This window comes from Cibotium barometz, chromosome 2, assembly GCF_041138505.1.
Source record: "Cibotium barometz isolate CiBa-2024 chromosome 2, ASM4113850v1, whole genome shotgun sequence".
Classification (NCBI taxonomy): Eukaryota; Viridiplantae; Streptophyta; class Polypodiopsida; order Cyatheales; family Cibotiaceae; genus Cibotium; species Cibotium barometz.
Genome location: NC_141047.1, coordinates 47,069,502 through 47,184,305, shown reverse-complemented (window position 1 = coordinate 47,184,305; position 114,804 = coordinate 47,069,502). Strand labels below are relative to the sequence as shown.

The 114,804-nt window shown below is 43.2% G+C and overlaps 1 protein-coding gene across 3 annotated transcripts; it reads right to left on the bottom strand.

The window, feature by feature from the left end:
- Positions 1 to 45,220: 45,220 nt before the first annotated feature.
- On the bottom strand, positions 45,221 to 108,438 carry LOC147641159 (basal transcription factor complex subunit-like protein). Of its 3 annotated transcripts, none has more exons than XM_086818777.1 (11): positions 108,196 to 108,438; positions 108,002 to 108,120; positions 107,175 to 107,262; positions 106,996 to 107,042; positions 66,705 to 66,742; positions 66,575 to 66,620; positions 65,718 to 65,771; positions 65,565 to 65,633; positions 45,887 to 45,963; positions 45,683 to 45,778; positions 45,221 to 45,493 (listed from the first exon to the last, which is right to left on the bottom strand). In XM_086818777.1, the coding sequence occupies exons 1-11, from the start codon at positions 108,221 to 108,223 to the stop codon at positions 45,418 to 45,420; spliced, it is 738 nt and encodes a 245-aa protein (XP_086674903.1). In that variant the 5' UTR covers positions 108,224 to 108,438; the 3' UTR covers positions 45,221 to 45,417. The 3 variants fall into 3 exon arrangements, with proteins under 3 accessions (XP_086674903.1, XP_086674894.1, XP_086674910.1); XM_086818768.1 differs by having other exon boundaries at positions 107,175 to 107,457; positions 108,196 to 108,434; XM_086818784.1 differs by lacking the exons at positions 106,996 to 107,042; positions 107,175 to 107,262 and having other exon boundaries at positions 108,196 to 108,434.
- Between the last annotated feature and the right edge of the window lie 6,366 nt (positions 108,439 to 114,804).

The window sequence follows — 114,804 nt, the reverse complement described above, 5'->3', positions numbered from 1 at the left end:
TGACTATGCGTTGAAGATAAAGGGTATTGTGGAATCCCTTGCATCTATTGGTGTGTCAGTAGATGATGATGATAAGGTGGAGGTATGTCTACGTGGTCTCGGGCCACAATACAAGCGTTCAAGATGTCTATTCAGACTCGGGAAAACATTCCCAACTTTACAGATTTGGTATCTATGCTGATTAAGAGAAGAGCTTGGGTGAAGACCAACAGTCTTCACAAAGCAAAAACAGTTCAGAGCAACAGGCCTTCTACACGAGTTCAGGAAGAGGACGAGGTAGAGGAGGCCATGGACGCGGTTAAGGAGGTGGCCGAACAGGTAATCAGAATTATGGACAGCAGCAGCAACAACAACAGTCCCAGAATCAACAACAACAACAACAACACGCAGGTGGAAGAGGCAAATTCAGAGGCAGGGGGAGTCAAAGAGGCCGTGGAAATTGGCAAAGGCAATATAATGATGCACGTGAATGCTATTATTGTGGTAAGCCTGGACATGTGCAGGCAGAATGTTATAAGAAGCAGGCTGACATGCAAAATGGGAAAGTGCAGCAAAATAACTATGCATCCTCCTCAAGCAGAAATAATGAGGATAATGAAAGGTTGTTTGTTATGCAGCATGTTGTGAATGCCATGTCTGAAAATGTTGATGCAGCACAAAAAGATGATGTATGGTATGTGGATTCAGGTGCTTCGAACCACATGACAAGTCATGGAGAGTGGTTCAAGGAGATGAAAAACCCAGAAAGACCAGGTTTTGTGGAAACAGGGGATGACACTGCTCATCCAATTGCCCATGTTGGAGATGTGCCATTGTCTATGCAGGATGGCAAAGTGAAGTACCTTGCAGATGTACTTCACGTTTCGAACATAAAGAATCTGGTTTCAGTTGGCCAGATGATTGAGCAGGGTTTGCAGGTTCGGTTTAACCCTGATGGTTGTTATGTTGAAGATTTTAAAGACAAGTGTGCAGGTTGGTTGCAAAAGGCAACAGAGTGGGCAGAATGTTTACCTTGAATGTAGACATGCCTGAAATGAGTGCTGCGATGTTTGCAAACGGTTCAAGAATTGTTGTAGACACAGACATTTGGCATAAAAGGATTGGACATGTGAATGTGCAGAGATTGAAGTCTATGCAGACTAAAGGAATTGTGACAGGGCTGCCAAAATTTAAAGTGAAAGGTATGCAGAAAATATGTGAAGCATGCCAATTTGGGAAGCAAACAAAGCATGTGTTTCCACGTAACAAATATGTGAGTAGAAATGCACTAGATGTTGTGCATTCAGATGTATGGGGTCCTACGAAGACCATATCTATGGGAGGCTGTAGGTATTATGTGACTTTCATTGATGACCACACAAGGAAAGTGTGGGTATATTTCATGAAGGAGAAGAGTGAGGTGTTCACTCACTTTCAGAATTTCAGAGTTTTGGTTGAAAAGCAAACAGGGAAATATGTAAACTGCCTAAGGTCAGATGGAGGGGGAGAGTACTTCTCCAATGAGTTCTCTGAATTTTTGAAGAAGAATGGTATTCAGAGACAGTTTACATGTAGATACACTCCGCAGGAAAATGGAGTTGCTGAGCGGAAAAACAGGCACATTGCTGAGATTGCGCGAGCATTGATGGAAGAGAAGAATATGCCGCATAGCTATTGGGCTGAGGCTGTTTCTACAGCAGTATACATCATGAACAGGACTCCAACTGCAGCCATACATGATGTAACTCCAGAGGAGAGGTTTACTGGCAGAAAACCAGATTTGTCTCATCTGAAAGTCTTTGGCATTGTATATGTGCATGTGCCAGATGAGCTGAGAACTAAGCTGGATCCAAAAGATGAAAAATGTGTGTTTATTGGATACTCCCTTGAGCAAAAGGGATACAGGTGTTATAACCCTGCTACACGTGAGTTGAGGGTAAGCAGGGATGTTGTCTTTGATGAGATGAGCAGCTGGTATGCTGCTGAAAAAGAAGCTGTTGGGGCTGATGTGAGTGGAAGTGTGGTTGCACAGAATGCAGGTCAGCAATCACAGTCTTTGAGTGGACCAAGAGAGTCCTCATCTAGTGGGTCTATTGATAGACCATGGAGTGGCAGGCTGCGTCATAATACCAGTCCTGCAAATGTGATTAGTACATCACGTAAAGGAAAAGAGAAAGTGGTTGAGCCCCTTGGTATGCCTGACATTTCTGTAGGGCATTCTCATGTTGATGGAGAGTCTAGTGGCTCAGATATGAGCCTTGATGAGGAGCTTGGGATCCCAGCTATGAGAACACCTGGTGTAAAGAAGGCTATGGAAGCCATGAATGAAAAGCTGTGAAGATCAGGGAGAGTGAAGAACTGTGTGCAGAGATTTACATATGATGGTTATGTGGCACATCACTATGCATATATGGCAAAGGTTGTGCAGGTTGTAGAGCCCACATGCATTGATAAGGCTGTTGGAAATGTGTGTTGGGAGAAAGCTATGGATGAGGAGATGGATGCACTATATGGAAATGAAACTTGGGATTTAGTGCAATTGCCTGAATGCAAGAAAGCCATTGGATGCAAGTGGGTGTACAAAGTTAAACATAACAGTGATGGAAGCATAAACAGGTACAAGGCTAGATTGGTAGCCAAAGGATATGCGCAGACATATGGAATTGATTATGAGGAAACTTTCAGCCCAGTTGCCAAGATGGCAACGGTGAGAGTTGTGATAGCAGTGGCTGCGTCAAAGCAATGGTCTTTACATCAGATGGATGTAAAGAATGCATTCTTGCATGGGGATTTGCAAGAAGAGGTGTATATGTTGCAGCCACCTGGATATGAGGATGTGAGTCACCCCGAGCATGTTTGCAGGTTGAAGAAAGCCTTGTATGGCTTAAAACAAGCACCAAGAGCATGGTCTGACAAGATTTCTGAATATCTTGTCACTATTGGCTTTCATGTAGCCAATGCAGATTTCTCATTGTATGTGAGACATGGTGATAGAGGAGTTGTGCTTGTTGTCATCTATGTAGATGACTTGATCATTACGGGGGACCATGATGCAGAGATCCTTGATGTAAAGATCCTGCTTAGACAGAAGTTCGAGATGAAGGATATGGGGGAGCTCAGATATTTCTTGGGCATTGAGGTGATTAGGTTGCCACATGGTATTGGATTACTGCAGAGACAGTATGGCTTGGACATGTTGTCAAGTATGGTATGACAGGTTGTAAGCCTATTTCTGTGCCATTGGATCAGAATGGCAAGTTGAGTGTAGATTCAGGAGAGATCTTGGAGGATCCTACTATGTATAGGCACATAGTAGGAAGCTTGATCTACATGACGATCACCAGACCAGATTTGAGCTATGCTGTTGGGTTGGTGAGTCAGTTTATGCAGGCTCCACGGAAACCGCATTTGGATGCAGTGAGACGCATACTGAGGTATGTGAGGTCTACTTTGCATTGTGGACTATTCTATGAGACTAGGACAGAGATATGTGTACATGGGTACACAGATGCTGATTGGGCTGGTAGTATCTCAGATAGAAGATCTACCAGTGGCTTCATGTTTTCTTTGGGGAGTGCTGCTGTGACTTGGAGCAGCAAGAAGCAGCCTACGGTTGCTCTATCGAGTACAGAGGCCGAGTATACAGAGGAGCTGCTATGGCAGCATGTGAGGTAGCTTGGTTGAGAAAGCTACTTGCAGATTTGGGTCTGTCAGTGGATAGACAAGTTGTCATTTTTTGTGACAACATTAGCAGTATACAGTTGGCCAGGAACCCAGTATTTTATGCTCGTACGAAGCATATAGAGGTCCACTACCACTTCGTCAGAGAGAAGGTCTTGGCAGGAGACCTTGACCTTGTTTATGTCAGCACAGAGGATCAGGTAGCTGACATCTTCACCAAAGCATTGGGTACAAAGAAGCTCCGCAGATTCAGGGCTTCGCTTGGTGTACATGAGATGGAGTTGAGCTCGAGGGGGAGTGTTGAGATATCGAGCTCGTCTAGTGAGGCGGTGGACACTGATGACCCGCCTGGGGGATAGGCCCCACACTTACACCACTGGCATGGTTGGTGAGATCTTGGGTGATATGCGGCCAGTGGGATGACAGGCTGTGTGACAGCCATTCTAGAGATTGGCATAGTTATAGCGCCAGCTCGTTTAGTTGGGTTCACACTATAGAGAACCCGTGTATGTATTGGTTGAGTACCTTTCATATTATTGAGTACTCTTATCTTGTATATGGTGTGTTGAGTGTTGAGTAGAGAAGAAGAAGTTTTCAGCTTCTCACCTTGTGTGTTCTCTATTAGGGTTTTGTGAGTGTGTGTGTGCTTGCAAGAGCTCAAGCTCTCTTCCCCCCTGCATCTTTTCACTCTCGGGCAATGGTTGCATCTTCAAAAACTGTCTGCTCTGGCTCTTTTAACCTTCTCCTTCCCCCTTGACTCCATCTCCATCCATAAGGTGGTTTGCTTGCAGGTTTCGGAATGGTTGTTGTCCTTTCTCTTTCTACCAGGAAACTCCGTTGGCAAGGGGCACTGGCAATTCTACTCTATGCGTTGAGCTGTTGCCTCCTCACTTGGGTCTGTGAGTCATAAGATTCCCCCACTTCCCCATACAGCCCAGGATCCGGATGAGGGACTCCTCTTGTGTGTTGGCTCCCCTACCTGTGAGCTGCTCTGCCCCTTGATTCTCTACCTTTTAGTCCACGTGGTTCATAAACTGTGCAATCTCGTTTCAGTTAGACAGTTGCACTACTCTCGCTTGTTTAGCAGCCTGGATCAAACTCCTCATATGTTTGGGAGCCGTCTCTTTGGAGAACTCGGTGCTTCTTTGCTCCTTCTTGCCTCGGAGCCCTTGTTTCATTTCTTATTTTTCTGCTTTTTCTCGTTTTTCCCATTCCTAGAAGTCTTGAATCATCTTTTCTTTATTCCGTACTTCCGTGGCATTAGCTTTTCTCATATCATCCATCTATTCCTGTCTCTTTTTCAGATCGGCATGAGTTGTCGTCAACATGACATTCAGCTCATTGACTGTCACTTTGCCCCTTTTGCTCTTGTGACCCTGGTTCTCGCTATTCCTACCTCCTTCTTTAGGACTTTGATCGTCTCCCCGTCTTTTCTTTACTGCTCCTTGTATTCTTCCACTAATCCTTTGTACTCTTCAATCTGGGCCCTGAGGGTAGCTTCATCATTGGCCCTTTTTTCCAGCCTTTTAGTTGCTGCCCAAGCATGCTCTCGAAGCTCTCACCGGGGATTATGTCCATTAATGTCCCTTTGTAGATTACCAGCTCCTTCCTTTTCCCCTCAAAGTGCTCAACCGATTTCTTGCCACTCCCTTTAAAAAGCGTGAATCGCTTCTTCTAGCCCTCTACCTCTATCTCTAGCTGCTTAATCTTTGCCTGTAGCTCTTTTTCTGTAGTGGTCTCTCCCCTGTTGTGTCTTGGGGTGGCTGTCTCCAACAATCCCCATATCTCTCGTCAAGCATGTTCTCGTTGGTTCTGTAGTGTCTGGATTTCCAGATCCCCCATCCGAATTCATGTCTTGAGTCTGGAGGGGAGCTATTTGCTTGTAGGTAGGTGTGGGGGCTTGCATGGCCATTGTCAACTTCCTCAAATATCCCCCCCACACCTCCTTTAAGTCCTCTATCATGTGGTTCTCCCATTGCTCCACTTTATCCACCTCCAGCTCATAAACCTTAGGGAATTCTTCAGCATCTAGCATAGCCAATCGGGCTTCTGCCTTGACCAGCTCTACTTTATCCTTGTCTACTCTGGCCTCAACTTCTCTTATGATCCTTAAATTTTCTTCTCTGATCATGTTCACCTAGCCTTTAACCTTAGCTTGGCTTACAATAGCCCTATCCACCTCCTCTTGTAGCTTGGCTTACAGTAGCCCTATCCACCTCCTCTTGTAGCCGCCTATTTGTTTGTTCTTTCTAGACCCAGGGATTCCCTCTTCTTCGTCTACCCTTTGGAGCCTTGCTAACTGTCTTTGCATTTCCTCCATCCGGCCCGCTTCCATTCTTCTTCTTCTTAGCGTCTCCTAGAGTGGTGCCTATTGACTTTGAACTCTTGGATAGCGGCCTCCTTTTGCCTGACTTCCACTTATAGCGTACTTAACTCCTTGGCCCCATTCATCATACACCTTTGCAAATAATTGAGGCTCCCTTGTACCCAGCATGCATCAATACTTTCCGGAAAAATGGCAGGACAAGGTTTAGAGGGCTCTCCCTATGTTTTCTCGAGGTGGATGGGCTCTGTCACCATGATGCCCTTTTGTTCTTTTCCCAAGTGTAGAGGTCCTTGGGCAATACTCTCCTGTTGTATCTACAAGCATTGTGTTGAGGGGGCTTCCTGCTCTGCTGCTAATCCTCAAGCTTTTGCAAGAGGATGGACTTCCCAATTTTGGCAAAGTCCTCCTTGAGTTCTCTACTGCTCTTTTCCTCTACTCCTGTCTTTCCTTTATTCCCCTTCTTCTTTTCACCAAACTCGAATGCCCTCTTCCTTCTAGACAGTGTTTTTCCTGAGCTCTCCTCTTCCTAGGGCTTTGCAAGCAGATTCCTCATGCTCCAAGCTCTTTTCGTGGCCTGCTTCTTCCTTCTTCATCTTTTCCTCTTTCCCAACTCTTTCGTGTGTTTTGAATAACATAGTTATATAAGGGCCAATCTTTGTCTTTGTGCTCAGGCGCTCCCAGGCCACTTTTGTTCTTGCTTTTGCTACCTTCCCCAATCTATACACCTTTCTTCACATACATTATGGCTTGTGGGTGAGATTGATCATCTCTACCACAAAGCGCATACGCTTCTGCTGGTCCTCATTTGGCATCCCCTGTGATCTTGAATTCTTTTACCCTTCCTTCCAGAGGGCCAAATTCCTTCACGAGGTCATCTTCATCTACTGCCTTGATCTTGCCCTAATTGACCTTCCATTGGAAGCTTGAAAACCTCGGCCACATAGAGGGGATCGAAAGCCCTCTTCTCCCCAATGGAAGTGTAATTGTATCTGTCTTCTAATAGCTACTCTAACTGTTCCGCTACTTTATAGTTCTGTTGGAGCTCCTCCCATGGTAGCTCCACGAAATCTTTAAGCCCCATCCTTTCTGGCCATTGTGCATGTTTGTCCACCTCCTTGTACACTATGGACGACAGTAGCTCAAACTCCAGCACCATGTCTCCTTCTTCAGGAACACTGGGATGGCTTGGAAGGCAAGGACGTGAGAGCAAGGTTTACCAGGAAGAGAGTTGAGTGCGTGAGGTAGATTTTTGAAAGTTTATTTAGAAGCTATGCATTCGATGGAGAGGCATTCAGTCCTTTCTCTATGAGGTGCACCTTTCCCAAGGGCAGCCACCATAATTGCATCATCTTTCCATGATTGCCCTAGATCTTCTCGTTTTTTTACCATCAATCCCTTCTGTGCACTTTTTGAGGTCAATAATGGCCTTTAAACATCCATGCTTCCATTTTTGTGGCAGCAACCTTAACTTTCCCATTTGTGCCACATTGCTAGCTCCTCGATATCTACACACACCATTATCATATTTACACATGGTGGATTTAATTTTGGGCTATTCTCTTTGGCATTTTTAAAATCTATGGAATCCTATCCTTCTTCTCGATCCTGGCCAGACACAGATTCCGGTTCCTTAATCAATTCTTCAACTGTATCCATTTACCAACTTCTTGAGTTTTTCACCATCCAGACTAGGATTATGATTCTCTTCTATACACTTTCTCCCTTCACTTGGCATCTTTCCATAGTAGGGCTTCAGCCTGTATCAACTTCTTGAGTTTTTCACCATCCAGACTTGCCAGCTCAAAAGTTCTTGTTCCTGGCTTCCTGTGACGATCCTATATGTCCCGTCCACCTCATTTTTAATTTTCCTAGGTGGGGTCCCATTCTTGATGTAAATAGCAGTACTACATCTCCTTCATCAAAGATCTTGAACTTATGTTCATGTCCACCTACAGCTTTATCCTCTTTTGTACAATTTTTGTTGTACAAGCGCTCTGTAGTCTTCTTTCATCCAGCTTTAAGATCTGTTCAATCCTATGCATCTCTGATTCTTCTATAGAGAGAGCATTTCGGCCATTGCTATCCTGAAACTCTGTGTCAGGAACTCCATGGGCACTACTGCTTCTAATCCATACACCATACTGAATGGTGTAAGTCACGTTGCATTCTTATAAGCTGTCCAAAATGCCCATAAAGCTGAGTGCAGTTTCGTGTCCCATTCATTCATGTTCTCATTTACTGTCTTGATCAGGATTCCCTTGAGTATCTTGTTGGTGGACTCTACTTTCCCATTGGCCTATGGGTAGTAGACTTTCAACTTCTTGTGTATCATCATGTGCTGCTCCGTCAGTTTCCTGATCACTTCATTGATGAAGTGAGTCCCTTGATCACATTCTAAGAGCCTTGGCCTCTACCCATTTTGTGCAATAATCAGTTGGCCACCAAGATATATTTGTTTCTTGTCCTTTGAGCAGCTAGTTTGAATGGGCCGATGAAGTCTAGACCCCACTTCTGAAATGGCTCGAGTGGCAGGACTTGATTATGGAGCATTCTGTCTGCATCGCTTGGTTGCCCCATCCTCTGGCACATGTCACACTCTTTTGAGAACTTATGCACATCTTTTAATACAGTTGGCCACCACATGCTTGCTTGGAATACCTTTTGTCCTGTGACTTCTCCGGAAAAATGCTTGCCACTTTCACCTTGATGTGCTTCTGCTAACATGGCCTACTGCTTGTGCTTGGGGACACATCTCTTGAGAATCTAGTCAATGCCCATTTTGTATAGCTGCCTAGCCACTACCATGAATGACTTACTTCGGAGAGTCATTTTTTTCATATGATCTCTGGACATGTACTCTGGAAAGGACAAGTCAGACAAGAATTGTAGCATTTCATCGTTACCAGCTAGGTCTTTCTCCTTCTATGAGGAAGAGTTGCGCATCTGGGAAATCATCTTCCACCCCTTCTGGCTCTTCTCATGTTTCCAATCGTGTGACAAGAAGTCTTCCCACTATATGTTTGTTCTCGGGGAGTGCCTTATGTTGAATTCAATTTCCTGCAACAAGAGCATCCATCTGGCCAACTTTCCTGCTAGGTCTATTTGTTTATTAAGTACAGGAGAGCTTTGTGATCTACATGAAACTCAAACATCTTACCTAGCAAGTAGTTCTTGAACTTCTTGATGGATTAGATCATTTTCCTAGTGACTCCTTCTCTATGGTGGAGTAGTTCTTTTCCGGTCTAGATGGTCTCCTTCTTGCATAGTACACTGGTATGTACCATCCCTCCTGTGCTTCCTACATGAGGGCACTGCCAATGGCAACATCCGAGGCGTCGACAAACACATGAAACACCAGGTCATAGCTGGGCTACTGCAAGATGGGCATGACTGACAGTATCCTCTAAAGATCCCTGCCCCCTCTGCACAACAGATTCCGATGTGCTAGCAGCGGAAGTAGCACTTCTTGTACAGGGCAGGATCCCTCACTCGGGGCCTTGCCCAACCACGGATATCCGAACAAGAGACTAATCCCTCGGTTCTTCCAAAACCAAACCCGGAAAAACTTCCCTTGCCAAGAAAAAGCACGAGCGATTTCTCCAGAATATTTTTACTCTAATGTAGTCAAGGTCATCACTAACCAAACTGATCCGACCGAACCTCTAAAGACACTCGATCAGATCAAGGAAGAAACTTGCACTTGGATCATAGAGACCAATGCTTTTTTCCTCATTGAGAGGCACAACCATTGATTCTTTTCCATAGAACATTTTTTATCCGGGATTTTCTTCATCTATCGTACCATAACAGAATTGAGTCTCATTTTAGGGATCCATCAGTCCAGCCTAACCCCATCCAGTCCCAAGGGTTAGGCAACCGCCCAACCACTGTAGTGATGGGATCCAATTAGGAATTTGATTAGGTTTTGTCCCAGGTACCAGGGAAAAGAGTTCCCAAGCCCCCTATCCGGATTTTCGTGCAAACTTAAAACTAGTCACACTACTTACACACCCAATATGAAATTGCCTATTTCAAAGATTCAGTTGTCTTTAAAACAATCATTTAATGAAACCATAGTATCACTGATCATAATCCTCCAAAATATCCGGTTAAATTCTCATTTCCAATCATTCCTTCAACGATGTACCTATGGCATCATTGGTAACCAGAACGCTCACCACCTGTCCACTCAGGGGCCTTTTTGATAGTTTCTAGCTCATAGTACCCGGATATATATTCACTTGTAAAAAAATCGAAATGGAATCTCCGTTGAAGATCAGCAAGATCAACCAATAGATCCATATAAAAAGCCACAAACTCATCTGTTGAGGACCAGCAAGGTCAATCAACCAGATCCATGCCCGAATTCAGAAAACAACTCTTACTCCTTGTTCCAATATCTTCCCCGATGCACGTGTGGGTATCTTCAGCGACCCAGAGCCCGAGCACCGTATGGTCAGCACCCTCTAGGATCCTTCGCAGGTCACCTAGCGCTTCACTCATAAGCTACTTTCTTGGTCCCTCATCCACCATACTGGACACTCACCATTTAAATCGAGGCTGGTCAAGACCTTGGCCGACCTTGCTATGCGAGACGTCCTCCGTTGACTCTCCGTCAGCTGTTGCAACTTTATCAGATAGGTCTCCACGACCTCATTCACAAGACGGTCAAAATGCTTTCCCAATATTTTTGACATAAAACAGTCATTTAAAAACAGGTCATAAATACAGTTTCTATAACGAATTCTCGTCTTTCCACATTGTTCCACATCAATCCACATTATTTAATCTACAACCATTTCATATGTATTCCCATTCTCATCCAATCACATCATTTTCCATCTCATCACTTCTTTCCTCATTTATCCTCATCAGATCTCATCCACTCATATCTACCCATATCCACATCTCATCACATCACATTCATTCACATCTCATCCATTCATATCTACTCCGATCCACATCACATCCATTTCACCTCACATCTCAATCATTCACATCTATCCCGACTCACATCCCATCACATCTCATCCATTCACATCACATCTCATTCATTCACATTTATCCCGTTTCACATCACATCACATCAAATTCATTCACATCACATATCATATCCATTCACATCTATCCCAATTTACATCACATCTCATCACATCCATTTTACATCACATCTCATTCATTCACATCCCATATCATTTATTCACATCCTGTTTTACATTACATCACATCTCATTCATTCACATCCTGATTTACATTACATCACATCTCATTCATTCACATCCCGATTCACATCACATTGCATCACATCTCATTCACTCACATCTATCCATTTCACATCACATCACCTCCATCCATTCATATCCATCGCAACACATTCATTCATATCCATCACATTTGCATCCACATATATTCATGTCACATCACATTCTTTCACATATACATTCACATCCATTCTTCACATACACATCCACATCCATTCTTCACATACACATCCATATCCATTCTTCATATACACATCTATATCCATTCTTCACATATACATTCACATCCATTTTCATCACATATCATCCACTCACAACCATATCATTCATTTACATCCTGATTCACATGTTATCTCATCACATCTATTCACATCACATCGCATCACATCGCATCCATCCATCCATTCATTCACATTTATCTCATTCACATCACATCTCATCACATCTATTCACCTCACATCTCATCACCTCTATTCACATCACATCCATTCTGGCGTAAGACGCTCCTTTAAGAAAACAGGGTTTCTAAGCAAGTTTTTAGTTTGATTTTCTTTTGAATACAAGGAGTATTTCTTGAATCAGTATCCCCAAAACTCCTTGATCGAAATTATGAATTTCATACCAGAATTCCGCGAATTCTATAACCTTGATCCACATATCAATTTGAAGGGTCTCAAACTTAGTTTCAGATTTGGTAGAGTTTTGAGTGTATTTTTCTAAACTGGTCACACCTTCTTTCCTCGAAACTGATGAAAGAGTTTGGTCTTGGTCATAGACTAATTCAAGGTTCGAGTCATCAAACAAGATTTTTCTTGAACTATCTTTCTCGAAAAGGTTTGATAATTCAGTTACTATTTTACTGAATTTCTTTCTTTGATTTAAGAGAATTCTAATTTTGATATAAAAATTCTTTATGCATCTATTTATGCATAAAAATCAAATTCAATGGAAATAACACTTTTTTAAAAAATCCTTTTATGCATCTATTTATGCATAAAATCAAATTTAACAAGAATAACAGTTTTGAAATAAAAAGAATTTCTTTATGCATCTTTCTATGCATAAAAATTAATTTTAATGAGAATAACACTTTTGAAATAAAAATAATTCCTTTATGCATCTCTCTATGCATAAAAATCAATTTTAATGAGAATAACACTTTTGATTTTTATGATTTTTATGCATCTCTCTATGCATAAAAATCAATTTTAATGAGAATAACACTTTTGAAATAAAAATAATTCCTTTATGCATCTCTCTATGCATAAAAATCAATTTTAATGAGAATAACACTTTTGAAATAAAACTAAATCCTTTATGCATCTCTCTATGCATAAAAATCAATTTTAATGAGAATAACACTTTTGAAATAAAAATAATTCCTTTATGCATCTCTCTATGCATAAAAATCAAATTTAATGAGAATAACACTTTTGAAATAAAAATAATTCCTTTATGCATCTCTCTATGCATAAAAATCAAATTTGATGAGAATAACACTTTTGAAATTAAAAAAAATCCTTTAAGCATCTCTCTATGCATAAAAATCAAATTTAATGAGAATAACACTTTTGAAATAAAAATAATTCCTTTATACATCTCTCTATGCATAAAAATCAATTTTAATGAGAATAACACTTTTGAAATAAAAATAATTCCTTTATGCATCTCTCTATGCATAAAAATCAAATTTAATTGAGAATAACCCTTTTGAAATAAAAAAAAATCCTTTATGCATCTCTCTATGCATAAAAATCAAATTTAATGAGAATAACACTTTTGAAATAAAAAAAATCCTTTATGCATCTTTCTATGTAGCATAAAAATCAAATTTAATGAGAATAACACTTTTGAAATAAAAATAATTTCTTTATGCATCTTTCTTTGCATAAAAATCAAATTTAATGATAATAACACTTTTGAAATAAAAAATCAAATTTAATGATAATAACACTTTTGAAATAAAAATAATTCATTTATGCATCTCTCTATGCATAAAAATCAAATTTAATAATTAATATCAGTAATATCCATGCATATTCATAGGTGAATATGTACATGGAGTAATTAGAATATTTCTTTTAGATGCAAAAAATGATGGGAATTACTCTTTTGGAATAACATAAAAACAAACTTTCTTTTCCACAAAATTTTAGAAAATTTTACCATAACCTCCTTTGTATGGCTGACCATTTCTCATTTTTATCATTCTATTTTAACTTGAATTAATCCAAATTAGATTCATAGAACTCTAATCTACACAATTTTTTAAAATTCAAGAGAGTAAACAATAAGAAGAGTTTAATTAATCCCTTAGTTAATCTTTCTAAGATTAAGAAAGGCTAGAATGTAAAGAAGAGAAGGGGGTGGCCTTTTCATCAAGGCATAGCATTTGAATTGAATTCAACTAATTGCAAAACATAAAATTAAGAAAACCATAGATTCTTCATTAAACAAGTAAGAAAAATTAGCTTACATGGATCTTGTAAGCTCTCCTTTGGCTTGAGGGATTGAGGGTTCTACTCTTGTTTGAAGCAAGAGTGGCCACCAATTCACTTTGGAGAGGATTAGGCCAAAAACAATTGAATTATTAAAAAATTCAATGTAGATGGCTCAGGACGATAGGAGCAGAGTAACAGTGCATGAACACCATTAATATTTTACAAAGGGGGAGGCTTCTATTTATAGGAAAAGTGAGCCTCTAACCAAGCAAACTGATTCTAGAATTTTCCAGATCAGTTTGGTCAATTTTTGACCATTTTTGGGTCAGTTCAGCTTACTTTTTGGATCTAGTTTTGAAATAGGAGAGAAGAGAGATGAAATATCTCATTTTATTGATTTAAAATTGGGGGTAATGATGAGAAAAAAGGTGCCTCCTTCATGAGGGGAGATCCCCACTTTGAGGTGTGTCCAAATTCAATTTTTTAATTGTTTTCTTTGGTCCTTAGTCCAAATTCAATTTTTTAATTATTTTCTTTGGTCCTTAGTCCACTCTTCATCTTATGTGAGTATTTACTCATTTTTGGGAGGTTTTTCTTTTATTCTTCAATTTATCTCCTCCCTACATTTGGATTAATCTTATTGGTCCATAGGAACCTTAATTGGACCATAATCCAAAAATTTCTAAAAATCTTGATCCTTAGGCTAAGGTCCTTTTTACCTATTTTCAATTAATTCCAATTGCACATTGGAAAGTTGTTTTTGAATTTTTGTTTCAAGGGAAATCATTTTAGACACTAGGAGGATTTTTATATCCAAAAATATCTCAATTTTGAATTACCTCCCTCTAGACATTTTCTCTCTCCAAGCCAAAACAGGGTAAAATAGGATCTTTCTTTTATTTCAGAGAGGGGAATAATTATAAGATCAGAAGGGGAGGTTCTTACACGTGCACACCTCAAAAGCTGGAGGGAGGAATCTTACATCCTACCCCACTTAAAAAATGCGAGATGTCCTCATCTCGCAAACTAGAGGACAACTCTTTCCCTTAAGATCCAACTCATTCTGGGGTTCTTTATAGTCTGGTGTGAACTCAACAGAATCCAGGGATAAAGATCCCTTATATAGAACTCATCATTAGATAACAATTCGTTCAGATCATATCATTCATATCCTGAACACAATAATGGTCCATTAGACCGAAATTTTCATCTGAACATTCCTTCATGGGAATTTCAATTTAACAGGTTTTTAATTTGTCATCCCTTAGCTTGATCCACTGGGTCAAGTGTTAACAGTAGCAATCTGTCAACATAATCCACTAATCTCATAGTGATTTACTGAAGTCATTATCGTCATTCCAGTTACGAACATCATCACAGGGACTCGTCCCATTCATCCTCATTGTGGTTTTGCTCAGCTTATTGCTTTTCAACCAAAATTCAGGATTCATCATTTTTCAATCAGAATCCAAATCAACTCATCAGTTCTCAACCAGAATTTTAAAATCATATCAACCACATTCGAATTCATCATCTGGATAGCATTTTTGCTTATAATTTCAAGATCTTAGATTTATTCGTATATACTATCAGTAAAGAGCTGCAGTTATACCCTCGGTATATACGGGTAGTCACGGTCCTTGGAACTATAAGGTAAATACCATCATGTTTAGGCCTCAAGCAAGTCAGGGATTCCATACAATTGCGGTACTTCCATCTAAAGACCCAATTATCAATTTATGAATTTCATTCTGAATATCAATTTGTATGAATTTCATCACATAATCCCAACCTTTTACTGCTACTTCATAAATTTATGACATTTTTGGCTTCTCCGGTTGATCCACTTTAGCCAAATTGCTCTGATACCAGCTGAAAGATCCCTGCCCCCTCCGCATAACGGATTTCGGTGTGCTAGCAGCGAAAATAGCACTTCTTGCACGGGACAGGATCCCTCACTCGGGGCCTTGCCCACGGATATCCGGACAAGAGACTAATCCCTCAGTTCTTCCAAAACCGAGGGATTCCCTCACCCAGAAAGCACGAGCGATTCCTCCAGGATATTTTTACTCTAATGTAGTCAAGGTCATCACTAACCAAACTGATCCGACCGAACCTATAAAGACACTCGATCAGATCAAGGAAGAAACTTGCACTTGGATCATAGAGACCAATGCTTTTTTCCTCATTGAGAGGCACAGCCCCGTTGATTCTTTTCCATAAAACAATTTTTATCCGAGATTTTCTTCATCTATCGTACCATAACAGAATTGAGTCTCATTTTAGGGATCCATCAGTCCAGTCTACAGTCCCAAGGGTTATCAATGGGATACAAAGGAAATTAATCCACCGTGGTCTTGGAAATAAGGACTCATCAAGTATGCTACAGCGGAGAAACCCCATTCCTAGGAACAACATGCCCCTTTGTTTTGTAACTCCCTTCCAGGGTCCCCCGTTAAAGAGGATACTTTCCCCCGGAGGGAGGAGGAAAGCGAGATATTTCGGAAAGTGACGCTTTCGACTGTGACTTGCAATGTGCCGATCGATTAGTTACTGATTGGTTATTGATCGATTAGGTTTTGTCACGGGTACCAGGGAAAAGAGTTCCCAGGCCCCCTAGCCGGATTTTTGTGCAAACTTAAAACTAGTCACACCACTTACACACCTAATACAAAATTGCCTTTTTCACATATTCAGCTGTCTTTAAAACAATCATTTAATGAAACTATAGTATCACTGATCATAATCCTCCAAAATATCTGGTTAAATTCTCATTTCCAATCATTCCTTCAACGGTGTACCTATGGCATCATTAGTAACCAGAACCCTCACCACCTGTCCACTCGAGGGCCTTTTCGATAGTTCCTAGCTCATAGTACCCGGCAATATATTCGCTTATAAAAAAATCGAAATAGAATCTCCGTTGAAGATCAACAAGATCAACCAACAGATCCATATAAAAAGCCATGGACTCATCTGTTGAGGACCAGCAAGGTCAATCAACCAGATCCATGCCCGAATTCAGAAAACAACTCTTACTCCTTGTTCCAATATCTTTCCCGATGCACGTGTGGGTATCTTCGGTGACCCATGACCACCCAGAATTGAGCACCGTATGGTCAGCACCCTCTAAGATCCTTCGCAGGTCACCTAGCGCTTCACTCATAGGCCGCTTCCTTGGTCCCTCATCCACCGTACCATTTAAATCAAACAGAGGCTCGTCAAGACCTCGGCCGACCTTGCTACGCGAGACATCCTTCGTTGACTCTCCGTCAGCTGTTGCAACTTTATCAGATAGGTCTCCACGACCTCATTCACAAGACGGTCAAAATGCTTCCCCAGCATTTTTGACATAAAAAAGTCATATAAAAACAGGTCATAAATACAGTTTCTATAACAAATTCTCGTCTTTCCACATTGTTCCACATCAATCCACATTATTTAATCCACAACCATTTCATATGTATTCCCATTCTCATCCAATCACATCATTTTCAATCTCATCACTTCTTTCCTCATTTATCCTAATCATTAGATCTCATCCACTCGCATCTACCCATATCCACATCTCATCACATCACATTCATTCACATCTCATCCATTCATATCTACCCCAATCCACATCACCTCACATCACATCCATTTCACCTCACATCTCAATCATTCACATCTATCCCGATTCACATCCCATCACGTCTCATCCATTCACATCACATCATCTCATTCATTCACATCTATCCCATTTCACATCACATCCATTCACATCACATCTCATTCATTCACATCTCATTCATTCACATCTATCCCGTTTCATATCACATTACATCACATTCATTCACATCACATATCATATCCATTCACATCTATTCGGAAGAGACAACTACACCAATAGGAAACTATTGCAAGGCTGGCATGAAACTAATGGTCCTACCACTTGGCATCGTGAGCATGAAATATGTAGGCATAGATGAAAGATGTAAATCTGCTCATGAACTCGTCCACGTGTGCCGAATGGAGTTCCACTAGCTATAATCTCCTTGACTTCCCATGTGTCACATACTCATACTATCGCCATGTCACCACCTCGGCCACCCAAGGAATCCTTGCACAAGTGAAGTATGACCAAGCTGACACACGAGGTACATGTCCCCATGACATAAGACATCCGATTAGTAGCTGGCATCCTCCGTCTCTGCGGGCATAACAAGTGAATAAAATCCCTCAACAGGCTATAAGGCACCACCCCCGATGCCCAGACAAACCACAAAAAACATCATACAAAATCCAAAATCCAATGTGGTATCTACAAAGACATGTGTCATACTGCCTCGAGTAGCACACAAACTAAGGCTTGCAAGCCTCAATGAACACTGGGGCTGATGGTGATCTTAGGGTATGAAGACTTGAACTTAAAGTATAACTTTGTCTGTGTCATCTCAAGAAAGAAAGCCCCATGCACCATGCACCATCTCAAGAAAGAAAGCCCCATGCCCCATGCACCATCTCAAGAAAGAAAGCCCCATGCACCATATACTCCCCACAATGAACCCTATGTGTCCCAATGCCTTCTTGTACGTTCGTGATGCACAACAGTGCTCCTCCCAAAACCTCTCTATCATCACCCTCATCTCAAGGTCCAATAGACGACTCCATCTAGGTGCACAAACACAACTAGCCCATAGATCACCCTCAATCCCACTATCCAAGCTCTGTCTCCTCACAAACCCTCTATGAAGTGCCATGACAAATCTGAAGTATGCAAGAAGTACCTCATAGGACACTACTAGAAATAAATGCCGTAAGCGCCCGTCCTTGCAAATAGTTAATCCATCTGAATGCTTGAGTGTGCTATAGGATTCAATAGCACCCCAACACCGGCCCTCCTCAAATGTGGGTTACAAATCATGAAAGTGGTGGTACATTGTGCCATGTGTGAGTGCCGTAATTAAGTAGTGCATCTAGCACACTAGACTATGATGCCACATCGAGGTCAACAAAGTACTTGTTGAAGATAGCATTAGCACAATTTTGTGCACCAGACCTAGAAAGGGATTTCCCATGAGAAGATTCCTCATGAGTAATACCAGAGGGTAGAGTGGCAACAAGCACATGGTCAATAATTTCATCAGCATCGCCAAAGTGAGGAGTGCTGATGGGAAGCGCATGTGCACGACTTCGAGGAGGAGTGGCGTGAAGCTCATGGGTCACACTAGATGGAGGAGTGCTGAGCTCATAGTTGTCAACCAAGAGACGCAAGGAAAACTCATGGGGCGCACCTAGGGTGGAGAGGCACCGCGAGTAGAGGAGTGGCAAGCTCATGGGAGGCACCCGAGAAAGGAGTGGCAAGCTCCAATGGTGCACCCAAAGATGGAGAGGCACCCAATGCAGGAGTGGCTAGCTCATGGAGGGCGACACCCGAGAGAGAAGTTCCAAACTCGAAGGGCATGCTAAAAGGTGGAGAGGCACTAAAGATAGGAGTATCCACATGATGACGCCTGCGGCGGCGGCGGTAGGTGGTGACAACTGCATGCGCAAGGTGTAAGGGAGGAGTGGCAAAGGGCTCAAAATAGTGTGGAAAAAGAATTATGGGAGAATGAGGAGGAGAAGGAGGTGGAGTGGGGTCATGGAAAAGTGATGGATAATGGGTGGGGAGAGGAGATGATGCCTCATTAATCGAACCCGCCATGCATTGCAATGCTCAAGCCCTTGCTTTGCGCTCACGATCTCTTCTCCTCCAATCCTCCATGCGAACCCTTGCTTGCTCCTCATGAATAAGGTGGATCGGGGATCCCATTGCCTATTACTTTTTCTACTCTACGACTTTGTGAACTCATACTAAGAGAGGTAGGAAAAAAGAGATTAAGCATAAAATTAAAGATAATTAAGATTAAAGTAATACTAGAACAAGATTGACATATGCTTGGAATGGAGCCAGCTCCAAAGTTGGTGAAGTTCTAAGAATGGGGGTGACTCAAAAAATTGGGCTATATATACCAAGCTAGTTAGAATTTCATTGGTTAAATTAGATTATGGATAAATCTAGATTTCTGCCAATTTATCCAATCTTTTTAAAGATAATGATAAATTTTAATAAAATACTAAAAAATATTAAAAGATAAATATAATTACTAAAAATTTATAAATTAGTTAATTATTTTAAATAACAAATATTTAATTTTTTTATTTATTTAAAGAATAAAATTTATTTATTTAATACATAAACTTTATTTATTTAATAAATAATATTATAAATTTCTCGACCTATTTACAATACATATTTCAAGTTTTCTCCCAAAAAAAATTTAAAATACATATTTTTTGTTTAATATTAAGTATTTATTTAATTATATCATATTATTTACTTGATTAAAATTTAAAATTTAAAAATTATTTATTTATTAATAATATCTTTCATGCAATAAATAATATTTATTTGATAACAAAATTTACATAAATTTATTTAAAAATTTATTTAAAAATTTATTTAAAAATAAATTATAATAATGAATATTAATTTTTTTCGAAACAAAAAAACCAAAAAATGATTGGTAAGGTGGTGGATGCTTGGCCACATGGCAAATTTTTGCTGACATGGAACCTCGAAGTGGACATTCCTCATGCTCAAAGGTGAGGTGGCAATGCCATGCATGTATATGATGTGCCAAGTTAAGTGTGTTGAGGTGGCAAGATGATATGGAAATTCCTGGTTACGTGGGAATAACATATATACATGTGATATGGCATGCCATGTAGGCTTTAGGGAGTCAACCTTGTTGACTAAGTTGAGGTGGCATAATGACAAGGCATGATGAGATGGCAAGATGCTTATGTGGACTCTCCTCCATATGATGTGGCATGTACATGTAGGACTAAGACTATGTTGAGGTGGCATGATGACATGGAGATTCTTGGTTACCTGGGAACGACATGTATGCATGTGATATGGCATGCCATGTAGGCTTTAGCAATTCAACCTTGTTGACTAAGTTAAGGTGGCATGATGAGATGGCAAGATGCTTATGTGGAGTTTCCTCCAAATGATGTGGCATGTACATGTAGGACTAAGACTATGTTACCATAGCTCGATTGCTTGACAAATGGCATACTCTCTAGGTTTAGTGAAACACCAAGCCTAATAGGCATCCTTTGTTTTAGACTTTGGGAAGACAAAGAGGAAAAGTTTGTAAGGATGGATAGAAAATGGGCTTCCCTTACTCAAATTCACTCCAATTTGTTTTCTTAAATTCATCATGATAACTAATTTGATCCACAAGAAATTGGAGTACAATGAGGGTCATATTAAATTTATATAATTAAATTATTAAAATTCTACATGCCCTCTAAGTGAATTTTCTACAAAAAATCGAAAGAAATTCAAAATTGCAAATTGACCATATGGCCACATTCTAGACATATTTTTCTAACTTCTCACCATCGTCTCTTCAATGATGAGCTTCACATTTGCTAAGATCTTGAATAGAAAATCCCATGTTACTTTACAATATAAAGAAAATAAAAAAATAATTACAAAAAATAGTTAAACACCTACAAAATTCCCAATGAATCAAGTTAAGCTCTATGCAATGTGTTCTTTTCATGTACTAATTGGGATGATTCTTGGACTTTGGATGCAAAACTACTAAGCATTTTATGTGTGACATATACTAAAGTAAATAAAGTTGGACAATGCAAATACCAAAACTTTCATGCAATGAAAAAATCCCTAAAATAAATTGGATTTCCGATCGAGGGGTGCCATTTGAATACCCACTGTATATATAATGTGCCCCAAACACCATGCCACTAAATTCATAACATAACCATGAGAGATTGGACCTTTAAGTTGTGGAGATGCCTGTTTTCAAGCTACCTTTAAGGTGCCTGTTTTCAGGCTACCTTTAAGGTGCCCAATTGCCAAAAGTGGTGCCCCTTTTGCAACCACCTGCTGATGGTTATATATGACTTCTCTATAGAAATCATAGCATACATATAGCAGTCATAGCATACATATTGTAGACTCTTAGCCCCTCTTAACTTTAGTAAAAGATGTCAAGAAAATAGAAATCCACAAACAAGACTTCATGAATATCAGGAATGGTTGTCTATAACTTTTTGGTCCTGAGAAGATTGAAGAGGATCCGTACTATCTGCTAGGGAGCTAATCGGATGGCTACATTGATGAGATGTTATTATAGAGGCTTTACAAAAAGTACACGTGTTTTTTATCGAGGTGCTACATCAATGGAAACGTGTAGAAAACTTGTGTGCTTTTTTTTCGGGGATCTACATCGATGGGAACTTGTAGAAAACCTGTGTGCTTTTTTGTAGGGGATCTACATCAATGGAACCATGTAGAAATCATGTGTGCTTTTTTTAGGGGCTCTACAATAAGATAAATTTTTGCTATATGTTTTTTATCATTGTGTGTGGTTTAGGGATCGGCATGTTGGCTAGTAATATATCAAACCTATAGCCTTTAGTTTGTCGTATAAATAATATTTTTTAGTCAACCCTATATAGCAAGTGTGATTCCTATTGTTGTATACTTGTCACGCTACCTTTATAAGTGCCATATAGTATAGAAGTAGTCATGTCTACTATATTACTGATAAATACCTATCAAAACAATAGTCTTATACTTACTTGATTGTTATATAGCATTCATACATGCTAGGTTACTATTATGCAAATAAATAGTAGTCATTTCTAAGTGCTTTTTTGACTACTATATAGTGTATGCTAAATTTTTTTCTTAGAAACAAATAGGAGTCCTATGCTTTCTTTTTTCCTCTAAGTGCTACATATGATAGGCATACTTTATGATTGCTACATACCAACCACCAGATAGGAGTCCTATGCTTTCTTTTTTCCTCTAAGTGCTACATACGATAGGCATACTTTATGATTGCTACATACCAACCACCAGCCACACACATATTATATAGAAAAAAAATAGCAACCGTGTGCTTGCTTTTTTATTGCAAGTTTAGAATGCCTGCTACCTTTTTTTACTATTACTTTGTGACTACTACATAGTTGCCATGCATGCTGAATTTTTGTTATATAGTAAACCAATCTTATGCTAGCATTTTTTACTACTACTTAGTCTTGACTGCTACATGGCTTCCATACTTTATGACTACTACATAGTAAATAAATAATAGTCTTATGACAGGTGCTATATAGTAAATAAATAATAGTCTTATGCCACGTGTTATATAGTAAATAAATAATAGTCTTTTGCCATGTCTTATATAGTAAATAAATAATATTCTTATGCCATGTGTTTATATAATAAATAAATAATAGTCTTATGCTAGATTTCTTACTACTACATAGTAAATAATACTAAATAAATAATAGCCTTATGGTGGCAGGTGTTATATAGTAAATAAATAGTAGTCTTATGCTATCTTTTTTGAATGCTATATAGTCTTGATTGCTAGCTTTTTTGACTGATATATAGTCTTGACTACTACAAGTTTTCCATATTTAATGACTATTGCATAGCAATCATGCCTCTTTAATCACTTGTATCTCAAAGTAATTTATTGATTTAAAAAGCTAAAATCAAAAGGTAGAAGTGGTGATAGCATGGATAGTTGGCTATTAAACTATTGATGTTATTATTGGCCTATGATAGCCATATATACAATATCTCTAAAAAAATACATTATGTCTTGTATATGTTTGAGAGATAAAAGTGTTATATAAAAAATTGACATGAATGCCTTTTGTTTTAATAATTATCCAAAAAAAAAAGATAAAATAAGTTATGGGCATGTAGGCCACATTGAAGTAATTTCAAATGCACATAACATGTGTCTTTTCCTATTAAACATCATCCCTACATCATTCGTGTGTATTCTTGCAAATTTGTTGACAATTTGTGGAGCCACTGACGTTACTCTTTACCCATGCAATAATAAGTACTATATCTTCAAAAATATACATACATATTATGTCTTGTATATATTTGAGATAGAAAAACATTATATATAAGAGTACGAAGAGTTGCGATCAATGGAAATACATATAACATTTATCAATAATTTTTTATAGACAATATATAATAACTTGTATGTATCCAACATTGAAGGTAATTAAACACACATAACATGTAACAACGAGCCATTTCAAACTACAACAAAATCACCAAAACTACATCCCACCTCAAGTTTTACCTTTAAAAATCCAAAAACATGCATTTTTTTAAATGAAAACAAACAAAAATCAATTAAAAATGCATCAAAATATGATGAATTAATAATTATTTAAAACAATCCACATCACAATAAGGAACACTCCATGCCAAAGATAGCATGTTTTTAATAACAAAAAACAAGTCAACCTAGTTGATTATTGTGCTGAGGTGCCAAGATGACATGGTGGGCATTCTTGGTTACGTGGGAATGACATGTATGCATGTGATATGGCATGCCATGTAGGAGGCTTTAGGGAGTCAACCTTGTTGACTAAGCTGAGGTGGCATGATGACAAGGCATGATGAGATGGCACGATGCTTATGTGGACTCTCCTCCATATGATGTGGCATGTACATGTAGGACTAAGACTATGCTGAGGTGGTAAGATGACATGGACATTCTTGGTTACGTGGGAACGACATGTATGCATGTGATATGGCATGCCATGTTGGCTTTAGGGAGTCAACCTTATTGACTAAGTTGAGGTGGCATGATGACAAGGCATGATGAGATAAGAAGATGCTTATGTGGACTCTCCTCCATATGATGTGGCATGTGGCATGTACACGTAGGACTAACACTATGTTGAGGTGGCAAGATGACATGGAGATTCTCGGTTACCTTGGAATGACATGTATGTATGTGATATGGCATGCCATGTAGGGTCTAGGGAGTCAACCTTCTTGACTAAGTTGAGGTGGCATGATTAAAAGGTATGATGAGATGGCAAGATGCTTATGTGTGCTTTCCTCCATATGATGTGGCATGTACATGTAGGACTAAGGATATGTTACCATAGCTCAATTTCTTGATAAATGGCATACTCTCTATGTTTGGTGAAACATCAAGCTTGATAGGCATCCTTTGTTTTAGACTTTGGGTAGACAAAGAGGGAAATTTTGATTAAGATGGCTAGAAAATGGGCTTCCCTTACTCGAATTCACTCCAATTTGTTTTGTTAAATTCATCATGATAACTACTTTGATCAAGAAGAAATTGGAGTACAATGAGGCTACATTAAATTTATATAATTAAATTATTAGTCTTCTACAGGCCCTCTAATAAACTAAGTGAATTTTCTACAAAAGAAAGTCAACCGTTAAAATTGTAAATTGACCATATGGCCACATTCTAGACATATTGTTCTAACTTCTCACCATCGGATCTTCAATGATGAGCTTCACATTTGCCAAGATCTTGAATAGAAAATCACATGTTACTTTACAATATTAAATAGAGAAAACATAATTATAAAAAATAGTTAAACACCTAAAAAATTCCCAATGAATCAAGTTAAGCTCTATGCAATGTGTTCTTTTTATGTACTGATTGGGATGATCCTTGGACTTTGGATGCAAAACTACTAAGCATTTTATGTAAGATATATACTGAAGTAAAGAAAGTTGGACAATGTAAATACCAAAAATTTCATGCAATGAAACAATCCCTAAAATAAATTGGATTTCTGATCGAGGGGTGCCATTTGAATACACACTATATGTATAATGTGCCCCAATCACCATGATACTAAATTCCAAACATAACCATGAGAGATTGGACCTTAAGTTATGGAGATGCATGTTTTCAGGCTTCCTTTAGGGCGCCCAATTGCCAAAAGTGGTGCATCTTATCTTGAAACCACCGGATGGTTAAATATGACTTTTCTATAGAAATAATAGCATACATATTGTAGACTCGTACCCCCTCTTAACTTTAGTAAAAGATGTCAAGAAAATAGCAATCCACAAACAAGACTTTATGAATATCAGCGATGGTTGTCTATAACTTTTTGGTGTTGAGAACACTGAAGAGGGGGATCAGTACTATCTGACTAGGGAGTTATTCCGTACTATTTGACTAGGGAGCTAATCGAATGGCTACATCAATGAAATGTTATAGAAAATCCACATGCTTACTATAGAGGCTTTATAAAAAGTACACCTGTTTTTCATAGAGGTGCTACATCGATGGAAACTTGTAGAAAACCTGCTTGATTTTTTGTAGGGGATCTACATCAATGGAAACTTGTAGAAAACCTGTGCACTTTTTTGTAACATTTTTCAACTTTCTTTATTGCAGTATATGTCACACATAAAATGCTTAGTAGTTTTGCATCCAAAGTGCAATGATCATCCCAATTAGTATATTAAAAGAAAACATTGCATAGAATTCAGCTTGATTCATTGGGAATTTTTTAAGTTTTTAACTATTTTTTGTAATTATTTTTTCTCTGTTTTGTATTGTAAAGCAACATGTGATTTTCCATTCAAGATCTTGGCAAATGTGAAGCTCATCATTGAAGATCCGATGGTGAGAAGTTAGAAAAATATGTCTAGAATGTGGTCATATGGTCAATTTGCAATTTTAACGGTTGAATTTCTTTCGATCTTCTGTAAAAAATTCACTAAGTTTATTAGAGGGCCTATAAAAGATTAATAATTTAATTATATAAATTTAATACGACCCTCGTTGTACTCTAATTTCTTGTGGATCAAAGTAGTTATCATAGTCACACACTATGTAATAAATAGCTATCAAATGATATTCTTAAACCTACTTTGTGATTGCTTTGATAGCAATAATGTATGCTAAATTATAATATATAGCAAAAAAATAGCAACCGTAAGCTTGCTTTTTGACTACTAAATAGCAAGCTTACAATGCGTGCTATTTTTTTTTTACTATTAATTTGTGACTATTATATAGTAGCCATGCATGTTAAATTTTTGTTATATAGTAAACCAGTCTTATGCTAGCTTTTTTGACTACTATTTAGTCTTGACTGCTACTTGGCTTCCATACTTTATGACTACTACTACATAGTAAATAAATAATAGTCTTATGCTAGGTGCTATATAGTAAATAAATAATATTTAGTCTTAATTACTACATGGCCACATAGTTAGTCAAGACTATATAACAATCAAAAAAGCTACTAATTAAGATTATATAGCGGTCAAAAAAGCTAGCATAAGACTAACTACATGGTTTCCACATTTTATGACTACTGCATAGCAATCACACCTCTTTAATCACTTGTATCTCAAAGTTATTTATTGATTTAGAGAGTTAAAATCAAAAGGTAGAAGTGGTGATAGCATGGATAGTTGGCTAAACTATTGATGTTATTATTGGCCAATGATAGCCATATATACAATATCTTTTAAAAAATACATTATGTCTTGTATAGAGAAAAGTATTATGTATAAGAGATGACATGAATGCCTTTTATTAATAATTATCCACAAATAAGATAAAATAAGTTATGAGCATGTAGGCCGCATTGAAGTGATTTCAAACGCACATAACATGTGTGTTTTGCTATTAAACATCATCCATGCATCATCCTGGTGGAGCTACTGATGTTACTCTTGGCTCGTGTAGTAATAAGTACTATATCTTCAAAAATATACATACATATTATGTCTTGTATAAATCTAAGATAGTAAAACATTATATATAAGAGTATGTAAGCGTTGTGATAAATGGAAATGCATATAATATTTATCAATAATTTTTTATAGACAAGATATAATAACTTGTATGTATCCCACATTGAATGTAATTAAACACACATAACATGTAGCAACGAGTCATTTCAAACTACAACAAAATCACTAAAACTACAGCCCCCTCAAGTTTTACCTTAAAAATCCAAAATGAAACAGCTAAAATTGACCAAAAAAATGCATCAAAATACTACCAATTTATAATTTTTTATAACAATCCACATCACAATAAGGTACATTCCATGCCAAAGATAGCATGTTTTTAATAACAAAAAACAAGTCAACCAAGTTGATTGTGCTAAGGTGGCAAGATGACATGGACATTCTTGGTTACGTGGGAATGACATGTATGTATATGATGTGTCATGCCATGTAGGCACTTTAGGGAGTCAACCTTGTTGACTAAGTTGAGGTGGCATGATGAGATGGCAAGATGGTTATGTTTACTCTCCTCCATATGATGTGGCATGTATATGTAGGACTAAGACTATGCAGAGATGTCAAGATGACATGGACATTGTTGGTTACATGGGGACGACATGTCTGCATGTGACTGGCATGCCATGTAGGCTTTAGGGAGTCAACCTTGTGGACTATGTTGAGGTGGCATGATGAGATGCCAAGATGTTTATGTGGGCTCTCCTCCATATGATGTGGCATGTACATGTAGGACGAGGACTATGATTCCATAGCTCAATTGCTTGTCAAAGGGCATACTCTCAAGGTTTGGTGAAACACCAAGCGTAATAGGCATCCTTTGTTTTTGACTTTGGGTAGACAAAGAGGGAAATTTTGATTAAGATGGCTAGAAAATGGGCTTCCCTTACTCAAATTCAGTCCAAACTTTTTTTGTTAAACTCATCATGATAAATACTTTGATCCACAAGAAATTGGAGTACGAGGGTTGTTTTAAATTTATATGATTAAATAATTATACTTCTATAGGCCCTCTAATAAACTGAGTGAATTTTCTACAAAAGATCGAAAGAAAGTCAATCGTTAAAATTACAAATTGACCATATGGCCACATTCTAGACATATTTTCTAACTTCTCACCATCGAATCTTCAATGATGAGCTTCACATTTGCCAAGATCTTGAATAGTGAATCACATGTTGTTTTACAATATAAAACATAGAAGAAACAATCATAAAAAAATAGTTAAACACCTAAAAATTTCCCAATGAATCAAGTTAAGCTCTATGCAATGTGTTCTTTTCATGTACTAATTGGGATGATCATTGGACTTTGGATGCAAAACTCCAGAAGAAGATATATGCATGGACACATTTCAATCAGACCTCTTACGAGTGTATCAAGCAAAACATCAAAGCAAGGGAGCAAATGGCAAACTTGCTTATCACAGTATGCATATCTATCCTTCATGTTGGGAATCTTACATGTAGGCAGAGGCACACACGCAGCTATACATAGCCAACCTGCTCTCAGTAGTATTTAGACAGAGTGGACAGGCGCACAAGAGACAGGTGCATGGAGTGGACAGGCGCACGAGAGACGAGGTTATGCAAGTTGTGTGGACTACAGTGTAGAATCAGAGGAGCACATGATTATGACATGCCCAGCATATGCACACATACGAGCTGACTTTGATATCCCTTTACAAGGGCCACTTCACCAATTTCTGACCACTACTCCTATATCGAAGTTAGGGGCTCTCATCACCCGCATGTTACGCTTTCGGGAGAACCACGCTGCATAGATCGTTCTTTCACCGTAGCTACCCTTTCCTACCATGGGGGAGGAGACTCATTGTATATCTGGAAAGGTCCCATGGGTCATAATTTGGCCTTCCGTGGGACGATAATAAACTACTCTACTCTACTCTACTCTACTCTCTCTCTCTCTCTCTCTCTCTCTCTCTCTCTCTCTCTCTCTCTCTCTAGGTCCAAATAATTTTATGTAAATGGGTATTCTTAAACTTTTATTACAATTTAAACATGCCAATAAAATATAAGCATTGATAGAGTCATACTTTTAAGAAAAACCTTGACTTTGAGTGCCTCTCTCAGATATATCTTTGAACGGGAGGGCATATGTGAGAGGATGAAAGGGAAGCCATTCTCTGCTTGGCCTAGTATATGACCCACCACATGAGAACTCCCTGCTCTATTCTTTCTTAGATCATATAATTAGTACCATAGAATTACAAAGCATCCTACTTTATCTTCAGATGTCAGCTGAGGTGCTTTCCCTCTTATAATGCATGCTTCTTCGTGCTCTACAAGAGTGCATTAACAAGGTTATTGTGTCCTTGAATCCTTCACTAGCCAACTAACTAGCATGCTTCAACTTCGCTATATTAGTTTGTAGAGAAAGATATCCAAGGATTTCTCATCTACTACAGATGAAAGAAAACAAGTGCTTTAATGCATTGATCATTTGATTTACTGAATGGTTTAAAACTAATGTTGCTTGCCCCATCTATATTCAGAGAATATTCAAGGTATAGTAGCAACTCATGAAATTCCTAAAGTGTTTCCTAGCTATTGTTTATGGTCTCTATGGTCTCTCCTTGTTCCAGCTTGCTAAGGTTTAAAATGTAGCTAAAGTCAAAAGTATGAAGTTTTATCCTCTTCCCTTACACATGATGGATTCCCTCTTGCTCAGAAAAAGTGGCACCCATGTCAGTATAAGTTCACTGTGGTCAATGCTAAAGATTTCCCATTTTCCTTCTAGGTCTCATGTCTTATATTGACAGTTTCCCCTCTTGCTTAGGCAAAAGTGTCATAGTTTGATGTGTTATGTTTTAAGGTCTATAGAGCAATACCTTAATTAAGAAATTTTATTAAAGAAATGCTACAAAATAATTTTGTTTCTTATGGTACTTGTGTTACTAATGTTTCATGGAGATGTTAAAAATCTAGACATTTTGATTATATTTTGAAGTTTATTCTAGAGATATTATTAGGAAAATTAAAGTTTTTTGCCAAAGTTACTAAGCTATGACAAATCTCTAGCAACTACTAATATTATAAATCTCATCAAATTATAATATTAGTTTTAAAATCACCATATCTTACTATCTCAAGGATGATCTTAACTGTAGGTTTGTAATCATTGTAAATAATTAAAGGGGAAAAGAAAAAAGTTATCTAGCTCTTGAAATTTTCTGGTGATTGTGGTTTTTGGTTAACTTAAGTTTGATACCATACTCTTGGCACCCATTCAATGAAGTTCGTTAAGACATCTTCATAACCTTGGGGGTTTCACTTAGAAAAAATGTGACAAGCACATACGTTCAACCATAAATATATTTACAGAAGGGTGCCTATCAATCACAAAAGTTACAGTTTGTATCAAAAAAGGGTGCATTCTAATCATGGGAAATTCACAAATAAAGGATTTTAAATATAGGTCTTGATGAACGCATGTGATAAACATGGTTTTCATATAGTGAATGCCTCGAGTTCATAACATAATCTCCCGTTTACCTTTGACTTGAAGTCTCAGACGGTGAATTTCTCTATTTCTGACACAAAGACTTTTGATCCTCATGAAATGGGGGATGTATACATTTTTAGGTATGGTGCACCATGCTCTGCTCCCAATAAAAATTGCAAGTGCTTTCTTTCTCCGGCACCCTTTTATTTACTCCTCCAAAGTAAACAATATGAATTGTAACCCAATTTGCATTAGCCTCGTCTGCCCCCATGAATCCCTGAAATTCTGAGTTCTCATAGCCATTCTCTTGCACCACATGATTCAACATCTTTCAAAATTCTATTTATGCATATTATCCTCAACTTTAAACTCACATGTAGCTATAGTTAAAATCTCGCACACACATAAGTCGCACACATGAGCAGACATAGTTGGCTAACTAGGGACTCTATGGATGTGGTCAAAATGCACCCACATATCCTACGTATTTCCCCCTTGTCTCATCCTATTGACCAAGTCAAGACCACTTTGAGGACCTTTAGTTAAAATTTTAAATACATGTGGTTGGCGTTGCTCACTCAATTTCCTTGGGAAAACCACACTATAGTAAATGGATATCTACATCTATTTTTTAGATTGAGAACTGCTTCAAGATCCTTTGATGTAATGGTTTTGTCTCTTTTAGCATATTCCAAACATCTTTCTATCCTCCTTTTGTTTGACAATGGAGTGACATACTTAAGCAGCTCTGCAAACTCATCTTCACTAATCTCTAAATTGCCAAGTTTCATATAACACACCATCAGTATGTCTAAAATGACATCTTGAGCCACAAATGTCTCCAATTGTTTCCCTATTGTAAAGGGATTCATTTCAGCACAAGACAACAACTTCTCCTCAATTTCTTGTTCAATACTCATGCATAACCCCTCCTGATAAATAAGGGTGATTATGATTACCAAGGTGTATAGCACATCTTGTAGTATTGTCACGGTCTCTTTGAAGACAGTAATAAATTAATGTTGGGCATGTGGAGATGCACTCCGGCATTTGTGCATAGTGCTTACATGAAATGTTTCCAAACTCTAGACCAATCAATCCCACAAGTCAACTCCATTTCAGTCTTCCTTTTCACTATATTTCATCCTAATATTCATACCTAGGAACAGCCCAATCACAACTACATATGACATAATCCACCCAAGAGTGGCCATCATTCTTTTGTTCCATGCCAGACATTGTAGACTTTGTTACACAAGGAGGTAGCTCATATGCTATGTATCCATCATAAGATGTTGGAAGCTCTGCCACCCTCTCAATATTTTTGGCACTATGCAAAGCCACATGCAAACTACAATCTCTATTCAAGGTAGTAATTCAATCATGCTCAAGACACTGTTGATCTTCCCACTAATGGCTTCATTATCATCTTCTAGAGTAACTGGAGTTACATTCTCACCACTCTCAATAAAAACCTTAAAATTTTAAAAATTGGTGAAGTTTAGCATCTAGTACGAAACCTTCTTCTCCATCAGAAAGAATTATTGGCTCAAGCTTCAAAAGCTCATGACTAAGAGAGAGAAATTTCAATATCATTGATGCTCCTTGAAAATTAAAATATTCCTTTAGAAGATCAAGCTTGAGCTCCTTCCATTTGCCTTCAAAAACTAGTGAAAGTTCCTGTCTAGGCTAAGGCGCATAAATATTGATGTTCCTACTCATTGCTCTCAGAGGACAAAGCAAGAACAAGGACACAAGAAACAGCCCACCTCAAGTTTTACCTTTAAAACATGCATTTTTTTATGAAAACATCCAAAATCGACCAAAAAATGCATCAAAACACTACTAATTTATAATTTTTTAAAACAATCCACATCACAATAATGTTTACTCCATGCCAAAGATATCATGTTTTTAATAACAAAAAACCTTATGCATTACGACGATGAAAAGGTGCTACAGTGACAAAAGTGAACATTTTGGTAGCTCATATGCCTTAAGATAAATCATTTATTTTTTCCATTGAGATTTTCTCAGTTTCTTGACATAGACTACCATACGTTTTCAATGTGAACCCATGAACAAGGATTTCAGCATCTTGGAGGTTTAGCTTATCTATTTAATATTGATTCCCACATGATTTCTTCGTCTTCCTCCCTCTAACCATCTCTAGATCATACCTCGTGTTAATACATCAGAACCTATTTTTCTGTACTAATAAATTTATATTGCACGTACATGTCTATTCCATATTATAGTGATTTTTTTCACCAAAGTATTTCATTTTTGGCTCTTCAAATGAGTTTTTCTTGTTCTATAAAAAATCCTTGCCATCACTCCTATGATTTTTATCATTTGAAATAAATCATTTTTTGGCTCTTTAATGAGTTTTTCTTATTTTTATAAAAAATTATTGCCATCACTCCAATGAGCTTGCTACAAACTACACATATGTAACATGTCGTGTCTTATTAATCTCTGCCAAACATCAAAGATAGTCAACTATGCAGTTCTCTTTTTATATAGTTTTATATAGATTTCAAAAATATATTTTGATGCTCTCTTATCAATCCAAAGAATCTTTCTCATTCATTGACACAAACCTTTTGTTTTGTGAAATTTGTGATATTTCTACCTCCTGGGATTCAAAATCATGTTCATTTGAACACTCCGAGATTTTTTCTTCAAAAAAGAACTTGTGACATTGTCTTCACTTTGAGAGGACCATTTGTTAGAGACATTAAAGAAGATGGAGGTTGACATGTGTTAAAAGGGCTAGAAATAAAGAAGCTTAAACTCTTAATTTCTCTACAAAAGGTGACAATGAAAATAACAAACACATGCTTAAAAAAAAGTAAGTTAAGTTAGGTGAACATAAAAACATTTAAAAAAGTGATAAGATTATAGTTAAAAGAAAATATATTAAATAATATTAATTTTCTCCTTTAGAAGGAGAAGGAGAGGCTATTTTCTCCTCACTCTTAAGTGGAGTAGAGAGCAAAAGAGTACTCAAGATCCCTTTTTACAATTTTGAGCTTTTGTGAGTAGTTTTACTAGCCCACATGCACCTTTTTTAGTTTTTTGTTGAAATATAGAGAGATTTATCTTTTTTTGCTCTTAATGTTTGCCCAAAAAAATTTGTATCTTTCATTTTTGAAAAATAAGAAATATCTTAGTAGATCCTTTTATAGTCCACACCAACCTAAAGAAGAACTAGTAGAGCTTTTTATATTCCACACCAACCTAAAGAAGAAAAGAAGTAATTCTACTGTCATTTGATTTTTGTGAATTTTTTTGCAATCAAACTTTTATTTCAAGCTTTTTTTAATTTAAATATGAGTTTTAATCAAAAAACTTTAAGTAGTTGTTTAGTAATCTACATATGAAATTTTGATACTTTAGCGTTTTAAATCTCTCTCTCACACACACACACACACATAAATGTAAGATGTTAAGGTGGATTCTAGAATATCAACTTGTGAGAGTGAACATGGTTCAATTACAAAATTAATGTTCAAGCTTTGAGTCACACAAAAATGTTTATGTAGATCAGGATAATGTTGTTTGATTTCTAAGGCCCACACATAGTTTCTTAAGAGCACTCCATAGAACACAAATAACGCATCAAATTTGAAAGGTTTTTAAGTAAGGTATTATCCTTTGTACACTAATTCCTTAAAAAATAAGAAAATCTTTTTAGACTAGTTGGTATTCTTGAGTCTGGTAAGGCAATTTGTTGGTATTGTAAATTCTAATAAAGGGACTTCTTAGCATGTTGAATAGCATCGTTGTATTTCATAATACACCTCTGTGCTCAAAATAAAAAGCTTTTATAGATTAATATCCTTGTTTTTGTACATTTTTAAAATTTTACCATTTATTCACGTTTCTTCACTTATACTATGTTTTGGAATCAACCTTGTGGCTCCTTTATATTGTGGAATACGCTCATGCTTCACATGCTTTCTTCTTTGTATTAAGGAATACAGTGATGCTTCACATGCTTTCTTCTTTTGTATTCTAAAATACAGAGATGACATCTTTGTTTGTTTGGACACATTTACATGCCTTGTCCTACCCGTCAATGTGTGTCAACTTGCATGCCTCTGCTAGCTCGCTTCCATGCCCATCCACTTAAGCACTTGCCTCGCTAGGGCCACCACCCGCTTGCACGTGTGTGCTCATCGTGGACACGCCTATCCACTTACATACCCATGTGTCCCCTCTCACCTATTCATGAGGGCCCACCCTCTACTGTGGCTCTAGTTGGATTTCATAATACTAACTTCAAGATTCTCAAATCTATTATAGTGAAATATCAATTATGGTGCTCTTAAATTTAGTTGGTATTCTGGAATACGGATTTTGGTATTCTCAAATCCACTTGGTAATTTGGAATAAAAATTTACTTAGTTTTTTCACCCAAAGGAGCAAACTTTATGAGGGTGATTTACGAGGCAGTTATCTTTTAATGTACTTAAAATTTGATTTTCGTTACAAAAGTTCTTTGAAAATGTCTACATGGCTTTGGCTAAACTCTTCATAACTTTGGAGATAAAGGATGAAAAAATAGAGCACTTTGCTATTAGCAAGTGAGATGTTTATGGTAGTAAGATCCAAGATCAAGTACAACATACTCAAGTCCATACTCGAGTATTAGATTAGGTTAGATGTTACATCCAAATCCAAGCCATTATCTTGTCTACCCAAAGACTCCTCCTTTGCATCTACATAGGCCATCTTTGCTAAGTCTCTTCTCTAAGCTCCAACAAGGACTCACAAGGCTAAACCTACCTACATCCTTCACATGACATCTCCTCAAGCATGGACTTGCAAGGCCAAACTTACCTACATCCTTCACATGACATCTCCTCAAGAATGGACCCTACTATGATGTAAACTAAGTCTTTATGCACGCTCAATGACATGAAAATTTTGCAACCATACCATCCCACCACCTCAACTCTCCTCAAGTCTCCTTACACAATAGGCCACCTTAACTCAACTCTCAACATTAGAATTAAGTTGTGTCACCTCAAATCTCCTTAGACAATCGACCACAAGATGATCCTTTGAATTACAAAAAAAAATAAACATCCCTTGAAACATCAGGTGGTCGAAAATCTTGATCCTTAAGACCAGCAAATCCCTTCATGCATTGTTTGGCACTCACAACCCAGTTAAAAACTCTACAACTACCCATGTTTGCTTGACTCTCATCGCCAACCTTATCTTTCTCTCCTTCTCCCTTGCAAACTTCATAGCTTTAGCATAATCCAGCAGATCTTTGGCATGTACCTTCTCCATGAACTTGGGGTAAAGAGACAACAAAATTACCAAACTTCAAAAAATCTTTCTCAATGGATGTCACTAAGAAAATCCCATCCCCTCTAGCCTTAGCTTGTGAGAAATCCCAACTACATCCTCCCATCTTCTCTAGACACTTACAAACCTCTATTCAAACCTTTAAATTGTCTCTTTCTCCCCCTTTCTCAAACCTTAAAGTTCTTTCCACACTATGTCTAGAGACTCTACTAAAGAAAATTCCATTTCTAGAGCCTTCTTCCCAATCTTGAGCTCCTTCAATAGAGTTCTTTCTGCACTATGTCTAGAGACTCTACTGAAGAAAATTTTATTTCTAGAGCCTTTTTGGGACAATCTTGAGCTCCTTTAATAAATAATCTTTGGATGAGTATGAACTCAAGAATATGATTGGCGTACTTTTATCTATGTTTAATTGGCTCATTTCTTCCCAAGGCTCCTCACTTGAGGTAAATTCGAAGGAGTCTTGCCTTCTTGATATGGAAGCCCTTGTTGAGTGCTAGTTGTTTGATGGGACCAAAGGTTGGGTGGGTTTATAGAAGTATGGTTTAATGCACTAGTTGTTTGATGGGACCAAAGGTTGGGTGGGTTTGAGAAAGTATGGTTTAATACACTATTCATTTCCAATTAGTTGACACAGTTTGCATCAAGGGATATCTCTCCTCTCGCTTGAGGTATATTCAAAGGAGTCTTGCCTTCTTAATAGGGAAGCACTTGTTTAATCCACTACAGTCAATTAGATTATTGTTTAATCCTCTCGCTTGAGGTATATTCAAAGGAGTCTTGCCTTCTTAATAGGGAAGCACTTGTTTAATCCACTACAGTCAATTAGATTATTGTTTCCAATTATTCTGGATAGAGTTTACATCAAAGGGTATCTCTCGGTAATTAGTCTTTAGTACTCTCGAGAAACTGGTCTATAGTCCTCATTGAGTGTAGTTGGTAGCTAGCTGGATAGAGTTTACATCAAAGGGTATCTCTCCGTAATTAGTCTTTAGTACTCTTTAGTATTCTCTCAGGAAACTGGTCTATAGTACTCATTGAGTGTAGTTGGTAGCTAGCTAGATATGAACATGTTTGGTAATGACGTTATTTGGAAATAATGTGTTAAGGAGATTTTTGGCTTTGAGATTGGCCACTTAAGCAAGTCTAAACAAAATCAAACACTAGGTCTACACAAATTGCCAAAAAAAAATATAAATGTTCCCTTTTTTTAGTTTGAGTTTTTTGGTTTTTGAATTTGCACACCACATCTAGTGGTCCCATGCCTAATGGCTCACAACTCATGATTATTCTCTAAACAAACCCTCCCTAGTGGGATCACTAAAAGTGTAATAAGAAAATTTAGAGTTTTTTGGAGCACGTCACAATGGTTCAATGTAGGATAAAATCCTTGTGAGATAATCAAGGTGTTGGAAAATGAACACACTAGACACACCCACAAGAGAATACACACACACACACACATCTAGGTATGCCTCTTGAAGCCAATCCTTAATGCACATGTGAGTAAACCTTGATACTTATATATATATATATATATATATATATATATATATATATATATATATATATATATATATATATATATATATATATATATATATATATATATATATATATATATATATATATATATATATATATATCCCGTCAAACCCCTTCAAGCACAAATAAAACCTATGTGAATGTCCTTTCAAGCATGAGCGCCATTGATGGTTATACACATATACCACCCAAAACTCTCAAAGATATTTTGCTAGAAATTTCAAGCATGAGCACTCTTTCATTTGAAATAACTTACAAAACTTTGTATAGTAACGCTCTCATATGAGCCTTGGGACCCTTATCCATGCAAGTACACAAAAAAGGTTTTGAACTAGGCCCATGTGATTGGCCTCTATCCTTGCTAAACTTTTAAACTTAATATAACAAGAAATTAAAAAAAAAGACTTTATATTTGATTGAGGAATTGAGAGAGGGCAGTAAAGGTAGCTGACTTTTCCAAACCTCCACCATCATGCCAACACTTTATGTGATACATGTAGCCGCCTCTTGACTGTATTTCCCCCTAGTTTTATCTGCACTCGTATTCACACCATGAGCTTCCCCTCTTGACTGTATTTCCCCCTAATTTTATCCACACTTATATTCACACCATCAGCTTCCCCCCTAAGAGGTCTTTACACTTCTTTCCCATTACCATTGCTAATACACATATGGGCACAAGCAACCCCCCACACACATGCATTCTCCATCTCACACACACACACACACACACACAGGGCCCTTACAATCATTGCCTTTACAAACACACCCTAAGAAATCATCTCTTTACAATACAAACCTCATTATTACTAGAAATCCCAACACTAGCTATTCAAGCTATCAATTCCAAGACCCAAAATGCATTTACTGACAAGCCAATGTGGGCCAGATTCACCACACGTCACCTACACACAGCTATAAACATCATATATACAAAACACCTTTAAGAAAAACGCTTACAACAATGCCAATATGGGAACATATAATTTGAGGTTCTTTCATATCAATGCTCGTTTTGGTTGTTATAATGCTCCACAACTTGTTCGGAGTAGCAGCGACTTGTTTCTAAAGGTTGATCTAAATTTCTCATCTCTACACACAAATAGGATAAAAACACAAATATCACCATAGCTTGTTGCCCGTTTGTCTCTAGGTCAAAACACAAATATCATACATAGTTACAAGAAAAGTGGGAAGGTTAAGAAATGTAATATGTGCCAAAACTAAGTACAAAAAATAAGTAAGGGGAAATAAGAAACATTTGTATACTTTTTAGATGAATTTGCTCGAGCTATACCACGGCTTGCTTTGTCTCATGCCACTCTTTCTTGATTTCCTTGTCCATCCACTTCTTTTGCTTTGAGCTAAAGCACCTCATCACAAAGTGAACCATTGAATAATTTCTAGGACACGTGAACACATGTAATGCTATAATATATGCCACCACACACACCAAATTCTTACAATATATAATATAGCTCAACTCATATTCTTAAAAAATGAGATAGACTCTTGATCACTTTACATGTTAACATGGTTTCACCTGCTTGTGTGACGACCTATCATAAGTCATTTTGCCATCATATCCACATCCAGTAATGGATGTCTAATTCTTGTAAGATAGTGATGTACTTTAGAAAGCAACTTTAGCATGAGCTTAATGCCAAATAGGGAAGTCACAAACTTTATGTACATACTTAATTAAGGCTAGAACTAGTGGCCCATGACTATTTTTAAGTTTTGTCCGACCTAATGTGAAAGCTAGGAATTTATATATATATATATATATATATATATATATATATATATATATATATATATATATATCAATTTTAACATTAATAAATACACATTAATTCCCTTACAAATAGAATACTTGTGAGCTCTCCTTCTTCTCCCTACCATCTTGCTTTTATTCTATTGAATCTTGCTTACTTAATGGATGTTTGCTAGATAGGTTTGATTATATAATCTCTCTTGCATGAGCTTCTTCTCTCAATCTGCCTCTTGTGTGATTGATTTTCGTAGTGATTGATTTATATTATATTGAATCTTGTTGCTTGATGGATACGTGCTAGATAGGTTTGATTGTAGAATCTCTCTCGCATGAGTTTCTTCTCTCCATCCAGATCTTGTGTGATTGATTTTCGTATTATAGGCAACCTTCTTCTCACCTCCATTAAGGTAATTGAAGCTCTATCTTCACATCTAATAGCCATGTAAGCATTCAGTGTGACAACAGAATGAAGATGTAATGGACATTGGATAGCACACCTATAAGGAAAGTTGCATTTGCAGCTCTATAACAAAGTACCAAACAACACTTGTTTTAACAAAGGCCGAGGTAAGCTCTTAACTTGAACATATTTGGCACTGCTGAAGAGGAAAAGCCTAGGACTTAACTCCATCTTTCCATCCATTCCAAGCTATTACGATCACCCAATATTTCTCGTTATTTATTAGGAGGGCACATTTCAAAAAACATATGGTTTTGGAACTTTAGATGTGCTAGTTTTGTTGTTTTTATTACTTTAGTTTGTTTCAAATCTTGTTTTGCATTAGGTTAATATTCTATGTATAATATTAGCAGGGGAAAACCCTACTTTCATTGGTGATTTACATTAGATTTTGAGCCCAATAGGCTTATATTTGATTGCATTAAGCTAATAAGTGGCTTAGCTAGTGTGATTAAGAGTGATTATCATTCCAAAAGCATAATCCTTGGGCCCTACTAATTTATTGAGTTAGGTTGTGATTGGACTCATCTCGCGATGTCTCCTCCGCAAAAGAATCCGCCTTTGCATTGCCCACACCCACCCACCTAAGAAGGAGAAAGCCGCATAAAAATCATATTAAGTATCTTCTCCCAATGGAGATGGATCTTCATTGACTTCTCTATTGTGAGGTCTTGGATTCACATGTGAGACCTACTCCAGATAATGGGACACTAATCTAAACAAGATCACTCTTCAGGCCAAGATAGCGACGAATAAAGGTGTTGCAAGGAGCCCAGGAGTTCTGCGCAAGCCAAAATTTGTTGAGCTGTCAGACACAAGCTCAACAAATTCAAGGTTGAGGCACTAAAGAAAGCCAAACTCAAAGAGCTCGCCAAGCCTCGAGAGGAAGATTTGAGGTAAGTACCCGAGTACTTCAAGTCATGCACAATATTAGGGACGAAGTGGTACATACACAGTGAGAGGGCTTAAAGAAGACAAGGTGGAGAGCCTCATGCCTCATATGATGTCACCATCAAGGTCAAAGAAGTAAACCTAGCTAGCCCTAGTGAAAAACCTAAGAATATTTATTGCTAAAGAAGTAAAACTACTAGCTAGCCCTAGCTGAAGAACCTAAGTAAACCTAGCTAGCCCTAGTGAAGAAACTAAGAAATATTTATTGCCAAAGACCTTACCCCTGAGCAAAAAGCAGAATTGTTGGCTCTACTCAAAGGATTTCAAGACGTTTTTGCTTGGAAGTAAGTTGACATGAAGGGAATTCCTCGAGAAGTGGTGAAACACATGGTACATCCCTCCACAAATGCACGAAACCATCTAAACACATTGTCCCTCTCCATAAATATGCCAAACCATCCAAACAAAGAGCCTACCATATGAATCCCAAATAGTAATAAAAAGTCAAAGAAGAGCTAGACAAAGCCATTCAACATGGGACTTTTGTATAAGATTAAACACAGCAAATGGTTGATAGTGATTGCTCCCAAACAGAATAAATAGCTTAGGGTGTGTGCTAACCTCAAAAAAAGATTAGGCCGCTGTAGTTTGCAATCACTATCGTTTGCCTTATACGGACCACATGTTGGAAAGAATTGGCTGGCTTCTCAGGCTACAACCATCAATACAAGATGACATTTGTTTGTAGAGAGGAGAACCTATGCTTACCACATCATGCCATTCAGCTTGACTAATGCCCGCACCACCTTCCAACACTTGATGTGTACAGCCTTCAAGGATATCCTTTGGAAGATCATGGAGATATTCATTGATAAACTTTGCATGCACTCAAAGTGGAAGGCACATCTTGCTCATCTTACGCTTGCTTTTGGAGTGCAGACTCTACTGCATCTCATTAAACGCATTCAAATGCCAAATCTAGTTTTAAAGACACTAAAGATTTCTAACAACCTAAAATATCACAAAATGAAATGTAAAGTGAGATTTTCATTTACTCTGTATATTGTATTCCAACAAATAAACGATACATGAGGCAAAGAAAAGGCCTCAAGGGAACACACGAGACTAATCCACCCTCCAAACAAAAGACATCAAGAAGTAAATAGTGCATCCCAAGGCTAATCATTTTATTCCAAAATACTCCATGTGGATAGGTACAAGCTATTTTACACACAATTCGAAGTGTAAATCCAAGAGAATACCAAAAAAAATCCAATAATAATTTCAAAAGAAATCCAACAACTACAAACAAATACATTTCCTCAAAAATAGAAAAGTTTTATAGTTTTCCAAACAAAACTTATGAAGTGTAAGCTTTCTTCTCCAAGGAAATCATAATGTGTAGAAGAGGGAAATGAAGGATCTGGTGCAAGCATTGTGAGGGTAAAGAGAGGAGAGGTTATGCCATATACCAAGAAGCAAGAAAACAAACCCAACAGCATACGCATAAGAAGATGGGGTTGTTCTCACATGATTAAGGAGAGACAAAGGTAAGGCATCATATGGATCAGAGTAGTATAAGAATAGAGCACTGAAATCATGCCACATTATTCTTTAATGAAGTGATAATCATGCGCTTGTAAATTGTGCTCTGAAAATATAACAAATCACATCAAGGCTTTTTTGAAAAAACTTAGAGCTTTGAACATTTTGAAAAACTTTTTGAAGAAAAGAAAATCACCACATAAAATATAAATTTGGTTTCTTCCCAAGCTTCTACATAGTCTTTCATAAAGTCTTTGCCAAATCATTTGAAAAGTGTGTGCCATTTCATTTTTGAAATTTGTATAACTCTTTATATTTGATTTGATGTCTGCAAACGTGTAAGCTTATCAAATTTTAATCCACATAGTGTGATTTCCATGCATTATAGAGGCCCTTCCAATAGTCACACTTTTCATATGACTTTTAGTGTGGTGTCTAGAAAGGAGTCTCCTTCCTTTGACACTACCAAATTCCTTTGCAATATGTCTAAACTCCTACTTCATTCAATGTTCTTTCTATTTCTCTAAATGCCCTTTCTTTGTTTGGCAATGTGTTTACATTCATTTTTGCATCAAGAAGGCAAAAAAAAAAACATTTTTTACATCAATGAGCATCATAGGATGCTGGGGTATTGAATTATTTGGATCTCTTGAGGTTACATGTCTATTGGGAGTATGCTTGTAATCTACATTATACATATTATTCACCCATCTCTAATTTAATGGTTCCTTAAATAAAGCACATCAATGCATGAAGAAGCACACAAAAAAAAAAAAAAAAAACTCTTTTTACATCAATGAGCCATCATAGGATGCTAGGGTATTGACCTCTTGAGGTTATATGTCTATTGTGGGAGTATGCTTGTAATCTATTGTGGGAGTATGCTTGTAATCTAGGTTATGCACATTATTGACGCATCTTGTTTTCTTAAATAAATGGTGTTTTCTTAAAACCTTGTTTGTAAGTTTTGGCACTTTAAATACACCCATTTCGTAGATTTGGAGTTAATAACCCTGTTTAAACACAACTCTTTATATGCAGGACCTTACGTAATTAATACTTGACCCCTCTTACTGAACTCACTTGTTGTTTTACGTATTCCTAAGTGGAGAGCTTTGTTTTTTCTCTTTGATATTGAATAATCAATGGCATCTAAGTCGAATATAAACCCTATTAAAGAACTTCATTACTGTTTGAAAAGCTACTATCATCTTAAACAATATCGGCTTGACCTTTTTTCTTATCAAGGATTAATTTTAGGTGTTAAACAAGTACATCAAAATTAAATAAAAAAACTATATAGACAACATATTTATGCCCAAAAAATCAATACCGTCTCGGGCATTGGCATAAGATATTCCTAATAACATTTTAATGCAAGTCCTCTCACCCTTCTGCTTATTTCTTCTTTTTCACAAGAATAAACCAATACTTGATTTCTAAAAAACTCCAAGTATACCTGAAGAATATCTTTTGCTACTTGCCTTGAAATGAGCTTTTTAGCAAGATCATTAATTGTGCCAAAAAAGAATAGAGCATTTAGTAATTGTTTCGGAAGATTGGCAATGCTTCTTTAGGGATGTTCACGGTGTTGCAAAATTTAGCAAAGACTCAATAAAAATATGAAAAAAAAAATCATTAAACAAAATACTTGATTTTTGCCTACTTCAATAATTCTGAAATCCTTCTTCTCCTTGCACCTACAAAGCCTGCAGGCTAATCTATGTTGTGTAGTTTTTCTTCCCTTCTGCAATCCTAATGTTAACTTTTTTAGCTTTAAGGGAGATTTGGTAAGCTTTTCATTCTACTTTTAAAGTTCATATTCAAGCATTTTTCACATGCTCTAAATTTTGATATGCTCACTCTTAACTTACAAGGTATATAAAAGAGAATTTCCCCACCGTTTTGTATTTCATATCCAAGCAAGCCTCTTTTTCCAACTCTTGAAGTACGTACTTTAAAAAAGCAAGAATTGTGCCTTAGCTTTTTATGCTCAAAGCACCCTATTGTCCTGAAGTAAAAGGAGCAACTAACAATACACTGAAATTTTCAAGATGATGTTAATTAAACCCTGTGCTTTCTGAGTACATTACATAAGAATAAGAAGCATTAGTAAAAAAGCCTGATACTTGGAAATAGGGTTAGCGTGAAAATCCAGTAGATACTCACGGCTGTGAGCATCTGGAGTACTGGCTGCTGGCTGGGACCTTTCACCACCAAAACACCAAATTGTGTACAAGACTGGTGCTACAATCCAGAAGTGCTATTGCCCAAAGCACCATCCCCTGGGATCGGAGGAGCATGCCACAATGGTGTGGACCATGTGGCCAGGAATATTGGTTGGATATTGTGAAAGGTTTGTGCTTAACTTGCTAGAAATACAAGAGATTAAACTTTTCCGAAACCATCAAAGGCCACAAGAAAGGCCTTTAATCTTCTCTATACAGGTGTTAAAGCCTGATTTAAAAACTCAAGTAAAAAAGTTACATAAACATATTTTGAGATAAGGAACCAGCAAGCATCACTTGAATAATAAGATTCCAACATCGATCACTGAGTTCATGTAGAATATATATTTTACCCTTCGGATGCTTTGAAAGATCCAGTATTAAAAAGACCAAGTCTCACACTTTTGCTTTCAATAGATCAGGTGCAGGCAAAGGTATGATGGTCCTTTAAATCTGCATGAAACCAGCCAGCTGACAAAATAGAATAGTGCAAATGAACAATATTCATGGCATGATTTTATAGATATTACTAAGTTGGGCAGCCCTATATACAAATCAATGATGGATTTACCAATCACACTCGTATACTGCCACTATATTAGAGAAAAACCACAACAATCACACTCATATACTGCCACTATATTAGAGAATAGCCATAACATTAACACGCATTGTATGTTAGAAAATAGCCACGATTAACTAAACACAAGGGACCAGACAAATGGAAACCCCTTTACCGTCTCTTCTACTTAGCACTAGAGCCATATCTGCTTTGACTGTTAATAACTCTACAACTAACGTTGTTACAAGGCTCAATAACGTCCATCTTTCTGCCAAAATGCTCATGGCTTCTCGGCTGCAGCATGCTTTCTCTTTAGCCCCGCAGTAGAACCAAATCGGTTTTGACTGAAATTGGCTCTGCACATTGTAACAACTAGGAACATTCAAAACTGGAACTAAATATACAGAAAACGAGGCATTTAAGGTCCAGAAAAATTTAGGTCTTTGAGGCTGGATTGGGTTGATAAACCCAATATGTGGCCAGTTTCCAACTTATCCCAAGCCTTGCACAGTGCAATTTCTTGGCAGAAAAACAATTTAACTTACCCACATGTGGAGCATGAATTGTGTTTCTTGCAGAAGATTGACAGGCAAACAGAGCATACGAAACCCAAATCTATAATCTTTTTGTGGCAGAAGCACCTGCACAGCGAAAGCAAAATGCAGGTTCCAAATGATATGGTCTAAGACAAGACGATGAAATAAAGCATTCAAGAAAGATCAGTGGTGAAAAAGTAATAATGTGCTTACGATGCACGGAAATCAACACCAGCAGGCCGCGGTAGTTGCAAGAACCTTCGAGAATGTAAATCAGTTGCAAAAACTACCTGCATATAAAAAGTAAACTTGCAGGTTAATGTGCCACCAATTTCCACACCTCACATGAAAATTTGTTCTGGTTTGTGTAACGGGTACTATTAATGTACTTCGTCTCCTTTTCATCTCTAGTCTCTGACTCAAACCAACGCACTTTTTGGTTATCACCACTCTTGGCTTCAGTCTCCTCCAATTTGTCCAAATACTCAATCACAGAACCATTTGTCTTTACAGAGCTCAAATCATCAGAATCAATGCCTAAAAGACCTCACATAACACACCATGCTCCACAGCATCCACAACTAGCTCTTCCTATGATGTCTCATCCATTAGCTTTAGCTCAAGAGTCTACACCATAGACCTAAGCTATTGTATGGTTATGCAAACAGGCTTACTCCCTGAGGGTTTGATATGCCTTATCCCAAAGGAGGGTGGTGACTGCCTGGAGATCAACAGTGGAGACCCATCACCCTCTTAAGGATGGCATACGATCTGACCTTCGAGATTCAGGCGATAGCGAAGCTGCACTCTCCTCCACCCCCCCCCCAACCCCCCCCCCTCTCGTCGTTGCTGCCAGCGCCCCCCCTCTCCTTCCCCCTTCGCCGCCCTGCTCACGTATGCATCCCCTCCCCTTTGCCGCACATCGCCCCCCCCCCCCCCCCCCCCCCCCCCCCGTCCTGCCCGCCTGCGCCCCCCTTCTCTCCCCCTGCTCGTGCCTTCGCCCCACCTGTGCTCCTGCCCGCCTGCGCCCCCTTTCTCTCCCCCTGCCCCCGCTTTCGCAATCCCCCCCCCCCTCTGCACCCCTCCCCTTTTCCAGCCGTCTACCCCCCCTCTAGCCTGCCCGCCAGCCTTCTCTCTCTCTCTGCACATCCCTAGAGGCATCCACTCTGGTATGCAAGATTGTCGGTAGCCACCCCGTGAGTGGCCAACTCAGAGATCTTCTTCAGGCTAGCCTCCTAGATGCGCCTACAAAGATCGTAGATATTCATCCTTCGGGGCGTGGCTACTACCAGGTTGAGTTCGACTCACCGACAGTGTCTGATCTCGTCATGCAGCTGCGCCTCGTTGCATTGCATACGGCCCAGGCCTTCTTTGCACGGTGGCAACACGGCTTACACCCGTCATCCGACCCTCTAACTGGAGTTGCACGCTTTCCCGTAACAGTCTGCTTTCCACGCCTCAAGAAGGAATACCTTCCTCCTCCCCCAATGATTGGTGGTGCCATCGGGAGAGTGATGGAAACACCCCCCCCCCCCAACCGCTGCCTCGGCCCTCGCACGAGCAGCCAGGATTCCATCTCTCCGCATCTGTGTTGCCTAGCCGGATTCTATGCCTCACATGATATCTATTCCCAACCTTCAAGGCAATCCCATTATGCAGTGAGTGGAGTATTCTAGGCCAATGATTAATTTGCAGACAGATGGGTCATCTGGCCAGAGCTTGCCCTTGGCGTCAGTCTAGGAGACCGCCCCTGATGATCCCCTGCACGTCCCGCTCAAATCCGCACACCAGGGGGCCAAGGGAGGAGCAGGTTCCCAAGCAACGGAGCACCATGTACCGACCATGGATGACCCACCAACCGGAGAGTCAACCGAGCACTAGAGCTGAGCATCGCCGCCATGCGCACCAGGCTGGCAGCAAGCAGGAGGATTCAATGCAGTGAAAGAACCGTTACGAGCACTTATCTCAACACCCGCCCGCAGACAGTGAGCCCCCTCTAGTCACGGATAGCCATCCCCCCCCCCCCCCCCCCCCCGGGCGATTTGGTGGCCGATTCATCATCACAACTCATCTTCCGGCCCTCAGTGCCCAGTGGGGCCGGTTGACCCCACCCCCTCTCCTTTGAGCTTTCCCCAGCAGCCCGATGGATGCCTCTCAGCAGCGTCCCTCTCCAACCTCTTCGCCTCCCCGCTCCCCCTCGCCACCGACTCTACACGCAGCCGCTCCATCTGCCTGTTCCTCTTCTTCTGAGCCCACCATCCCCCTCCCCCCCCTTTCGCTTCTCCAGAGCACTCCCGTCGGCCCCCTTCGATCTGGAGAGGAGGCAGCCAGCGAGTTCCGTTCATCACATGATTCATCTTTCTCAGAGCCGGTTGAGATGACCATTGCGGCCTCCACAGTGAGGGCTCTCCCACCTGAGTCTCCAGGCAGGCCCCCGAGGATTTTGGGGCAGCCTGTGGATTATAGTTTCTTCCGGTGTCTTCCGACAGAAGGGACAGATATGTTTGAGGAGACTATAGGCCCTATTCGAATCTATGTGGTCTTCCGGGGCACACCCGCCGCTGCGGGAAGATTTTACCAGACAAGAGTCATACTTTTTGGTCTCCATCCTTCGGCCCTTCAGGGACGCAAGGAGGAGTGTCTTTCTGTCAGTGAGTAGCTTTTGCTGTGCCATCGATGACAGGATCACGAGTCATAGTTCCAAGACATGCACAGTGGGTTACCATTTTAATTGGTGAGGATAGCGTTGGCTTCCTCAACATTTATGCCCCGAATTTTCTGCAGGTAGAAGAGCTCTCTTTTGGAGCACTGTCTGACAGGCCTTGCCCCAGGCTGATTTTTGGTGCATGGGCGGTGACTTCAATATGATAGAGACAGTAGAGGACAGAGTTGGAGGTGGCACGGCCACATTCTCACGAGCGGAGTACTCTACCTAGGAGGAGATAATACTGATTCTTAGGGGACAGGACCCTTGGCATCTCCTAGAGTTTGGGCATAGCCCTGGGAGTCTTAGCTTCTCTCGGTCGGATAGGAGGAGCACTAGCCCCAACCTCTCTCAGCTGGATAGGTTTTACGTCAATGAGTGGGCTTGCAACCGTGGGGGAGCATGGTTGGTATCTTGGCAGGCACTACTTTTTCAAATCATGCCCCAGTTATTTTGTCCCTAGAGGACCCATGGAGATATGACAAGCATGCGAGCTCCAGGATACAAGACAACCTCATTCAGGACCGCGAGATCTGCAGCCGGATCAAGCAGATATGGGCGGGACTGGACTTTTCCTGACAACCGTCTCGAGGCCCACAAGGGTAGCTCCGTGGCGGTATGGGACATCACGAGGTAGAGATTGGTTGGCATGTTAGTTAGCTCAGCTCGTGGCTCGGTGGGGACAGCCAAGACTAATGGGCTTGCCCACGGCTGTCAAGGTTGGAAGGTGAGTCATGCCTGTACCCCCTTCATGTTTGCTTGGTTTTGTTTGCAGGTTTCGAGTCTTGTACCAGGAGCATTCTACAAGGTGATCCTATGGAGATTTGACAGTGGTATCACAGCAAGCCTCAAGAACGAGCAAGTCGGTAGGTAGAGAGAAAGAGGTCAAAGAAAAGGTACGAATTCGAAAAGACTGCTGTTTTTCTGAGTATGCTGCTGTTTTTCAGATTCAGTATGTTTCTTTGCATCGTAAGAACCCATGATGGATGCTAAAAGAAAAGTTGCTAGTTCCAAAGTCAAGCTTGCTTTTATTCTAGCCCAAAAGCAAAGACGAAGACAAACTTTGGACAATTCAATGGCAGCAGAGAGACGTAGACAATGGAGGGATTCGAAGATATTTAGAAACCATAAATGGACAAGTAAACATGAATAGTAGTTTGTAACTTATTGGTGTTATGTCCACATGTTTTCAAACTCAATCAATAGATTTTTATTCTGTGGAACAAGTGACTCTTGGTGTTATGCCTATATGTTTTGAGACTCCATCAAAAGTATTTCTTTTGTGAAACATGTGATCTACATTAACAAGCATCAATACATCCATGAGCTACATACAAAAAATTCAATCAATACTACTTAATTATGCTAGACACACTATTGATCCTTACCAATAAGGTACTGAGTGTCAAACGCTTTTAGAAGCTACTAAGTGTGGGAAGAGTACTGAAGTGTCGTACGGTGATAGGACAAATGCAAAAGGGTACTGATCGTCCGTACGGACAAGGAACTGATGAGGATCAAAGACTTTGTACAAATCAGCTCAACTTCAACATAATGTTTTGAAGTAACAGCATGTCGGCTGTATTTTTGTAAGAGAGAGAGAGAGAGAGAAGTAGCGAAGGCGTGGCTGTAGCTATGTGACGCCTGAAGGTTGCGCAACCCACATGTGTGAAGAGGCCAACAGCAAGAACGTTGCACCAGTCAGGCGCGTAGTACACACGCGCGGACAAGTGGTGCACGTTGGCAGGCTGGTACACACAGGCGAGCAGGCAAGTGGCCTAGCGCACGTAGGCAGGCGGGCCTTGCACACGGGCTAGTATGTGCAGGCAGGCGGATTATAGCCAAGCGCAGACAGGCAAGCACGTGCACAGGTGGTACACCAAGCCGACGGGTGACAGACAGGCGGCACTACTTACAGGCGGGCAAGTTGCAGACAGCAGGCGGGTGGTAGAAAAAACACGAAAAGCAAGCACCGGGTAAGTTTTTTTTAGCTTTTGTTTTTGTTTTTTTTAACCCACGCTACGGATTACCTTGCTTTCGTTTTTTTTTTAAATCTTAGAAAAGGGTTTTAAAAAAACCCATGCTTTTCTTTTATGGTGTGTTTTTTTAGAATATATATATATATATTTATTTATTTTTAAATTTAAAACACAAAAGCAAAAGCTAAGTAAGCTTTTGGAGAAGCCTATAAATTCCCCTTAAGGAGGCTTCTTGCCACACGTCTCTCAAGCTCTCAAGCTCTCTAGCACTCTTCTTTGTGCAAGATCAAACTTTTCTCTCATCTTGCCCTCTTCAAGATGTCGACCCAAGAATCCGAGTTGGAGCCCATTCCCGAACGTGAAGACCTGCCGGCTACAGAAGCCACCGATTGCGATCTTTTCGACGATTTTGTTTCAAAATCAGATTTCCAAGAGTTTAAAGTTGCTCTCGAAGCTTCTTCCTCGGAATGTCAAGCACAAGTCGCCGCGCAGATGCAGGCTTTACAGAACTCCATCTCTTTGTTGACCACTATCCTATCTACTCTTTCGGGTATGGATACTTTGGCATCTGCTTTAGGTCCCAATATTACTCTGAGACAGTTTGGGGACGAGCAAAAGCAGCGTACCAAGGAGATAGTGGGCACGTGGCTACGTAAGTGGCAAGTCCATTTTCAATTTCATCCATATGACGATGGCAAAAAGATCTAGTTAGCAACAGGTTTCCTCTCAAGCAAAGCTTTGCTTTGGTGGAAAGAACTCAACCCTAAACCAACGACTTGGGCACAGTTTGAAGAAGTCTTCATGAAAGAATTCCTCAAAAAGGAGGATGACTATGATATTGTTGCCCAGTTTACTACTTTGACCATGATCTCGCAGAACCTCACTTATGAGGTCTATCTCCAGAAATTTAGAGACTTGCAGATGAAAGCTACGAAGATGGATTCTACTACTCTTTTGGATTTCTTCGTAGCCGATTTACCCGACTCCTACCATTTACAGGTTAAAAACAACAAATGCAAAACTTTGGACGAGGCCATTCATTCCGCTCGTATCTATGATGATACAATGGTCTCTTCCAAGTCTAAACCCGTTACCGGGCAGGGTAACAAGCACAAAAGGAAGTTCTCCGCACCGATGGCTAGCACGACAGAAGAAAAGTCTTCGGACCAACCTTCGAAGAATTCAACTTCGATCCCAACGAAGAAAAAACGTCTCCTTAAGGCTTTCAAGCTCAAGAAAGAGGGACGTTGCTTCATCTTCGAAGAAAAAGGACATATGCATAACGAGTGCCTGAGCTAGAAGGGTGCAAAGACCAACACAGGATCCAAGCCACCAAAGGCAGCTAACCAGTTGTCTTTGACATGTACGTCAGTTACTGTACTTTCTCGCCCTAGTTCATGTTCTGATTATCTGTTCAACTCTAAAGTTTTTGGCTTGCATGATCTTCTCCGAGTTGATGGGGAAGTAAATGACCATAGAATCCACATTTTTCTAGACCCTGGCAGCTCACACAATTTTGTTGATTACAAACTTATGCAGAAATTGGGTCTTGACAACACACCTAGCGATCATACCTATGAGGTATGTCTACCTGCCGACAGATATGGGGATCGAAAGGTGGAGAAGCTACCGATCCGGATTCAGGACTACGAAGATACTCTGGAGTGCTATATTATGCATCTAGAGCATGTAGACTTGTTATTAGGGATTGAGTGGTTTAAGACTCTTCAAGTCCAGATAGATTGGTCTAGTCATACTTTTTCTTTTGAGCTTAGGAACACCCAGTATAGTATCTTAGGTGATTGTATGCATTCCTCTCAGGGATCTCTTGTACATACAGTTGATTTGGGAAATATAATGGATTCTTCTTTGTATACTACTTTCCATTGTATCTTGATTCCACTTTCTTCATTTCTCATACCTACTATGGATGTTAATGAATTAAGTGTGTTTGAAAGCAACGAATTAAAGAAGATACTTGATTTGTTTCAAGATGTATTTCCTAAAGGAACTACCATCAGGCTTACCACCTGAAAGGGCAGTGGATCATCCGTATTGACCTGGTCCCTGGTACTCACCCTGTTAGTATTCCACCTTACAGGATGAGCCAAGCTGAGAAAGATGAGTTGGCAAAACAACTCGAAGATTGTTTGAGGATGGGCCAGATCCGTCCTGGTAAATCACCTTGGGGTGCACTTGTGTTGCTTAGGAGAAAGAAGAAAAACACCTGGAGAATGTGTATAGATTACAAGAGATTGAACAAGCTGGCAATTAAGAACCGTTATCCTCTCCCTAGATCGGATGACCTGATTGACCGGTTAGTCGCAGCAAAGGATTTCACAAAGATAGATTTACGTACCGGCTATCACCAAATACGTATTCATGAAAGGCATGTCGAAAGAACCGCCTTTCGGACTAGGTATGGCCATTACGAGTTTCTTGTATTACCTTTTGGGTTAACCAATGCTCCAACCACTTTCCAGTAAATGATGAAAGATCTTTTTTTGTGAACATTTGGGAAAATTTGTGGTTGTGTTCCTAGATGATATTTTGATATATAGTCGTACTCTTGAGAATCACGTTAGACACCTCACAATTGTCTTAACTATTTTAAGACAAAATCGACTATATGCTAAATTAAGTAAATGTGAGTTTTTCATGACAGACATCATTTACTTGGGACACAAGATCACTACAAACGGGTTGAGCATTGACTATGACCGAGTTCAGAAGGTTCTTTCTTGGCCTATACCGCAGACAGTGAAACAACTTCGTTCTTTTCTCGATTTTGTTGTTTTTCTTTAGAAATCTGTGCGGGAGTACTCTCAGCTCACTCTACCGATGACCGACTTGTTGAAAGGTCGTGGACGTAAGTCGAATCAACCTATCAATTGGAATAACGATCTAGATATGGCCTTCAGACTTTTGAAAGATAAAGTCAAGGAAGCACCTATCTTAGCATTACCCGATCCTAGTCGGCCTTATGTTCTTGAAACTGATGCCAGTGACTATGCAATCGGTACTGCTCTATTTCAAGATGGTAGACCTGTTGCTTTCAAGAGTAAAAAGCTGGACGACACTCAATCTCGTTGGCCAACCCTTGAGAAGGAGCTTTATACTGTCATTCACGCTCTCAAGGTTTGGAGACATTATTTATATGGCTCCAAGTTTGTGGTATTGATTGATCATCAATCAATCAAGTATGTGTGTGATGCAGATGATTTGAGAGGAAGGAAAGCTCGATGGGCTAAGTTAATGCAAGATTTTGATTTTGAGATTCGTTATCGAAAAGGGTCCATGAATAGTGTCGCAAATGCGCTTAGTCGAATTAGAGAGATGAATAGATTTCTACTAACTTATTTCAGTCATTGAGAGGGCTTTGCAGGACTGATAGTTATTTTGGTCCATTTTGGCGGAAGATCAGGACGGGAGCTCATTGATTGACCAAGACTCAATGACTGAGCAGCCTACCATTCAGGCTGCAAGAGGTCAGTGGATGATTCGAAATGCTTTACTATTCCGTAAAGACAAAATTTGTGTTCCACAGATCCCAGACATTAGGTCCAAGATTCTTAAGGAGTGTCATGACGCCCCTTTTGCTGGACACCCTGGGGTACACAGGACATTATCGTTAGTGAAACACACTTTTTATTGGCCAAAGATGAAAGAGTATGTAGAAGATTATGTCCTCAAGTGTCAAGTTTGTCAAGCAAATAAAGTTTAACGCTTTAGACAGGCTGGACTGTTGCATCGTTTGCAAATCCCAGGTAATAAATGGGAAAGTATTTCCATGGATTTTATTACTGGATTGCCAAGAACACGTCAAGGCCACGATTCTATTTGGGTTGTGGTGGATCGCTTGACAAAAATGGCTAGATTTTTACCGACACGAAAGACCATTACAGCTACGCAATTAGCAAGGTAGTTTATCGAGAAATTGTTTAGACTGTACGGGTTACTGCTTACAGGACGATCACCTGTTACAGTGGGATTTTCAGGACTTCAGCATGATGCAGCACGTAATTTTTTGCAAGATATGCAAGAAATGTTACAAGTTGCGAAAGAATCTTTTAGAAGTGCTCAAGACAGAGATAGATTTTATTCTAATAGATATCGTTCACCCAGAGAGTTCTCTGAAGGAACGATGGTGTATTTGCGAGTTCCCAAAGATTCCGAGACTTTGCGGACAGATCAATCTCTGAAATTATCCCCCATATACTGTGGACCATTTCGTATTACACGACGGATTGGTTCAGTCGCATATGAATTGGATTTGCCTTCTCATGTGAAAGTTCATCCTGTATTTCATGTCAATAGACTTAAGAAAGTACTGGGTGGAACAGACCAATTAGTTACTCCTCAAGAAATCATAGATGTCAAGAACATGATATTTGTTCCACACGACCTGAAAAGATTCTTGGATTTCGTGAAAGACGATTGCGTAATACACTTATCATGAAATACAAGATCAAGTGGAAGGATCGTGTTGAAGAGGACGCTACATGGGAGACATTGACTACCCTTCAGAGGGATTACCCTGGCTTTTAAGTGAGCTCAGGAGTGAGCTCTAAGAGGAAGGGGAGTATGTCATATGCACAGTGTGTATCTACCGTGTGCTACACGCACACAAGACTAGCTTCGAGGTTTGGGGAAGCTTGGAGCTACCAAGAGAAAATCATTCCAAGGCTCACCACCGGGTAGGAGTCCTCTGATAACCCGCTTGCCCAGCAGGGCACGGCTCTGCATAGCGGGATCGATGAGTCAAAGCCCACCTCTGCTACGTGGTTGAATGACCACTCTCCATGCCACCTTCCCTGGTTGGCCTTCCATCACTTCTGGCCCACAAGAAGTTGCGGATTATACCTGGCCAATACATGTCCGAGAAAAGGTTCAGCACGAAGTGATGTACCACATGGTGGCAAGCAGTACCTGGTTCGCCATTGTCAAATCCCCATAGGATCACCTCGTAGAACGCTCTTGGTACAAGACTCGAAACTTGCAAACAAAACCAAGCAAACGTGAAGGGGGTGCAGGCCTGACTCACCTCCCAACCTTGACAACCGTGGCCAAGTCCACCAGTCTTGGTTGTCCCCACCGAGCCATGAGCTGAGCTAACTAGTTGGATGTGCTGATCTCTACCTTGTGACGTCCCATACCGCCACGGAGCTACCCTTGCGGGCCTCGAGACTGCTGCCGGCCTCGGCTGCATAGAGCAGGTGCACGTCTGCACTAGATCCAGGCTCCTGACCATAGAGCTCTCACAAAGACATGCGAGACTCTATGAACTAATGACTTAACCTTGGCCCCGCTTTTATAGGCTCTTGGCCGGTCACCGGGCGTCCACACTTGGGCGTCCGCTCGTCCATACTTAGGTGCCCGTCTGTTAGTCTATCCCCAACTCAGCTCATCAATCAGCATTTCAGCCCGCACTCCGAGCCTTGGGGGCCCGTGGCTGTAGAGTACTAGATGGATCTTCATAGAGATGCGAGCCCATGGTTTTAGCCTAGCTTTTGAGGACAGATTCGCAGCCAGTTTACTTTGTGCTTGGGATCATCTCAAGCCAACCCTCAGACAAATTGTTCCAAGTGCCTTAGAGGAGCAGCTAAGACAGCCTTTGGTCTGGAACCCCCTGATCCGTTTACCCAGTGGCCACATGCTAGGGGCTCGACCGCATGTATCTTGGGGTGCCTTGAGCACAGGACCAGCCAGGTCTCTCGGAGATTGGATTGCACAGAGACAGTTACCTCAAGAGGAGCAAGAGAGAGGCCTGACAAGGATCCAGGGTAGAGACAGGCTCAGCATCAATATTGACTCAGCTATTCCTCAAGAGTGGCTGACTCCTATTCCAGGCCCGACCCCCCCAGTGTGGCTAGGCGTGTTTACCAGACACGATATCCTCGTGGCAGTCCATGGAGCATATGAGGACAGTGGTCTGCTCACTTTTTCTATTGGATCCCATGGCAAACTAGAGAGATCAGAGCTCCCCTTGGAGGATTTTAGAGACTGCACCTTGTAGAGGGTGAGGGTATTTGGTTTTCGCGCACAAGAACGGCACATAGATCCAACATCGGCCAAGGTGGCCAAGGAGAGACTATGGCAGCTATGGATTTGGGAGTGCCGACCTCTCACACGGCTACAATGGGACCCAGGAGAGTGGACTTGGCATGATCCCACAGATCGGGAGGAGACTCTGGATGCCCCCTTCTTTGCATATACAGCACGGCTCGGCTGCAGGATCTAGATGCCTGAGATAGATGGCACACCAGGGCGGCAGCAGCACACTGGCAGTCTCAGGGCCTATCACAACACTTCCTTTCAGATTTCTGGAAGAGGCTTTGGGACAGCTTTCGGCCCAGAAAGATCACTCCCTTTCTTTGACTCATGGCACATAAGAAATTGGCGATTGATACTTGGCTGGCCGTTGGAGGTCGGTCAGCAACTTGCCCACGGTGCAACTACCCCCAAGAGTCTCAGCGACATTGCCTTTGGGATTACCTGAAGGCTCAGCAAATTTAGCAACGGACTCTCCGCATCTTTGCTGTGGACAGGCAATCGACCCGGATCATCACTTGGGGCACTGTCGCTTGGGCCACCAAGGCTGGAGATTATGAGGAGGATTTTATTCAGCATTTAATGCTGTTTTTCCAGTCGTGGGCAGAAAAAAAGAGAGCCAACTGGATAATAAGCTGGCCGACTGCTTTCTTTGAGGAGTATAAATACGTGAGCCACAAATCCATTGTGTTATCTCATATTTCACCAAGAGCTAAGGCAAACAAGGGGGCCAGGACAGCCAAGGACTCACTAAAGCAAAGGAGTGAAGGACTGCAGGTCAAGGGCAGAGTAATCTCAGCCAGTTTTCCTGTATTTTTTTTTTCCCCCGAGAAAAGATCCTTTCATTAGTTATATAAAAAAACGCCCGTTGGGCTACAAAAACCCTCTCCTGCTCATAAGAAGGCAGAGCAGAGAGCCAATCAAGGCACCTAGGGAGACTCTCCCTAGGTGCAAAAAAGTACAAATATCAGTACAAAGAACTGAGAGGCTATATCATACAATAGGAGGGGGAAAAAGCCAAACAGGTGGCCTGTAGTGCCAGCCGGGGGTACCCACGTGTAGGGTATAGAAGGGGCCGCTGCGCCAAGTGGTGTGAAAGGCCTGGTGCCGCAAGATCGCCTCATCCGAGTCGCCTCGGATGCGGTCATACTGTCCTCGCAGGGTGTGGATCAACTCCTGCCAAATCCCCCGAACAGTCTCTGCTGGTGGCTCCAGTCTCCCCTCAAAGGCCCTGAAACACCGGGCTCTCCAGGTGAACCAGATGGTGAGGCTGCTGAGAAGCTCCCATCGTAGATCCCTCTCCTCTGTCCAGCCGTCGGTCGAGAAATCCGGTGAAACAAGGCGAGGCTGGCCCCTAATGAATCTGATGGCCTGGCTGTCCTGCTCCGTCTCGTATCCCAGAGCCGACCCTGACAAGTCAACCAAGCAGCGGCACCCCACGTATACATGCCCTATGGAGAGAGGGGGGCCAAAATGCGCAGCATCCGCAACCAAATCTGCTGCGCCTGTGGACAGTCCCATAGGCAATGTCTCTGTGTCTCCAAAGGGTGGCCGCATCGAACGCAGGCCGCCGGAAGACCACTGTAGACAAGCCAGGTGCCGACTGCAGAGCCCATGTGGACAACCAGCCACTGGAAAGTTGAGATCCTGCGTGCCTGTCGACTAGCCCAGAGCCTGGTCCAAAAATCCTCCAGGAACTCCCTTGTAGCCGCCAATGCTCCGATGCAGCTGGAGAGACGATCCTCCTCGCAGTCAAAATATGTCTCCCCAACCGAACAGTGTACTGGAAAAAGGTGATCTCTGTGGCCTCGGGGGATGCATAAGGATCATGCCACTCGTACTCGCCAGGGTCCCACTGGAGCCGGGCCAAGGGGCGCGCAGCATATGCCCAAATGCGCCAATCAGAGTCCACATCTGCAGGGTCTGGATCAATATGCCACATCCGGGAAGCGGCGGCCACTACCCGTATCCTCTGAAAGATGCACTCTGCAACCAAAGGTGACTCCGCCTCCACTCTCTGAAGTCTGCCCTCATCCTGGATCTCATAGTAGAGGCATCTACCATCCTCAGTGCAAGCTCTGACAACAATCAGGATCTCCAACTCTGTAAAGGCTCCAATCCACCGTGGGGCCGCTGGCTCGAGAGGCGTGAACCACTCCTCAGTGAGTGCTTCTTGAATGTCATCCCTCATAATTAGCCCCCCTCTGAAGTGACTCAGCCTCTCCACCTGGATCTCCTCTGGGAGACTGCAGAAGGCCTGCAAGTCTCCAAAACTGCGTGCTGGGCCTGCCGCCAATGGTCCCCAGGCTAGACGAGGCCGAGATCCCAGCATATGACCCTGTTCTGTGCGTACTGCTAGGCTCCAGATGAGCGGCTGTCTGGCCCACTCGTCATCACAAGTAGGTCTCTGAGAAAGCCCTGGTCTCAGCAACTCCCAAGCTCGCAGGATGCTCAAGGCAAATCTGTCCTCCCACCCTCTACTGAGGCATGTCCTTCTCATCTCTATGAAGATCCATCGTATCTCTGGTGCCCAAGTGCCCCCTGCTGGGGGAGCCCTAGCCTGCAGTCGCTGACTCCTTCCAAGGCTCAACGCCTGGAAGCAGCCCCCGAACAATAAGCTTCCCCAATAAGGCTCTACTCTGATCAACTGGATCTATAATGCCCAAGCCCTCCTGGGCCAGCGAAAGAGTAATAACAACCCAAGCAACCTTAGCCCGGGCTGGCTGACCGTCCCGCCCAGACCAAAGAAAGTTCCTGATCAGCCTCTATACCTGGCTGATGCAAGAGCTCGAGAAGATCCAGCAATACGTGATGTACCACATGGTCGCTAAAAGCACCTGATTTGTCACCACCACCCTCCTAGCCAAGGATAGCCGAGCTGTACTCCAATACAAAAGCTTCTTCCGAATGCTCAGAAGAAGCAGGGCAATCTGCTGCTCAGGTGACAAATCTAGTCCAATCTGGCATCCCAAATACCGCACTGCTGTGCCAGGAGGAATCCATCTAAAATCCGCGTCTGGGCTCCATGCCGGAGTGGGAGCGCTACTGATCCAAAAGGCCACTGTCTTGCGCCAATTGATCAGTGCTCCCGAAGCTGCACCAAAAACCTGTAACGAGTGCTCTGCCCTCTGAGGATTAGCCTCCTGGCCATGCAAAAACAATCCCGTGTCATCAGCAAACTCAGCATCGAGCAGGTCCTCACCCGGACTGGGAGCTGGAGTCCTCTCAAACCAACCTCCTCTGCCGTCAGATACATGCTCATAGCCTCAGCAAAGAAGAGAAAAAGAAACGGGGCGAGAGGACACCCCTGACGGACTGATCTAGTCAACTCAAAACTCAGCCCCCGTCCTCCTGCCATCAGCACCTGGTTACGAGCTGTGGAATATAGAGCCGCCACTCCTCGGATCCAAACTGGCTCAAAGCCCAGGCGAAGCATAGCGCCCTCTAAGAAGCCCCAGTCGACTCTATCGTATGCCTTCTCAAAATCGAGAAGCATCACGACCAGGTCCTCACCGAGAAATCTAGCTCAGGCCGTCGCCTCCCAGAAGGTGAAAATGTTGTCAAGGATACTGCGCTCCTTGACGAATCCTGTCTGGGTAGCATGAATCAACTCCCCAAGGAAGGGCTGGATCCTCAAACTCAAGGCCTTTGCTAAGACCTTGTAGACAGTATTGAGGATCGTAATAGGTCTCCAATGCCGAATATCATCCGACACTCCCTCCCCCTTGGGGATAAGAAAGATCAAGCCCTCTGAAAAGCTCTGTGGCATCACCCCAGTGTCCAAAACATACTGAAAGCCCCTGCGGAGGCCTGGCCCCAAAAGGTCCCAATAGCGCATAGAAAAGGCAGGCGTCAATCTGTCCTCCCCAGGGCAACTATGGCACGGAAGGACCCTCAAAGCCTCAGCAAGTTCAACCTCTGAAAGAGGCTCACCCACAACTGTGCGCATACGATCTGTGACCCTCCTCTGCACGTGGGCCCACACAGTCTGTCTGCAAGCATCACGTGCCTCCGTGGCTGGCTCCGCTGAAAGCTGCAAGCTCCGTGCCGTGCACTGTAACGTGACTGCCTCCCACCCTATCGACTGGGTCCTCAAGCATGTTGAAGTCTCCCCCGACACACCAGTGTGCGCCTTGGGCAATGCATCCGTAACAAGGGTCCAGAACTCTACTCTGGCACTAGCATGGTTGGGCGCATAGACATTGAGCACGCCAAAGAGCTCATCATGCATCCTCAGAATAACATACTGTGCTCTACCAGGCACAATGACCCCGCGATCCACAATGGCCTGCCGCCATACATCCGCAATGACCGTACATACTCCTCCCTGCCCACCCAAGGGGCCAAACCCTGCAGACCAAAATGTGTCCCTTCTACCAGGCATCACCAAATCGTATCTCCGGATCCTGCTCTCACTCAAATGGTGCTCCTGCATCATCAGAATATCAATATTGCCCCCAACCAGGCATCTCTGAAGCTCCTGCCTCAAGCAACCACGATAACGTACATAGTGTGCGCCGCCAAGGCCCTGTACATTCCATGAGATGATCCTCATGGATGACTTGCTGAGGTGGAGGCTGTCTCAGCCGTACGGCGGGCCTTCGCAAGCGGCTTGGATGGAGAATAGTCCCCATCCGAGCGGCTACGAATCTGCCCACCCGATGTGCTGCAAGAACCTCGGATCAGGCGCCAGTGGCTGTGTCCCATGGCGACTGCCTCCCGCTCAGAGAGAGCAACCTCGTGTATGCATACATAACCAAGGTCACGTGCTAGGTCTGCCACTATGCGAACCACCAAATGTCGAATCCCGGAGGCATCCACACTCCCGGAATCAAAGAAATAAGCCAACTCCCAGAGTCGGCCTATCACGTCTGTCACCTCCAGATCGCTCACATGGTGAGAAAACTCAAAAACTCAACTGCCTGAGTCTTCAAAATGCTAAGAGCGAGATCCAGAGTCCACTCCCGGTCGCTAGGGCCACTTAGAGGGAAGGAGAAGGCCACCGTTGAATCAAGTGCTTCCTCCCCTCGGGCCGGAGGTATCACTACATGAACTCTAATGGGTGCTAGCTCATGGGGACCCTCTGCTCCAAAAAGTCGTGTGACGGAGTAGTCAAAAGCCTCCGAGCGTTGTCTAGTGTCGAGACTACTCGGCCGACTGCGGATAGAGGATATCCGTGAAGCCGGAATCGGCATGGTAAGTCTCCTCTGCGGTGCTCGAGCAAGGTTGGTGCTCAGTGCTCGCCGGACTGCAGGTGAGCGCCAAGGTACTGCCAAGGCCTCCCAGGGAGCTGAGGCGAGCGGAGGGGGAGGAGGGGGTGGAGAGGGGGTTGGAGAAGGAGCCGCTAACAAAACGGGAGCGGGAACGGGAGGAGGCGAAGGTGGAAGCGGGGCAGGAGGGGGGGACCGGGGGGGGGGGGGGGGGGGGTGGAGGCGAAGGAGGGGGTGTTGGCATCTCCTAATCCTCTGTCTGCTCTAGGGTCTCCTCCTGGAGGGAAGCAAAGCTGTTCCTCACTGGAACCCAGTGCTGAGACTGTGGCTGCTGCAGCATCGGTCTCTGGGCGTGCTGCTGTGGCTGTCTCCCTCTACGGCGCCCCTGTCCAGGCTGCCACTCCGAGGTCTCTGGGGGCTGAGCAGGTGTCCCGAAAGCTGCCTGCCGAGCTGCATCTGGGGCGGGCCATCGAGGGCCTGCTGCTGCGGTGAAGGTCGGGGTCTCCTGCGAGGGCAGGCCTTGGCCATGTGGCCGACCTACCTGCATATAAAACACTGGTTCGGGAGCCCCGAAAACTCCACTCTCTGATCAATCCATCCCCCCCCTATCCTAGGTAGCTGAATGACCTTCGGAAGGGAGGAGATGTCAGGAACCAAAACTCTGACCGAAGGTAGACCAGCTGCTCTAGCCACCACTGAAGCTACTGTGGGGCCAGTCTCAAGCACCGAACCCACCAATGCTCCTAGCCTAGAAAGGAGCGGGAGGTACTCGCGGCGGAGTCCACGGAAGCAAACTGTGACATGAAAAAGGCACTCTCCTTGCTCGGCCGCTGCTGGGTCGAAGCCATGCTGCCAAGGTCTGAAGAATGCCCGAGCGCCCCTGATGTCAAGGGGACTCATGGCTAGGACCTGGGTCACGCTCTAGGCTGTCTCGAACTCAATCTGATAGTGTCCACGGCCCAGTAACTGAACATCCAGGATCTTGCCCACATCTGCAAGAAGGCGGGCCTGGAGAAGATCCCGGATCTCCCCTTTGCTGGGGGAAGTGCCGACTATACGGCAGATGGCGGAATGTGCCTGGAGGCGTTCCACCTCTGCGGGCGAGGCTCGCTTCCTCTTCTGGCGAAAGAGAAAACCTGATGGGGGTATCCTCAGGGGCGGGCGAGGACAGCGCACGTAGCATGTCTCAACAAGGCAGGCAAGCCATTGACTCATCTTAAAGGGGGATAGGGATGTCATTCTATCTTTGTTTTTGTTGTAGAGCAATGGAAATGTATGTTGCCTGGGGGAGTGGGGCTGTTGGAGATTCCCACCTTGTGTGACTAGTGGGTGGCCTTGCGGGGTACCCTTGGGGTTCATGAGCTTGGGGGGCTGCGGAAGAGTCCCTCTGAGGTGGGGCGGGAGGAGCCTCCATCAGTGTCTGAAGCTAAGTCGAAGGCGAAGCGAATGCGGAGAGTTTTGCAAGAACTGAGCTGCACAAAAGGCGGAGGCGGAAAGGCAAAAGACAGAGAAAAAGAGGGGAGCAGAAAAAAACCACAAAAAGAGGGGGAGGGGCGTAAGGCGGCGAAAGGGGGGGGGGGGGGGGGGGGGGGAGGAAACGCGAGAAGGGGTGGGGGGGAGAGGGTGGAGGCAGGCGGAGGAGGTGGGACGCTGAGGAAGGGGAAAACAGGGGGGCGCAAAGGAGACGGAGCGGGGGGCTGCATGCGCGAAAGAGCAGGGGCGGGGGGGCGCGAGAAGACCAAGAGGGCGGGGGGGGGGGGGGGGGGGGCAGTCGCGAGGGCGGGGAGGGGGGGGTGTGCGTGCAGGCGGCAGCACAAGGGGGGGGGGGGGGGAGCGAAAGCTTCAGCGAGCGGGTATAGTTTTCCTGTATTTTCTTTCGGATTTACATCATTCTAATAAAGCAAATACACCATTCGTGGTGGGGGCCCTACAAAGGGTATTCGGGACCCAATACTGTGTCCTCTCCTCTCTCCCTCTCTCTCTCTATTTTCTGCACATCTTCATTCAGTTTTGTGCATTAATTCCTTCGCGAAAAGTGTGCAGATTTCTGAGCATTGAAGTTACCAATCTCCCCCAAAGCTTCCGCATGTTATAATAGAGGCGGTGACCCTATATGGCATTACAGACCACCTGTGTGGTTGTCCCCCCCCCCCCCCTCCCCCCTATATGAGATAGCTTTCTCCTCACAGAGCGGCCAACCGGAGGAGAAGCGTCTCTTCCTTTAGACCCACTCTTTCCAAGCATTCAGAGGAAACTTTTATAGTAGAGCTCTGCCCAGTTATCACTTGCAAGGCGAGTGCTGGTAGCCAACCTAGTTCTTCTGGTTTGTAGGGAGCCTCTTTCACATCTGGCAGCTTCTCGGTCCTGGCCTCATTCAGTTTCCCCCCACTTGCCAAGAGAAGAGAGAGAGAGAGAGAGAGAGAGAGAGAGAGCCCATGGCATGGAAGCCTTATTTCTGCCTCCCCTCAAGACACGTGATCAACACACAATCTCACCTCTTGGGGCCGCCTCTACGGGGCGCCAACTCAGACTCTGGACGCGTGGCAGAGTTATTGTGGACTCCCGGAGCCGACACAGCACGACCATTTGGCACCCCAAAGAGGAGCCTCCATTATGATCCGAGTCGGACCAAGCGGTCTCCTGACAATATCCAAGAGCAGATTGACAATGACCTTCCCTGCCCCCCTCAGTGAGTCCATACGGTGGGCCGCAAGGGGTGGAAGTGGGCGACAGTAGCATTGCAGCTTGTGACATCTAGCGAGCCAAATGTAGGGAGGCCATCGACGGCTTAGTTACCCCCGAACGGAGATCATCCATTCCATTTAGGTTGACCTCATACACACCCTCCACGGCCGTTTTGAGCGCTTGACTGGTGATTCAGAGCGCATGCAGCAACAGCGTGAGGCTTTCTTCCGTGCCTGGACCCCCAGACGCTTCCTATCCAGGGAGAATAGCAGAGCTACTTGGCACTACACGCCCCCAAAGCATAGTCACAGGAATCGGGGGAATCGGCGGACTGAATCGTTGAAAGGTCGTTTCTAAGGTAGGATTAGTCAAAAACGTGCTGAAATGGCTTGAAACTCCATGTCATCGTATGGAAACGGACTATTTCGGTGTTTTTGATTTAAAGTTCATGTTGTACGTTTTTGATAAAAGTTAAATAACGTATGGAAACCGCATGTGTTTTTATATAACGTATGGGAATGTTTTTTAAAAACGTAACACGCTTTTTTTAAACTTTTTTTTCTAATGTAACATAAACATTTTTTTAAAAAAAGTTTGTGTTTAAAAAACGTTTTTAAAAACGTAACACAAGCGCCTTTAAAAAACGTGTGTGTTTAAAAAACGTAACACAAACGTTTTTTAGAAAATGTAACACGTTTTTTTAAAAACGTTTTAAAAAACCTTTTTTTTATGTTTAAAAAACGTTTTTTAATTAGAAGTTCAATTAAAAAAGTGACACAAAAGTGCAATTAAAAAAGTACCCTAAAGTTAACAAGCAATCAACTTGCGCATGAGGTCTCCTTTCTTTTTTTACTCTAAATGTGTGCTCGTTTATGCTAATTTAATTAAGTCTTGCTAGGTTTGAAATTATTCGTTTTCGTTGAATAATTTAACCAACCTAGTCTGCATGCCGTCTCCTGGCCGTTTTCGTTTCCTATACATCTACTGGTTCACATTTCTAGGGGGTGCCAGTCTCGTCCCCGTTTCCCATTTCTGGTGACTATACCCCAAAGTGGCTTTTACCTCTGCCTGTAGTTGTACCTCCCTCGGATAGAGCGGCCAGGCGAGGACCCCCTTCCTTATCTCAAATGTATATTTGGATTGCTTTTAGCAGCATTGCGTTCAGCCATACGGCTGGTTTTCTTTATAACTAATAGAAGGAACTTTGGAAGGAAAAAAAAAAAAAAACTTTTGAGTTGATTGTGATATAGTCGGTCACTCACCGTAAGATATTGAAACATGCCTTCAGGCAAAGACGGCTTCATGTATATGCCACCTGTTATATGTGCCGCCTACATGTCGCACCACAAAGCAAGTAAGATGTTTCTTGTATATTCTTTAATCAACGTCGAGTACCTTGCATGGAAGTAAATTACCTGTTGCAAAAATGCAGAATGATCGGTGCCCACCATACACGTATCGATGGGAATCTACACCAAAAAGTAAAGACAGAAAGGGAGGAGTATTCTTATATATATGAATGATTCAATACAAAATTTAGTAGAAGGCAATACATAGAAATATCAAACTCAATCTTGAAGAGGAACCAATGGCTAAACCTTATGTTATGTCCCCAAGAGACATGACACGCTGATGAGGCTAGGCTAAGGTTAATAAGTGGCCCAATTATGAGAAACTTCATGCTGATTGAGTATTAGTAAGCTAATATTTAATGAGCTGATATAAACACAAAGTTAACCCACTCTCTCACCTATGATCTTTTTAAGTGATGATTAGGCCCATTACTGGGTTTTCCCAAGAAATGGAGACCCTAGGAATCAAGACCCAGATCGGGCCTTGGTCTCCCTCAAGCCTTTCACCTGGACGGTGAGTTAAGGACACCAAGGCTTGGGAGAGCAGTAAGACATGGTGTTGGTCTAGCCTCAAGCTCGGGGGAGTTCCCGGGGATAGTTATGGCTGGGTGGTGAGCTAGCCATTCTCCCCAAGAAAGTCCATTCAGCTAATATATATCTGATTTCTGCAGGTTCAGGCTGGTTAGGAGGTCCTTATGCACATTCAGTACATGTCAAGAACCCTGATCCCTTGTGTCTATGTTTCGCCTTATCATCTGTACAATGGCTAAACCCTTAGCCTGGAGCATCTTATGAATTTTGATGAGCAACTAATCCTTGAAGATCGACCATCGCAAAAGCCAAGGTGCAGTGAGCACCTAAAACTTCTTGATGAAGAGCTGGAAGAACAATTTTCTCAAAAGAGTCATCTTAATTCTCACCAGTGAACGTTGAGCTGAAAAGACCGCATTCATGACAGCAACGTATCTGTACACATGAAAAAGCAGTTCAAATGACAAACTGCTGGGAAGAAAACCAATTAACAAAAGAAGTCAACGTAATGATACATACTGCTGAGGTGCATCGGATTTGCCTTGCAAACAGAGTATCTGTCACCAAAGAAACAAATTACTGCACTAATCAATGAGGATAAGGAATATTGGACAACATGAACACAAAGCAAAAGTAGCATCAATAAGACAATCAAATGATGCTAAAGCAAACATGTTTTCTGTTTCTTGTAAATTTTTTCTCCTATATGTGTTCTGTTTATTGAAAAGTTTTTCTTATAAGGTATTTGATATGAAGACCTTATGACTTAAGAGGCATATTTGTCAAAAATTGGCTGTGGCAAGGTCACAACCCCGTTCTCTATCTTTGGCCTAGTAGGAGTCTGTTGGAAATTCTATGTGATCTAGTATCCATGTGTTGGGAACTTGGGGCACATTATCTAAGTGGCATTAATAACTCAGGGTATTTCTTTTGATGGAAGAACTAAGGTTAACTTTAGTGCCTAGTTTGGTGGGTTTAGCTAGCCAATCTTCTTAGGTGGCATCTACCCTAGTGAGACTAGAGGCAGGTGGCTTTGCCAACGTGGCTAGTATTCCGCATCTCTAGTGTGACTAGAGATGGCTAATGTGATTAGTTGTGCTTGCTCTCTACTAGTGTGACTAGATGTGAGGCCAATGAGACTGGCAGCAGTGTGCAACCAGTGTGACTAAGAACACATACACACCATGGTAACCCTAGTGTGACTAGAACCCTGGACAAATATAAGTTATAAGAAAAAGGGATTTCCACAATTTCATATGCATGTGCATTGCTCATGTTTGCATGTGTTGGGCACATGTTGCTCATATTGTGCTGTTGTGCTCCTGGCCAACTGTTCCCCACACCTAGAAGTGCTCGAATTGTAACTTTTGGAGGGCCCAGGGGTTTCGCAAAACACTTGACCATTAATGCAATTAAACATTGAAATTGGCCACAGCCTTAAACATATGACACTTAATCCACAAAACTGTAAAAGAGAGATGCGCACAACTGACACCACTTAGAGGCCAAAATCGGCCGACCTCCCCCCCCTTGGAGTATTTTATTACTTGAAGGAGAAAATATCATGTACAAGTTTTGAGGGCCTTACTCTCCTCACAGGAGTGCCAGATTATCAATATACAAATGCCATAACATAGCCCAACACGAGGCAACCATAAAATTCAGCCGGTAAAGCAAGTACATGGACTGGTATAGCAAGTACAGGCCTCCATTCAGCCGGTACAACCCTCCATTCAGTCGGTACAGCAAGTACATGGGCTGATACAGCAGATACAGCCCTCAAATCAACCGATATAGCCCTCCATTCAGCCAATACAGCAAGTACATGGACTGGTATACTAAATACAGCTCTCCATTCAGCTGGTACAGTCCTCCATTCAGCCAGTTCAACAAGTACATGGGCTAGAACAGCAAATACAGCCCTAAAATCAGCCGGTACATCACTTAATGAAACCGGTGTAGTAAATAAATCAGCCGTTACAGCTCGGTGCAGCCATCAAGAGGCTACCATCATAGTAAAGGATAGTTTGCAACAAGAGAGCCTCTCTAAGAGAGGGCTCCAATTTATAGATTTGGGGCTCCCATGAGTAAAAAAAGGAAAGTAAAGGCTATAATGACAAGTGGAGAGCTGAGGTGACAAGTGTGAGGCCACTTGTCTCACTTTGATCCATTGTCTTGCCACATATCCTAATTTAAGAGATGGTTCCCCCCATAAACTTCACCTCTAAAAATATCCCAATCGGTAGACATTCTGTCGAAGGTGCTTCCGCAAGTCCCCCCATTCACCTAGCTTACGAACATAATGACGAACGGAATTCCCATTCGGGGTTGTCCAAAAATAGTAACCCTCCCAGATTTTAGGAGTGATCCTTTGTATTCCAAGATAATCCCCCATTCCCAAAGCTTGTACTTTCCAAATATTTAGACGTCCTAAAGTCCACCAAACCCCTTTCATACTAGGAAATGTACAAACTCATCCCCAGCTTCTTAAAAGTTATCCGCAACTTTAAGCTTCACACCATATATTCAAGATATAATCATGTGCCATCAAGTGGGTGAGACGAGACGGTCTCAAAAATCCAATATGACTGAAAGAATCCACGTCCCAAATAAATGAGCAAGACTAAATAAGTCTCCATAATACCAATATCAAAATCACGTCGCAAATAAATGGACAAGAGAAAACAATCCCAAAAGTCCAAATATCATAATCATGTCTCAAAATAAATGGGCGAGACAAAACAATCCCGTAAGTCCAGATATCATAATCATGTCCCTAATAAATGGGTGAGACAAAACAATCCCATAAGTCCAAATATCATAATCATGTCTCTCTAACATCTGTCCATACTCCAAGTCGAATCCAACTCTAAGGAGCAGTTACTCGTTCCCCAATCCCCAACGTCACATCAAGCATATGCTACTCCCCACTAGCTTTCATCCTTACAGAGCTTTGAGGGCTTTACTCTCCCCACGAGAGATGCCGGATTATCCATATACAAATGCCATAACACAGCCCAACACGAGGCAGCCATAAAATTCAGCCGGTAAAGCAAGAACATGGGCTGGAACAACTGGTACAGCTCTCCATTCAGCCGGTACAAGTACATGGGCTGGTACAACAAATACAGCCCTCAAATCAACCAGTACAACCCTTCATTCAACCAGTACAGCAAGTTCATGGGCTGGTACAGCAGATACAGCTCTCCATTCAACCAGTACACCAAGTACATGGACTGGTACAATAGATACAGCTCTCCATTCAGCCAGTACAATCCTCCATTCAGCCGGTACAGAAAGTACATGGACACATGGACTGATACAGAAGATACAACCCTCAAATCAATCGGTACATCACTTAATGCAACTGGTATAGCAGCCAGTAGAGCTCGGTATAGCCATCAAGAGGCTATAGAAATAGAGAAACCTTCTATTGAGGGGATTGGAGGAGTGTAAGAACTCTCCATAAAGTGTTGTAGACAAGAATGCAAGCAACCATCATAATAGAGGCTAGTCTGCAACAAAAGAGCCTCTCTAAATGAAGAGAGATTTATAGATTTGGGGATCCCATGAGTAAAAAATGGAAAGTGAAGGCTATAATGACAAGTGGAGAGCTAAGGTGACAAGTGTGAGGCCACTTGTCTCACTTTGATCCAATGTCTTGCCACATGTCCCAATTTAAGAGATAGTTCTTCCCATAACTTCACCTCTTAAAATATCCCAACTGATAGACATTTTGTCAAGAGTGCTTCAACAAGTCCCTCCATTTGCCTAGCTTACAGACGTAATGATGCGAATGGAGTTTCCATTCGGAGTTGTCCAAAAATAGTAACCCTCCCAGATTTTAGGAGTGTGATCTTCTGTATTCCACGATAATCCCCCATTCCCAAAGCTTGTACTTTCCAAACATTTAGACGTCCTAAAGTCCACCAACCCCTTTCATACTAGGAAATGTCCAAGCTGGTGACACAAATCTGTTGGTCTATTTGTTTCTCAACCATATCTACTCCCTGGCAATTTGTTCCAACGTGTAGACTCTTGTCAGAAAGTGCCTGGTGTCACCATTTGATCAAGAACCCCCTTTCTAATGAATGGTGCCCAATGAGATCGAATGTCTAGATACAAGTATTAAGAATGGGAGATTTCCAAAGTATATGTTCATTTGCATTGTGCTTGGTTGCACGTGAATCTAGAAGATTTGCTAGATGTTTCTATGTTTTTTGTGAGTTGCATGAGATGTTGCCTAAAGTCCTCCAGTGCTGACTCCTGAGGATGCCCGCCAACTGGCAAATAAAAGTGCCCTTGTCTCCTAGCTAGTGGTTGGCATTCGTAGAGTTCCAAGGTTGTGCCAGAATTCAAACCAAAAACTTGATTTTGGACTTAGCAATGTGTGTTCACAATCATTAATGAATGAGTGAGCATAGTCATTAATGAATGAGTGAACATGAGTAAGTGGGGCACCAAGCATCGGAGCTTGTTAGGCATCCTCTCTACTCAAATTAGAACCAAGCGCCCCTCTTTTGGGCCTGTGTGGGGTGCCCAGGCATCTAATGAGCTAGTGTGGACTTGAATGGTAGGCTGGCCGCTGCCCACACAATTGGGAAAAAAGCCCAAGCATGGCCACCTACCCCACCTACCTCACTCTCCCTATTAGAATTAGTGCATCTCACTGTATTTGGGCAATACCTATTTTACGGTATTTTATGTATTTTTTCCTTGTAGAGTGAGTCGTGAGCTAGTCGGCCTATTCCAAAGGCAGTCGGGCAAGTCACATCCTCACTATATAAGGCTGGTCCTCATATTCACTTTCTCATCCATTCCTTTGCACAAGTTCAACATATCTTGCTGGCTAATTGCCATTGTAAAGCCTATTGCTAATATAAAAGGTGATCTTGACCAAAATAAGCCTCAAATGGAGTCATCTTTGGTACTGAAGTCGTCGAAGATCGGTTGAGGATATGGACAGCCGTAGCCACGGCCTCTCCCCAAAGTGGACGAGGAAGATCACGATGCTCCAACATTGTCCTCGCCATCTCCACCATAGTCCGGTTCTTTCGCTCAACCACTCCATTCTCTAAAGGCGAACCTGTATTGGCCAACTCCCACTTGATGCCATGTTCCGCACAAAAGCATTGGAAGAAAACTCTCCTCTTTTGTCAGCCCGAAGAGTCTTTATCTGCAATCCAGACTCTTTCTCCACCATCACATGCCACTCCTTGAACCGTGCAAAAGCTTGGTCCTTCTGGGAAAGAAAATAAACCCATGTGAACCTCCCAAGGATGGGGTCTACATAGGTCCACACAAGTCAGTGTATACCAACTCCAAAAAGTTTCGAAGCCCGCCTACCTGCTTCGGAAAAGATTCCCTGTGCTGCTTACCACGAATGCAAGAACTACAATGTCCCTGCCTGCTGCCAACATCTGACATTTGGTCCCGGAAAGCCCGCCGCAACGCATCCACATTCAAGTGGCCAAAACGGAAGTGCCACGAGTCACTAATCTGAGCGATTGTCAGAGAGGAGAGTGCTAAGAGTTTGTAGATACCATTCTCCACTCCACCTTCCCAAACAACCTGGCCTGTTTCTCTGTCCCGTAGAGCAACAGAATGCTCCTCAAACTCCACCCAAAAGCCAGTCTTGCAAACCTCATGCACTCACAATAGATGAAAACCAAGTACTGGGACGTAAAGAACATGAGTGGAATGCTTCCCTCCTTTGCCATCGGGAATAATCTCCATCCTGCCCTCACTATGAATCGGTATAGTGGAATTGTCGCCAATGAAAATGCGACCTGACTGTCGTTTAAGATCCTGTAAGAACTCACGAGAAGGAGTCATGTGCCTGGAAGCACCACTATCAAGAATCCACTCCGGAGTATCCCTAGCAGTGAAGCCAACTACCTCCTCGCTCAAAGATGATGAAGCATATGTTTTCAAAATCTCCAAGTGCACAAAGGTGGGAGTCTTTGCAACTGAAGCTAAAGAATCAACATTCTTCCCGGTATTCTACTTAGGACACTTTCTCCAATAGTGCCCTTACTCACCACAATCGTGACAAGTCCACTCGGCCTTCAGTTTCTCACGGTCTGAATCAGGCTTCTTCTCAAAAGACTTCTCCGGATGGAGACTTCCCTTTGCGCTTATTGTTGTTGTTGTTACGGCCTTTCAACCGCCGCTGGCCACTCAAGGCCTTAGAACCTACGCCCTGTGGAGGGTTCGTAAAACGCTCTTCCTGGTCCAAGACCATAGGCACAAGCTCATCCCATGTGATGGCGTTGAGCCTGCCACTAGTGATCAAAGAGGAGTAAAATGCTGAGTACTAAGAGGGCAAATGAGACAACAACGTGATGGCCATGTCCTCTGAAGATATCTCCTTCCTAGCCTGAAGAACCTACTGCTGAATAGCCTGCACCTTGTTGATGTGCTACTACATCGTCGAAGACTTTACAGGATTGATCACCCGCATCTGCACTTCCAAGGAGATCTGCTTCATGGGTGATACCCTGTTATACAAAGAAGCCAAATGCTACCAAATCCCTCTAGCCAGCATCATATGCTTTATACGATTAAGCACCTGTGGTGTGCAATTAAGGAAGATGAAAGAACGCACACTGGCATTGACACGATTAAGCACCTGTGGTGTGCAATTAAGGAAGATGAAAGAACGCACACTGGCATTGACACGATCCCACAACTGTGTTGTCACGTGCATCCCACACTTGGATGCTACGTAGACATATCTGTATTGCAAGATCTAGGATGGTAAATTGGTCCCATGTGAGCCCAATCCGAGACCAGTTCCATCCTAGACGTCCGAGGTCACGTATGCATTGTCCTGCACATGAGTCCAAGGTCAGGTGTGCACACTACATTGTCCTGCACATGAAACAGTGCCAGTCCACGTTGTGAGTCTCCCTCTAGAATGATGTCAATGACTCTATGTATCTGGTATGATACCGGATGCCAGAACACTATGTAGACAGTTAGGATTTGCATTTAGGAAAAGGGGCCAGCCCAAAGGGCTACCCAAGGAACTCATGTGGGCATGGGGAAAGTATAAGACAATCCCCATAAGGGCCAGGAAGGCCCTTGCCATACCCATAAGCCATGGGTAGGTCATGGGAGGGCTACAGACAGCCCTAGGGGCTTGGCATGGGTAGCCGACTAGTTATCCAGCCATGGGATGGCTGTAGGGCAAGTGTGGGGCAGCCCATACAGGCTGCCCAGCCTGCAGGACAACAGGCACACAGTGCCCAGCCTCCTTTGCCCATGCGCCTAAGTGCCCAAGCCTATTATTAGTCATGCGCAGCATTTAATTCTGATTTTGTGCAGTATTAATCAGTCGTGGAGCATATTGAGACAGCCGACTGCCTTTTAGCCAGCCGACTGCTGTCCAGAAAGGGTATAAATACCCAGCCCACATATCATTCCATTATCTCATCATTTGCCAAGTGCTGAAGCTGAAGCAAGGGCCAGGACAGCCTAGATCAAGCTAACACAGAAGGGGTGAAGGATTGAAGGTCAAGGGCAGAGATTCATCTCAGAGCCAAGAAGGTTCAGTCAGTCTTTTATTTCAGTATTTTACATCATTCTAATAAAAGCAAAGACACCATTCGTGGTGGGGGCCCTACAGAGGGTATTCGGGACCCAATACAATGTCCTCTTCTGCCTCTCTCTCGAGCTTCATTGATGGATTAGGCGGGGCTGGTCCCACACTGGCAGGCATATTGATCCCCATACTACTTTATGCAGATGACATCGTCCTCCTCTCAGACTCAGCCGAAGGCCTTCAGAGACAGTTGGTGCCTTACATGACTTTTGCACTCAGCGCAATACCTCCCACCCCGTCACATCTAGATTGAGCTTCACATCTAGAGGGGATCCTGTGGAGATTGTCTCATCCTATGTCTACCTTGGTGTCACTTTCAGTGGCCCACGCTTTACCATGCGTCCCGCAGCACATGCCAGAGTGACGCGGGGATATGCAGCCTTGAGCTTACTTGAGCGGCAGTGCTTCCAGGCACATTTCCAGGAGCCCAAGACGAAGGGCTGGCTTTTTGACACCCTCTCACACTAGCCTTGGTGTATGGAGCAGCTTTCTAGGGGCCAGATTTATCCAATGAGGATTGGAACCGAGTTGAGAGGCCCCAGGTCATGATGTTCTCCCGTATGATCCGCAGCAAACCATCAGTCCCACACCAGATTATCCAGGCAGAGTTTGCTGCAGCCCTCATGGTAGTGGAGGCACTCTTCCAGACAGTCACGTACCTTCATCGCATCAGTCACATGGATCCCCACAGGTACCCGAGGCTTGCCCTGGAGTCCTCCAGACAGCTAGCACTTGAGGGGCACTCTGGAGTATGGTATGCACTAGTTTCCACTTGGTTCTCAGTATACGGGCTCTGCATGGACCGCCTACCCCCCCCCTTCAGTACAGTTTGGACTCCCCTTTTTTTCCGGCTGTCTCACGAGGATACCAACCGGGTTATCCGGTTAGATCTTCTTAGTCTCTACACACATTGCACATGGATCACACCCCCAGAGCTCCCCAGGAAGACGCACTTTTACAGAAACCACTTCCTCTCACTCACTACGGATGGATTCATCCAACAGCCGCGCTACTTGAGTGTTCACATGTCCCATGCCATGTGGATTGCGATTGGCCAAATATGGGTTTCTTCCCACCGCCTCAAAGTGGAGACAGGTAGAGCTAAGCACATCTTCAGAGACGGGAAGCTCGTACGGACACCCAAAGAGGAGAGGATCTGTCGACTATGCCACACAGAGGTTGAGACGGATGAGCATTACATATGCCACTCCCCAGTATACTATAAGATCCACGGGAGGGATCTGGTATCAGAGCCCTAGGCTCTTGAAAGATCTTGGGAGTTTTCTGAGCAAGAGGGGGATTGTTACGTTGCTGATTGGTGGACTGTTAGGGACTGTTCGGGAAGAGAAGTAGCAAGAGGAAGGTGGGCTAAGTTGCTAGACAGCCACTTGCAGGTTTAAAGTTTTTTTTCCCACCCACCCACCCTTTTCAGTTACATCCCCGCGATGGCAGATTTGTTAGAGATGGCTTAGAAGCATGTGAAGATCCCAACTCTCCCCACATTCCCAGTGGACCGTCCATTGGACGGGAACAATTACAGCATCTGGAAGGTGATGATGGAGTCTGTGCTGGAGTCATATGACCTAGCTCAGTTACATCCCCGCGATGGCAGATTTGTTAGAGATGGCTTAGAAGCATGTGAAGATCCCAACTCTCCCCACATTCCCAGTGGATCGTCCATTGGACGGGAACAATTACAGCATCTGGAAGGTGATGATGGAGTCTGTGCTGGAGTCATATGACCTAGCTGATTTCATTGTTATCGGGGTTCCACGGCCGGAGGCAGAGGAAGGGGAGTTATTGTCAATGAAGAAGGACCGCGAGGCACATGCACAGATGTGGGATCGTGTCAATGCCAGGGTCCGGTCATTTATCTTCCTCAACTGCACACCACAAGTAATCAATCACGTAAAGCATATGACGCTAGCCAGACGCATATGGCAGCACTTGGCTTCTCTTTATAACAGGGTATCGCCCATGAAGACAATTTCCTTGAAAGTGCAAATGCGGGTTATGAACCCTGCAAAGTCGTCAACGATGCGGGAGCACATTAACAAGCTGCAGGCCCTTCAGCAGGAAGTCCTCCAGGCTCGGAAGGAGATATCGACAGAAGATATGGCCATTACTTTGCTGTCCCACTTGCCTGCTCAGTATTCCGCTTTTTACTCCTCTTTGATTACTAGTGGCAGGCTCAGCACCATTACCTAGGAGGAGCTTGTGCCCATGGTCCTAGACCAGGAGGAACGTTTCACAAACCCTCCTCAGAGCGGAGGTTCGGAGGCCTTAATTGGCCAACGGCCGAAAGGCCGGAATAACAACAAGGGCAAAGGGAAGGCTTCACTGGAGAAGTCTTCTGAGAAGAAGCCTGAAACAGAACGAGAGAAACTGAAGGCCGAGCGGTCCTGCAATGATTGTGGCGAGAAAGGCCACTACCGGAGGAAGTGTCCTAAGCGGACTAGGAAGAGTGCTGATTCTTCAGCCTCCTCAGCTGCAAAGACTCCTGCATTTGTGCACTTAGAGATGATGGACTCCGATGCTTCATCCTCTTCGAGCGAAGAGGCAGTTGGCTTCACCGCAAAGGATACCCGCGAATGGATTCTTGACAGTGGTGCTTCCAGGCACATGACTCCGTCCCGTGACATCTTTCTGATCTGAAACGGCAATCAGGTCGCATTTTCATTGGCGACAACTCCACCATTCCGATTCACAGTGAGGGCCGGATGGAGATTATTCCCGACAGCAAGGGGGGCAAGCATGCCTCCCGTGTTCTTTCCCTGCTCTTGGTTTTCATCTTCTGTCAGGAATGAAGTATGCAAGACTAGCTTTCGGGTGGAATTTGAGGAGCATTCAATTGCTCTACGGGACCGTGACACTGGCCAGGTTGTTTGGGAAGGTGGTGTGGACAATGGTATCTACAAGCTCTCTGCACTCTCCTCATTGACAAGTTCTTAGGTCGGAGATTTGTGGCACTTTCGTTTTGGCCACTTAAATGTGGATGCACCGCGGCGAGCCTTCCGGGACCAGATGGTGGTTGGCTTGCCAGATGTTGGCAACAGACAAGGACGTTGCAGTTCTTGCATACGTGGTGAGCAGCATAGGGAATCCTTTCCAAAGCAGGCTTCCAAGCCGACTTCAAAACCATTGGAGTTGATTCACACTGACTTGTGTGGACCTCAGCAGACACCATCAGTGGGAGCATCTCTCTATTTTATGCTGCTTGTTGATGACTGTACCAGATTCACGTGGGTCTACTTTCTTTCACAGAAGGACCAAGCTTTTGCACGGTTCAAGGACTGGCACGTGATGGTGGAAAAAGAGTCTGGATTGCAGGTAAAGACTCTCAGGGCTGACAAAGGGAGTGAATTCTCCTCGAATGTATTTCTCAGATTTTGTGCAGATCATGGCATCAAGAGGGAACTGGCCAATACAAGATCGCCTTCAGAGAATGGAGTTCTAGAACGCAAAAATAGGACTGGTGGAGATGACGAGGACCATGCTGGAGCATCGTGACCTTCCTCGTCCACTTTGGGGAGAGGCTATGGCAACGGCTATCCATACCCTCAACCGGTCTCCAATGACTTCAGTACCTAATATGACTCCGTTTGAGGCATACTTTGGCAGGAAAACTGATGTCTCGCACTTCCGTGTTTTTGGGAGTGATGCATATGTACATATTCCGAAGAAGCAGAGGGGGAAGCTTGACTCCAAATCCCGCAAGCTTATATTTGTGGAGTATAATTCTCTTTCCAAGGGATACAAATTGTATGATCCAGATAGAAATGAGATTGTTGTCAGCCGGGATGTGGTCTTTGATGAGCATGTTGTCAACCTCCGAACCTCCGCTGTCAGGAGGGTTCGTGAATCGTTCCTCCTGGTCCAAGTCCAAGGGCACAAGCTCCTCCCAAGTAATGGTGCTGAGCCTGCCACTAGTAATCAAAGAGGAGTAGAAAGCGGAATACTGAGCAGGCAAGTGGGACATCAAAGTAATGGCCATATCTTCCGATGATGTCTCCTTCCCAGCCTGGAGGACTTCCTAATGAAGGGACTGCACCGCATCGTCGACGACATTGCAAGGTTCATAACCCGCATCTGTACTTCCAAGAAAATCCTCTTCATGCACGATACCTTGTTATATAGAGAAGCCAAGTGCTGCGATATGCCTCTGGCGAGCATCATATGCTTTACGTGATTGGTTACTTGCGGTGTGCAGTTGAGGAAGATAAATGAATGGACCCTGGCATTGACACGATCCCACATCTGTGCCCGTGCCTCTGCCTGTGCCTCGTGGTCCTTCCTCGTTGATAGTAACTCCCCTTCCTCTACTTCGGGCCGTGGAACCCGATAACGATGAAATCAGCAAGGTTATATGACTCCAGCACAGACTCCATCGTAACCTTCCAGATACCGTAATTGTTCCCGTCCAACTGACGGTCCACTCGGAACGTGGGGAGTTTGGGATCTTCACATGCTTCTTAGCCAGCTCGTAACAAATCTGCCACCGCAGGTATGTGACTGAAATAGGGTGGGTGGGTGGGAAAAAAACTTTAAACTTGCAAGTGGCTGTCGAGCAACTCAGCACGCCTTCCTCTTTCTTCTTCTCTTCCTGAACAGTCCCTAATAGTCCACCAATCAGCAACACAACAATCCCCCTCTTGCTCAGAAAACTCCCAAGATCTTTCAAGAGCCTAGGGCTCTGATACCATGTCAAAAAACGCAACGGCGATGATAACCAAATCTGAGACCACAAGAGCAAGTAGAGTGCAGAAAAAATAGACAGCATAAGGGAAGGAGAGAGATAGGCGTGTAACATTTCTCTATACACAAGATCCCGACGATGAAAACAAGATACGATCAAGTGGGGAGCCATGGGGCCATTTTATATGGCCCCATATATGGGGTCGGCCTGCAGTAGGGACAGCCGACAAGACAAAATGTCCACGACCAGTAAATATCACCAGTCGGCCAACTTCTCAAGGTCGGCCCTCACAGATGTGGAGTCGGCCAGCAGAGCAGAGAGAATCTGGGACTGCGAGTGACCAGTCAGCCACCATCTACTAGAGCCGACAGGTCCAATACTGCCTCCCACACCATGAAAAAATAGGGGAAAATGGAAAAAAAATACGAGGAGTAAAAATGAGAAAACACCTACAAAGGGTGGGCACACCCACAACAGAGGCCTTGGTGTCTGATAAAGACAGGAGATGACTTCTAACAATCTTCACGTGCTTCTCAGCCATCTCAAGCAAGTCTGCCATCTCAAGGGTTCACAAGGTCTTGTGAAGGGAGGGTGGGTGGGAAAAAAATGAAGAAGAGGCTACAAATAGTATGCAAGGTGGCTGTCCAACGGTGATGGCCGCCTTCTACCCGATCTCCAAGTCTCGAACAGCACAAGTAATCTCCAATCAGCACCACAAATCAGCAAACCCTCGAGGTCCCACTGTGTCCAAGCTTCAAGCCACCTACGGCTCTGATACCATGTCAGAATGCACAATGGAAATGAAGACAATTGCTGTAGAGAGCAAAACACAGATGAGAGAGGGAGAGAGAAGCTGTGTAACTCTGCTCTATAGACAAAAGAAAATCCCGAATATGATACAAGATAGTGTGGGAGGGCGGAGGGCCAGAGCCATTTTATATGGCCACAGGCTGCTGGTCGACCAGCCCAGAAACCGCCGACAGTAGCATAGATACACACGACCAACAACAGATGCTCACAACCAGGTAAAAACCAATCAACCAGGTAAACATCAGTCGGCCAGAACTGCAGAACAGGTCGGGTAGCAAAGAATCGATCGGCCAGCATCTGATACAGCCAACAGCCAAAAACAGTCCTCCCACACCCAAAAAAAATGGAAAAAATACTATGGAGAATGAGGAAAGATGGGGGAACACGTAAAATGGACGAGCACACCCACAATAAAGGCCTTGGTGTAATGTACAGACAGGAGATGATTGCTAAAAGTAGCTTGATAGAGTGTGCACACAGTGGAAGCAAAGGAAGCACTAGAATGTGCTAAACTAAGAGAAACAGAGAAATGAAATGAAATGAAATGAAATGTTATATTAACGTCAGAGAGAGAGAGAGAGAGAGAGAGAGAGAGAGAGAGAGAGACATGAAGCCAAAAATACTGCATTGAATACAATCCCGAGCAAGACACCTAATAGGCTCATAAGTGAAGGATACAAAAGGGGACAGGTGTGTCAACACATGAACCACACACAACTAATGAACATGTGAATGAGAGAGGCCAACCCACCTATATATAAGTATTGGGCTAGCCAACCGGAGCTGGCCAATTGATCATCAAGGGCCTGGCCGATTGGAGCTGGCCAATGTGTCATCAAGGACCCGACTCGGAAAAAAACCCCAAAAAAAAGGGAAAAAATAAGGGTGGCCAGCCCACAATCAAGGACCCTAAAAAAGGAACAAATATGGGTTAAATATGGGTAGTATACAGGGATGAAATACTAACACCCCCTCTCAGCACCAGATGCTGAACAAACTCCAAGAAGCCGAAGATAAGGAGCCAAGAACGCCTGAGAACCGGCTTGGTGAACAAATCTATTGCATTCTCTACTAAGGTACAATATATATATATATATATATATATATATATATATATATATATATATATATCAACCCACAAGACTATATAACTATCAACTCCATTATGCATAGTATGGACTAGATACTACGACATCCCCACTAACGTCATCAATGCCCAATAGTGGGTGTAGAACTCTGTATCAAGATATGCTCTCACACACACACACACACACACACACGAGCATATATTCCACAAGAACCAATTAACAAACATAGTGATACTAGAACCCAAACACCATACTCCCACAATACTCCAAACACAAATCTCCCGCAAGAACCCATTCACAAACATAGTGATACTAGATCTCAATGTGTTTCGTACGAGCACGAAACCCAAGATTCTTGGCAATGGCGATGCAACTTTGATTGTCACACCAAGGAAGAGTAGATCACGTATGAGGAAAGCCAAGTTCTCCCAATAATCTCCGCAATCGAATCCCCTCACATGCAGCATAGCAAGTTGCTCGATACTCTACCTCTGTAGAGGAAAGCACCACGGTAGGCCTGCTTTTTACTGCTCCATGAAATGGCATGGGCAAGGCACCTTTTGAGATTATTTCCACCAATACTCTGTACAAAAGATGAAATTTTTGCATGAATATGTAAGAGATTTGAACGATGCCTTCGCCAAAGTGCGGACAGCCATTGACAAAAGCCTCAAGAAAGGCACAAAAAGCCAGCTAACAAGCATAGAAGGAAGTTGGACTTTGTAGTTGGCGATTGGGTCAGCTGAAATTCGGTAAAGCCACGCTCTTGAAGAGGCTTGGTGAGGAGAGAAGCACTCCCAAGCCTTCCGATAGATACTATGGGCCATTCAAAGTGATCAAGAGGATCAATGAAGTGGCACACAAGCTTGCATTGCCAAATCTTTTGAAGATTCGTAATGCATTTAATGTTAGCCTCTTATGCAAATATGTGGGGCCTCGTGTGCCACGGAGCCAGTGATGGACGATCTACCAGAGGTGGAAGAGTTGCAAGAGATATTGCAACCTACGCAAGTTGTCTTCCACAGGGATCAATCATTAATAATGAACCAACCAACTTCTGATACTGCGAGGCATCAACTAGCTCACAAGGATCATTAACAGTTAACTTTGTATTTGGGTCCGTCGCCGAAGTAATAGACTTGCAGTTCTCCATCCCAAAGGCCTCAAGCAACTCATGAACATACCATTGCTGAGAGACAAAAAAACCCCCTCTGGGTTTGCAAGATCTCCAATCCCAAAAAGAAGTGGAGTAAGCCTAGGTCGGTCATTTCAAACTCCTTTGACAAGGCAGCCTTCGTCATGCCAATGTGCTCCACATGACTGTCGGTGAGAATGAGATCATCCACATAAAGGATGATAATCATAACCATGCCGTGTTCCCGAAAGAGATGCAGGTTGGGATCTGCAACCGATCTCTGAAAACCAGTCCGAACAAAGAAGGAATCAATCTTCTGATTCCAAGCCCTGGGAGCCTGCTTAAGACCATACAAGGCCTTACGTAACCTGTAAACCATCCCTTCTGATCCTGGAACAACAAAGCCTGGAGGCTGCTCAACATACACCTCCTCCTTCGGGTCACCATTAAGGAACGCAGATTTTACATCCATTTGATACATGGGCCACCTCTGAGAAGAAGCAAGGGCTACAACGGTCCGAATCGTGGTCATCCGTGCTGTCGGGGCAAAGGTATCCTCGTAGTTGATGCCTGGCCGCTGAGCATAACCTTTAGCCACGAGTCTGACTTTGTGTTTGTCCACCGACCCGTCTGACGCATATTTGGTCTTAAATACTCATTTGACACCAATGACTGACCGTTTCGACGGCCTCGGTACCAACTCCCATGTGTTGTTCTTCTCGACGGCATCAAGTTCAACCTGCATGGCTTTCCTCCAAGTATCCTGTGAAAGGGTTTCCTTAACGGAAGTGGGATCCTTGTCCTGCATAATACGAGACATCAAAGCATAGTTTACCTGAAGAAGCTCCGCTGTATTGCTTTTGTTGCGGACTCTATGCGATCTTCGAGGGCCGTCCTATGTGGTCCACTAAGAGGATAGCTCTGTGACACTTGACTCCCGAAGGGTGTCCATCAATCACCTTGGTACTCGAACAGATCGTGGAGCCTCCTGCCGTTGCGGGGGCTTACTCCAGCTGCGGGCTCAACCTCCTGTACTGACTGAGGTTGATCAACTGGAACAATAGTCTGGGAATCATCATCAGACTCCTCTGGATCTCCAAGAAGTGGCAGCTCCTCGACAATGGATACTGGAACATGCTCATCAAAGACCACATCCCGGCTGACAACAATCTCATTCCTCTCTGGATCATACAATCTGTATCCCTTGGAAAGAGAATTATACCCCACAAATATAAGCTTGCAGGATTTGGAGTCAAGCTTCCCCCTCTGCTTCTTCGGAATATGTACATATGCATCACTCCCAAAAACACGGAAGTGCGAGACATCAGGTTTCCTGCCAAAGTATGCCTCACACGGAGTCATATTAGGTATTGAAGTCGTTGGAGACCGGTTGAGGGTATGGATAGCCGTTGCCACAGCCTCTCCCCAGAGTGGATGAGGAAGATCACGATGCTCCAGCATGGTCCTCGCCATCTCCACCACAGTCCTGTTTTTGCGTTCTACAACTCCATTCTCTGAAGGCTATCTTGTATTGGCCTGTTCCCTCTTGATGCCATGCTCTGCACAAAATCTGAGAAAAACATTCGAGGAGAATTCACCACCTTTGTCAGCCCGGAGAGTCTTTACCTGCAATCTAGACTCTTTTTCCACCATCACGTGCCAATCCTTGAACCGTGCAAAAGCTTGGTCCTTCTGTGAAAGAAAGTAGACCCACGTGAATCTGGTACAGTCATCAACAAGCAGCATGAAATAGAGAGATCCTCCCAATGATGGTGTCTGTTGAGGTCCACACAAGTCAATGTGAATCAACTCCAATGGTTTTGAAGCCTGCCTGGAAGCCTGCTTCGGAAAGCATTCCCTATGTTGCTTACCACGTATGCAAGAACTGCAACGTCCTTGCCTGCTCCTCAAATTACACTCGAAAGCCAATCTTGCATACTTCATGCACTAACAGAAGATGAAAACCAAGAGCAGAAACGTAAAGAACACGGGAGGCATGCTTGCCCCCCTTGTCGTCAGGAATAATCTCCATCCGGCCCTCACTATGTATCAGAATGGTGGAGTTGTCGCCAATGAAAATGCGACCTGACTGCCGTTTCAAATCCAAAAAGAAGTCTCGGGATGGAGTCATGTGCCTAGAAGCACCACTGTCAAGAATCCATTCCCGGGTATCCTTTGCCATGAAGCCAACTGCCTCCTCGCTCGAAGACGATGAAGCATCTGAGTCCATCATCTCTAAGTGCACAAATGCAGGAGTCTTTGCAGCTAAGGCTGAAGAATCAGCACTCTTCCCAGTCCACTTAGGACACTTCCTCCAATAGTGGCCTTTCTCGCCACAATCATTGCAGGACCTCTCGACCATCAGTCTCTCTTATTCTGTGTCTGGCTTCTTCTCAGAAGACTTCTCCAGTGAAGTCTTCCCTTTGCCCTTCTTGTTATTCCGGCCTTTCGGCCGTTGGCCAGTTAAGGCCTCCGAACCTCCGCTGTGAGGAGGGTTCGTAAATCGTTCCTCCTGGTGCAAGTCCATGGGCACAAGTTCCTCCCAGGTAATGGTGCTAAGCCTACCAGTAATAATCAGAGAGGAGTAGAAAGCGGAATACTGATGCGACAGCAAAGTAATGGCCATATCTTCTGATGATGTCTCCTTCCCAGCCTGGAGGACTTCCTGCTGAAGGGCCTGCAGCTTGTTAATGTGCTCCCGCATCGTCGACGACTTTGTAGGGTTCATAACCCGCATCTGTACTTCCAAGGAAATCCTCTTCATGCACGATACCCTGTTATAAAGCGAAGCCAAGTGCTGCCATATGCCTCTGGCCAACATCATATGCTTTACGTGATTGATTACTTGCGGTGTGCAGTTGAGGAAGATAAATGAATGGACCTTGGCATTAACACGATCCCACATCTATGCCCGTGCATGTGCCTCGCGGTCCTTCCTCGTTGACAGTAACTCCCCTACCTCTGCTTCAGAACGTGGAACCCCGATAACAATGAAATCAGCAAGGTCATATGACCCTAGCACAGACTCCATCATAACCTTCCAGATGCCGTAATTGTTCCCGTCCAACTGACGGTCCACTGGGAACGTGGGGAGTGTTGGGATCTTCGCATGCTTCTCAGCCAGCTCTAACAAATCTGCCACCGCGGGGATGTAGCTGAAAAAGGGTGGGTGGGTGGGAAAAAAAACTTTAAACCTGTAAGTGGCTGTCGAGCAACTTAGCCCGCCTTCCTCTTGCTTTTTCTCTTCCCGAACAATCCCTAACAGTCCACCAATCAGCAACGCAACAATCCCCCTCTTGCTCAGAAAACTCCCAAGATCTTTCAAGAGCCTAGGGCTCTAATACCATGTCAAAAAACGCAATGGAGATGATAACCAAATCTGAGACCACAAGAGCAAGTAGAGTGCAGAAAATAGACAGCACAAGAGAAGGAGAGAGATAGGCGTGTAACTCTTCTCTATACACAAGATCCCGACGATGAAAACAAGATACAATGAAGTGGGGAGCCATGATATGGCCCCATATATGCAGTCGGCCTGCAGTAGGGACAGCCGACAGGACAAAATGTCCACGACTAGTAAATATCACTAGTCGGCCAACTTCTCAAGGTCGGCCCTCACACGTGGAGTCGGCCAGCAGAAGCAGAGAGAATCTGGGACTGCGAGTAACCAGTCAGCCACCATCTGGTAGAGCCGACACGTCCAATACTACCTCCCACACAATGAAAAAATAGGAAAAAATGGGGAAAAAATACGGGGAGTGAGGAAAATTGAGAAAACACCTACAAAGGGCGGGCACACCCACAACAGGGGCCTTGGTGTTTGATAAAGACAGGAGATGACTTCTAACAATCTTCACGTGCTTCTCAGCCATCTCAAGCAAGTCTGCCATCTCAAGGGTTCACAAGGTCTTGTGAAGGGAGGGTGGGTGGGAAAAAAATGAAGAAGAGGCTACAAATAGTATGCAAGGTGGCTGTCCAACGGTGATGGCCGCCTTCTACCCAATCTCCAAGTCTCGAACAACCCAAGTAATCTCCAATCAGCACCACAAATCAGCAAACCCTCGAGGTCCCACTGTGTCCAAGCTTCAAGCCACCTAGGGCTCTGATACCATGTTAGAATGCACAGTGGAAATGAAGACAATTGCTGTAGAGAGCAAAACACATATGAGAGAGGGAGAGAGAAGCTGTGTAACTCTGCTCTATAGACACAAGAAAATCCCGAATACGATACAAGATAGTGTGGGAGGGCGGAGGGCCAGAGCCATTTTATATGGCCCCAGGCTGCTGGTCGGCCAGCCCATAAACTGCCGACAGTAGCATAGACACTCAACAACAGATGCTCACGACCAGGTAAAAACCAATCAACCAGGTAAACATCAGTCGGCCAGAACCGCAGAACATGTCGGGTAGCAAAGAATTGATCGGCCAGCATCTGATACAGCCAACAACCAAATACAATCCTCCCACACCCAAAAAAAATGGAAAAAATACTATGGAGAATGAGGAGAAATGGGGGAACACGTAAAATGGGCGAGCACACCCACAACAAAGGCCTTGGTGTAATGTACAAACAGGAGATGATTGCTAAAAGTAGCTTGATAGAGTGTGCACACAGCGGAAGCAAAGGAAGCACTAGAATGTGCTAAACTAAGAGAGAGAGAAAAAAAGATTTTATTACCGTCTTCCATGTCTCTCGTGTATAGAGCTGCCATAAGTCCTGTCTCAATACTCTGTTCCTCTCACTATGAGAGAGACGGATATGTGGTGCATCCCTATCATACTGGAATGGTGGTAGATGATCCATGTCTAGGCCATGCTGTGAGAACCAATGTGTGACCTATGCATACCATGATCCTCTGTCTCCTGCCTCAACCAGCTGTCTAGATGCCTCAAAAGCTCTATATGACAATCTGTCTTGTGGCATCTCTCTGAATCTGTCTAGCAGGCATATAGTCTGGAATATGGCCTCTACCATCATAGGAGGCGCAGCAAACTCTGCTCGGATAATGTCATGAGGTACTGACGGTTTTCTACGTATCATGCGTGCCATCATGAGGGCCTGTGGTCTCTCTATCTGTGTCCACCAATGGGTAGCAAGCCTTGGCGCCCATACCGCTGCTCCATACATCAGTGCCGGTGTGACTAATGTGTCAAATAGCCACCCCTTCGTCCGAGGCTCCTGAAAATGCGCCTGGTGACACTGTCTCTCTAGCCTAGCCCATGCTGCATATCCCCGTGTCAAATCTAGTTCTGGCTGCTGAACCCATGGTGAAGCGCGTGGGTGCTGTAGAGAAGGTAACCCCTAGGTACACATATGATGTCACCACCTCCACTGGCATCCTGCGAGAGTGAATGTCAGCTGACTCCTGCCCTGTCTCGATGTATGAAAGACCATAACCTTGGTTTTCCCAAGGTTCACTCTAAGACCCCTCTGTGTGCAGAAATCATCGAGTGCATGTAGATGCTACTGTAGACCTCCTGGAGACTCAGACACTAATACAATATCATCAGCATAAAGCATAATATGTACTCAGGTACCTACTAGATCAACTCCATCTCCGCCTCCCCGTGTAATGAAGTCAGCCACCTCATCAATGTATAACCCAACTAGCGTGGGGGAAAGTGGGCATCCTTGCTTCACACCAATGGTGCTAGCAATAGTCTTGGACATATCTCCTGGGCATCTGACTCGCCCAAAAACCTGCTCATATAATGTATAGATGCCCCATGTCATATCTGCTGGTATGCCAAGAGACCGCAGGCGCTGAAAGAGCCTCTCTCATGGTACTGTGTCAAATGCCTTGCAAAAATCCACAAAGCAGCAATAGAGCTTTCTCTTCCTCACTCTGGCCTGATCAATCATACATCTCAAAGTGAATACATGGTCAGTGGTAGAAAAAGCTCTCCTGAAGCCTGCCTGCCCTGATGAGCGTAAACCTGCTCGCTCAGCATATAAGCTAAGCTCTTGCTCCAACACAACACCATAGAGTTTGGCCAACCATAACCGTCCTATAGTTGCTCGGATCGAGCATATCCCCTGTTTTGTGGATCGGCACAATGGTGTGCATCGTCCACTCCGCAGGCAAACCCCCTGCTAGTGCCCTGTTAAACAGGTGTGCAAGAAAAGGAGCCAAAGAATCTACTGCATATGAGATGCTCACCCTGTAGGCCCATATGGTCGGCGGCCCGTCCATGTTGTAGGCGGCGGATAGCTTCCTTTACCATCGAGTGGGTAAAGAAGCTAGCTGTGGTGAGGCTCCTGTGGCTGAGGTATAGGTAGCTGCTGTGGGGCGTGGTATAGGCCCTCTGCATATGTGTGCCATGTCTGTGGGTCTGCAGTGGGTGTCGGTGTCCGGGGCTCTCTGAAGTGCCGCCATGAGATAGGGCTATCTCTACTCATGAAGGAATGGAAGATCTCTAGCTCCTGTATCTCTGCGAAGGCCCGCCTTTTGCGGCGAGTAAGTCTCCTCATCTCTCTTCTCGACTCCTGCTCTGTGATGGCTCCCAAGGCTCTCTGTATGTGGAGCCATGAGTATAGGGCTCTGCACTCGTCATCATACCATCTGTTCTGGGGCATAGTCCTAGATCTCGCAGGCTCTCCTGAGTGGACACGATGTGGGAAGCTCTGTAATGCAGCCGTGTGTAGGAGTGATGCCAGCTGGGCTGTAATGGTATCCATAGGTGCCAGGGGATCCATGAGTAGGAGCCCATTCTCTACTCTGCCAGTGTATATGTCTGCCATGTCATGTGTGAAGTAGATGGTAGTGTGTGGCGTCGGTATGTGGGGGGCTGGTGATACTGGTGATCCGGCTAATGAAAATGCCAAGTATGTATGATCTGCCCCAATAGGACGAGGTGGGATGGAGAATGAGGTGACAAGCTATGATGCCTCCAAAGACCCCATAATGTAGCCCACCACCATGCCTCCAGTCCGTGTATGACCCCCATGTGGGAAGCATGTCAGCCCTCCTGATCCCGACCACTGTAGCATCCCGTTATAAATAACGAGACGATGTCTGGCTCCAAGTGGTCCCCATAATGTCCTCTGTCTAGTCTAGTGTCCTCTGATGCCCAACTGGATCCACAAGGTGGAGGATCTCCATGTCATCATAGTCATACACCTCACACTATCTGCTCTGCGTGTGGGCATTGAAGTCACCCGTAAGAAATACTTCCCCTAGTGTAGAATAATGCATAATCTCCTCTGACATGACAGACAAGGGTATGGCGAGGCTCCTGTCTCCTCCTCCTATGGCATGTCCTCTATAATGACATAGGAGGATCCTGATGGAGGAAAGTAACATAGGACTATGTATATAATCCTGTCCTGTGAGAGCTGTAAGCTGATCCACATGTATCTGGCCTCTGGTCCTGTGCTACCACTCTCAGTCTCCCCTGTAGCTCCCATCTGAATAGAACTGCTACTCCCCCCCGACCCTCTCGAGGTACCTTGGCGTGTGGTCCTCCTGTATGTTGACTCCCACTGGAATCCCTCTACTCGAGGTAGCCCTCTCTCTGGGCTCTGATGTGTCTCTGTCAGAAGTATGATCTCTCTCCCCACCATAACATGCTCCAGTCGTCCAGGCTGCACCCATAGTGAACCATTACAGTTCCATATTGCCATGTGTATCTCTGTCAGTGGCCTGGTCTGTGTCCCATAGGCCTCAAACCGCTAATCCATGGGCCGGCCATCAATGATGACCCGACCATCTCGATAGAAGGCCTTCTTGCCTTCTCTCCTCGCGTGTAAGACTCGTGGCATGCAAGCTCTCCTATGCTCTAGCTGCATCCTCGTGAGATGATCATCCAAGAAAATGGGAGCTCCCTCTAAGCCTCGTAGTATGACAATCTTCCTCATGAAGGTGACCCTCTCCGTCTCTCCTGCAAACTGTAGGATGAGGGCTCGCTTGCGTGTTGAGTCTTTCCCGGCTCTCCATGCTTTGGTGAAGGGGAGAGGGTCCTCTTCCCTGTAGCTTAGTTTCATGCATAGAAGCTGTCCATCTTTCTCGGGAGTGGAGTTGGGTGTCTCGGCTATACCTGTGACTCGAATGTTGAGGTGCGAGCATGCCTCATCTTCTCCTCCTCAATGGTGGTGTGAGTGATTTGATGTTCTTCCCTTTGAGTCTCCTCCCTCACTTCTTTGCGGATGTTCTTCTTCACCACCTCAACCCATCCTGACTGCTTGGCTTCGAGTTTTCCCTCCATGCCCTTTGTGATCTCCTTGGAGATCTCTTCTTTGATGGCCGTGAGTGTTCTCATTGATCTCTGCCTCTTCCTTCTCGGTGTTCTTGACGGCTACCAGTTCCACTTTCAATGCACTCACCTCCTCCTTGAGTGCTGCGTTCTCTTGTTCAAGGTCCGTGACCCGTGCTTCGAGGGCCATGATGTGCTGGTGTAGTTTGTTCTCCAGGTTGGAATTGGATGTCTTCTTATTCTCCTTGATTAGTGCCTTCATTGCCGTCTCGAGGGCCTCGAGTTTCTCTTGGAGACTCGGGGCCATTCCTCGAGATTGAGGAGGAGAAGAAGAAGAAGAAGAAGAATATATTATCCTCCTCCTCCTCGGGAGGCCAAAAAACGGCCCATGGGACCCCCATGAAGTAAGTGCAAAAGCTGTAAACAAAGCCTCCTCCTTTCATGGGAGGGGGGAAAAAAAAAGACTAGTGTGTGGCCAATTGCGTTACAAGGTAGTCACGGTGCTTGAGAATTTTAATGAAGTATATGCCAAGGGCAGCAAGTTATGTTGCTGCCTTGGGGGCCTGAGCAAGGGTGGGTGGGGAAAGGGGAGTGCAAGGCCTACCGGACATGCAGGCGGGCCAGCATAGCACCAGCAGTACTGGGCGCCAATGGCGAACAGAGAGGGCGGCTACGCACAGAGGCGCGAAGCGAACGGGGAACAGCGAAGTGAAGCAAGCAGGGAACAGTGCAGCGAAAAGCGGGCGACAACCAGTAGTGAACAGCGAAATAGGGGCGGCGAGGGCGAACAGTTGCGGGGGGCGACAGTAGAGAGATTAATAGCAGACAGGGGGCGGCGAGGGCAGAGGCGAACTGGGGCGGCGAGGGCAGAGGCGAGGCGAGGCGAGGGCGAGGGCGAGGGCGAGAGAGAGAGAGAGAGAGAGAGAGAGAGATGAAGCCAAGAGAGAGAGAGAGAGAGAAATGAAAATGATGAGTGTGTAGGAGAGCTCTTGATCTGCTGCTGACGCCGCCTAACCTTTCTGCAGTGCCATCCTTGTCTATGTGCAGCTCAGTCTCTGCTACCTGTGCAGCATCGACTTCACCTTTGTGCGCCTGCTTTCTGCCCCTTCGCACAAGTGTGTGCTGTGCCTGTACAAGAATTCACTGCTACTACTAGAGTTTTGGACGTGTCTTGTCTCTTCTCTGTTGACTCTTCCAGCACTTTCACGTCTTTTGTGCCTCCCTGTTTTGAACTACTTGCTGTTTCTTCCTATGCCTGGCTTCTGTCTTTCGCTCCTCTTCTCTGTACGACCCTTTCTCTGAGAGAGAGAGAGAGAGAGAGAGAGAGAGAGCGCCAATGTCTCCAGTGCTGATTTAGGGTTTGCAGCTACTGATTTAGGGTTTGCAGGTGCTGATTTAGGGTTTGCAGGTGCTGAATTAGGGTTTGCAGGTGCTGAATTAGGGTTTTCACGTGCTGAAATAGGGTTTGAGAGAACGGGTTTTCTTTGCTTTTGTACATGGATTTGGATGACCCGGCTGCTGTTGTTGGTGGCATGGCTGCCAATAGCCTTAACATGGATCTTATTGAGGAGATGATCAAGAAGGATGTGGGTTATGCTTCAGATGCCTCAGAGCAACAAAAACGTCAAAGGCTTGATGTTGATGCAAGCTACACTCCGGTGAATGTTGGAGAGAATGCAGAGGAAAGTTCTCAGGTACCTTCTCCAGAGTTTGCACGTTTGCTGCAGATCACTGGTGAGCTTCTGCAAGAATATGTGAAGGCAAATAGCGTGCAAATGGCTGCAGTAGATAATGGTGGTGTGGCTGATGTATGCATGGAGACTCCTTTGTTGCTACAACAGCTAGCAGATTTTCATGATCGTGCTGCTATCTTCTTCTTTACTGGGCGTATTCCGTTGTTGCCTCGTCTTAGAGCATGGTTGGGCCGCTTGGTGTCGCCTGAGCACTTGAGGAGATTTATGATGGTCCGAGAGGTTTTTATGAAATACTTTTTCGCACTTCGGAAGCCCGTAGGGCAGTCTTGGAGCAGGTGCCACTCTTTTTGGATGGGCACTTGGTTCATGTGGTTCCGTGGAAGCCTATGGCAAAGTACCAAGATATGTTGCGCCAGGCTTGCCCAGTTTGGGTTGAAGTGAAACAATTCCCACCAATGTTTTGGCGTGTTTTACCAGGTCTCATGCGAGGTATCGGTGATGTCTTGGTGGTGCCTCGAATGACATCTAGAAACCGAAATCGTCTATGCATGTTGTGGGATACTGGGAGACCTAGGCCGACACATTTGCGTGTCAATATGGCTGGGCTGCAACCTTTAATGTATGAATTGAGGTGGGATACATTTGCTGGCCACTGTTTCAAATGTGGTGAGATGGGCCACTTTGTCTCCGAATGTCCTAAGAAAGAACAAGTTGTTGCTACCAAGGATATCGTTGATGGGCAATTGCCCATGGTGGAAGATGGGCATGATGCTCCTTTACATGATGCCCAGCACATGAATGTACATGTGGATGTTCAGAATGAGGTTGAGCAGCCATGGGTGGAAGTACGTGGTAAAAAGACACGATTTGTTGCCCCGCGGGGGGGGTTCTCAGATGCTGTTTGGCGGGGGCCTTTGCGTACTCATCAGGGACCCTTACATACATATGCTCATCGCCCTTTGGGTTCAGGTGCCCAGCAAAACAGACCAGTATTGAGAGGCCGGGAGGCCAACTTTCTCAGGGTACAGGGGCTCTTGGGGTGGATAGAGTAGAACGCTATCCTATTAGAAGTCGCCTAACAAAAGAAGCACAACAACAATTGCCTATTGTGTTTGGTTCGAAGGGTGAGGTCATCTCGCCATGGGATGGTCATTACCCTTCGGCACGTGCTCGAGAACTCCAAGGGCAGTCTGAGATCACAAATACCATGTCTAAAAATGCAATGCTTCAAAAGGTTCGTGATTTGGCAGATTGTCTTGGGCCTAGTACACGGCCTTGTTTATTCCTTTTCTGGGAAGGCTTATGAAAATTGTACAATGGAATGTAAAGGGTATTTCTTCGCGCCAAAAGCAGTTCAGGCTTTGGCGTACAACTTTTTGTCATGGTTGGGATGTTCTGTGTGCAATTGAACATAAGCAGCATAAGTTGGCTGGCAAAGCCTATGTATATAAGGGGTTTCATGTTTTCTACAGCGGACATCTTGCTTCGCAGTCAAGCGTTATGTTTGTTGTTCATTCGCAGTTTCAGCCTTCTCTTGTGATTCAAGATGTTCATGGAAGATTTCTAGTGATACAGATTGTTTGGGATGATACGCCTTTATGCTTGTTAGGGGTGTATGCTCCAAATAATGCTCGTGCACGCCGTTTGCTGTGGAATGACTTGTGTGCTCTTTCAATCTCTCATCCTGGCTTTGTGATGGGAGACTTTAATATGTGTGTCTCCAAGGAGCAAGCCACGTCGCCTCATTCTGTAAGGGATGGCCCGGAGAGAATGGCGTGGGAAGCTTTTGCAGTAAGGTCGCTAAAACAAGACATGTGGTCTTGGTTGCATCCAGATGAAAAGGGGTTACACTTATGCCTCACAACAGTTTCGGGGCACTTATGCTAGATTGGATAGGATGTATATTTTACATCAAGATCTCTTTTTGCCAGAGGTTCTTACTATGATGGTTGATCAGCAACAGGTTTTCTCGGATCATTGGCCGCTTGTGTTTGAAATGGTCTATCATCCTGTGGATGCATATAAAGGCTTGTTGGGACGCTTGCCTTTGCGCTTAAATCACACTTTTTTGGAGCATGAAGTTTTTGATGTTTATATGCGTCAATTGATATGACATTTCTCCACAAGAGTGTCCATGGCTAATTATCATGCTTGGCCAGTGTTCCTTACCAACACTCGGAACTTAGCGCGGCATTATGGTCTTGCTAATGCCTCTATACAAAAACAGCATGTGGCTCTTCTTGAGTCGCTTTTAAAGGACTTGCAGGCGTTCATGTTTACTGACTCTATGGATGCTGAAGTTGTGGATGCCATAGAATGGCTGAAAAAGGAGCTATCTAGGGTGCAAGAAGCACAATATGTTCGCTTTAAACTACTTGCACGTCTTGATGCTTTGCGGGATGCTAACTGTCAATCTCATCGCTTCTATGATAAGTTGCATCAAAAACATATGCGTGAGAATATTGTTAGGCTGATGGGTGCCCAAGGCAACCTTGTTACTCAACCTTCTGAGGTTATTCAACATTGCATCAGGTTTTATGAAGATTTGCTTGCCCCTCGAGAGGATGTCTCGCCGGCTGTCCTGGCTGCAAGGGAGTCATTGTTTGCTGAAGTACGATATCAAGTTGACCCTGATGTGGCGGTTCAGCTTGATGCTCCTGTTACTCAAGGGGAAGTGGAAGCTATTCTCTCCAAACTTCCCATGGGAAAGAGCCCTGGTTGGGATGGTTTAACATATGAGTTTTTCCAAAATATGCTGATCAACTTGCAGAGCCTTTGACGCTTATTTGTCAAAGGGTTTGGGATGAGGGATATATGCCTGCCGATTGGAAGTTGGGCATACTTCGTTTGTTGCCCAAAGTCCCTTCGCCTACTTCTTTGGCTCAATGGCGCTCGATCTCACTTATGGGTATTATGTATAAAATCTTTACAAAGATTTTTGCTAATCGCTTGTAGAAGGTGCTTCCTACTCTTATTCATCCATATCAATATGGATTTGTGCATGGCAGGAATATTTTGCATAATATTCTTAATGTTCAAATTGGAGTGGATTATGCCAAGGCAAAGAAGCAAGAGATTGTGATGGTGCAGCTGGATCTTGAAAAAGCTTTTGATCATGTCAGCTGGTCTTTCCTTTCTCAGTTAATGACAACCATGGGCTTTGGTCCCAAAATGGCTAATTTGGTGCATTTACTTGGCTCCAGCTCTATCACGCGGATTATGCTCAATGGAGGACTTTTGGATGGTATTTCTCTCACCCGTTCTCTCCGGCAGGGCTGTCCTCTTAGCCCTCTTTTCTTTGCCATTGCCACTCATCCTATGTTATCTCGCCTAGATGCTATGGCATCGCATGGTGAAGTGGTTGGTTTGCATCTCCCTCATGGCAAGCAATTGGTTGCTCATGTTGGGGTAAAGGCGTTATGCCCACCCTTATAGTGTGTACAAGCCCATAAGTTATAGTACATAGTACACTTAGTACTTTTAATGTACTAAGTGCACTATGTGTACTAGTGCAATATACATGTGTGATAGGGGAGTCACACACTCATATCATTATGAGTTGACTTATCCCCACAACTCTCTCCCTCTCTCTCTCTCTCCCTTGTTCTTCTCTGTGTATGTCTCCCACACATGAATTAACCTAACCCTAATTCCTGTTTCTCCCACACAACTGGTATCAGAGCCATCAACTGGAGCCATGGTCATTCTGCTGGTCGTACCCTGTGCTGGTTGTACCTTGTGACTGCTATCAACTGGCTTAAGCAGTGCTGCTCTCCCAGGCGCAGGTGGAGAAGAAGGCGAATGCAGGGCTGTCAGCGCTGGGCAGCATACGTCAATACAACAGCAGGCGGGCGTCAACAGCGCTAATAGTGCAAGGCAGCGTTAAAGGCGAGGCACCTGGCCACAAGGGAAGACACGGAGGCGAACAGGCGAAGGCAGCATAGTGGGCACCCAAATTGCTTGCGCAGATGCTGTAGCGCTGCTACTCGGCGAAGGCGAGAACCTACCATAAGGCAGCAATACGTAAGCGTTGGGTAGCTGGCTGCTAAGCGTGAGCGAATCAGTCGTGGGCTGGCGAGCGTTAGCCATTGAAGGAGGCGAGCGGTGAACAGCAGCGAGCGAACACAGGCGAACACGCTTGCAGTCGTGCGCGTGTAATGCTTCCAGTTTTGAGTCCAACGCGGCCAGCCAAAATTCATCGCCATGCGTCAGGCTTCAGCGCCAATTGGGAGTTGCAGGCAACACGCAATTGGGCGTCAGACGGCTTGTGCTGCTGGGCGTAGAGGAGTTTGTCACCCAGCCGTCCCTACCTGCACAGTTGCAGAAGCATCAGCATCGGCATCAATAGCAGCACCAAATTCATCAACTTTTTTTTTCCTGCAACAAAATTCACAAATTACAAGGTATTTTCCTCAATTTTTTTTTGGGATTTGCAATTGAGCAAGTACAATCAACAATTGAGCAGATACAGGTGTCGAATTGCTCAATTTTTGAGCAAAATTGGCAAAATTGGGTGACATTGGTCACAATCAGGATCAATTTGCAAGAAATTGGTCACAATCAGGATCAATTTGCAGGAAATTGGATGTCGAAATTTGGGGCTTTTGATGTAATTGTGCAATTAAGCACTCATACATGCTGTATGATGTGAAAAATCGCACATTTGGGCAAAATTGCAGCAAATTGCAGTGCAAATCAAGGGGCTTTTGTGCCGATTGGATTGATTTGCATGCAGGCAATCGCATTTGACGCTGTGGATAATGTGCTGATGCCTTACAAGCACTCAATGTGCCTGTAAATCAAGGGGCTTTCATGTATTGGATGTATATGTGGCCAGGGGGAAGCATCGTGAACACTTTGGATGCCATCATGTGCGTCAATGTACCATGTATGATCAGCAAAGTCAAGGGGCTTTTGCCCAATTTCTGTTCGGGGCTGTTGTATGCAGTGTACAGGACTGTAAAAGTCTGATTTTCACTCATTTGGACAGCCAGGAGAGCATTTATTGCTATTGTACCTGCTGGTACAGATTTGGCACAGCTTTGTGCAAGTTTTGGCATGGCTGTACACTGTTTTGAGTGACCAAAAGGTTCAATTTCAGCTGCTGTACTTGCCGGTACAGGTTTGGTACATCATTGGTGAGCACTTGGTACTGCTGTACAGTACTTTGGAAGGGCAACAGAGCACATTTAAGGTGCTGTCCAAAATCTGCAGCAACCAGATTTTGGTGATTTCATCACATAAAGTGGGAGAAAAGTTGCATTTGTGCTTCCGCAATGGGAGATAAAGCTTGGGAGAACAACTGTGAGCACTTTGTGTGCTTTTGGTGCAGTGTTTGCACATTTTTGCAGGGAGTCAGGCATTGACAGGTTGCATATTGCTATGGCAACCACCACAGGTGAGAGCTCTTCATTGCTTCACATCAAGAAGCTTGAAGGCTCGCATAATTATGATATTTGGCAAACCCAGTGCTACAATGTGTTGCTCCAGAAAAAGCAGCACAAGCCTATCAAAGAAAGGGGTGTAATGCCCGCTTCTCTTACTGCTGAAGAGTGGGAAGATATGGATGAGCTGGCAAGATCTACTATCATGTTGTCTGTGTCAGACTCATTACTTTTCAGCATTCGTGAAGAGAAGACAGCTTGGGGAATGTGGCAGAGATTGCAGGACTTGTATGCCCAACAAAGTGCCTCAAGCAAAGTGTATTGGTTGAAGAAACGTCATAGGTCTTCAGATGAAGGAAGGGGCGTCTATGACAGCCCATCTAAATGAGTTTAATGGTATTGTCAGCCAGGTCATTAATCAAAAGTTGGCAATGGACGATGAGTTCAAAGCCACTTTTCTGTTATGCACTTTGCCAGAGAGTTGGGACACATTCAGGACAGCCACTAGCAATTCGAATGCTATGCTGTCATATGCAGATGTTGAGGGTGCTCTTCTTCAAGAAGAGATGAACAGGAAAAACAACTCTGTTGGAAAGTCCAATGCAATGAATGCACGTGGGAGATCCCAGCAAAGGGGAAAAAGCCAAGAACGGGGAAGGAGCAAGTCTCGCTCCAAAAAGGATTTGGAATGCCATTATTGTGGCAAGAAAGGACACATTAAAAAGCAATGCTACAAATGGAAAAATGATCAAAAGGAAAAGGGAAAAGGCAAAGACAAAGAGAAAGATGAAGCCAAAGATGTAAAGCCAAAGGGCAAAAGTGGAGTCAAGATTGAAGAAATCAATGTGTCACATGCAGGTGGCAGTGAGGATGAGGTCCTATTTACGTCTTCACTTGATGCCCATTCACTTCTTACAGGTGGTCATGGTATGCACTCATGGATCATTGATTCAGGTGCCTCCTTTCATGTCACAGGTTGCAGAGACTTGTTTGTTAGGTATACTGCTGGCAATGAAGGAGTGGTTTATTTGGGTGATAACCATGCATGCAAGATTCTTGGCAGAGGTGATGTGAGGCTTGTGTTTTCAGATGGCTCGCAGCTTATGCTCCATGATGTCAGGCATGTGCCTGAGATCAAGAAGAATCTGCTTTCTACTGGACAGCTTGATGATGCTGATTATGTTACCACATTTGGTCGTGGAAAGTGGAAGATTAGTAAGGGCTCACTGGTTGTTGCCAGAGGCTCTAAGGTGGACACTCTTTACTTTATGCATGCAGGTGTTTGTCACCATGCTAATGTAAATGCAACCGAGCTGCCGGAAATCTCTATGTGGCATAGCCGGTTGGGACACATGAGTGTCAAAGGAATGGAGCAATTGTCTCGTTTGGGTTACTTGCCTTCTCTAAAGTTTTCAAGTTTTCAGTTTTGTGAGCATTGTATATATGGTAGGCAACTACAGTGCCCCCACAAGAAAGCTCTTGGACAGAAAGATGCTCAGTTAGAGCTTGTGCATACAGATGTATGTGAGATGCCTCAGCTTTCTTTGGGAGGGGCAAAATACTTTGTGTCTTTTATAGATGATGCCACACGCAAGGTGTGGGTTTATCCTCTTCGTTTGAAGAGTGATACATTCTCAGTGTTTGAGAAGTTTGTTGCTCTTGTTGAGAATCAAACTGGCAAAACACTGAAAGCTTTGCGTTCCGACAATGGTGGAGAGTACATGTCCAAACAGTTTCAGGACTTTTCTGATGCTAAAGGCATCAAGAGGGAGCTCTCTACTCCTTATGATCCTCCACAAAACGGGACAGCAGAGAGGATGAACAGGACCATACAGGAGAAGGTCCGTTCTATGTTGTCACATGCTGCGTTACCTCATGGTTTTTGGGCTGAAGCTGTTATGACAGCCGTTCACCTTATAAACAGGTCACCTAACACGAGGCTTGGTGGGAAAGTGCCAGAGGAAGTATGGACAGGGAAGCCTCCGTCATACAAGCACTTGAGAGTGTTTGGTTGCGTTGCGTACGTGCACATACGCAGGGAAATGCGCACCAAACTTGATCCTAAGTCTCACAAATGCATATTCCTAGGATATGGTGACAGAGGTGAAATGGGGTATAGACTTTGGGATCCCATGAATAGAAAGATCATACGCAGCAATGATGTCATTTTTTATGAAACATGCATGTATAAGGAGCCTGCAAGGCAACAGGAGCCTGGCAGCGTCATCTTTGATGATGATGGACATCATGGACAACAACCAAGGGCTGTAAATCAGCCATTACAGCAGGAAAACCAGCCCTTAAATGGTGCTGAAAATGGTCCAAATGGACAGCCAGAGATGGCAGAAGATATCCCTATGGATATACCACAGTTAGAAGAAATACCAGGCATGATATTTCAGCCTTATGGCATGGAACAGGAGCCACCAATGGGTGATATGCAGGCTGGACAGCAACCTGCAAATGATGGTCATTGGGTACGGAGGTCCACTAGACCCTCCAAAGCCCCTGACAGGTTTGTTCCAGGGGTTGACTACTTGATGCTCACTGACTGTGGGGAGCCCTCATGTTATAAGGAGGCTTTACAGAGGGCAGACAAGGCTCTTTGGGAGCGTGCCATGAAGTCAGAGATGGATTCTCTGCACAAAAATGGAACTTGGAAGTTGGTGCATTTGCCTGCAGGCAAGAAGGTTTTGCCATGCAAGTGGGTATACAGGCTCAAAGTTGCACCAGATGCTAAGCCAAGATACAAAGCCAGGTTAGTGGCTAAGGGCTTCAAGCAGGAATATGGTGTGGACTTTGATGAGATCTTCTCTCCAGTGGTCAAAATGACCACACTTAGAGCTGTGTTAGCTTTGGTTGCGCATGATGATCTGGACTTGATTCAGATGGATGTGAAGACTGCTTTTCTTCACGGTGATCTCCATGAGGAGATATATATGCAGCAGCCAGAGGGTTATGCAGTGAGTGGAAAGGAGAAGCTTGTATGCAAGCTGAAAAAGAGTCTTTATGGGCTCAAACAGGCACCAAGGGAATGGTATCATAAATTTGATACATTCATGAAATCCCAGAAATTCAGGAGAAGTGACATAGATCACTGCTTGTACACCAAGAAAGCTTTGGATGACAGTCTATTGATCCTCATCTTGTATGTTGATGATATGTTGATTGCCGGGAAATCTCGTAAGGAGATGGATACCTTGAAGCAGAGGCTGCATCAAACCTTTGATATGAAGGATTTGGGTGATGCAAATCACATCTTGGGTATGCGGATACTTCGGGACAGAAATCAGCATGTGTTGTATTTGTCTCAGAAGGAATACATTGGCAAAGTCTTGCAGAGGTTCAATATGGACGGGGGGAAGAAGACTAGTACTCCTTTGCCTCCATATGTGAAACTCAGTGCTATGGACAGCCCACAGTCAGATAGAGACAGGGCTGATATGGCCAAGATTCCGTATGCTTCAGCTTGTGGCAGTCTCATGTATGCCATGGTTGCTACTAGGCCGGACATTGCATTTGCAGTGGGAGTGGTTTCTAGATACATGGCCAACCCTGGCAAGAAGCATTGGGAAGCAGTGAAAGGTGTCATGAGATACCTGAAGGGCACACAGGATTTGTGCATTTGCTTTGGCAAACAGGATGCATTAGTGCATGGTTACACGGATTCGGATTATGCCGGTCATCCAGATAACCGGAAGTCTACTACCGGTTATGTCTTTACATTCACAGGAGGTGCTGTGTCATGGATATCCAGGATGCAGAAGTGCACAGCCTTATCTACTACAGAGGCCGAGTATATTGCAGCCACAGAGGCTTGCAAGGAGGCATTATGGCTATCTCGGTTAGTGGTTGATTTGGGCTATACAGGGGATATTCCATTGTTGCATTGTGACAGTCAGAGTGCCATTCAGTTGGCAAAGAACCCTGTTTTTCATGCAAAGACGAAGCATGTGGATGTGAAGTATCACTTCATCAGAGAGGTGATAGAGAACAAGCAAATTCAGCTTGTTAAGATTCATACGGATGACAACCCGGCTAATCTGTTGACAAAGAGTTTGCCTCCGGAGCGGTTTGCTCATTGCAGACACTTGATGGGCATTGGATGAGGCCAGTTTCAGCCTTGATATGGCCTTGTATATTATCATGTACATGCTGATTTTTCTTTTCCTTTACTTAAGGGCACTTTGCCTTTAAGTGGGAGGTTGTTGGGGTAAAGGCGTTATGCCCACCCTTATAGTGTGTACAAGCCCATAAGTTATAGTACATAGTACACTTAGTACTTTTAATGTACTAAGTGCACTATGTGTACTAGTGCAATATACATGTGTGATAGGGGAGTCACACACTCATATCATTATGAGTTGACTTATCCCCACAACTCTCTCTCTCTCTCTCTCTCTCTCCCTTGTTCTTCTCTGTGTATGTCTCCCACACATGAATTAACCTAACCCTAATTCCTGTTTCTCCCACACAGCTCAAGCCCTTGCGGATGACACTTTTATGTTTCTCAGGGCCGAAAAAGCCAATATAGATCGAGCAATGGAAGCTTGGAATAATTTTGCATTGGCTTCTGGGCTGAAAATAAATTCAACAAAATCAGTCCTCATTGTATGCACGGAATTTGATCTTGAGGCATTAGGGTGGCAAGGCCGTGTGGTGCATACAGGAGACATTGTTCATCATCTTGGGTATCCGGTGGATGTGGATGTGGACCCCCAAGCGCTTCTTGCTTGGATTTCTGCTCGGATCTCGGATAAATTTGTGTATTGGAAAGCTCAAGGGTGGCCTATGCACGTGAGGGTTAAGGTAGCTCAGGTTATTATGCTTAGCATGATTTCCTATTTTTTGCCTTTGCTACCTTGGACGCACAAATCTCTTCTCCGTTTGGTTGCTCCCATTCGGTTTATGCTATGGAAGAGGCAAGGAAATATTATGGGTCAAACATGGATAGCTTGGAATCACATTACGACGCCCAAAAGAATGGGTGGGGCTGCTTTACTGGATGTCCGCTTGCATATGGTGGCGCGTAGGTGGACGCTTTTTCAGGATATGTGTCAGGAGCAACCTTGGGTATTCATGGCTCATGACTTGATTGAGTTGGAGGGATTGTCACATGGACGGACACGTGTGCAGGCTTCATGGTGGGACATTGGCTCATCCTGTCCGTATTTGCTCACATTTTATCGCATATTCTCCTTTCTTGGCATGAAGTTCTACTATTGACTCGATGGGATCCTGGTCATGAAAGACTACTTTTGAACTCTTTGCAGTTCGAAACATTTGTGGAGTCGCGTGTCATTGTTTGGCCAGACAGAGATGCTTCACGCATACGACTCAACCGCATGGTCAGGTTAGGCTTGGTTAGAATCCGAGATGCTGTGATACCTGGTCGTGACAGACCATATTCGTTTCGTCGTATTCGGCAGCACTTTAAGGTTCCTCGGACATTTCAACCACTATGGGTTGACATCATGCATGCAATTGAGCCTTTTACTCCATTGCCTCGGCCATCTGCAGGTCAACCTTGGCTTGATTGGGCACTATGTAAATCTGGTGACTTGATATCACTTTCAGCTAACCAGGTCTATCATAAGCTCGTATCAGAGAAAGATTGGGTTTCAGCCAAGGCCAATAAGGTGTGGGGATTGCACAAGTCTAAATCATGGTGGCAGAAAACTCTTATGCGTGGTTGGTAGTCTAAACTCCCTTACCAAGGTAAGGTTTTCATTTGGAGGATGTTGGTGGGAGGGTTACATACACGGGATCAGCTCAGCCGTCGTAAAATTACATTGGCCTCTTGCTTCTTCTGCACGACATGCACTAAAACAGTTATGTATCTGTTCATGAGTTGTCCAGTGGCCCGTCAGATTTGATCTTTTGTCCCTCGCGTTTCGGAGGCAGTAGAGAGGTCTACTGTTTCGGCTCATCAGTGGATATTTGGGATTTGTCCTCAAGTCATTACTTCGGACAGTCACCTTGTGATATTCCATTTCCTTAGATGGACAGGACTTTGGCATATTTGGACTACACGGAATGGGTTCATCTTTGATTCCTTGTCTGGAATACATGGGCACATTCTACGTATCCGCAGTTTGCTATTTTGGCAGTTTTCTTCTCTTCTCTCAGCTCAGCTACTGGATGCAGATGTTATTTCGTTATGGTCTACGGCGGCTCAGCTGGCTCATCTTTGATGCTTTTATCTAGGATGCTTATTTGGCTAGGAGGCTTTCTTATTAGTGTACACGTTTGCATGGTCATGATCCTTTAGAGGATCTTTTGTGGGGGGTTTTTTTGGGGCCATAGGTTCTGTGTGAGCCATGTGGCTGATGTACATTTTTACATATAATATAAAACACCATTTCACGAAAAAAAAAACAAAAAAAGAGAGAGATGAAGCCAAAAATACTGCAATGAATACAATCCCGAGCAAGACACCTAATAGGCTCATAAGTGAAGGATACAAAAGAGGACAAGTGTGTCAACACATGAACCACACACAACCAATGAACATGTGAATGAGAGAGGCCAGCCCACCTATATATAAGTATTGGGCTAGCCAACCGGAGCTGGCCAATTGATCATCAAGGGCCTGGTCGATTGGAGCTAGCCAATTTGTCATCAAGGACCCGACCTAGAAAAAAGCTTTAAAAAATAAGGGAAAAATAGGGGCGGCCAGCCCACAATCAAGGACCATAAAAAAGGAACAAATATGGGTTAAATATGGGTAGTATACAGGGATGAAATGCTAACACCCCCTCTCAGCACCAGATGCTGAACAAACTCCAAGAAGCCGAAGATAAGGAGCCAAGAAAGCCTGAGAACCGGCTTGGTGAACAAATCTGTTGCATTCTCTACTGAAGTACAATATATATATATATATATATATATATATATATATATCAACCCACAAGACTATATAACTATCAACTCCATTATGCATAGTATGGACTTGATACTACGACATCCCCACTAACGTCATCAATGCCCAATAGTGGGTGTAGAACTCTATATCAAGATATGCTCTCTCTCTCTCTCTCTCTCTCTCACACACACACATAAGAGCATATATTCCACAAGAACCCATTCACAAACATAGTGATACTAGAACCCAAACACGATACTCCCGCAATACTCCAAACACAAATCTCCCGCAAGAACCCATTCACAAACATAGTGATACTAGATCTCAATGTGTTTCGTACGAGCACGAAACCCAAGATTCTTGGCAATGGCGATGCAACTTTGATTGTCACACCAAAGAAGAGTAGATCACATACGAGGAAAGCCAAGTTCTCCCAATAATCTCCGCAACCGAGTCCCCTCACATGCAGCATAGCAAGTTGCTCGATACTCTACCTCTGTAGAGGAAAGCGCCACGGTAGGCCTGCTTTTTATTGCTCCATGAAATGGCATGGGCAAGGCACCTTTTGAGATGATTTCCACCAATACTCTGTACAAAAGATGAAATTTTTGCATGAATATGTAAGAGATTTGAACAATGCCTTTGCCAAAGTGCGGACAGCCATTGAGAAGCCTCAAGAAAGGCACAAAAAGCCAGCTAACAAGCATAGAAGGAAGTTGGACTTTGTAGTTGGCGATTGGGTCAGCTGAAATTCGGTAAAGCCACGCTCTTGAAGAGGCTTGGTGAGGAGAGAAGCACTCCCAAGCCTTCCGATAGATACTATGGGCCATTCAAAGTGATCAAGAGGATCAATGAAGTGGCATACAAGCTTGCATTGCCAAATCTTTTGAAGATTCGTAATGCATTTAATGTTAGCCTCCTATGCAAATATGTGGGGCTCGTGTGCCCACGGAGCCAGTGATGGAGGATCTACCAGAGGTGGAACAGTTGCAAGAGATATTGCAGCCTACGCAAGTTGTCTTCCACAAGAAAAAAAGGTTGCCAAGAGGCCAATTACAACAGAGATACTTTGTTAAATTCCGCAACCATCCCGCCATGGATGCAAAATGGTTCAATAAGCAGTCTCTAAGGGAGTATCAACAGCTTTTGGACAACTACCTCACTTAAAAAATTAAGTTGGGAAACGTGGATAGAAGTGGAAGTTAATCATACTTGCATGATGAAAGTAGTAAAAAAGTGATTAAGCTAATGACAAGATAATGACTCTAAGAGAGTATCAACAGCTTTTGGACAGCTGCCTCAATTCAAAAATTAAGTTCGGAATTCAAAAATTAAGTTCGGAGCCCACTAACATGTATAGAAGTGGATTAAGTTAATCATACTTGCATAATGAAAGTAGTAAAAAAGTGATTAAGCTAATGACAAGATAATGACACAACAGGTTAGATTCAACACACTCATTTGCATTAGATTGGGTGTCTTTAAATAGGTTGGAGTACATCCATTAGCACCTTGCTTTGCTTAATCTATTGCCTAATCTAGCCCTAATACGGCTTCCCTTGAGTGCAACTTCCACCTCCCTTGATTCAAGGCTCATTTAATTTGTTTAAGCACCCATGACCCACTAGCCCACTTGTTCTAGTAGCCTTCTTTTGATGCTATCTTAGGCTGATTCTTACCCACATACATCATGGCTTCTAACCCATTTGGCCCATCTAGTCATGTGACATTTAATTTGACACCCTTTACATAATTTCCTAAGGTTACATGCTCCCCCTTAATGCCCAAATGGTTGCACCCTTCATCACTTGTTTTCCAACAACCTCAAGGCTTTTCAGTTGCAGCCAATCCTTTAGAGAGGGGGGAGCTGTCACCATTTGGCTCCCTAAGCATGATTAGTTGTGATGTAAGTACATCATTAATTCCAAAAGCTCTTCTTTGGGACATTATGAATACTAGTGTGACTAGCCGTTGTGTCTATCTATAGACAGTATGACTGGTATTGCTTCACTCTACTAGAGTCACAATCGTACACTTACGTGCAACAGCAGCAGTACAGGCCTGGACAGCAAGAAGGGGTCATGGATTGGGCGAACCGCAGTTAAAACAGCCCCATCATGCTTCCGTACAGCTTGATGCTGAAGCACCAGCCCAAAACGATCATAAATGTGTTTTCCAAAGAGTGTCAACCCCGTTTCTTGCCTTTTTCTACCATCCATGCATGGTGGTGCCAAGGTTAGAGGTTGTCCACCTCTCTTTTATAAATGGTCCAACTCTTTTATTATTAGTCCATCTTTCTTTTATAAAGAGTGTCAACCCCGTTTCTTGCCTTTTTCTACCACCCATGCATGGCGGTGCCAAGGTTAGAGGTTGTACACCTCTTTTATAAATGGCCCACCTCTTTTATTATTAGTCCACCTAGCATATACACATCAGAAATAAAACCTTCTAAACATCCAAAATGGGCCTAGGATAATACTTACCACTTCCAAAATGCATTACAAAAATCATGTTGGGCCCAAACAAGGTCATGCACACACACCAAGAGGGTTCCAGGTGTTCCTGTCCTCGTGGACATTCACAGGCTAAAAATTCAACCAATGTCCATGCTGGAAAACAGGGCCACATGTGCATGTCATGTGCCAAACAAACATATTTTATGTATTATGCACCATTATATTGGCCTAAACACCCATCTCCCTAGCTTGTACTCCATAATGCTGGGTTAGACATGATTCCCAAAGTGTATCTCACCGAAACCCAATCAAGTCCATGTGATGAGATCAGACACGGGCACCAATCCCAAATGTGTCTCACGTCATATCCTTATGAGTCTGATACAAACCGATAACTGCCGGGATTAAGTCCAAAGCTAGCGACAAGGACCAGTGCAATCTCTCATGTACATAAGTCTTTTGTCTCTTCATTCTGTTGTTTAATTGATTCTTACTAAAATAAGTTGACCGCTTCGGCAAGATGCTGTAACAGTATCAAGTGCCTTTGTATCAGTTGGTAGCAAGCCCCTCCCATCAAAAGGTGGGCAGGGGCTTGGACAAGGGAGAACCCTCCATCCAAAACTCACAGGCAGCCAAGATGAGCTAGCAAGCCTGGGCAAGCATGATAGTCAGTCCCCAAGTAGTGCCATCTCCTTGTTTTGCCTCTACTTTCCCCAAGCTGTGCCCATGTTGCATGAGAATATCTTCCTCTTCTTGATGATGATGTAATGCTTCCATAGAGATACTAAACAAACATATCCAAAGACAGAAGGACAAATACATAAATAAGCTATGACCATTCGAACTTGATTAAATTGTGACCTAGCTACAAGCAAAGAGTTACCCGAGGTTGAGGGTGTGACGGACCAGCTTTCAAGGTTCTCTGTATATCTATTATGTGTCAAAGAAAACCATAAAGTATCCCAAAATGCTTGGTTTCTTCATACAATGTCTAGCCATAGCCATACTGAATCCGACAATTCAAAGCATCCAATACTGAAGCTTTGAAACGAAAAAGGATACAACAGAGTGACATGGAGAGAGCTCCTGACAAGAGCGAGTAGTAGTTGAAAGAGTCCTTTTCAGCTTCATTGGGTAGAACGTCCTCCTTCTGCAAGAACTTGTCCACTTGTTTCAATATCATTGAAGAAGGGGACACCTGCTGTTTCTTATTCTTACTCCCTGAAGCTTCGTTTACCCTACTTTCTGAGTTGAAAACAAACCCACATGACCGGGCACCATAAGCTATGACAACTAGCTGGTTCAGGTTGTTCAGCAGAAGAATAGAGTTCATGAACAAAACCACCTGCATTGAAAAGTTCTTCCAAAATTAGGGCTCCTAACTCGAAAGCTTCAAAGTTTCTAATGGGATGAAATGAGCAAACTTCCTTGCTGCATCACAATGTTGAGGTTTCATAAGATTAGGGCTTTGTAAGCGTAAAAGCTTCGTGTGCCTAGGGTTTCAAAGCCTGTTTAATAGCCTTCAGGTTCAAAAACCTCTAGGGGTTCATGGGCTTTGGAATTTCACAAGCTGCCTAGGGTTTCTAAACCTTTCAAAAACTTTAGGGTTTCAAGAGCTTTAAAAACCCAAAACTTATGTAACCCTGAAGGGTTTGCATACTTTTAAAGTTTTACAAGCTTCATACGCCTAGGGTTTCAAAACCTGTGGAATTACTAACTAGCATAGTTTCAGAACTTTTAAGGAACTTCAGGGTTTCATCAGCTGTAGAGTTAAGCCTAACCTTCAGGGCTTCATGAGCTTAAATACCTTTGGGGTTCAAATGTCTTCAACCCTAAACCCTGGGTTTCATAAGCTTTAGGGTTTCAAGAACCATACAAAGAAAACTTACATTCTGCATGAACTGATTGAAGGTGAGACCTGCAGAGCCAGTGCTGTTATTAGCAGCGCTTCTCCTTCCCCAGAAGTATGGATTGATATCAAGCAGCACCACCACTTGGCTCACATCATCTGTATTCAAAAGGGAAACAGATTTGAAAGAGAAGTGCAGCTTCATGGGATTGCACCAGTTTCAGAAACTCGTACCTTGACTTTTCTGGCTAGATGCTGCCATCTTCTTAAGCAAAGTCTACCGCCACGCAGAGCGCAGCCGATGTATGATGAACATACAGGACCACAAGCCTCGGACCTTGCTAAGCACTGCGAGTATGTGATGTTGCAATGCGTCCACTAGGGGTGTACAGCTGAGCTAGCAGTGGCCACCATGGTAGTGTGACCATTGTAGTGTGGACAGAATATCCCTCCAAGATTTTCACTTTTACGTTTTCTGAATTTCAAGAAATCCTTGGTCTCGGCTTCATATTGTTTTTTTTTTTAGTGCATGGTTGGGCAATGTTGAGTCTAACTAATCCGAAGAAACAAACTGTTATACTTGTCATCCTAGTTCTCTTTTTTTTTTTTAAGGATCACTGTCCACACAAAAGTTGCTTTAGTTCTCTATTTTTTTTTTTAAGGATCACTGTCCACACAAATAATTGCTTGCATAGCTCCTTGAATGCACATGTGATTTCTGTATTGTTATTAATGGTCTTGATACATTGTGTCCTTAATTCAACTCCTCCATGAACTATTGACGAATTATGTGGCCTTCTCCTTGCTGAGTTTGTACGAGGAGGGACACATTGTAGCCATAATGTATCAATTCCTTAGCATATGTTAAAATACCCATTGTTTTCGTTTCCAAGAGTTGGTGAGCCTATATTCCATCCAACAATGTGTCAGTCTCATTGTATGTAGTGTCCCAACTTGATTGGGATATCTTTAATAAGCCTTGCGACACGTTATTGCTAAAACTTTAGCTCTTGTTACACAGGCAACAATGAGGCAAACTATGCCGCCCTACCTACATGGCAGCTAAAAAAAACTAGGCTCAACTCTATTAAGACTCTTTACTTGGGAAGCATGCAATTGTTATCGTTTTTTAACATGCTATTGGAGAGCCTTCAAGGAGAGCATAGGCAAGGTAATGCTAGACAGCAAGCGCTCAAAGGAGTGGGCAGGTGATCTACTGCTAGGCCACAAGAGATGTAGCCTAGTACAAATGGTTTGTTTTGTGCTTTGTTGGGGCAGGAAGCTTTTTCGAATAGTTTGGATGGCGAGGAAGGACTTCTTTGCTGCAGCTAATGTGAAAGAGTGTGCCTCCATTCCCTTATGCAAGGACAGCTCCACACTGATGTGAAAGAGTGCCTCCATTTACTTATGCAAGGATGGTCCGACCCCATGCTCACCCCCATGATCAACAAATGCCTATGCACCCAAAAAAAGGAAGTACAACGTGATTTCTTTGTTTAAGGAGAGGGTGTATTTTTTTGGTGAGCATTTTTTTGCGAGCGCTTTTTGGTGTTCAGGCGCTTTTTGGTGTATTTTTTAGCGAGCGCTTTTTGGTGTTCAGGCGAGCGGTTTCTCTCTCTACACTTCTTGTATCTGTCTACTCCTCTCCCTTTACTGTCACACCTACGAGATGTTGAGCACTACACACCATGGGCCACTATCAATGTTGCAACTCATTTACAAAGACACCATATTATGATCTAAACTTCCATTATATTCCAAAGCAAATTTACAAGACCACAGCATTACATGACAAACACCTACTACGAGTATTTCCATGGGCCACTATCATTGCAACTCATTTACAAAGACACCATATTATAATCTAAAACTTACATTGTATGCAAATTTACAGATCACAGCATTACATTATAGCAAACTCTGGCAAGATGTTAAACACATGCAACAATACATGAAAGCAAGGGTGTACACATTATTCTTTACTTGCATCTTTACTTGCATGGGCCACTATCATTGCTACTTCTTCACAAAGACACCATAGAGAGATGCAAATTCTGTTATATTTCAAAGAAAGCAATACTATAGTATATTATGACAAACACATTATGACAAACACATGTACCTATGTTGAACACATGTAACAATATATGAAAGCATTTTGGGCCTCAACTGTCATCTTGGTCTTCCTCGTCTACCCTAAATTTGCAATTAAGGTGGCAACTTTAGCTCAAAGAGGAGCTCCTTTGCCTCTTCAATGATGCCAAAACCTCTCCATATCCCAATAGCTATTGCTCCTTTCACCTCTAGCATGTTCTTGTCTACAAGGTCTACCGCTTTCTCGATTGTGAGCTTCTTGTAAAGTTCCTGCACTTCAGATGTTGTTGCCTATGCTTCCATATGGGCATCCGATCTAGGTTCCTTTTCTTTGAAATGCATGGAAAATTGAAGAGATTTACTTAAGATGCTTGCAAACATAGTAGTATTAGAGGGATTACTAGATGAAGCCATGATAAAAGAGTTTACAAAGAGCCTATTGCAATATGAAGATAAAAGGGGAGGGTGGGGTGGGATGTGTGCCTAGAAAAGAGTACTGAAACATGGCAATCTCTACTGTATTCATAACTTCTCATAAATAAAAATTACTATTTTAAGCATAAAAATTACTATTTTTAGCACAAATGTAATTATTTTAAGGTCTCGCTCAAACTCTCTTTCACTCACACTCTCTCTTGTGTCCTTGAGATCTCTATCCATCTTGCTCCATCTCTCTCAATTGTCAATTTAATTACCTAAACGGTCACGAAAGAAGCTAAAAACAATGCCATTGTCATAATTTGAGTGTACAACAATCACATCTAAAACAATATATTTCTTTCATTACAAGCAAGTGAAATACATCAATATGGACGCCACAGGTACTGGTGGAAGAAGAAAGGTGGTATGGGGTAGCGCGCTCTACCAAATGGTGCAGGTGTAGGTGGGAATAGTGACCTCGCAAAGTTCAGGCCGTTGTGCCCATGATGAGGGCATTGTAAAAGAACCCATAGGGGATATCTATGGCATGACATGTCGATATTGGGGGTCTCTTGGAACACCAAGTGGCCACCATGACAAGGCACTTGACTGTGTTGGGCTCATGGTCCTGGGCGAGTGGAGGATATGAGTGAGGAACGTGTGGAGACGATGCCCCCACATCCATCCGCTGCTCTCGTCGAGCATACTCACTGACCTCACCCTTGAAAAATTGTTGACCCAAATCATCATGAACGTACACAAGTGGTTGCAGACACAAACTAAGGCACACCTCGTTGCTCTCCATGTTCATGCAACATTGTTGCAATATCTTGCATGCTCTAGCCATGGTCTTAGTACCGACAAAGTAATCTAGGACTGTATCCCCATGATCGGTGAACGTCCCGCGCAACGAGTAACCACCTGCCATAGTACAAGCTCACATTACTCGAATCGATTTGTAATGAAGTGAGTGCTGTAATTACCTTGCGAAAGGCTCGTTACGCTCAACAACATCTCTGATGGGATTCCCATTTGTATCCAACTAGTATGGCGAGGTTTCCTCTTGCGGTTTCCATTCCAAGAAGATATCGTCATCCACCTCAAAACCTAAACAATCTGCAACTACCTCGCCTCCCTGCATGTCATACTTTGGACGACTAAATGTACTCTCACTGGGGTGCGTGAAGATAGCGATGACCAAAATAGTGAACTACATGCACACACTAGTAAGTACACTAAGGAAATCATCGAGCTTCCCTTTAATAAAAACCACTCACTCCTTCACTCACCTCTTCTTGGCCATCTTTTGACATCACATACAAGTATCGCCGGAAGTGCAAGAACAAAATCCTTCGCAATGTGAAGTTCCAAGTTCTTGCCTTTGTACAGTAATCCCCAGGTGATCCGTATGTAGAGTGCACACCATAGTGCCGTCGACCTATACGAACTCTACATAGTAACAAGCACAAAAGCCCACTCCACAAGTACCTCCCTAAAAACATTCCATCAGGGAACCATAACCTCATCCTCGTAGAGAGCGAGATTTGTTAGAAAATCAGCCCACACCAAGCGCACGCCGTAAGGCTATCGAAGGCATCCATGCTTCCCCACCTCGTCAGAGATCCTATGAATTGTTGCAATACTACAAGATTCCTAGGATAGTAAAGCATATAAGTGGACTACAAACACTATAATGACGATGAATTGAGAGAGTCAATAGCACGGAATAAGATTATACCTGTGTTTTCGCTTTCCCAAAAGTGCAAAATGGAGATGATCAATGTTGGAGCTCAAAGCTAAGTGCAAGGGCTCCACCACATGTGGACGGTAGTCTTCATTTAGATAAGACCAAATACATGTTATTACTATTGTTTAATAAATGAACTAATGAATGTTCAAACATGTTAAGTTCACTTACTGGATCCCACGAGGGCTGTGTCATCTTCTTTTGAACTCTCCAACCCCTACCCTTTGCTCTTACCATGCAGCGTCACCTGCTCATCGCCTTGCTGCTCATCATCATGCTCATCATCCTTAGAATGGCTATCCTTCCCACTCTGGCCATGACCTTTTTTGGGTGTTGTTGTCACATTCGTGGTGGACGATAGAGGCTCCTCTTTGTTGATTTCTTGGCCTTTTTCTTCTCAGGGGCCAATTGTTGCTCGGTGCCAAGCTTCTTGTCCTTCTTTGCTCCTATATTCATAGGAACTTTAAACACCCAAAAAAACAAGCTTCATAATTCTTACAAATGTTCTACCATACACAATGAAACGTACTCTAAAACTCCTCAGTCTCCTCTGGAGGAAACTCCCCCTTTAGGTAGTCTATTCACCATGGGCACAATATCCAAGTGTCCTTACCCCGAAGCTCGTTGGTCCACTCCTCAAGGTACAATCCTATCTCCTCTGTCTCAAACTGCACCCATGCATCTGAAGGGTGCTCAGGAATATACACCCGATCACATACACTACTTCACCACCTAATACAAAAACATTAAAATTCTCTAAGAAACCAATATAATAACAATAACAACTTCTCCACCATTGATCATCTCCATCTTGCAATAAAATAAAAATAATAGTATTGTTGCATGCTACATACCTATACAAGAGACATTATGCCGTGCACGACAGGTGTGGTTTGCTGGTTAGGATCCAAGGTGGCACGCATTTTTCCTTTCCACACCTTACAAATGCCTCCTCAAAGCGAGTCTTCCTGTAAGATTTTAGGGAATCCTTGATAACTACCTTAGAGTCTAGTGTGGCTCTCTCCTGTATGCCACCTAACTACAATGGGTGAGCCCGTCTCCAACTTCACATATAATTGTAGTGTGTACTTGGTCAATTGGAACCAGTACATGTGACGATGGATCCACACAAAGAATACTCTGTCGAATGGCGAGTTATGGGCATCACTCATAGCAAACTCCCCGCCCTTAAATATATCAAGGAGCCTACATTTCCTAGATTGTAAACGAGCATTATGCTTCTACCTGTTATATGCACATTATGTGTGCATATACTAGGAGGCTAACCCACATTAGGCTTGTGGGCATGGGAGCATGGGAACAAGCTCTAGTGGAGCATAGGTTAGGATTAACCTTAAGGGTTAAGGTTAGGGTGAGGCATCCAAGGGTCACACATGGGAGATGGAGAGTCAAGAGTCACTTGAGGGCCCTCCTATATAATAGGGGCATGGGGCACACTCAAGGGGGGCTTAGGCTATGGTCTCTTGATGTTATCTTGATGCTAGGTTATGTTATACTCTCTTGTGTAGAGATTCATAACTACTCACCTACCATTTCACACTATAGCTACATGCTGATGGATTGGAGTTATACCTCTTGATGGTATGGGACATCAAGGTAAAGGTATGATGTACTTCATTATAATTCATGTGTGCATCCCTTGTTGAGCTCGGGGGTGGTCAGGTGGATGAGATTATGCCTAATTAATGCATGTTTATGCATAACAATTATTTAGAAAGATCTTAGGGCTTTAACAGTGGTATCAGAGTAATCTCTAGTTAATTGTTGCTATTTTTCTTTCTTATTGTAAATTTTTGGCATTTTTTGAAGTAAATTTTAATATTTACTAAATAAAAATATTATTTTGTTGATTTGTGTTTATTATTTGCACGTGGATCATCGATATGGCAGTTGGAATGCGTGTTACTACTATTCAATGGACGAATCGACATTGCGGGGGAATTTCGTGAGTTTAATGCTATTTTTTTCTATTTTTATGGTTTAAAATAAGCATTAATGAAAAGTTTTACCAAAATACCACATATTTTATTATGGATATTTTTGGTAGAATGGATTCCCTGAATTTCTATAATTTTTAAGAAATTTTTTCCTAATCTTTTAGAAAATTTTTGAGCATTCCTATGGTTAAAAATGTATTTTTATGCATTTTTGCGGGTTTTCCACGGATATTCTATCCATTTTCTGCTGAAATGCAATAGGGGCAGCCTGCTGATGCATGAAATGCTCTCTCATGTGCGTGGGATCCTCTTCGTCTCTCAAATCTGAATTTTCTTTTCTATTTTTCTCTCGCCCGTGAGAACACCTCTTAGTTGGCATAATTTGATTAAACTTTAATCATAATTAATATTATTGATTATGATTAATTTTTTTAAAATCCAATGTTAACCTCTCTAATTAACAGAGAAGAGAGAAGTTTAATTTGGAGAAGAAGGAGAGAGGAGAGTGGAGAGGGAGACCCTTCTCCCTCTCTCTCAATTCTGCGCGCACGCACCCGGGGTGCGCAGCAACCGCTGGGGGCAAAAATCACCCCCCTTGAAAAAATTTTTTAAAAGCTTTTGTAT

Bases quoted from the DNA above. Each gene is read 5' to 3' on its own strand.
- LOC147641159 (XM_086818768.1), bottom strand. From the start codon at position 108,223: ATGGCAGCATCTAGCCAGAAAAGTCAAG. The intron at 107,458-108,001 runs GTAAGTTTTCTT...TTTTCAATGCAG, and splicing joins TCAATCAGTTCATGCAGAAT to GTGGTTTTGTTCATGAACTC. The intron at 65,634-65,717 runs GTAATTTACTTC...TGCGACATGTAG, and splicing joins ATTCTGCATTTTTGCAACAG to GCGGCACATATAACAGGTGG.